This window comes from Coptis chinensis, chromosome 7 (assembly GCF_015680905.1).
Source record: "Coptis chinensis isolate HL-2020 chromosome 7, ASM1568090v1, whole genome shotgun sequence".
Taxonomy (NCBI): domain Eukaryota; kingdom Viridiplantae; phylum Streptophyta; class Magnoliopsida; order Ranunculales; family Ranunculaceae; genus Coptis; species Coptis chinensis.
In genome coordinates, this window is record NC_141462.1 from 33,959,906 (window position 1) to 34,104,084 (window position 144,179).

The 144,179-nt window shown below is 38.1% G+C and overlaps 5 protein-coding genes, 1 long non-coding RNA gene and 3 pseudogenes across 18 annotated transcripts; 5 read left to right on the forward strand and 4 right to left on the reverse strand.

Moving 5' to 3' along the window:
• Nucleotides 1–7,640: 7,640 nt before the first annotated feature.
• LOC147487204 (uncharacterized) lies at nt 7,641–8,215 on the reverse strand. Its single transcript, XR_015200797.1, has 3 exons — nt 8,187–8,215; nt 7,948–8,092; nt 7,641–7,810 (listed from the first exon to the last, which is right to left on the reverse strand). It is a non-coding gene; the product is annotated as an uncharacterized LOC147487204 (long non-coding RNA).
• A 17,453-nt stretch (nt 8,216–25,668) lies between these two features.
• LOC147487205 (protein NRT1/ PTR FAMILY 4.6 pseudogene) lies at nt 25,669–27,019 on the forward strand (annotated as a pseudogene).
• An 18,954-nt stretch (nt 27,020–45,973) lies between these two features.
• On the forward strand, nt 45,974–46,861 carry LOC147487206 (uncharacterized). The gene is made up of 2 exons (XM_086573978.1): nt 45,974–46,743; nt 46,820–46,861. Exons 1-2 carry the CDS (start codon nt 46,165–46,167, stop codon nt 46,859–46,861), a joined length of 621 nt encoding a protein of 206 aa, XP_086430104.1. The 5' UTR covers nt 45,974–46,164.
• Nucleotides 46,862–49,388: 2,527 nt separating this feature from the next.
• Nucleotides 49,389–62,877, reverse strand: LOC147487207 (putative pectate lyase 2; annotated as a pseudogene).
• Nucleotides 62,878–79,174: 16,297 nt separating this feature from the next.
• LOC147487208 (small ribosomal subunit protein bTHXm-like) lies at nt 79,175–84,631 on the reverse strand. Of its 2 annotated transcripts, XR_015202115.1 has the most exons (3): nt 84,111–84,631; nt 82,131–83,174; nt 79,175–79,419 (listed from the first exon to the last, which is right to left on the reverse strand). XR_015202115.1 is itself a non-coding variant. In XM_086572670.1 (2 exons), the coding sequence occupies exon 1, from the start codon at nt 84,389–84,391 to the stop codon at nt 84,122–84,124; it is 270 nt and encodes an 89-aa protein (XP_086428796.1). In that variant the 5' UTR covers nt 84,392–84,631; the 3' UTR covers nt 79,281–79,419; nt 84,111–84,121. The 2 variants fall into 2 exon arrangements, 1 of the variants encoding a protein (XP_086428796.1); XM_086572670.1 differs by lacking the exon at nt 82,131–83,174 and having other exon boundaries at nt 79,281–79,419.
• LOC147487209 (putative pectate lyase 16 pseudogene) lies at nt 82,408–83,094 on the forward strand (annotated as a pseudogene).
• Nucleotides 84,632–85,527: 896 nt separating the features above from the next.
• Nucleotides 85,528–92,448, forward strand: LOC147487210 (succinate dehydrogenase subunit 5, mitochondrial-like). Of its 12 annotated transcripts, none has more exons than XM_086573082.1 (5): nt 85,528–86,490; nt 88,176–88,307; nt 90,807–91,095; nt 91,171–91,356; nt 92,262–92,448. In XM_086573082.1, exons 3-5 carry the CDS (start codon nt 90,865–90,867, stop codon nt 92,391–92,393), a joined length of 549 nt encoding a protein of 182 aa, XP_086429208.1. In that variant the 5' UTR covers nt 85,528–86,490; nt 88,176–88,307; nt 90,807–90,864; the 3' UTR covers nt 92,394–92,448. The 12 variants fall into 12 exon arrangements, 8 of the variants coding, with proteins under 8 accessions (XP_086429208.1, XP_086429210.1, XP_086429211.1 ...); XM_086573084.1 differs by having other exon boundaries at nt 85,862–86,490; nt 92,169–92,448; XM_086573085.1 differs by lacking the exon at nt 85,528–86,490 and adding an exon at nt 87,824–88,069 and having other exon boundaries at nt 90,824–91,095; nt 92,169–92,448.
• A 26,022-nt stretch (nt 92,449–118,470) lies between these two features.
• LOC147487211 (uncharacterized) lies at nt 118,471–121,533 on the reverse strand. The gene is made up of 4 exons (XM_086573979.1): nt 121,231–121,533; nt 119,149–119,480; nt 118,750–119,038; nt 118,471–118,638 (listed from the first exon to the last, which is right to left on the reverse strand). Exons 1-4 carry the CDS (start codon nt 121,531–121,533, stop codon nt 118,471–118,473), a joined length of 1,092 nt encoding a protein of 363 aa, XP_086430105.1.
• Nucleotides 121,534–139,004: 17,471 nt separating this feature from the next.
• Nucleotides 139,005–140,924, forward strand: LOC147487212 (putative 2-oxoglutarate-dependent dioxygenase SLC1). Its single transcript, XM_086572731.1, has 4 exons — nt 139,005–139,436; nt 139,527–139,774; nt 139,908–140,250; nt 140,341–140,924. Exons 1-4 carry the CDS (start codon nt 139,140–139,142, stop codon nt 140,584–140,586), a joined length of 1,134 nt encoding a protein of 377 aa, XP_086428857.1. The 5' UTR covers nt 139,005–139,139; the 3' UTR covers nt 140,587–140,924.
• The last annotated feature ends 3,255 nt before the right edge of the window (nt 140,925–144,179 follow it).

Consider the following 144,179-nt stretch of genomic DNA (forward strand, 5'->3'; position numbering starts at 1 on the left):
ACCAGACAACCAACACCCATATCCCAGATGCGAATGATACCAACCCACAACATTCTCCAGTCGCCCGGCCTAACATAAAAAACAAGTATGTATCTTAAGATTAACCAAATGAGGAAAAGGCAAACAAGTAGTAATCTTTTAATTGGCAAAATATATATATATATATATATATATATATATATATTTATTAGTCTGAATAATCAACCATATACGAATAATCAACCTCATAAGCATCGACGAGGCATTAACTCTAGTTTGATCCCTTCAACAGGTAAAGCAAAAGCATCCATAACAATAATAGCTTCCCCATCCGTTTTCCCTTGCATTAAACCCATTATCTCAATATTCCCACCGGATCTCGCGCATGAACAACCATCTTTAACAAAGCAAGTGCGATATTTTGACACGTTTGAAATAATGTGGGTCATTTGTCCACGTTTTTTTTCTTTACGGAATTTGGTGCAGGCTGATTAAATTAAATAGTGGTATATTAAATTAAGTAGGGAGAAAAGACTCACTCTGGTACATATGCACAAACAACCTTCAAAACACAAGCGACTTATTAGGAAAAAGTTCAGATATATACATACCTATTGTAGTATAGTATCAAGAGAATCCTCACCCAGTAAATAATTTGTGCATCATGTCCTTGTTCTTTTCATTGTTTAACGTCTTTGCAGCAGTATCTCGTTGTTGATCAAGTGAGTTTGAAACTTTTATGAGTAATGTGACAAGTTGCAGACCCACCAAAGAAGCAACCTAACCATAGACACTTGGAGGAGAGCTGCAATGGTTGCCGCGGGGCGTAGATTTATCCTCTTCCTCAAAAAATCAGAAATAACAAAAAGCAAACAATTCTTGTCATCTCCTTTAGTTTCCTGTTAGATGGTAAACTACAACCACAAAGACTAAAGTGATTTATTTGTTAATTTTTCTAAAACAAGTCACGATATCCTTTTCATTGACGAAAAAAAAAAGGTGTACCATCATGAATTCGAATAACTTCCAAAAGTCATAATCACGGCGGGGATTCCTACTTTCAAGTCGATGAATGAATCACCTAATGCAGCAATCGGTCCCACGGCTACCGCAAAATGTGTCATTTCAACTCATCAAACGTGAAGCACCTATTTCAAAGACAGACAAGAGGATTAAAAGTAAATGAAGTGTGTATCTTGTAAAAAACTTTCGAGTGTGTATCTTTTGAATGCAAAACCCTCAAATTTGTATAGACAATGTTTTTTTAATAAGATAAATAAAGCAGTATATGCACTTGAAGTTCTTGATTGCTTTCGTGGTTGTGTTTGAGAACCAAGCTCACCGGTTCCATAAGACTAACCATTGGGTATCGATATTATTGCTTTAGCTAGAAATATATGGTTTTAACACTATACAACACCTCAAAACCAGCATCAAATGGTAGGCGTGAGGGCGGTTCTTGGTCCTTTGCCACCAAAATAATGACCGGAGCTGAAATTTACCAACACATATTTATGTTAATAAGAAAAAGAATCATTTTAGCAGCCAAATACCTTAGAACGAAAACAAAATTAAAATCATGAGCCAATGTCAATAAAGAATAATATGTACCATGAGGTAGGAATCAAGAAACTTACATCACTAGCATTTACACCAGCATAAATGACTTTGAGAAGGACATGATGTGGTTCAATCGGTAATTTTAACAAAGTCGCACAAATGCTAGTTTGCCGAAAATTGTGGCTCGAGTGTGAACAACCCTAGCCACCAAAACCAAAATAAGTCGACAATCAACCATACAATGCCATAAATGGACTGAAGCCAAAAGTTGAAATGAAATATCGATTGGCATGAAGCGATTCTAAACTAAAGTGCCATGCTTAACTAACCGATCATAATTAAGCCTCTATGGATAGTATGTCGCGAACAATATGATGAGACTTTAGAAAGAGAAAAGATAAAGTTGGACAAAGCAAACAAGGTTCAGTGGTTTTACTTACGTCTTTCTCATAACTTTGGGGATTTGAATATAAGATTTTTCTATGTTTGAGTATACTTTTCTTGCATTTGGTCATTTAGTTCGGTACTTGGTTTCTTCTGTTGGTGTAGGCCAATACTCTATGCCTCTGCGGTTAAGTGATCCATAAACATGCACCAGCTCTACGCTCATCTTGTATAAGCTCAAAAGCACCTAGACAAATTAGGAGCAAAGCGTATCCACAAAATCCGGTTATCACCAATTCAACTCTTTTTTTATAGAGATAGGGATGAAAATATTGAAATGGGTAATTAATATCGAACTCTGCACATGAGCATCACCCACAAATTCTTTATGCAACTGTACTTTTCCCAAATATAAGTAACACCAATTGTTAGATAGGAGGGTAATGACTGGTTAAGACCAACAACGCTACATCACGCCTATGGCATCCGAGATTCTTTTCTTTTTCCTCGAGAATACCATGAATTACAGAAATACAAGCATCACCAAAAGTCAAGAGACCAAAGAAAAATGGAAAATTAGTTTAGATCATTTATTATTCAACTTATAAAGATGATTTGGGAGGAGAAGGGGATCAAAGTAGGGTAAAAAATTAACGCCTATCAAGACAAATGTGTAGCATAGCTCTAGTCGTAAAATCTGTTGGTATGTATTTGAAAAGTAGATGAAAAAATGAGAGCACATGCCATAACAATGTCATTATAGCATATGTAAACAATTGAAGCACATCTTGAGTTTCAAAAAGGTCATATGTAAACATTTCGGTATCCAACAAAGAAAGAAGATGCCGGATGGAGTAATTAGATCGTGTGAAATTCAAACAATTACAAAGCGAGGCTTGTCGCTAGCAATGGATAAAAGCGAAGAGATACTATTATTTACACAATAGCATGCGGATTATCTTTGAACGGAATTCAATTCCTACAAAGCTGAATACAAATTTAAAATGAAAAGCTTAACGAGTTGACCGTAAACCGATTTCACTTTCGTAAAAGGCATTTCTTGGCGTTTTGTACGGAAGAAGTGATATAAGTAAATAACACCACACCACCTATGGTATTACCATACCAAGGAACAACGATCGATCGAGGCGGTGAGAAAAAGTACAAGTATGCATTCATAAGTGAATAGCAACTAAGCAAAATAAAAGAAAACACACCTTTGGAGCGAGTATATAGGGTCCGGAAGCATTGGATAAAGTCCGGCGGCGAGGCGCCATGTTTATAATCACACCGCTCGGATAAAGTCGAAAGCTGAGCGCCATGTTTATAAAGCTTCGATTTGATCTATGATTCGATTTGTATTCCTTGCTTGAAAGACAATGCTACAAGACTAATTCCTCTTATTTATCCAAAGTGCATAGGAAGCTAATCTTTGATACAATTACAGAAATTCTAGGCGAGAAAAGAAGCAATTACCACCTTGGAAGGCGGGTTTCTTGCATAAAACCCACAACAACGGGGAAAGCTTTCGTTTCGCAAATATGGTCGAGTTCTCAAGAATCGAGAGCCATCTTTGGTGAGAAGACTTGTGCGAAGTCATCGTGGTGTGCTTAAAAAGGATTTGGCCGATGAAACCATCAATGGATGGGAAGATTGTGCAATACTACAGGACATCGGAGGTGGTATTAGACATTGAGCGCTTCGATATTCAAGAATAATCAATTAATCATTGGCGACTTGGGATATTTGAGGTTTCCCAAGCTTGGGATATTATTTGAGGTTTCACATCTAAATATCCCCAAATGGATTTCAATGTCTCGGTGGAAAGGTAAAATAAAAGTCTGCGAGTGGGTATTTGAGAAAAGGGACAACGAAGCGGGCAAAATAATCAATTGTTAGACACCGTATCCGGTTCAATTATGATGTTCGAAGGCGATAAAACTTCACCTTCAATCATTTAAATTGATAAAGTTTGAAAGAAGAGGTAAATGACACAATAAAAAAGAAAATACATGAACACAAAACCTTACTTTGTCGGTCAAATCAAGCGACCATGGCCTCTCCGTATCTTTGAATGAGATCATTAAAATGGCGTTGAGCGATTTTAGGCTAGAAAGAAAAGATTACTGCATATCATTATAGAAACCGTGTGTTGGAAATACTACAACATTCATATAACAACAAAATAAATAGTCACATCTTGTTTATTCATGATTAGCCGATTTTGATCCATGGCTTGTAGCTCAAATCCACGATTTGCTCCCAAAGAAGTGGAATTGACCCTCGAACACGAAACACATATTCTCAAAGATCCGTTATGAAGAGAGGAACACGAAACTTCGATTAGCTCTTCCAACAAACTCCTGTTCCAAACAAATCGAGGGGATCAGCTGGTATGATACCAAAGCGTTAGCTCCTCGAAAGCAAATCAATAAATGGTGAATTTATCATGTGTTAGAAGTGAGCACGGATTGTCCGGGTTGAATGAAAGAAATTGTGACCGACTATGAGGCTGTTGCAATAGACTATACCAACGGACTGTTTCCAAAGTGGTTTCCTTGCCCCTTCCTTACGCTAACTTCCTTGTTCATTTGCAAGCTGGTAGACATCGAAGCCGCACACCATCGAGGGTTTGACACAATATCTGACCGAGAATCTGAACCTAATAAGTGAAAATATTCTCATACTAGTTGCGGTCTACTTTAAAATCTTGCTTAAAGGACTCACTCACTTTAATGTAAGGTCTTTTTCATATGAATAATACAACCCGGTTGTTGATTCCCCGTCATCCGAGGCTCATAAAGTAAGCCTCATCTCTTTTCTGCAGAAAAGTGCTTTCGCTTCTTATTCAAATAATTGTCAATCAAACTACTGAGGAGCGATTGAATATAAATGCACCGAGAATCTGAGGATATAAACCTAGACTTTTGTCTCCCCTCTTACGAAAGGGAATTAAACCATGAAGTATGAAGTGGAAGTAAGGAGGCCTTTTTCCACAAATACAAAAGTTCTTACTTCTTGACAAGATGAAAGCCTCAAAATCCCATTGCAGGCCATAAACTTCATAGACATTACTCAAAAAAGCGGAAACCAAGATAAGTGCCAACCTCCTTGCGAGAAGTTATTACAAGTAAATATGTTCTGTACAAAAAATATTATTAAAAGTTCTTTTTCAACTGACTTCACCAATATGACCGGGGGCACATATCACCCCATCCATCTTACTAGCATAATAGCATAAAGAATCTAAAGTAACAATATGGCGAGAGATTGCATTAATGTAAGGCGATAAGAACTATAATAGCACACTAGCCTAGTAGTCTCCCATTATACTATTGCAATTTTTCCAATTGGACTACAAGAAAAAAAATTAACTAATATAAGGAATCCATCCAAACTTACCACCCAAGTAGTCTAATTGTTCCAACCACACCATAAATTATAAAAACTTTAGTAGTCCACGGAAAGCACACAGCTCATCCATGTAGTTTTTCTCTAGGACCTTCTTATCTTGGTCCTCGACAAGGACTTGCATTGCTTCTCGACGACTTAACACGGACACAGGGAAAATCAAACATCATGTGATCAGAATATAGTATATATAGAGATATCACTAAAGAATTAGGAAAAGAAGTATGCGGTCACTTGGGCAGGAAATTGAGTCCGGTCGGAACCTTTATTTGTCCATGCATGTGGGTTGATGTTTAATCACCATGACTAGTTGCCTCGTAAATACAGATTATGCGCTTATTCTTTCTCTGTCTAACAAATAAAATACAGTTTGAAGTGATCAAATGAACTATTACGAATCTCGGTGACGAGGGTACCAACATCGACTAATGAGCTTGTCAAGAAGCTTTCTGCGCAGTGAAATCAAACTAGCATGACTCAATTTTGCAAGGGTGTGTGCCATTTGGAAGGTCATTGAAGAAATAAAAGGCCTTCAACTTCTATTGCCTAAACCTTGATCATTTCCAACCGATATTACGACAACGAAATACTAAATGTTGTGTAACTTATTGTATGATGGTCTGGTCTACCGGTGCACTTTATTGTAGGTTAAGTATTGGTTACTGAATGAAGAGATGCTCATTGTTATCAACTCGAGAATGCTCCAAGTATTGTGTGCAGGTGCACACCTCATGTAAGACTAAGATCGAGAGGTTAAATCAAAGGAGCTTTGAGGTTCAGTGTGAGCTTGAACCATGCGATTATAGGCCACACCTGAAATTTTTATGTATAAGTAGACTGTCCTTTTGAAGCATATGTATTGAATAAATTGAAATTAGAAGTTTGAACAAAGCGAAGTCTACAAAACCCTACGATACCATCGGCCTACGAGTAGTATCGTTAGTTCTATGCACACCACAACTTGTCTTTTACTCTCTCTTTCTTTGACTTCTTGCGGTGACTTTCTTAATTAGGACAAGAATCTTGAAGTCCGTCCCTCTTAAAATGCTTTCGGGCTTGAGGAACTCCTTGAGAATGCTATAAAATGCATATATCCAAGTCAAGTTCACAATGTATGTGTGGTGGACAGAAAAGAAGATGAGGTTTCTGATATCGTTACTCTGTACAAGTGATTTCTCATTTAATCCGAGTCCGTTAGCTGTAGATGGTTAGTTCAAGAGTGCTACAAAACTATATTTTGTCTTTGGAACGAAGAATCCCTCAACCAGAAATGGTTGTGAACAACTTCAAAGAGAACTCGATACTTCTCTTTTAAACAGAAGAATCATTCTACTAGAAACGCTCAATGTATTGTACACTGAAGCTTTACGTGTTTGCTTTAAGAAAGCTTGGTGAGTTAGGTTTTCTATCTGTCATCGTCTCTCTTACCCTTTAAACATCACTTCACCTTCACTGCCCAGCATAAGTGTTTAATGAATCACCTAATGCTGATTGAAGAGAACTTTCATACTCAGATGATGCTAATAGGATCAACTAATGAGCTAGTCACGGGAAGCTTCCAAGCGCTTATAAAAAAGTAGGTACCTCCCACATTGCAATGGTGTAATGTGGGACGGAAGATTATTGAAAATATAAGAAGTCTTTTTAAACCGTCATTTTCAACAATAGGTAATCTCGAGCGAGAAATACCGATGTACCTAAAGCAAAAATTCTCATGGACCCAAAGACGCGACTTCAAATGCTATCAATATACAGGCCACATCTCATGCAAGGCGAGATCGGAGGTTAAATTGACAGACTTCCGGGCTCGATTATCGGCTTGAACCATGCGGTATAGGCAACACACGAAAAGTTATGCATTAGTATCTTTGCTTCTAATACCGGTCTTTGTGAGCAAAAGAGTAAATTATTAGATTAGGAGGATGCTAGGACTACAACAACATACCTAAAAATTTGAGACCTCTGCTGTTTGGTAGTATAGTTCTATGTAGGGCTCCATGAAGTCAAGAGAGTAGAAGCCATATGGGGTGCGGTAGCGCTTTTTCGATCTTCCTTCGCGCTGGCATAGCTTTCTTGTGCTTTTGCAGTCTTCCTCCAAGGAAACAAAAGAGAGAAGAAACTGAGCTGTATCAACATGCCATGTCCATGTAGTATAACGTCCAACAATTTCTTGACATTCCCGCATAGTTTGCATGGACATAGTATAGGATTTCCCTTACCAGCATCACATTGATCATCAAAACAATTAATACAAGCAATCGGCATACATAAATTCCTTACAAGAATTTATTTACTAAAAAAAAAAGTCTTATATGTCGAATACGAATAAAAGTAATAACTACGTCAAGTAATAAAAGTAATCACTAGCCAAAAGGTGATTTCAATAACATTTAACCTAAGAAAACTAATAGAATCTCCAAATCCTTGAAAGCTAGCTATCTCCAGAATCTTCTAACTGAAAGTGATGATCCAAAACCTACAAAGCCAAAATGAACACCTTAAAGAGTTTGACTTTATCATTTTTCCATAATAGGTTTGATTGTCAGCAAAACAAATGCATACTATTTAGCAAATAATTTCTAAAAAAGAAAAACAATGTAAGAAAATACTCACCATGCACCAAAAGTCTCGCTCCCAAATGCCTTTAACCACTTCAAGTTGTACTCAATGAGAATTGTTGAATAAAGTCAAGTAGAACCGAACGAAGGTCTCTTATTTCATCTTTGGTATATGCTGCTATCTTCCCCAACTCTTGGATCTAAATTAGAGAAGGAAAGAAAACGTAACTAATATATTATAAGGCATTAATATTCTAATTTAATTATATGACAAAGAAGTATATATGTGTTTACCTTATTTGTTAAAGATTGAGAAGGATCCCCTAAGAAAGTGTCTCATAAACATCATAGCGTAGTAGGCACATTCTACACCTCCCTGGTTGTTTTGGGCACTACACAAGACAAATAATAAGATTAGTCATACTTACTTGGAAGGAAAAAGTAATAAAAATATCTGAATTTGCCTTTGTTTACCTTGACCACTTGCCAATTTGGTCCGACCATCATTCTTTTCCCTCCAATAAGTGAAAGCTCTAATAGCACTATAGAAAAGAAATTAAATTGGGTATACACATATTCATATAAGACCTTGCTGCAAACATTTTGAGATCAAGCTCACATTGCATTCACGGCGAGGGGCACAGCATTAACACAACATATACTAAAGGAGGATGCTAGCGAGAAGCATCATGTAAGACAATACGAGAGTTTGAATATGTTTATAATAAAGTCGAGAACTTAAAGGGTTGGTATTTTAAAGGAAAAGATTATAATCATACAAGAAAATACATGAAACACATAACTTACTTGTCAACAAGAACTTTTATTCTGAATATTGGAGTCGGTTTCGGAAAGAATCCAACCGGTAAACTTGTTGTGATGATATATCAATAACAATCAATACCCAATGCCTCCTACAATGAAATAAATAGATAATAATTAATCCATAATGTATAGGGTATAGTCATTTAAGTAATAAATATGATTAAGAGACAAAACAAAACACTTACCCCAAATTGTAAGGAATCAATAGAATTTGATTCAGCGCTTACATAACCTAATCTGTGTTGCAAATGCTGAATTTTCTCCCCATCATCATTCCCATAGTTTGTGAAGTTAGAAGGATTAGCAAATGTGTATCTTTCTTGAGAACTCATGAAACTCCCATAAAGATATCTAAAAAATTAAAAATTAAAAAATGTTACGATAATTGCATCTACTAATCAAATACAAATGTTTAAAGCGACATGCAACTTTAGCTCACTTCATGTATGTAGTCATGCGGTGACACTTAGCCAATCCATTCTGCAAATATCCAACAAATCAGATTTTTCAATGGAAAAATGGCCTAGCTCAATCTCTTCCCGAAAAGCTCCCTTTCTATAGGGATGACAATATTATCAGACGATTCCATCGTGTTGTCAAGCATATCGCCATATTCTCTGATACTACATTCCATCTCATCAAGTGTTTCCTCCTTTTCCTATGTGAAATAATCAAAATATTGACGGGCATAACATAGATATGGACTTATATCACTAACGCTACTAGAAAAAAAAAAAAAAAACACTAAACTATACAAAACAAATTGAAATTGAAAACCCAAAGAAATTGAAGAGAATAAAAGGACAAGGGCACAAATTTAACTTGAATAAGCTAATTCACATGGATAGAACTTCACAACTTATTATTATAAACATCATCGCTAAATCTAGAAAGAAAAAATCAGCGATACTTTCAAATCGATTGAAGTTTTAAATAATCTAAAGTCCCGCCAAAAACTAGTTGCATCTGCAAAACCATTAGGTTATGAGGATGAAACTTAAGTTAAGTTAAGATCTTCAAAAGAAGTTTACAATGCAAAACACTAATATAATTGACACAAATGAAAATGTTAAAAGTGGTTGGAAACTTGTCAAGTATCATTCAACTTATAAAAGCGGTATAGGAGTCACAATGGATTTGTTTTCGAGAATAGCGGCAAGATAAAACTCAATACTACCGGGGAGGCACAACAACCCGAGTTTATACAAAATGAAATAACTTTTCCTCCTAGTCGTCCTAGAACCAATTTAGATTGTTCACCAAACTCTAATAATAATTAGCGGCACATAGTGTTTGATTACCAATGTACTAGTTTTACTTATTTACTAGATTAACCTATCTAATGCTATGAGTCACGGTGTGAACATTTCCACTGCCTTTCATTGGTACCTTCCTCTATGTGAATTTACTCTTTGTCTTTGGGAATGCTAGAAATGAGATTGTTCCTAGAAAAACCAATTCTTCTTTATGCAAAAGTCTATAAATAACAATTAGTAAATATATGGGATTATGATCAATGAAATAAGCTAAATACGTGGAGTACTAATTTCAAAGTTAGGCAATGCCTTCTTACTTTTAGCCACAACACCAAAATCTTTTATCTGCATGAGTATAGTAATAAATCTAAGTCATATATTAAAAAAGTACAAAATGCATATAAAAATACAATAATGTAAACTTTGACTGTTTGCCTTTGTTATCCTTTCTAGCCTTCTCGATCCAAGTAAATCATGTTTTCTTCCTACATGAATAAGGAGAAAAAAATTAGTATATGCATGTCAACACCAATAATCATTACTTTTTTGTCTAATAGTTTACCACATTGCCGATTATCACAAATTCTTTTGGCCCATACAAAACTATGCCATGCATCCTTAACAAATCTCAAGTCACCAAGCAGTGCTTGGGGAGAGGGAGCGAGGTTTGATTACGAGTGTCAATTTGTACTTTCGAAAATTGGCTTCTCCTAAAGGAATATCATTAATATTTTCTTGAGAATCGAAGTATTCTTGAAAATCGAGCCTTTAGCAGCGATGTTGCTTTTCAAAGTCAAAGCCAAACTACACTTTCACACCCTACAAAAAAAAATAGTAAATCAATATATCAATATATGTACACTAAAAGTACGAAGTGTTAAGAAGATAAAATGTTGACCTGTTTATTTGATTTTTATCGTTGCTAGCCTTCGGGTGCATCAAAATCACCATCTCCTTCCTACATAAATAAGTAGGGGAAAACAACATAATCAATCAAATGAATGAACAAGTGTAAATCAACCAAATCGTCATTAATCTTTATATGATTCTTTACCACATGCTTGACTATGACAAATTCTTTTGGCCATGCCACAAAGGCTGTGCCATGCATCGCTAATAGCACTTCAAGTCACCACTTGAATGCTGGTATTGGGAGGGAGATCAGGTTTCATTATTAAGTCAATGCGTACTTTCGTACATTGTGTTCTCCCAAAAGGAATGTTGTGAACTTTTTCTTACGGGTCCGATCTTCTTGAAAAGTAAACCTTTAGCAACAATGTTGCCTTTGGATCTCAAAGCCGAGAGAACACTTTAATAGCCTATAAGAAACATGGATATGAGTTAGAGCTTATGCATATATCGTGATAAAATTATATCAATTTAAAGGATAAGTACCTTGGGTGTCTTGAATTCATGATTGGTGAGTCTTCTTCATTTTGGGATAGCATCTTTCACCTGCATATTTAATAAAAATAAATCAATATATGTACACTAAAAAGTACTAAGTGCTAAGTGTTAAGAAGATATCGGTGAAAACATAAAATGTTGACTGTTTCCTTGATTTTTATAGTTTCTAGCCTACCGGATGCATCAAAATCACCATCTCCTTCCTACATAAATGAGTGGGGGAAAGCAACATAATGAATCAAATGAATGAACAAGTGTAAATCAACCAAATCGTCATTAATCTTTCTATGATTCTTTACCACATCGCCCGACTATGACAAATTCTTTTGGCCATGCCACAAAGCTGTGCCATGCATCGCTAATAGCATTCAAGTCACCACTTGGTAATGCGGTATTGGGAGGGAGATCGGGTTTCATTATTAAGTCAATCACGTACTTTCGTACATTGTGTTCTCCCAAAGGAATGTTGTGGACTTTTTCTTCGGTCCAGTCTTCTTGAAAAGTAAACCTTTAGCAACAATGTTGCCTTTGGATCTCAAAGCGAGAGAACACTTAATAGCCTATAAGAAACATGGATATGAGTTAGAGCTTATGCATATATCGTGATAAGAATCATATCAATTTAAAGGATAAGTACCTTGATTATCTTGATTTCAAGATTGGGCAACATCTTGCTAAATGTATCCCCATCTTCTATTGTATGTTTGTGGATCTAATTAAGTCCCACAAAGAAAAAAAAGAAATCGAATCGTAAACAAACAAGTCATAATCGGATCACGAGAACTAAGTTGATACTGTTGGTTTACTCTATTATCACTTCTACCACTATTAGATCCAACATTCTCGGGTGGGTGGCGACATATGCATCTCTTTCATCCTTAATGCACTTTCCTTTTCTAGAAACCTCACCCTTTCTTACCTTCCATCCTTCTTGCTTTTTCTTCATGTAGTTGGGTCTCAAGCTCCTCTCTATTTCTCTTGAAATGCGTCTAGGAAGTTTAAAGTATGTTGTTGGAGTTACAAACCCTCCCCTCCCCCTAACTCTACCACTATGCTCTGGGGTTCCTAAAAGCCCGAGTAAGTATATCATTCTTTCCCTTAGTTACTAATTCCCCTCCTTCTCCGGGTTTCAATTGAGCCTTGGTAGAATTATGTTAATACATTTCAATATTTTATATATAAAGTAAAAAGAAATTAACAAAAAAACTTAAGAAAACCCGACAATTCTTTTCTTGAATTTCCATAGTAGCATCATTCACAAATTCACCATTCTTCTTTTTGGCGGGCCTTAGCCATTTGACTCCGATCATCATGTTCTCTTTTGAGGGGCGACTTCTTCTTTCTATTAAACATAAACAAAAACTGTATTAGACTAGAGTATATTCATTTGCTACAAACGGTAACATATAATAGGACCTAGAGTATTTGGACAAGAGGTGAGGTGATAAACCCTTGAACCCTCTGACCACCACCCTAATCCCGGACATCTGAGGAGTGGATTTGATAACCCGAGACACAAGAAGAAAAGCGCCTCATGTTGATCCAAGGTCTCTTGGATTCCTAAGCCTAAAAGATTATAATCATACAAGAAAATACATGAAACACATAACTTACTTGTCAACAAGAACTTTTTATTCTGAATATTGGAGTCGGATTTCGGAAGAATCCAACCAAGAAACTTGTTGTGATGATATATCAATAACAATCAATACCCAATGCCTCCTACAATGAAATAAATAGATAATAATTAATCCATAATGTATAGGGTATAGTCATTTAAGTAATAAATATGATTAAGAGACAAACAAAACACTTACCCCAAATTGTAAGGAATCAATAGAATTTGATTCCGCGCCTTACATAACCTAATCGTATTTGCAAATGCTGAATTTTCTCCCCATCATCATTCCCATAGTTTGTAAGTTAGAAGGATTAGCAAATGTGTATCTTTCTTGAGAACTCATGAAACTCCCATAAAGATATCTAAAAAATTAAAAATTAAAAATGTTACGATAATTGCATCTACTAATCAAATACAAATGTTTAAAAGCGAAGATGCAACTTTTAGCTCACTTCATGTATGTAGTCATGCAGTGACACTTAGCCAATCCATTCTGCAAATATCCAACAAATCAGATTTTTCAATGGAAAAAATGGCCTAGCTCAATCTCTTCCCGAAAAGCTCCCTTTCTATAGGGATGACAATATTATCGGCGATTCCATCGTGTTGTCAAGCATATCGCCATATTCTCTGAATACTACATTCCATCTCATCAAGTGTTTCCTCCTTTTCCTATGTGAAATAATCAAAATATTGACGGGCATAACATAGATATGGACTTATATCACTAACGCTACTAGAAGAAAAAAAAAAAAAAAACTAAACTATACTATACAAAACAAATTGAAATTGAAAACCCAAAAGAAATTGAAGAGAATAAAAGGACAAGGGCACAAATTTAACTTGAATAAGCTAATTCACATGGATAGAACTTCACAACTTATTATTATAAACATCATCGCTAAATCTAGAAAGAAAAAAAATCAACGCATACTTTCAAATCGATTGAAGTTTAAATAATCTAAAGTCCTCGCCAAAACTAGTTGCATCTGCAAAACCATTAGGTTATGAGGATGAAACTTAAGTTAAGTTAAGATCTTCAAAAAGAAGTTTACAATGCAAAACACTAATATAATTGACACAAATGAAAAATGTTAAAAGTGGTTGGAAACTTGTCAAGTATCATTCAACTTATAAAACGATAGGAGTCACAACAGATTTGTTTCGAATAGCGGCAAGATAAAACTCAATACTACCTGGAGGCACAACAACCCGAAGTTTATACAAAATGAAATAACTTTTCCTCCTAGTCGTCCTAGAACCAATTTAGATTGTTCACCAAACTCTAATAATAATTAACGGCACATAGTGTTTGATTACCAATGTACTAGTTTTACTTATTTACTAGATTAACCTATCTAATGCTATGAGTCTTTAAGTGTGAACATTTCCCCACCTTTCATTGGTACCTTCCTCTATGTGAATTTACTCTTTGTACTGGGGAATGCTAGAAATGAGATTGTTCCTAGAAAAAACCAATTCTTCTTTATGCAAAAAGTCTATAAATAACAATTAGTAAATATATGGGATTATGATCAATGAAATAAGCTAAATACACTGGAGTACTAATTTCAAAGTTAGGCAATGCCTTCTTACTTTTAGCCACAACACCAAAATCTTTTATCTGCATGAGTATAGTAATAAATCTAAGTCATATATTAAAAGTACAAAATGCATATAAAAATACAATAATGTAAACTTTGACCTGTTTGCCTTTGTTATCCTTTCTAGCCTTCTCTGATCCAAGTAAATCATGTTTTTCTTCCTACATGAATAAGGAGAAAAAAAAAATTAGTATATGCATGTCAACACCAATAATCATTACTTTTTGTCTAATAGTTTACCACATTGCCGATTATCACAAATTCTTTTGCCACGCCACAAAAACTATGCCATGCATCCTTAACAAATCTCAAGTCACCAACCCAGTGCTCGGAGAGGGAGGTCGGTTTGATTACAATGTCAATTTGTACTTTCGAAAATTGGCTTCTCCTAAGGGAATATCATTAATATTTTCTTGAGGTCGAGTATTCTTGAAAAAAATTGAGCCTTTAGCAACGATGTTGCTTTTCAAAAGTCAAAGCCAAACTACACTTCACACCCTACAAAAAAAAAATAGTAAATCAATATATCAATATATGTACACTAAAAGTGCAGAGTGTTAAGAAGATAAAATGTTGACTGTTTATTTGATTTTTATCGCTATAGCCTTCGGGTGCATCAAAATCACCATCTCCTTCCTACATAAATAAGTAGGGAAAACAACATAATCAATCAAATGAATGAACAAGTGTAAATCAACCAAATCGTCATTAATCTTTATATGATTCTTTACCACATAGCCAACTATGACAAATTCTTTTGGCCATGCCACAAAAGTCTGTGCCATGCATCGCTAATAACGCTCAAGTCACCACTTGGTACTGGTATTGGGGGGAGATCAGGTTTCATTATTAAGTCAATCTGTACTCGTACATTGTGTTCTCCCAAAGGAATGTTGTGAACTTTTTCTTCTGGTCCAGTCTTCTTGAAAAGTAAACCTTTAGCAACAATGTTGCCTTTGGATCTCAAAGCCAGAGAACACTTAATAGCCTATAAGAAACATGGATATGAGTTAGAGCTTATGCATATATCGCGGATAAGAATTATATCAATTTAAAGGATAAGTACCTTGGGTGTACTGAATTCATGATTGGTCGGAGTCTTCTTCATTTTTGGGATAGCATCTTTCACCTGCATATTTAATAAAAATAAATCAATATATGTACACTAAAAGTACTAAGTGCTAAGTGTTAAGAAGATATCGGTGAAAAACATAAAATGTTGACTGTTTCCTTGATTTTTATAGTTTCTAGCCTTCTCCGGATGCATCAAAATCACCATCTCCTTCCTACATAAATGAGTGGGGAAAAACAACATAATGAATCAAATGAATGAACAAGTGTAAATCAACCAAATACGTCATTAATCTTTCTATGATTCTTTACCACATCGAATTATGACAAATTCTTTTGGCCATGCCACAAAGCTGTGCCATGCATAAAGCTAATAACGCTCAAGTCACCACTTGCACCGGTATTGGGAGGGAGATCGGGGTTTCATTATTAAGTCAATCGTACTTTCTGCATACATTGTGTTCTCCCAAAGGAATGTTGTGGACTTTTTCTTCTCGTCCAGTCTTCTTGAAAAGTAAACCTTTAGCAACAATGTTGCCTTTGGATCTCAAAGCCAGAGAACACTTAATAGCCTATAAGAAACATGGATATGAGTTAGAGCTTATGCATATATCGCGGATAAGAATCATATCAATTTAAAGGATAAGTACCTTGGGTGTACTGATTTCAAGATTGGGCAACATCTTGCTAAATGTATCCCCATCTTCTACCTGTATGTTTGACAGATCTAATTAAGTCCCACAAAGAAAAAAGAAAGAAATCGAATCATGTAACACAAACAAGTCATAATCAGATCTGAGAACTAAGTTGATACGTTGGTTTACTCTATTATCACTTCTACCACTATTAGATCCAACATTCTCGAATTGGTGGCGACTTTATGCATCTCTTTCATCCTTAATGCACTTTCCTTTTCTAGAAACCTCACCCTTTTCTTACGCTTCCATCCTTCTTGCTTTTTCTTCATGTAGTTGGGTCTCAAGCTCCTCTCTATTTCTCTTCCAAGTGCGTCTAGGAAGTTTAAAGTATGTTGTTGGAGTTACAAACCTCCCTCCCCTAACTCTACCACTATGCTCATCCGGGGTTCCTAAAGCCTGAGTAAGTATATCATTCTTTCCCTTAGTTACTAAATTCCCCTCCTTCTCTCCTTCAGTTTCAATTGAGCCTACATGACGGAATTATGTTAATACATTTCAATATTTTATATATAAAAGTAAAAAAAAGAAATTAACAAAAACTTCAAGAAAAACTGACAATTCTTTCTAATTTCCATAGTAGCATCATTCACAAATTCACCATTCTTCTTTTGACGAGCCCTTAGCCATTTGACACTCCAGATCATCATGTTCTCTTCGAGGAACCCGAACTTCTTCTTTCTATTAAACATAAACAAAAACTGTATTAGACTAGAGTATATTCATTGCTACAAACAAGAACATATAATAGGACCTAGAGTATTGGACAAGAGGTGAGGTGATAAACCTTGAACCTACAGCCACCTAATCGGACATCTGAAATTGATTTGATAACCGGACACAAGAAGAAAGCTTCATGTTGATCCAAAGGTCTCTTGGATTCCTAAGCCTCCATCAAGCATAAAGTTGTTGCGAAAACCTCACGCCAGTGAATAGATTTCAAGCTCTAGCAAAGAGAAGTGGAACATGATAATGCTAACACTCTTGAAGGACAAACAGAAAATCAAAGGAGCTCACAAGTTGTCAATGCAAGAATGCTAGGGGAACTTGCTCGATGGTTCACCTTGGGGTTGTTGATGCACCTAGACATGTGGTGGTCGATGCACCTAGTTCCGTGGTTGAAGATCTCGCCTGTGGCTTTGCACCATAATGATCCTAGTGTGACGTAAGCACCACAAGTTGTTAGTGAAATGGATAGAGAGGGAACAGATTGTTGTCTTTCTAGAGTCAACAAAACAAATATTTCAGCTAGATTGTTAGAGAAGAAGTTGGTCCTACGTAATCCGATGAGCCGGCACTAGCTCCTGGAGAGCAAAAGTGAATGAAGAAGCAGATCACATTCTCCACCTTGCGGGCTTACAAGCCGGGATGCCAAATCAAGATGCGAGAGCCACCGATCCTCATAAAGTCGATGAATTCTTTGCATTGAGTTGGGCAGACATGATTGATAGTGATCGGCAAGAAGAAGCAAGCACGGGTAACAAACACCTTCTCACAAGGCGCCAGAGAATTACCTTCCCCTTGAGGTCCAAGGTCAAAGGGGAAAATATCTCTCATCGAAGCTCAATCAATTTACCCAATAAACTCTCTAGTTTCTAATGAAGTGCTTTTATTGGAATCTTAGAGGTATTTCAAATGAGAAACCATAAATAGGTCGCCTAAGCTAATAAAAGATCATGATCCCGACTTCATAGGGATTGCTTTTTGAGCCTTTAGTAGACCTAATCAGTTTCACTTGCATTTCTTTACAAATCCGGGATACAGTGCTAGCCTTCATGTCAATCGGCATCCATCTCACCGCCAAAATATTTTGTTTTGTGGAAGAGCAATATACCCGCACCTAACCTCATTGTCCAATCTCCTCAAAGAAATTACAATGGAAGTCAATGGTTGTCCGATTACAATTGTTCATGCTTATTCTTTGTATCTTGGTAGAAGACAATTATGGAGAGAACTCACTCTCATTAATCACCTAACTTGCCATGGCTATTGATTGGTGATTTCAATACTTACTTAAAGCCCCATCGAAAAGAGGGGTGGCCTCTCGCCTCTAACGAGCAATGACTGAATTCGCACAAGTTATAAATCACAATATGATGCTTGAGGCCCCAAAGAAAGGGTATCATTTCACATGGTGCAATAGGCAACCGGGAAGCGGGAACTTAGGGGTAAGCTAGGCCGAGCATTCATGAATATAGCATGGAAAATTTCCAGGTTGGTCATATAAAGTTCTTGGTAGGCTTTGCTCGACTATTCTCCTCTAGTAGTAGGAAGACAATTTGACTAATGAAAAATTCCTTCATCACCGGATGGCATTGAAAGGAGGGCTCAAGACGTTTGCGAAAACTAAAAAGAGTGGAAGAAAGTAGCAACCGATGTTTGTGTCTTTGTGTTGGCGAAACTGAAACCGTAGATCATCTCTTTCATACATGTACAGTTCTTGCCGACACATTATGTAGTATACCGCTTGAAGATAGGATTCAAGAGGCCCATGGCCCATATGTGGCAAGAAGAGGTACAATGGGCTGAAAAAATTACACGAGGTAAAGGCAAAGATACAAGATAGTCACAGGTTTACATGGAATGCTTTTGTATCACGGATTGGAAAACGCGAAATGACAAGATTTTTCAGAATAAGCAAGTTGACTTGAACCCGGTTAGTAAACTTCGGTGATCGGAGATGTAAGAAGACTCGACTCTTTACCTCTTAACATAAGAATGGAGCAAGGACCGGAAGCACATAATTTCATGGAAATGTGGGAGATAGAGGTTGGAGTAAAACAGAAAAAGTGTGAGTAATTGTAAGTGGATGAGAGCGAGAAAGGAGATACACAATCTGAATAATCTTGTGAGGACTCTACAAAGGAATAGAGGGAGAATGGGCAAAAGCAGCATTACTACGTAATGATAGAGCAAGGAATGAGGATGGCATTAACACAAGGAGTAAGTAAGATAGCGGTACAAAAACAGGACTCAACAAATGTTATAAGCGTGGCTGAAAAAGAAAACCAAGTACCCATGGGCAGCAGAGAAGATCGGGGAAAATTCAAAATATGAAGGAAGAGATGGAGCAATTCAAAGATCAACCATGTATATAGAGAAAGTAAAAACCTAAACTACCGACAAAAAAAAACAAATTAATAACAGAAAATTTAGAAAACTAAATGATTACCATCTCTTCTTCGAGACCAACATAGCCGATCTATCGAAATGGTGGTTATACACATTCTTCTTTCTCCTATCAGATTGCAGCTTGCTATACTCCTTTGAATTCAAAAAGACAACAATAACTAAGTATAGTAGGGGATGAACATACATAACTAACTATCACTATGCAATTTGAATTTCATTCATCCCGAGTTTAAACAATTACTATACATACCTGAAACTCATCCGTCAATCTTGACTTCACAAACTGTTCCCACCATTTTGACTTAATAAAATCATAAATTTTTGGTGGTTTCTCCAAGAGGCTCTGGTCATTTATGTAAGGAGTAACATATTTCCTAGTCAAATTGGTCTTGAAAGTCCTCCATCTTTCCCCAATGGATGATATGACTTTATCTATACAATTTGGATCAATATCAAATATTTGCTAGACATAAAAAGCATGTAAGACATCAGCTTTAGGAAGAAGAGCAAAAACAAATTGTTCATAATATAAAGTGCATAGAATTATACGATTCATTACGCACTGCATTGCTTCCCATAAATCATCTCTCAAAGGTTACGGTAAATCATGCCAAGTTTCAAATTCACTCAATGGTACCTTGGACCTTGCCAATGCACCTTCCATACCAGCAAGTTTTCTCCGTACTACCCGATTATTTGGCCTTCCTTTTTCATCATAGGCAACTCTAATTTTATTTCCATCCCATTTCTTGTTAAGCTCAATCATTATTGTTGTTCCTCTTTTCGTGTTTCCCTTTTTCGATTTTTCAGTTGCATCGTTCCTTTTTCGGTTGTCATTTGATTGGCCATCTTCTTCTGTACCCATGATAACCTACATGGCAAAAATAAAAATGCACAACACATGTTAAATCTATGTAGAAATTTTAGGGTATGACAGATTAACGGTCAATTTTCTAATTTCGGAAGAAAATGGACAGTGAATCAACAATCTAAACAAAAATATAGGAAACTAATGCATCCCATAAGCATTTCCAACAAAGAAAAGGCGAGAGACTATCTTTACCAAAAAAAAACAAAAAAGGCAGAGAAGTGCAAAATTAAAAATAAAAACACGCTTTAGAATTATGACCAAGCAATGACATGAAAATAACAAGATAAACAAGACAATTGAATATAAACAAAGGCCTGAAAACTTTATTAGTTTTATTCGATCATCTCAAGATTCTCCTAAATACTGAAAATTCAAGCTACACTATTAGAACTACCATAAAAGAAAAAGAAAATAAAAGATACAATAATCAAATAAATAGAGCTGAAATGTTTCATTTATGTGCTTTTCTTTTCTTTGAAGGCTTGTGAGCAATCCAGATCCCCTCACAATCTTCACGTCCATACATTGATTGTTCATCGTCATTCACATCCGGAGATTCCATATCCGGAAATACTTCATTGCAAATGTTGTCTCCAATACCATCATCAATGAAGTCATCATCTTCATTCTCATTATCATGATCATAATATCTCGAGGAGTTGCTAGGGCAATTTGACCATTTAGGATCGATCGATCCGGTACATAGAAAACTTGCTTCACTTGAGAGGCAAAGACGAAAGAATCAGATTTGTACCCAATTCTACCAAGATCAACCAGTATAAAACCCAAGTCATCTACCTTGATGCCATTCCGATTCTCAACCCAATCACACTTGAATACTGGGAGTTTGAACTTAGTGTAATCAAGCAACCATATTTCGATAATAACACCATAGTAGCAACTTTCTAAAAAGAGTGGATCTTTATCTCTTGCACTTGTTATCTGCATTCCACTGGCAACTAAACTCACTCCACTATTCTGATTGACTCGTGACGCTTCACGATCCTTTGTGGAGAAACGGCAACCATTAATCACATAATTGTGAAATTTCAATACATGTATATGAGGACCTTGAGCTATCCAACGTAAAGGTTTTCGACATTGTTACCGGGGATGCTCCTTTCATCCTAAACCCGTGTTCTTTATAAAATTAGTTAAGCTTTATTAGAGTAGTAAATAAAAATTCAAGTTGTTTAGTAACTCACCCTTTTCTTAACCAATCACTAAAAGTGCTAATATGTGCATCATGTAACCACTTTTGGCTTTTTGATTGAGCGGGGATGGTTTTGCCTTAAGTAGTTCATATGCTCCCTACAAATTATGAACACCAACTCTGGTTAGATATGACAGAAAAATTAGAAAAAAAAATTGAACTCCTCAAATGTATTTGAAATGTCATTACTCGATATAAGGTTCAACAACATTTGTATTGTGCAACACATAACCATGTGCTTCCTCTAAGGACTTCCGATTAAACAACTACCAAATCACCACCGATGGAGGCTTTCCGAAAATAATCTCCTTGGCTGTGTTGCTTTCAACATGTGGAGTACCAACAAAGACCCAAATCGGATAAAACTCACTACAAAACTCAATCGCTTCTTCCGCAATATAACATTCAAAGAATGCAACCTTCGGGCGATTTCGATTTCTTACATAGCCTTTTAAAACCTTCATGTACCTTAACAAAAAGAAAAGGAATATTGATGGAATTTCCTATATTTAACTTGGTATAATTTGAACTATAAATGATATTCACAAACTTACCTCTCAAATGGGTACATCCATCGAAAAGAAAACGGACCACAAAGTTGGACTTCTCTCACAAGATGTGCGGTTAAATGAACCATAATGTCGAAGAAAGATGGTGGAAAGTATTTCTCCGTAAGACATAATGTGATTACCAATTCTTTTCGAGTTTCACGTAATTTCGCAAATCGACTACTTTTCGCACAAAAATGGCATTGAAGAAGAAGCAGAATCTAATAATTACATATCTCACATGCTTTGGCAACACGGATCTTATTGCCACTTTGGAAGCAATTGTTGCATCAAAGACATGACAATCGTGGGATTTCAGACCACCTAATTTTAAATCTTCCATTGAAACAAGTGGCCTGAAATTAGATGAGTAACCTTCAGAACTTTTAGCTCATGCAAGGTTTTGCAAACTCGTAATTTCTCCGCTTTTGATAATGTGTAACAAAAATGGTGGCGTATGTTCTCAATCCTTTTCTTTTCTGGTGCCAATTCCTTTCTCAAACCCATCTCCTTAAGATCACGACGAAAGCAACCCCATCCTTCGCTTTTCCCCTAAATGTTAAGCAAGGTCCCAATAATGCTATCACAAACATTTTTCTCAATATGCATGACATCCAAGTTGTGTCGGAGAAGTAAATGTCTCCAATACACAAGCCTGAAAAAAATCGACCTCTTCCTCCAACAACGTGTAACATCATCATGAACAATATTTGCTCTTAACCTTTTTTGACTCGTCACTTTTGCCCCAAAAGTTACAAGTGTTTTAACCTTCTTCCGTTATCGCACACGGTGAGTGGTGTTGGTCGCGGATCGAAACTCACATTTACCATTAAACGCCTTTTTTTGCTTTCGATACGGATGCTCTTCCGGAAGATATCTTCTGTGAGCCATGTACACATTCTTCATGCAATGCTTCAATCTGCAAGAATCTGTGTGTTCACCACATATCGGACAAGCGTAATAGCCTTTAACACAAGCACCGGACAAATTACTAAATGCAGGAAAATCGTTAATTGTCCATAAGAGAATAGCCTTTTAGTGTAAATTTTTGTCGTTGGAAAGCATCATAAATCTTAACCCCTTTCTTCCACAATTTTTCAAGTCCTCGATCAAAGGTGCTAAGTATATGTCAATGTCATTTCGGTTGATGTGGACCCGAAATCAACATTGTCAACATCATAAACTTCCTTTTCATGCACAACCACGGAGGAAGATTATAAGTGACCAATACAACAGCCAACAACTATATTTACTACTAAGAGAGCTATGTGGGTTGATTCCATCTGCCGAAAGTGCTAAGCGAAGGTTTCTTGGTTACGCTCGAACTCGGCCACTTATCATCCACTAGCTTCCATGCGGGTGAGTCTGGCGGGTGGCGTAGTTGCCCATCAACTTCTCTCATTGGCATGCCATGTTAAATTTTTCGCTTTGTCTCTGGCGATTGGAACATCTTTTTCGAATCTAGGGATCGGTGGAAAATACCACAAAACTTTTGGCAGCGAACCATTACTTTGCTCAATCATATTATCCTTCAACTTATATCTTGAAAGTCCACACGTAGGGCATGTCTTTTCTCACTAAAAACCTTCCGATATAGTATGCAATCATTGGGACACGATCTATCTTCTCATATTTCATTCCATACACCGCCAATGTCTTTTTAACCTCACGCATATTTTTGGGCGGTATATTCTCTTCGCTTTTGCATGTCTCTCATCATTTGTAACATCTTTGTGAAGCTTTTTGTCGGACCACCCACTCTTGGCTTTCAGATTGAACAAGTTAACGATGGCAGATAACCCGTATACTTTGAACATCCTCTATACAAAGGTTCCTCGGCATCTTCAAGCAACTTCTTAATCATTTCGGGGTTACCCGCGATCGATCTCTCGTCGCGCCTTTGAACCAATTTTTTTTGCATTTCCAGCTGCATCCTCTACACAGCTCCCACTCAAAATGATGATGGGAAGGCTCATCCAGATCCATATACGAGGGAGCTGCACTTGTTGTTCTTTCCCCATGCCATGTCCATGTAGTATAACTTTGGCACATGCCATTGAAATACAAATGATTTTTAACGTCGAGTTCCATCAATTTCTTGACATTCCCGCATAGTTTGCATGGACATCGATAGGATTTCCCTCACCAAAGATGGCCCCTGCAAATAAACGGTAGAAAATTCTGAACCCCTACTTGGAATTCAATAGATAACTTATCCTTGGACATCCAACCCTTATCCATTTTGAAGGTGTCAAAGAGTAATCTGAATGTAAACAGTATTGTTCAGTTAACAAAGTAATCAAAAGGCATTTTTTAATCCCCCACGAATATGCCAGATATGAAATCTAACAAGAACACTACATGACCAGTCTTTATTTCTAATAAAACATTAATAATGCTACGTATTATATGGTCAGGGGTTGCTCGATACTAGCTATTTAATACATACAGACAAATAACGAGGTGAACAAACTAGAATTCATGCGTAACCATGTTACTTCTTCATTTTATAGCTTAACTAGACGTACAAAAAACAGGTTTTCCTCTTTTTAAGGTAAAACTATATATCAACATCATTGAAAGTAAAACCTATGCTATGAGAATCAAAGTTAACTTCTTGAATTAATAGATATTCAGGCATATACACAAAATAAAGTAACAATACTTGAATTCAATAGTGCAACATTTTAAGCGGTAACAACTAAAACTATAAATGTATGGACTATTGACCAATAAAAAAAATGGTTGTACTATCCAAAACAAAGGTGCATAACAGAAAAACATGTTTCCTCACACTCATGTACACAAAACAAAATTGATAAAGTCATATACACATGAACAAAGGTTAACCCAAAAGATTAAACTTAATCGGATAAAGAAGATAGAAGTGTACCAACTCTAAAAAGCAACCCAAGTTGGAGCAAAAGCAATCGGGACCTTCTCTTGTCCAATTCGATTCTAACAAGGACTGGGAAGTGATAAAAGATCTGCAAATAAATAAATAAAATGTTTAGCCGCTAATTCACTACTTAGGATATAACAATGGCAATAAACAAGCTGAAAAAACAAGAGTGAACCTATTTACAATTGAGAAAGCATATCAAATGGTTCTACTACCCAAATACAAAATTTCATGACGAAAACCTTGCATTCTCAACTTACGTAAAACCAAGTTGCAAGGGCGCGGTTTACCCCGAAAAGCTAAACTTATGAGGGTTGCAATTTTAACAGATTGCAATAAAGTAACATAGATTGCAAAGCTATGAATTACCAAGCAAAATGAGGTAAACTACTGATATTCCAATGAGAAGATTAATGAAAGCAAACATATTACGAAAAGGGTAATCTTCTTTGCTCCCAAATAAGATGTTCATCCCCTCCACTGTCGACTCTCGGTTCACGGTGTTCATCCCCTCCTACCCGGTTCATGTGGGCGTGGCCTGCTAGAATGCCTACCATTCCACCGTATATCCTATTTCGGATCCATCGGCCGCGGGACCCGGTAATCACAAATTGGATTATTCTGATGATTGATAACATTGGTTGTATGGATTGAAGACAATAAAGGATGGGAATGGGGTTTCGGAATCTCAACTGTGACAATATTGCTGTCAATACCTATCTTCCTTGCTGGCTCTACTACTTACAATAATAAGATTCCTACAGGAAGTCCTTTAACAACCATAGCCAAGGTAAGCCTCATTCAAAGCTAGTACTACATCATGTAGTAAGAGTGTAAGACTACAATACCGCCTTATTACTAACGTTTGAGATCGTCTGAACAAATCTTGCTCTTCTACTAAGCTCTTACCGAAACTATTACCATTTTGTGCATACCATGTTGCTTAAGTTGCATCCTTCTTCAAGTTCTAATGATGCCACACTTCACCGGAATAGGTGTTCTTGGCAAAGAACTTCCAACAACATGCTTAAGTAGGAGTCCAAGTAATGCAATTGGAAGCATGAACACACACCTAATGTACCCAACCACAGCCACGAAGGGGAAAGAAGAAGAACGAAAAGACGAAAAGAAAATCTTCAAACTCACTCCCTTACCCAAGGTCTCAAGTTTTTCAAAAAGCGGGAAAAAACAAGCCTATTTACCGGTACTAGAATGCACCGCGTGGAGGATGTAGAAGAGGTTAAAGTATTGGTCAAAATTCTTCCCATCTTTGCTTGCCATCATGTTTAATTCTTTGTCTAGCCCAAATTATCCACCTTCTCGTGGAACAAGCGGTGACAATGGACACAAAGGTTGGATCCTTGAAGGTTCCACCTGCCTCCCTTCTTGTCTTCCCTATTCTATTCATCATAATCCTCGCGCTCTATGACCATCTCATCATCCCATTTGCTAGGAAAGCAACGAAAACCGAGATGGGAATATCTCACTTGCAACAATTGGTACCGGGTTGGTACTATCTATCATTGCAATGGCAATCGCAGCTTTGGTTGAAGTCAAAGCGAAAGAGGGTGGCTACTCATTCAGTCTACTTGACTCCAATGATCCATTACCAATCACATTCTTCTAGGTGGCTTTGCAGTACTTGTTTCTTGGTTCAAACTTGTTCACCTTGGTCGGTTCTTGGAATTCTTCTTCACAGAGGCACCTGCAAGAATCAGGTCTTTGGCCATGGCAATCGTCATGGGCTTCATTGGCAATGGGGTACTACCTCATTTCAGTTCTTGTTTTGGTAGTCAGCACATCACAAAAACCTCCAAGAACACACCATGGCTATCCGGTAGCAACTTGAATCATTACCATCTCGGCGGTTCTCTTGGTTAATGTGTGTCTTAAGTGGATTAAATTTCTTACACTATCTCTTCTCGGCAAGATGGTGCAGGCATAGGTCTCTAGCAAGTGTGAACCAACGGAATTATGCTTAAGATTTACCATTGGGGATGATCTCATAAGTCAAATTTCCATCTCAAATATAAGTTTTCAATTTACAGATTCAAACATTAATTTCTTGGAAGTACTTAAACCGATTACTACCATATAATGAAGATTTTTATGTTTGAAATCCATCATTGATGCTACAATAAAACTATTCTGAAAAAATCAAATGTAAAAAGCATTACCGAAAATGACAAGTCCTACAAGTAGTTTAGAGTCAAGTTCGAGGATCTGCTTCCCACTTTGTGCGAGCCTATATATAAAAAGTATAATCGAGAGACATTAGAGTTGTCTTGAATATCAAATGAAGGGGTCCGATACTTGCCAAAAAGAACCATAGCCTCATTGTGTGGTCTGAAATCCAAGACCACATAAGAAGACTAGGGGTTGTGCAAAAGGTAGCTTTTCGACATTTAAAAGTAGTATTTGACTTTGGGTGGCGAACTCTAAATTCTCGGGGGACCGACCATTTGTACATCAATGCCTCATTGCTTCCACTAGCAGCCAATGTTTACGTTAATCATGTTATTAGATACAAAGTTCGTTTTAAGTCTTATGGAGGGCAACTTCGTTAACAAGCTTATCGATAGCACTATTTGTTCTAATACTACGAGGGATCTATTCTTAACTCCGATTGGGTGTTACGAAACTACTTGAGTTCAAATACCAAGGAAAAGGCCGCGAATAATTTAACCGGAAATAGAATGAATGATTCTTATTTTAAATAATGAAGACAATCCAGTAGGTGGAATAAGTTCAATTCTGGTTAATCGGAAGAATCTGTTTGGTCTCATACTCTCATCAGCTATTTGTGTGCAATCACGTTACCTTAAATAATAACACTAGCTTGATATAGTAGCTTAAATATTAACACTAGCTTAAATAATAACACTAGCTTGATACAAGAAAAAAGCTCGCTATGTACAATAAGGCCTTATCTGAAAAAAGATAAGAGTAATACACCTCAAAAAAGCAAATCAAGTTGAGGCGGAAATAGACCCGAGAACCTCCTCAGATCCAATTTGTTTTAACAAGGAATGAATAGCTGATGTAAAAACTGCAAATCAGTTTATAAAGGTTAGGCACTAACTTATTTATACATGAATTTTCAAAAATCTGACTAGTTTTGAACACTATATAATCTCCTAGCTTAATCTAAGATAATTTTAGTACACGAAAACCCGAAGAGTTGTTAAACTGCTGAGTTGAAATGGGTAGTGGAACTTGAATTATTTCGAAGATGCGAGGTGAAGAGGGCAAAATACACGGATAGTGGAGAGCCGTGAGATAGCCGGATTAAAATACCGAATTGAAGAGATATATAGTGGAGATCGGCGAGATAGTTAAGCGAGATAGTTGGGATTAAAAATAAACGAAACGGATAGCAAAGAGCGAGATACTTGGGATTAGAATGGCAGTTGCCATTATCACAAGTTAAGTGAATGATATCGATATTCCCCGTCGAGATAAAGAGAAATCGTAGAAGCGGGAGTTCAATTTTTTTTGGACTTCTATTTTTTTTTAGGATTTCTGTATTTATTCCGAGATATTTGGTATAATAGCTATTATATCATTTTAGTGCCGAGATATTTGGTATAATAGCTATTATATCATTTGAGTGCCGAGATATTTGGTTTAATATCAATTATATCGGTTCAATGTGAGATAAATTAAATTTCCTATTATATCAGTTTTAGAATGGTGAGATAAATGAAATTTCCTATTATATCTGTTCCACAATGGTGAGATAAATGAAATTTACTATTATATCAGTTCCTATCCACCGATTGGTAAAATCCATATATTTTATCTCGGTTAAGTAAGAGGTGAGATAACAGATTTATACTCATAGTTAGTACCTAAATTACAGGACATATTATCTCATTTACAGGACATATTATCTCTCTTATCAGCAGAACCGAGATAAGGCTAATTTTAGAACCGAGATAAAAACCCTTTTTTTTAGTAGTGCACAGTTACCTACCATACATATAACTTTAGAAGAAAATTACAATGACTATTCGGCCATGTCTTTTGTTCTTTTGCATCTACACATGTATATGGTATTTAGTATCTTCTTATGACTTCTTTATTAACTACTGAGTTTGTACTCCGTCTCAAAAGCTTTAGTATATGTCGTTTTTACTCTGTCTCAATTTCCTTAACTGATCTTTATGTATACCATACGTATAAACATGTAGCACACGGTAAATTTCACGCTCATCGAGCGTGCCCAAAATGCTAGTATGAGATAAAAGAAACACAAGTACTATTGGGTTTTTTATTTGTTTTTTTTTTTGCGATTTGTTTAAACCGAGTCAAATTGGTATATCAAGTATATTAGGTGACGTCAGCACATTCTTTTTGGTTTCTTTTCTTGTGAACACACGCCCACTTTTCTTTTTCTTTTTTTGTCTCTTACCAATTACATCACGTGACATCAGCACACATTCTTTTTGGTTTTCTTTCTCACAAACACAATCAACACACGCCACTTTTTTTTTTTTTTCCTCTTACCAGCTTAACAGTTGATAACTATAGTTTTTTTTTTTTTTTAGACAAAGTGAGGGTACGCCAGGGTGTATGCTGGGCCCCCACTGGCTCCGCTACTGTGTCAGACCAATGAAAACTGAGGGGCCTGAAGGTGGTGCGTTTGCTCTTATTGTAGCACAAGGCAGAAGGGCTGATCGTGGTGTTGTATTACAAAACACGTGCGAGAAAAACTTATCTAAGAGAAAATTATTGACAAAATCATTCATTTTGTTTTCCTTGTGCAATTGATATTTGGCTTAACATTTAATAGACTCGCATCGAAGGACTTTTCTCAATTCTACTTTATGTGTATTGTCGAGAATTTCGAATAGTAGGTATAGTAGGTCTAGCGAAGGATGCATCTTCACGTCTTCGGCCATGTGGTCATGCGTGGTAAAAAATAACAATGGCAGCACAACACCATTCTTCCCCCTTAAAACCACCGAATAGAGCAAGCTTTCATTGGACGTAAACTGCATGTCTAATTTCAAGTTGTGGACTTTAAATAGTGTCTAATTTCGAGTTCGGGTTTTGAATTGTGGGTTTTGAACAGTGTCAATGGCAAATTTCGTAATTTTCACATAAAAATGGTATTTAGGACAATTCACAACTCTTAACTAATCAACTGAGGTGGGGAGTATGTCAATATAACCCAAAGATTTATGTTCATTTTGAAACATGAATATAGAATGATCAATGTAAAATATGTATTTTATATATATATCATGACCAATCTTAAAAGTACATACTTATTTTAATTTAAAATAAATATATAAGTAAAACTTTACTTAGACAATGAATTCAAACGTAATATTTTGTAGATATGATATATTCACTATAAATATCATTCACAAAATTTCAGTTCATTCTCTCAATCTTCTTTGATATTCCCATACGAGCCCTTGAATCTCTTTCCTTTTTTTGTCCCCTTATCTCTACATCCGCATAATACTAGTGAACTTGAAACAACAGCAGCAGCAACAGGTCGTTCGGTCATAGCTACTCTTCTTTATATTGCGCCGCACCACTGCATCATCATCGACATTTCAATAATTCACGTCTCTCTCACTTCTCCAACACTTCTAGTCGTTTCAGTGGCACGTGCTACTTAGTTAGTTGTACCCCACATTATATGCTTTGTGGTATGTCGCGATATATCACTTATATTGTGCATTTATATGGTTATATGTGTCGATATATCAAGGATACTTCTAATTTGAACTGGCAAAATTCAACGTTACGGAAGCCCAACACACATTTTCAGCTCAAGTGAAATGGTGATGTGGTCGGAGAAGACCAGTCGGATTGTTAGTTCACCAACATAATAAGCTGTTAATAATTCTTCCTTTGCCTTTTCATTCCAACACTTGTTCTACAAATCTGTTACTATTTGTCTCTTGTTCCGACATAGAGTATTTTTTGGGCTTGACGAGGCGTTGCGTTTGTTGAATAGTTTAATTCGTATAAGACCCTTGCCATGTATTTTGCCCTTTTAACAAATTACTTGGAGCATTTGTCAAGATGAAACACTTTTCTGTCGTTTTATCTATCTCCAAAAATAATGGATGCCGCTGGTATTCAAGGGTTTTCTGTCATAACAGAATCTAGGGACAGGGAGTTGCCCAAATTTTACAGGCCCTAGCATCTAATAATTATACTATCATTTTTCTACAAAACTGAACGAAAATTAAGACCATTCCATGTGGATTAGATGAGACATGAGAACCATGAACTCGAGTCAGGTTCTACGGAGGAGTGTTTTGTCAAGAACACACAACAGGGAGTCAGGTATGCTCCCTAACAAGGATACCGCATTCGATAATAAAATTGATATTAGAGAAATACTTACTGGAAAGATAACAAACTTAAATATAACCCTAGAATAAGAACATATAATTAATAGGAAAGCAAACGAGTATAAATTAAGTAGTACGAAAATTTCATTTAACTGAGCTTGAGAGGTAAAAGCCATGGACTGTGTCTAGGTCATTCGACCTTATCATTGATTCTCTCAATCTTTTTTTTTTTCTTTGGTCTAGCTTTCCCATACAAACCCTTGAATCTCTTTCCTTTCTTTTGTCCTCTTATCTCCACGTCCGAATAATACTGGTGAACTTAAAACAACAACAGCTCGTTCGGTCATAGCTACTCTCCTAGCTATTGTGCCGCACCACTGCATCATCATTGACATTTCAACAATTCGCGTCTCTCTCACTTCTCCAGCACTTCCAGTCGTTTAAGTGGCATGTGCTACTTAGTTAGTTGCGCCCCACATTATCTGCTTTGTGGTATGTCGCGATATATCACTTATATCGTGAATTTATATGGTTATATGTGTCGATATATCAAAGATACTTCTAATTTGAGCGGGCACAATTTAACGTTACCGAAGCCCAACACACATTTTCAACTCAAGTGAAATGGCGATGTGGAGAAGACCAGTCGGATTGTTGGGTCGCCAACTTAATAAGCTGGTAACAATTCTTCTTACGCCTTTTCATTCCAACGCTAGTTCTACAAATCTGCCACTATTTTTCTCTTGTTCCAACACTAGAGTTGTTGGAGTTATCCCTCACATGAGGAGAGAAAACAGAGCTGGAGAGAAACGGGCGAATTCGGCGTTGGAAATGTCGAGCCGCCCGCTCGGATGAAGGCGACTTCGTGCTCGAGTTCCATAGAATAGGGGCGACCAGCCATAGAGGCGACCAGCTCGACTTCGGTGTCTTAAAGCGACTTCGCGCTCACATAAAGCGGCCTTCGCTTCGAGTCTAATTCCGTGGGCCTTTGCTTCTACGATTACTCATGAAATTTGGTTTTGGAGATAAAAACCAAAATCAAGGTTTGAAAAACCTAAGACTAAGAACCTAACAAGTCGGGAAGGATTGGAATCCGGACTAAAACAAAGAGAGAACCTTTACGGAGATCTGACCCCAGTAAAAGAGATAAGAGTGATCTAGTAAGGTGAGAGACCGTAAGGAGAGATTGTAATCTTCCTTCCCATTTTATTAAGAACCTGGCTCTTGTGGAAGTAGGCATCATTGGCGAACCACTCGGTAAATCTTTGTGTTGTGGTTTGCTTTTACTTTGCTTTACATTATTATCCATTGTTAATAGTTGTTTTAGCGAGTTGGGCATGTTAGTATAGGTTGTAGTTGATATTTAGATTTTGTCCTGAGTTGAATTGTGTTCAAATACAAGTTATCCGTGTAGTGGGCTTAATCGATTGGTATTGGTATAATCCCCAACAAGTGGTATCGAGCCTTGGTTAGAATAGCCTTTAGGGTGTTATCCGAATCTTGGTCGGGGTGGTGTTTGTGAAATTCCGAGAGAAGATTTGAGGTTAAATAACTTGTAGAGATGGACCATTCCGTGAACACTTCGTATGATGAGTCCGAATAGGAAGAACTACACCATCCGGAAAGCCAAGATGGAAGACTTGCTATCTTGCAAGGGACTTGGCACTTCCCATTGAGAATTAGGGAGTAAAACCGAGAAAAAGGCCCGAAATGAGGCCGAGTGGAAAAAGCTTGACGAAGCGATTGGATACATTCGGCGATGGATTGGCGATGGTGTCTTTCACCATGTGGCCCAAGAGACTACGACCTTCGGTCTATGGAAGAAACTTCGAAGACCTTTATGAGAGGAAGTCGGGTGGAAACAAAGTGCTAGTCGTTAAGAAGTTTGCGGAACACGAAAATACCAAGAAGGTTCTTCAATGTCCGAGCATCTTAATGAAGTCTGAGAATATCATCAATCGGATGCATTTGATGAAGATCAATTTGGGAGACGAAGTTGAGGCTTTGTTTCTATTAGGCTCTACCCGAAAGTTGGGAGACATTAGCGGTTTCTCTACATGGAGCGACAAGGATGGAATTGTTACCATGGAGATGGCTACCACGCCTTTGTTGAATGAGGAGACTAGAAGGAGTGCAAGAAGCGGCTCTTCTCACTCGAGAGATCCTTTTCACGAGAAACGGGGAGAGGTCAAAGCGAGAAAACCATCTCGTTCTAGAGGTGATGGCGAAAGTAAATCTAGGGGTGAAGCTAGAACTCCTAAGGCGCAGAGGCAATGTTACTATTGTGCCAAAAGGCCACTTCGATATGAGTCTGAGAACGAAGAGGGATGAGAAGAATAACCGTGTACATGAAGACATGGTGCGGAACGGAAACACAGCAGAGATACTACCGCACTAGTCGGCGACCTAGTGGGAATTGTGTCGATTGTGGTGTGTGCTTTGCCTTAGTACCTCATGTCGATACGAGTGGGTGATAGATCTGAGGAGCATCCTATCCGCGTCACACCCGCATTGGGGATTCTTTACTACCTACGTATGGTGAATATGGTGAAGTGAGGATGGGTAACGATGGCGCCTCTCAAGATTATAGGCATTGGAGATGTTCATATAGAAACCAATGTCGGCTACACCTTGACACTCGAGGATGTAAGACATGTCCCGCATACGGTTAAGCCTAATTTAAATTTGGGGAAATTAGATGACGATGGCTTTGTAAACTCGTTTGGTAACGGGGTATGGAAACCGAAAGAGGTTCCATTGTAGCAGCCGAGGAAAGAAAACTTGCTCTCTTTACAAAACACAGGCTAGTTTGTGTAAAAGCGTAGCGAATCTGGCGAAGAAGAAGCTTCATCCGAATCGTGGCACAAGACCGTGTCACATGGGTATAAAAGGGATGGAAGTTCTTGCTAAGCAAAAGGCCATGCCGGACATTAAAGGTACACATTTAAATACATGTACTCACCGTTTGGTAGGAAAGCAACACGGTGTCTTTCCAAAGATTCCGTCTCACGAAAGGACAATCGTCCTTGAACTAGTGCAATACAGCACTTATGTGGTCCTATGAGAGTAAAGTCCCACCGGGGAGCTTCGTACTTCTTGACATTCATTGATGATCGTCAAGAAAGATATGGGCCTATAGTCACGAAGACCAAGGATGAAGTACTTGGCGTGTTTGAGAAATTCCACATCATGGTGGAAAGAGAGACCGGAAGTTGTTGAAATGTATTCGCCGGATAATGGGGGTGAGTACATTGGGCCATTTGAAGAGTATTGCCAGAGTCATGGGATTAAATCATGAAGCGCCGTTCCCAAGACACCGCAATGTAATGGAATAGCGAGAGAGAATGAACCGTACCATTGTAGAGAGGATGAGATGCATGCTATCTCACTCTAAGCTACCTAGAAACTACCGGGTAGAAGCAATGCGTCTGTTACCCGTGCATGTGATCAACTTTGTCACCCGAAGAAAGCCTCCGAATAGTGATTATCCGAGAGAGAGTATGGTCAGGCAGAGATGTTGATTATGGATACTTTAGGGTATTTGGGTGCAGGGCATTTGTGCATATTCCGAAGGATGAGAGATCCAAGCTTGATGACAAAGCCAAGCAATGCATTTTTCTGGGTTATGGAGATGAAAAGTTTGGTTACAAACTCTATGATCCGATTAACAAGAAGGTAATCCGAAGTCGAGATGTTGTGTTCTTAGAAGACCAAACCATAGCGGACTTTGAGGAGGGAGAAGCTACGGCTTTCACCAATGATCTTGTTGATTGAACCGTAAGTTCCTACCGTGGAACGTCTGCGAGAAGGCATTGAGAATGCGCAGAGAAACCATGAGTTTGAAGCTCATGATGAGAATCCTATTGCTCATGATGGGATAGAACCTATTGGTATAGAAGATGCGAGATGAGATGCATGAACCACCACCGAGAGCAAGCGAAGTGCAACCTCCCGAGGCACCCCAGAGATGGGGCAAGGAGGAGGTCCGACGAAGGAGAATAGCTTCAACCAGTATCCACCACATACGTGCGTGCTACTATCGGGATGGTGGAGAACCTATGTACTATCAAGAGGCACTTGAAGGTACGCACAAAGAAAAGTGGTTGAAGGCCATGCATGACGAGATGGATTCTTTGCATAAGAATCACACTTATGAAGTTAGTTGAGAAACCCACGGGGAGAAAAGTTCTCAAGAATAAGTGGATATACAAAGTCAAGCATGAGGAGAACAATCCTCACCCAAGGCACAAAGCTTCGCCTTTGTTGTGAAGGGATTCGGTCAAAGAAAGGGATTGACTTTGATGAGATTTTCTCCCCTGTAGTGAAGATGACTTCTATCCGGGTGGTATTGGGTATGGCCGCAAGTATGAACCTAGAGGTTGAAAGCGGACTAGATGTTAAGACAACCTTTCTTCATGGAAACCTTGAAGAAGATGTCTACATGGACCAACCGAGGGGTTTTGAGGTCAAAGGCAAGGAGCACCTAGTATGCAAGCCGATAAAGAGCTTGTATGGGTTGAAGCAATCACCGAGACAAAGTGGTACATAAAGTTTGATTCCTTTATGGCGAAGCAAGGATACAAGAAGTCCGCTTCCCGATCATTGTGTGTTTGTTCGTGAGATTTCCATATGGGGATTTCATTGTCTATTGTTGCATGTGGATGATATGTTGATAGTTGGCCCAAACATCAACAAGATATCCAAGCTGAAGAAAGACTTGAGTAAGTCCTTTGAGATGAAGGATTTGGGTCAAGCAAAGCGGATACTTGGGATCGCGGATCACTCGTGACGAAAGAGTGGGAAGTTGTGGCTTTCAAGAAAGCTACATTGAAAGGTGTTGAAGAGATTCAACATGGATCAAAGCGAAGCCGATCGGTTATCCGCTTGGTGGCCAGATTCGCATGACCAAAGAGATGTGTCCAAAGGGTGAGCATGAGCGAGTCGATGGAAAAGATTCCTTATGCATCCGCGATGGGCGGTTTGATGTATGCCATGGTGTGTACTAGACCGATATTGCTTTTCGCCGTTGGGGTTGTAAAAGCGATTTCATCAAATCCGGGTAAAGAGCATTGGGAAGGTGTTAAGTGGATATTGAGATATCTCAAAGGCACTTCCAAATCGTGTTTGTGTTTTGGTGGAAGTAAGCCCTTACTTGAAGGCTACTAATCGATGCAGACATGGCGGTGATGTTGACTCGATGAAGTCCACCTCCTGTTATCCGGTTACTTTTGGGGGGAGCAATTTCTTGGCAATCTAAGTTGCAAAAGTGTGTTGCCCTCTCCACTTCTGAAGCGAGTATATTGCAGCCACCGAAAGTGTTGCAAAAGAGTTGCTATGGATGAAGAGGTTCTTCGACGAACTAGGGCTAAAACAAACAGTTTGTAGTTCTATGTGACGGTCGTGGCGCCATCCACTTGAGCAAGAATCCGAAGTTTTCATTCTAGATCCAAGCACATACACGCGTCGCTATCATTGGATTAGAGAAGTACTTTCGAAGACAAGCATTTGTGTATCGAGAAGATCCATACCGACAAGAACGGGTCGGATATGATGACCAAAGTCTTACCGAAAGGTAAGTTTGATGTTTGTTGTGCTATTGCGGAATGGCGACACACTCCTCCCCCGCTGATTTGGCAATTGCATGGAGGTATCCCCCTCACCGCTCGGGAGGGGAGATTGTTGAGTTATCCCTCACATGAGGAGAGAGAAAACAGAGCTGGAGAGAAACGGGCGAATTCGGCGTTGGAAATGTCGAGCCGCCAGCCACCATGGAAGGAGCGACTTCCAGAGTTCCATAGAATAGGGCGACCAGCCATAGAGGGGGCGACCAGCTCGGCTTCGGTGTCTTAAGCGCCGACTTCGCACTCACATGGGCGCCAAGCCAGTCTAATTTCCGTGGGCCTTGCTACAGTACTCCCACGAAATTTGGTTTTTGGAGATAAAAACCAAAATCAAGGTTTGAAAAACCTAAGACTAAGAACCTAACAAGTCAGAAGGATTGGAATCCAGACTAAAACAAAGAGAGAGAACCTTTACAGAGATACAACCCTGTAAAGAGATAAGAGTGATCTAGTAAGGTGAGAGACTGTAAGGAGAGATTGTAATCTTCCTTCCCATTTTATTAAGAACTGGCTCTTGTGGAAGTAGGCATCATTGGCCGAACCACGGTAAATCTTTGTGTTGTGGTTTGCTTTTACTGCTTTACATTATTATCTGTTGTTAATAGTTGTTTAACGAGTTGGGCATGCTAGTATAGGTTGTAGTTGATATTTAGATTTTGTCCGGAGTTGAATTGTGTTCAAATACAAGTTATCTGTGTAGTGGGGGAATCGATTGGTATTGGTATAATCCCCAACAAGAGTATGCCCGTGCCTACCCCCTTTTCATGCGTCGTTATTACATGGCTTCCTCCAGGCACCGACGCTACGTCGACGCTTGCGTGCCTTTACCCGATCTATATGGGTTCTTTCGTAGCATGCTCTTGATCATACGTTTCCTGCAAAGTGAACGCAATTCCATCTTAACTGTAATTTTTCTAAAGACTACATTTACAATACAAAGTCTGAAGACATGTTTCTGACAGCGACAATCAAGTACCCTCATTTTATTCTGACCTTCATTTTCCGAAGCATCCACAGCAAACATCCCCTACACTAAAGATCAATATTGCGAATAACATAGAATCCAAAATACAATAACCACCACCATTATACTAAACATTCTGCCAAACCATTTCTAATCCAACCCCTGGGGCTTGACACTTTCAACATCCAGATTAAGACAAACTCATAGTAAGAAATCAATATACTACAATAACATACCATAAGTTTTGGAATTCTTATCAAAACTTGTATAATCACAGAGACACCAATAAATGCCATCCCCTGCACTTTAACTTCTAGAGAAGCACCTACTCGACCTTTGTTTCAGCAACAATCACAAGAAAAACTTCCACTTACGAAGAAAACATGACGAAATGTAACCATTCAGAATTGCTTTTTATTGGGTAAAACTACTCCTAAACAAATCAAGTCCAACCTTCATTCTTTGTGCAGAACATCAAGAAAATATTCATAATAAGATCATGGATGATTAGATTTGTGACATAAAGCACTAAATATCGCATACTGCCCTAGTACGCTTCAAGGTATTCACTTAAAAAGCACCTCCTAGTCCCCTTTCATTCAGAGAAATGACCAGAACCAGAACCCCTATATAAATCCAATAGTAACAATATGAAAAAGCTGATGCCTGATGCAACTACCATTTGAAGAAAATATTTCAAACACGAAAAAGAGTGGCATTTTTCACAATATATTGACCATCAAAACAGGAATAGCTCATCAAGTTGTCGTGCCTACCATGCCGACAACTTTATTCGCCTTAGCAAACTCATCTTCATACATTCCCTCCCCTTCCCTCACATCATGTTCGTATTGCTTCAATCTCCAACGCTGCAAGTGTTGATCCAATATCAGTAGCCCTAGCTCCTGAACAAAGGTCCTCATCATTTGTGAGCACCATAAAAATTTTCATCAGCTCCAAAACCCTTTCAGCATATGGAACAAAGGCTTGTTCTCACAGAAGTAGTGGCTACAGTAACCAATTGCGATATCGCAAGCATCATCATCGTCGTTTTAGAAGAAAAAAATTACTTAAAATCAAAAACACTAAACCGGTATTTAAAAATTAAAAGTTAAAAACTTATCACAAAAAAGCAAAAATCAGATGGCAAGTATACCATGCATGTCTCCTCAGAATTTCGAGCTATTCGAGTCTTTGTGAGTAATCTCCCCATCAAGGGATCAAGAAAAGGAAGTATTTCCTCACCCATGTTATCACAAAATGCAGCCCGATGCATAATATGATTTTTCCCCGTAGAAGCGGGGTAATACCGTTATGCATGTGGTGTACATAAATAAACCATGAAGCATTTAACCTCCATCCAATACTTACCTTCACTTCATCAGACACATCATCAAGGGCATTTAAAATGCATGGAAGAACGATTTCTAGAAATCTCACCTACAAAGCAAATTCCAAAAAGAAACTTGTCTTGTGGAACATTGAAGACATAATGAAGAGCCACAGTGAGTTCAACCACGCCGAGCCTTGAACCGAGGTGGCTACCAGTCTTGGAGACATTAAAGATACATCGGAGCGCAGTTCATTAGTGAGTTACTTTAGTTCCTGGATCAACATATAATATTAAGGAGCTTATAAGTTGATTCCCCTTATTTTGGACTTGGGTTTACAGGAAAGGAAAATGGCAAGAACTCGTATTGGAGGTAGATTATAGAGGGAGACTGTAGGGGTGGGAGTGGGAGTAGGAGTGGGAGTGGGAGGGACTGATGCGGCGGTCAGGGCAGATGTTGGAAGAGAGATTAGAAAAGAAAATCTGATCTCATGGATCCAGACGCTATGGATGAAAGTAGCATACTAGGTGGGATTCATTGTTTCTGCCAAGTCATAAATTGGTGAAAAAGAATTTGGGCCGTTGGATTGGGCCCTTCGGGCCCCACATAGTTGTGTTTTATATTAGACTAGGGTTTGCCCGTGCCGTACGACACTGAACAACTCGCCACGCCTTCGGCGCACGCTACCTAGTACCTCTACATACCCATGTACATATTTACACCAAAACATCACCTGGTAACTTGATTATCGGAAGAAAAAGAAGAATAAGCAGAGGTGACTTGAGTGATCAGTTCCAAACAGATAAAATACAATTTCTTTTTGAATAATATGTTTTGGTTTAGGTGTTTCATAATACGTTTACATTCGGTTTGATTCTCGTTGTTTGAATTCTGGACTGTGGATGCTCTTTGCAATTTTATAAAATCATGTTTTTAAGTGATTTGAAGGCTTTGACGTGACGTGAGACACACCTATTTGGTTATACATTTTGGTGTCTGCCTTCCTATGATCAAAACTAAAAATTAAGAAAATGGAACACATCATCTAGAGAGAGAGAGAGAGTATACAAAAGTATATGTGCTGGATTTTCCACCAAAGTGCAGTTAACTTGCCGAGTGAAAGTGTGAAACTGTTAACCAAGTCATACAACAATACAAAAGTTAAAGTGTGTTGCCAAAATATTGCCAAAATAGAAACTATCAAGCATTGGACAATGCTTAAGTCAGACTTGGTGAGCTGCTTTCATGTTTAATGTCACCCAGTTTAGTAACTTGTTGAGTCTGGGATGAAAAAGGGGTAGTCTTTGAAGCAGCAGAAGAAGTCATCTTTTTCTGGAGAGAAATCTTATAAGCTTGTATCTTGCTAGCAGCTTGTGATTGGAACTTTTGGTATTGATTCTTGCGTTCTAGTTCCGCTTCAACTGCTTGATCTGCTAAGGCTTTTTCCTTCTCTGCTTCAAGTTTTTTTTTTCTTAGTTCATCCAAGGCCTTCTTGTGTGAAATTCGAGTTTGGTCAGCCACCCCTCTTTGAAATTGGATCATACTCTCCAAATCAGCAACTTCTCTCTGTAATGCTTCTTTAGCATCTATTGTCACCTTCAATTCAGACTCAAGTTTTCCAACTCTCTCTTGGAGGGAAGAGATAGTATTCCTTGCTTCTGCTTCTTTGATGCCGGCCACTTTCAGTTAATCAAAGGCAAAAAGAGCAAATAGCCCAATCTAAATTTAATAAACTATTGATTAGCATGTGAAACCAAATTCAAAAGTACAAAAGGAAAGCAGAGAAGTTTATCACCTGTTCAAGAGAAGAACTAAATTGATACTTATGAAAGTTAGTATCTTGTTTCATTGCGAAACGAAGATCACTGTCAAGATGACATGCACTTCTCAAACAAAAGGCCACCTTAATTCGGATCATTCAAGGTAGAACCAGACGCAGATAATGGTTTTCTGTCAATGATAAAATCTGGTTTGAATGGGAGAATGGTATCCTCACTTGTGTATTTCTGTTGAGTTTCAGTAGTTTTCTCAGTATTCTTGCGTTTTCTAGACGTGTTATTTTCAGAAACTTCTGACATTTGAGACTTCGAAATAACTTCGCATTCATTTTCACTGTCTCCTGGAGTGACTATTATATATGAAACACGCTCATTCTCGAAATCCAAATGTATGCTCAAATCACTATCAACACCCAATGGTTCTGACGTTCTAGGAACGGGATAGTCACTTACGTCTCCTAAACGACTCAAGCAACCAACAAACTCTCCTTCCTTACCTCTTTCCCTTTTTTTCTTTATAATAGCCCGTGTAAGTTTTCTCTTCGGAACATAAAGAGGATGAAGGAGATTGTTGTCATCAAAATCAGTAGCAACCAGGAAGGGATCTCCCACAGAATTCACACCAGTTAAATTCTCCAAGTCATCCCAAGATTCAGAAATAAAGTTGTAAATCAAGGCGGGTGATGTTAATCCTGGGTCACCACCATCGTTATTGACACCTGAAGCCAGAATGAACAATAAAGTTAAATACATGCATATCACTAAAATGCACTTTACATAATTAAAAGTTTCAAATGATTACCTCTAAGCTTTGTGAGTTTATATGTAAGAGGTGGAACAACATTTTCTTCCTCAGATTCCCATTTACCACTAACAATGACTGGAAAATCAGGCCATTGCTTATCCGAACGAATCACGAAGATCTTTTATAAGGGACTTCCTATCTTTCCTCCTATAGAAGTAATAATAAGGAAAAATCTGGTCATCTGTTTCCTTAGGACTCTTTCTTAAAGTATACTGACTCTGAATATCAGTAAGTGTAATACAGGGCCCAGTTTCTCTGACTGACAGAGTTCCCCTGGTTCATGTCTACAATGTCTACATTAATTGTCAAGGCTAGTTTCATATTATCTGAGTCAGTATCAATCTGGTAAGAAGCTACAGTATGTCTGTTGTACTACTATATATATCTTCTCATAGATAAACAAAAATTCTCTTGTTTCCATTAATATATTAAGTAGAGTTACTAATAAAAATTCGTGGATTTCAAACGCCTCAAATTCAACGGTATAAATTTTAAGAAATCAGCAATTATTCAATCCATATGATATGTCCCAGTAAATTTTCTGACATCAGTAAGAGAGTTCAATCCACATAATTTGTCAGTTGAAGGCTTGGAGAAATCAACAACAATAGGGAAAATAATTGGGGGTGCAAAAAAAACCAAATAAAAAAGAAAGGTCTCTTCATTACTCACCAGAATCGTCTAATGTATCTTACTATGAGGTCGTGGTTGTTGTGGAAAGAAAAACACACTTTAAATCAAAGAAAAATGAAAAACGAAAAAACTGGAAGGGAGGAGACATGGATACCTGGTTCTAAATCGCGGATGACTCTCTTCAATCACGGGTTCTCGACAAGATGAGAAAAGGGTGGGAGTGATGGCGGCGGTTAGGGCAGATGTTGGAAGGAAACGATTCTTTCTGTTTTTTTTTACCCTAAATGAGAGGAGAAGAGATATTGTAGAACCGCTATTAGTTTAGAAATGCAGCACACCACTTAGATGAACTTGAAAGTGCCATGTCACAACTTGTGAAACACAATGACAACCATTGGATGGAGGCCCTGTAGCCCCCACACCATTGCTTTTTATTAGATAGATAGAGATTGAGTATTTTTTGGGCTTGACAAAGTTTTGGGTTTGCATTATAGTTTAATTCGGATAAGACACGTGCCTTGTATTTTCCTTTTTAACCAATTACTCGGAGCATTTGTCAAGACTTTTCTGTCTCTTTATCTATCTCCAAAAGGATGGATGTCGTTGTTTTCTATCAGAACAGAATCTAGGGACAGGGAGTTTCCCTGATTTGACAGGCTCTAGCATCTAATAAGTATACTATCATTTTTTTACAAAACTGAACGACAATTAAGACCATTCCATGTGGATTAGATGAGACATGAGAAATGACGATATATATTGTCGATATATCGCTCCCAGTGTTGATATCTTACATAAATAATTTTGTAAAAATCAACGATATATCACGGCATAATATAAAATATCGACGATACAAAAAATATCGACGGCAATACATCAAAATATCGACATGTAAAGGGGAAAAATAAACATCACAATTGAATCCAAAGATTCTTAGTTCCGGATGTATTTGGAATCAAAAGGTTCCATTGTAACTTTGTAAGAAAGTGATTCAAACACAAAAAGATTAAAAATAAGGATAGGAAATTATTAATGTGATTGTTAATTAGTTTTTCTATAAAAAATAATAGAAAGTTTTTGAATATTTAGTATCTATCAATTGATTGATCCGGATTTTCGAAATAAAATAAAAATAAAATAGAATTGAATTAATTCAAGTCTATCAAAACTTTGGAGTTTTAGATCAGATCCAAAAAATAAGAAAAAAATGAACTTTTCACTTTATTCAAAAAATAATAATAAAAGAAAAAAGAAAAAATGTAGAAAGAGAAGATGGGGTTCAATTATACATTATTTTTTCATCAAGAGGCCTTAAATCTCCTCTTTATTCAACTTAACAAAAACTCCAACTCTCTTCTCTTCTTAATTCAACCAATCACAAACTCTAACTTGTTTCTCCTTCTTAGATCAATAAGATTAGTAGAAGATGACGAAATTTTGACTCTATGAGTCTAGTGGAAGATAGTTAAATGAGTATGTCTTGAGGTTTTTGAGTTTTTGAAGTGTAAAATGGTGAGGAAGAAGAGAAATTGAAGAGTAATTATCAATTTTGTTAGAATAAAAAATATGTAAATTTCGTGATATGTGTAAAATATCGGCATATCGTGAATATATCGCGATTTTTTAGGATATATCGTCGGTATTTACACTTGAGTCATTTGAATATATTATTTACATATTCTGGATATTATCATATATTTTTTCGAAATCTCGATAGATATCGCGATATATCACAAAATATCGCGATATTTTGTACTATGGTCAGGTATGCTCCCTGGCAAGGATACTGCATTCATAAGGTATTTACGACATTTAGGTTCATCAATAGAACCAACCGTAAGAATGCTCTGTAATAGTTGTCATTATGCCAAAAGAAGACTTCAGAATTTTTGTGGAGTGCTTGATGGGCGAGCTGTCAGATTCTACTATGACTTATCCAAACTCAAAAGTCAGAAGCATGCACACCACTTGGTGTACCGATAGGCCTTTAGCCCTTCCGGTTTTTGTATAGCAAAACCTCTAGATTTGTTGCATCTTGAAGTAAATGCTCAGAGCATCATCAACGCGTTTTTAAATTTTGTTGTGACACATCATCATTTTTAGGAAGCAAAAATTTCTAAAAACGAAGGGTTGAAACAATGCGGGTTGGTTAAATTTTGTTAAAAAAATTTGAACGGGTCAAGTTGTCCCGTCCCACTCCAAATTTTTTTGAAATGGGAGTAGTTGTCCCGTGCACTCTATTAGCCCATTTTATTTGAAAACGCTACAATGTTCCAAAGAACATTTGCCCCAAGAAGAACTCACCAACATAACTCAAAATCCAAACCTTCAATCACCCAATAAAAATTCGATTTTCAACCAAATTTGTTTCTATTTTTTTGCAATGGATCAACGCGTCGCCGAAGCTGGGGCGTAAGAAGACTATTATCATTGGCTCGGGGAGTTCAAATCCTCCGGAAAATGAGAGTGAACTTCGTGATCGGAAAATGATTTCAATTTTCCACGAGATTGAGTATTGTTGATCATCCGACATTGGCTCCCCGATCCGCACATGCATGTTTAGTGTTTATATAACACCGACGGAGTAAGTATGAGTTTATGAACGTTGTTCAATTGATTTTGATTTAAAATCGTGTTTAAAATTTTAACGATATACTAACTGTTTGATTAAATGCCTCAACGTATAGAAAATGAGTTCGACGAGATGGAGATGCTAATGCCGAAGTATTAAAGACTTCGGAGTCATCTAGTGGAAAGAGGGGAGGAAATGGAGCACGTAAGAGCTCGAATTTTGGGAACACCTTTTGGTCCATTGATATCGGTAATGCGAGCATTGGACCGATCGTCCTCGATATTTGCATTGGCGAACGATGGTGGCACACCACGCACACTTTTTTTCACCTTCCATGTGGTGAGATTGGTATCACACCACTTGACTTTACAATGCTAACGGGTTTAAGTGTGGGCGAAGAAGCCAGTTTTGTTTGATTCAAGTATCGAAGATGATTTTGAAAGGTTGAAGACTCTCTTGCCTTCGTTGTTTGATGTTGAAGGTAGACTTGTTTCAGAGAATATGGATGGCGATACATTTTGAACCATACATCGAGAAAAAATTCATGCACCGATTGAGTATTGAATATTGTTTAGAACATGAAGTTGGCGCCCTATATTTGGACCCAAACTCTGCGGAGGAGGATGATTATCAGTTTTTTCGTTATTTTTTGGGGCCAAGTTGTTATATTTTTTGGGCCAAGTTGGTTAAGCGTCTTTGGTAGACCTTGATAGCTTGGAAGATTTTGATTGGGGAGGTGCTTTCATGGCACATTTATATCTGAGGGCTTGATTTGTTTGTACAAACAAATCAAATGGGGAAGCAATGTAACGGAATTATTTGGATACTACAGGTAATTCAATAGGATTTAACTTTTAAGATATAAGCTTTTATTTTGTTAGTTAAATATTATATAATTTAAATTAATTAGATACACTTTCATTTGATTATTTCAGTACTGGTGGTATGAGTATTTGGCTTGCTTAAACCCTATACTGAAAGAGGATTGGGTTAAGGACTTATGGCCTCGCCCTCAGGGATGGGCTGTTTTTGGTCATGCTAGATTAAAAGATGAGGTCCATAATGATCTTCAAGCTGCTAGGATCCAAATAGAGACGAAAAGTATGAAATCTATTGTTTGGAGTCCGTGGCAAGGTTCTCAATTTGAGAATATGCATATCTGTCAGCATAGTACTCTAATGTCGTTAAAAAGATTCATATTGCAAGCCCCTGATATACGTGCTTGGTTCCTTGGAGATAGGGTGACTATGCAAACCATTGGATATACATATATTCCTGCTCCCCCACCCACAGATATGCGTGCCATGGATGTTTCAGAGAATTTGATTGAACGGTATCGCGTTGAGAGTGCGTGGCCGTGTTTTACAGATTATGTTGATGTGAACTCCAGTCTTGATTATGAGACTTATTGGCGGAAAGTTTCTAGGGGAAGCCTATCTGCGGGTCCACTGTATAGAGGTGCAAACATGGATGTCGCAACTAGTCAGAGTTTTAGGCGAGACGTCCAATTCCCAGAACCTGCAAGTTCCACAAGAACATCTGGAGTATATCATGGTTATACACCCCCACCTAGTGATCCATATGACCCATGGTCATACCGCGTTGTTAGTTCTCAGGGAATGGAGACCACATTTCACTTGGAGCGTCCGGTGCTTGTACCTGATCTACAACAGTTTAATGAGGTATATTTATATTTCATTATGTTAATTTAAACACACTATGTATATTTAACTTATATACAATATTGACACAATGCAGGAAACAGATGAAAGGCAAATCAACAGTATTATGGCTATTTAGACGAAGAACGAAAGCAAAGAGCAAACGCTGAGCGTAGGATGGCTGAGATGACAAACGAATTGGAAGCCTTGGTAATTTTATTATATGTTTTACATTTTCATTTTTTTTTAATATATATTCAATTTTATATTTTAATTGCATTGTGTTGATGTTTCAAAGAATTGCTACTGATATCATGCAACAAAACAGTGCTCCTAATAAGAGAGGGCGAAAACGGAGAGGGAGTGGCCAGAGCAGTCAGGGCAGTGCTCCATAGTGTTATATTGCACTATTTTGTAATAATTTAGTTATGTCATTGTTTTTGTTGTTGGTTGTTGGTTGTTGTTATTTTTTAGGGTTTGAACAGGTTTTTGAGAATCTTAACAGGTTTAGGTATATGAATTATGTTGATTAAACAAAGGAGGCTATGTCCAATTTTTTTTATGCATTAAATTAATTATTACATTACGTTAATTTAAATTCAAGACATTACGTTAATTATTACTTAGAATCTATACATGCTTTTTATTATGTAGACAAAGAAATTCTCATGTGAACAATCAAGCCCATGTGAACGTGACTAATAAGCCCATGGGCCTCAATTTATTATTCTTCAAATCAATTTATATCCGTTGGCATTTATTCCCAACGGATATATTTCTATCCGTTGGGCCTTTGCATATATATTCAAAGTCATTTTCATTCCTCACTTCAGCTTCTCATTTTCATTCTCTAATCTTTCTCAACTTCAACTACCAATATGGGCGGATCAAATATTGTCCACATTTCTACACTTGAGATTTGTCAGTGGTGTAAGGAAGTTGGTCATTACGCTACTTCATGTCCATACATTAACATCAAATGCCCAAACCCTGAATGCAACGACATGATGATAGTGGTCATAACTATCAATGATGATGGAACATTGGAAGACAAACTTCTAAAGTGTGATGTTGATGATTGTCCCTCAAATATCAACATCTATCATTCAAAAAAGGTTGACATACCTGTATGTCATTTTTTCAAGGAAGCAGTAGATTTCTGCCCTAGGTGTGGCTTGTGCGATCAATGCAATCCTTCAATGTAATATTTGTATTTTGTTTAATTCCCTAGTGTATTGTCTTTAATTGTTTTGCATGTGTTTTTAAGTCCGTAGAATTTTATAAGATGTTTTGTGTTTTTATTTCAAATTAAGTTGTAATGTTTTTCATTTCTAGTTGAGTTGATTTGTTTTAATTTCAACTTATAAACAAACACATTTTTCAAGAAAATATACTTTCATTAAAACAAAATACAATTTTATTTAAAGAAAAACATACACGTAAACAATAAAAATAGATTACAACATAAAATTTAAATAAATTAGTACGCTAAAACATAATCTAATACCACCCAAATACATGTTCAGGCCCAACGGTACAAAAGCGACATGGTACAATTTTTGCAAATCTTCTCAAATCGTTCAGGCCCAACGGTACAAAAGCCCAACGGTATAATTTTTGTAAATCTTCTAAAATCGTTCAGGCCCAACAGTGCAAAAGTCCAATGGTAATAAAGCCCAAAGGTACAAAATCGAACTGTTTGAATTTTTTAATAAAAAAAAACAAAAAAAAATTTGGACGGCTAAAGTAGTCCCGTCCCACTCTTGGGACGGGTCAAGTTTTCCCGTGCACACCATTTCTATTTTCTTAACCAATTTGACTCCAGTTTTGACAATTCTTATAATAGAAACGATAATTTGACAACGCGTTGGTGAATAAAATTGCTATAAACATTGTCAACTGTCACATTGAAAATCAAAAATAGCAACGCGTTGATGATGCTCTCATGTTAGCTTACTAAGCAATGATCATGATTACAGTTTCTTCGTCTTAAATCATGATTAACCCTGATATTCCCATTCAAACAAACATTGTATTATTTATTGAAGTTGTACCCATACATAATTATAATAGGCCAACCAACATTCAATGCGTTCCAGGAGATCCACTCCTTATTCTAGAGAATGTACAAGACAAAAAGATAAACGAGGACTATTGTTACAAGGACCAAAATATCGATATCGGTGTACCAAAAAACCGATATATATCGGATATATCCATTTTTTTTGTGACCAGTCCAAACTATTTAAAATATCAGAAATATAATATCGGAAATATATTGGAAATATCGGATTTATATTAAAAATTAGTCAAAAAGTCAAATGATATATATCGTATATATCTATTATATCGGCGATATAAAGTTTTATAACGGAAATTCATATATATATCGGAAAAAAAGGGTTCAATATTCGGTAGATATACGTCGGAAATATCGATATCGGTGTACCAAAAAATGATATATATCGGCGATATTTTGGTCCTTGGTTACAAGACAATGCATTAAACCTGCACAATGCTCTTAAAAACTACACATTGCGTACACATTCAATGCCTCTGAGGTCCTTCAAAATATTTCTCAAGAAAGAAGCTCAACTGACCAAAATGAAGTTGCGCAGTGGAAAATTTTAGGTAGTAAGACGAGGCGTGCAATTCTACTGTGCTAATTAACACGGTCTCCTGGGAATGTAGCGCAGAGGGCTAGCATTTGATGTTAGAGCAGGAGCCATTGCTCCTTCCACTACAGTGAATGCTTGAGACATGGAATATAAAGGAGCATAACTTCCCCAACCAGACTGAGTGAAGTAAGCTCCATTTACAAATGTATCCTTTGAAGATCTCCATTTCCAATTCTTCCATCCACCACCCTCTCTCTCTGTAACCTGCCATATAATACAGCGCAACCCACATATGAAAATTCTACAAACCTTGATATTGGATGAATTGGATTGAACAAGAGGAGCAATGCCCATGATTGAGTCATGTTGATATACCTGTTTGGAACTAGGATCAGTTGGCGCAATAAAGTAGTTCCCTTCACTGAGGATAGTAGGATTAGCACTTCCACCTATGGCATACTGAAGTTTAAGTCAGTGCAAGTATCTTCAAAGATTGTTTAGAAGTTGAGGTTCATCCTAGATTGTTTAGAGTTTGAGTGATGGGAGTTTGGGGAAGAAGGTAAACTCTTAGTATAGGATTGTTTTGTTTTAAGCTAATGAAAACAAGAAAACAAAAGTTGTTTGATATGTAAATGACATGAAAACATTGAAATAAGTATTGATTGAAGACTGAAACAAGAACAACAAGATAAGATTGATTGATTGAAACAAACAAAACAAATAACAAGATTTAAATAAAAGGAAATGAAGAACAATAAAGTAAAAACTTGAATTGAAAAACATGACTAATTCCTACAAACCAAATGGTTTGGACCCTAAAACAATGGATGACTTCTCTCTCTCTCTCTTGCTTTTAGCTTATATACCCCTATTTTTTCCTTTTACTGATTTGCCCTTCTCCATTAATCTTGGCACACCTCACACTTTACTTTTGCTTTTGCTTTTTGATTTCTTCTTCACCAAGATAGGTTTTAGAGAACGCCAACTTTTGAGTTAAGGACATCCATCTTTGGTGTTGAGGACTTGACTTTCAGCTCCTTGGTTCTAAGTCCTTGACCTTTGATATTTGACTTTGACCGTTGACTTTTTTGGCACTTTTTCCTAACAGCTTTTGGTCTTCATAATAAGCGTGATTAAGGCTCCTTTTGCTGCTAAGATGCTGCTTTTGTGATAATTGGTCTAAATATCTTTGTAACCTGAAAAATTCAATAAAAACTATGAGTTGTTTTTTCGTTAAGCGTAAGAAAGGCTGTAATGCATGAATAAAAGGGTAATAAAATGCACATTTGGGAGTTGATCACATACATATGCCACTCATCATATCTGTTGTTTGCGATGTGGGAATATCCAAACCTTACCCTGTAATGCAGTTTATTTACATTTAATTAAGGATTATAGACTGTACTGGTTAGTAACAAATCCTCAACTGTGAAATGTTTCATTCAACAAAAGAATAACCTCTCCCACTCACCTGGGCATTCTTTCTATTAAGCTAGGGCCAAAGAAAACAGTAACTTTGATAATCTTGCTTGTTATCTATAAACTGATCATTATGTCCAAACAGCATCACCTACAAACCCATCTTGTTTAGAAATTAAACTTAATACTAATGATGAAAGATAGCAAATAACCTATTAAATGTGAAGACAATGTGAATGGTGTAATTAATATTTTAATATGCTCAATATCCACAAAATGGGATCTATTTAGCCTGAATGCCTGATGGACTTACTTTATCATGTTGAGAGAAGAAATGTTAGAGATGGCTGTAAAGGGGATTTCCTGTCATTGATTAGATGACACGTGCATGGGAAATGACCCAGGACTATAGATGTCCAGAATGAAACGAGAACCATCGGATCAGTTATGTGAGTAAGTGATCTCGTATTTATCACGATTGTTTAGTAAGCACGTGCCAGCCACGTGACTGACCGCCTCTAGGCATAACAGTTCTCCTAGTCGTTAGGAACTGATCTGGATAGTTCCTGAATATAAGGAAACTGAAGAGGGTGATATTTGATGATAAGGAAGGAATCGTAATAACATATCTTAAGAATTACCTTTAGATATAATCTTCCCATATACGATGGGATATTATGATTAACAAGGAAATCTACCTCTAATAAGATATGGTCTAGATTTAGACTTCCATAAGGAAAGGATTCATAATAGGAAGGCATAGTCCAAAGATGGAAGGGAGCTCACAAGCGGTGAGGTTAACCCTAAACCTAGGACTCTTAAACCTCTTCCTATATAAACCATAGGAATTCACTTTTAGGAACTACACAAAATAGATTTTGATTCTCTTAAATAAACAAGGAGATACGTAGGCAGCTGCCAAGCGGTTCAACCTTGAACTCTAAATAATCTCATCCCTTTTCTATCAAGAAAAACGAACCTGAATTACAAGATACAGAGGAGGATCAGGGGATATTTAGAAAATCCCCTACATCTTGTGGCGCCGTCTGTGAGGACAAAAGCAAGTAAACATTTGTTTCGAACAATTGATTTAGTTTAAAAACTCTTACCATTGTGATGGCAGGAGCAAAAAAAAAAGGTGGCACTACCACGCGCAACATCGCTGTCAGAGAAGAAGAGGGCGAGATGCCTGAAATGGGGAGAATGTCGGTTACCATGATGTGAATAATCACCTCTAAGGACATGTGACCATCACTGACGGACCAGTTGCTCCCGGTGCAAGCCCTAGGAACAAAGCTCAAAAGGAACGTCAAAACGGTGAGAATGTTGTTCTCACCAACCCAGAGTCTGTTCAGGCGAGCCAAGCGTACAGACTCTGGAACAGCAAAGAAGCAACCTTGAGCGAGAGTTACAGCTGCTGAGGCATTTGTATCAATCTGACACGGGGAAGGAGCCACTCATCGATCTCGATGATGACGACCTTCTAGAAGGTGGTCGTGCTAAGAACCCAAGGCGTAGGGATCCAGTTCGACACGAACCATCAGAGTCAGAATACAATAACTCGGATGAGGACTCGGATACATCATTAGAGCCGAAATTAACAAAGCAAGATCGTGATGTCGACCCCTGACACTGAAAAAGGACCCATAACAAGAAATTTTCTACCAAAGAAAGTGCATGGGAAACTGAGAAAAATGACCTGATCCGTTAGATGCATCGGATGACAGGCAAGGGGAGAAAAATGCAAGACTCCCTTGTTCAATCCGCCATAATGGGGGCAAATAGATCTCTTTTTGCATCACGAGTAATGAGGAAGTCCTATCCCCGCAGTTACAGACAATTGAAGTTCAGTATCTTCAGTGCCAAGTCAGATCCGGTGGATCACGTATTCAGATATTATGCCACCATGGGACAATATGAAAGGTATGACCACGTCATGTGTCAAGAGTTCAAAGCTTCCCTGTCTGGATCTACGCTCTAGTGGTACCACAGATTACCTGAGCAGCAGATTAGGTCCTCAGAAGAACTGTTCAGGACATTCATAAATAGGTACTCGTGCAATAAGTACCAACCAAAACAGATCGATGCACTGTTCAACATCAAGAAAAAGGACGGAGAGGCATTGAGGTCCTACATCCAACAATTCATGGAAATTTCAATCCATGTACAATCTTGTGATGAACAGACTGCTATAATAGCTTCCAAACAAGGGTTGGACAAAAACAACGCCTTATTCAGGTCCCTCTCCAAGAAACCACCCAGTGATTTGGAGGAACTCTTAGACAGGGTTGAAACTCATGCAGGATGGGAGGAGGATGTCCTGAACAGACGTCAGGTAGCAAAAAAGACTAATCGGACAACCCCTGTGGTCCCATGCGAGGGGAATGACAACTCTTCACCTCAAAAGCCAAAAGGAGACCATCATCGTGGTTGCCAAAGGGCTGAATCCCCATCCAAGGGACGAATGCCTAGAGGGAAGTACCAAAATGTGGCAAGCAATGTAGATGGAAAACCACAAAAGAAGTCGCAGATGGAAGAAGCTGAAGAAGATCTTCACTTGATGGACAGAAACTTTGCCCCTCTAAACAAAATGCCAGATGAGGTCTTGGACTCGATCAAGAACCAGAGTTACCTCAAGTGGCGGCCACCCACTCAAGCGGGGCTCCCCGGTACCGAGAGACCGTAGGACCTACTGCAAGTTCCATAAGAGTAAGGGTCACAGTATCAGAGCTTGCAGGACCCTGAAAAATGAATTACAGGATCTGATTGAAAGGGGGTATTTGAAGCAGTCCGTAGCACACGAGTAGGTGAATGCAGTACAGCCCGAAGAGATCAGCACGTCAGTTCAGAATCCCCCAAGTATTGGACCACTCAATGGCCGACTCCAGATAAATATGATTTTAGGAAAAGCAAGCAAACGAAATGGGTATGTCACTGAAAAGGGTGCCTGATACCAAATGCGCGTCGCCAAGAAAATGAGGATCATGAACAGCGAATTGACTACAGGTACTCAAGTCAACACGTTACCCCACAAAGATCCACTCATCCTTTTCATTGAGGCCGATTGTCTCACCATCCAGAGTCCACATGAGGATGTATTGGTTCTCACACTCCCTTTTGGAGATTACGATTTGCATTGCATACTAGTTGATCTGGGAAGCTCAGTAGATGTGTTATACTATGACACATTAAAAAAACTGTAGATTCCTGACTCTGAGATGGTCGCCACCAACTCCAATATGTATGGATTTAGTGGAGACAAAGCTCTAACAATTGGGGAGATCAAGCTACCCGTAGCTACTGGTCCGGTAACCCTCGTCAGAAATTTTGTTGTGGTAAAAGCTAACCCACCCTATCATATGATCTTGGGCAGGACCTGGCTGCACAGGCTCTGCGCTGTTCCCAGCACCTATCACCAGTATTTAAAATTCCCACATAACAAGAAAATTGAGACAATCAAAGAAGATCAGGTGGCTGCCAAAACGTGCTACGCTCTGGTGACAAAGCAGTCCCCACTCCCTTTTGAACCAATGGAGGTGGAGAAACTAGCCAAATAGCAATTACAGTTAGATCCCCCTCTCTCGGACCTGGTCCCAAGAGAGAGAGAGGATCCCCCCTCACTGGAGCTGTTAGAGGAAGTTCGCCAAAAACCACTTTCATAGGCACCTTATTGAGTTTTGAAGAGCGTCAGGCTCTAATACACTTCCTCTGAGAACACAAAGACGTGTTTGCTTGGTTATTCAAAGAAATGCCAGGAATCATGTGGCATGCCACCGCTCAATGTCTGTAGTGATGCAGTAGTAATCAAGCAGAAATCGAGAAAAATAGGTGCTGACAGATCCAAAGTTGTAAAAGCCGACGTTGAAAAGCTAAAGGCAACTAATTTTGTCAGGGAAATCAATTTCCCCACTTGAATTTCTAATATTGTCCCAGTACGTAAGAAGAATGGGTCATGGAGAATCTGCATCGACTTCACGGATCTGAACCGCGCGTGTCCAAAAGACAGTTACCCTCTGCCCTGGATTGACAAATTGGTGGATGCAACGGCTAGACATGAACTGTTATCTTTCACAGATGGGTCGTCTAGCTACAACCAGATCCCATTGCATGAGGAAGACCACAAGAATGGTAGTTTCACAACCGAGGATGGCCTGTACTGTTATCAGGTCATGTCATTCGAACTGAAAAACGCGGGAACCACGTACCAACGTTTGGTCAACAAAATGTTTAAAGGATTAATAGACAATATTGTGGACGTGTATGTAGACGATCTCTTGATCAAAAGCCTAAGACGTGGAGATTATCTCTCCCACCGGCAACATGCATTTGACATTCTCCGAGAGTATCGCATGAAACTCAACCCTGTAAAATGTGCTTTCGATGTCTCATCAGGGAAGTTTTTAGGGTACCTGGTTACTAAGCGAGGAATTAAGGCAAACCCAGATCAAATCCGGGCGCTCATAGAAATGCCTTCACCTAAAAACATGAAAGAGGTTTAAAAAGTTGTAGGCACGTTAGTAGCTCTGAATAGGTTCATCTCCAAGAGTTCAGATAAGTGCAAACCTCTGTTTCAGTTATTAAGAAAAAATACCTCATTTGCATGGACAGAAGAATGTCAAAAAGCATTCGATCAACTCAAAATGTACCTGGGGGCACCACCGATCCTTTCCAAACTAGTTGAGGGAGAAGTTTTGGGTCTTTATCTCTGATACGTGTGGATGAAAAGAAGGATGAGAAACCTATCTATTTCTTGAGCCAAATGCTCCTACCAGCAGAGACAAGATACCCTAAACTCGAAAGAGTCGCTTTAGCCCTTATTTTTGTGGCGGAGAAATTACGACCATACTTCCAGTCCCACACTATCAGAGTAATCACAGAGTACCAGTTACGATCAGTTCTGGAAAGGCCAAACAGGTCAGGAAGGTTACCTAAATAGTTCGTGCAACTGTCAGAGTATGATAATATCTACGTCCCACGAATCTAAGAGAAAGGTCAGGCACTAGTAGAATTCTTAGGAGATTTCCCAATGACCTACACTGGGTACGACTCAACAATCCCCAGTTCAGATGATAGCATCCTACCTGAAATCCCAAACACCCGTCCATACCCTTGGGAGCCGCACTTCGGATGGCGGCTGTTTGTGGATAGATCTTCAAACGACAGAGGCGCAGGAGTTGGAGCTGTGTTAGTTACTCCTGACAACATGCGACTGGAGAAATCCATCCGGTTAGGTTGGAATGCCTCTAACAATGAGGCAGAGTATGAGGCGACACTTGATGGCCTCACAATGGCTCTCGACCTGGGAGTAACACACCTCACAGTTTTTAGTGACTCACAGCTAGTTGTGTTTCAAGTTGATGGAGGTTATGAGGCCAGGGATGAACGAATGGCTAAATACCTGGAATTGGTAAGGGGTCTTCAAAGCAAGTTTGAGAATATTCAGTTTTATCAGCTATCTCGATCAGAAAATCGACACGCAGATGCTTTGGTATATGTTGCCTCAATGTTGGGCAACAGCGAGTATCGCTCCATCCCTATAGAGTTCCATGACAAACCTAGCATCCAAGCACTCCCTGTTACAACAGTTTGTATTATTCCAGCCACCACACCAAACTAGATGGATCCATACAAGTCTTACCTCAAGGATGGAACATTCCCAGAGGAAAAGAACACAGCAAGGCGTCTACTTGCAAAAGTACCAAGATTCACCATTATTGAAGATGATATTTATAAAAAGTCCTTTATGGGACCTCATCTCTGATGTCTCTCTCCCGACCTCGCTGAATAGGTCATGCGAGAAGTTCACGAAGGAATTTGTGGCAACCACGCTGAGGGCAGAACACTCGCTCTCAAGATCCTAAGGCAAGAGTACTTTTGGCTTTATATGCAAAAGGATGCACAAGTTTTTGCCCGCAAATGTGAAAAGTGTCAACGACATGCTCCGTTTATCCATGCTCCAACAACAGAGCTGCACCCATTAGCCAGTCAATGGCCATTTGCACAGTGGGGAACTGACATTGTGGGACCCTTGCCACCCATTCCTGGCAATGTCAGATTCTTATTAGTCACAACGGATTACTTCACCAAGTGGATAGAAGTAGTTCCCTTTGTCTTCATCGGGAACAGGACGTTAGAAAGTTTATTTGGAACAACATTGTCTGCAGGTTTGGTATACCCAAAGTTATCATCTCAGATAATGGGCTACAGTTCGCTGGCGGATTGGTCATTGAACTCTGTGAAGAGTTTCACATTACCCATCTTTTCTCAACTCCAAGGTATCCACAAGGCAATGGCGAGGTTGAGGCCTCTAATAGGGTTATCTTAGATAACATGAAATGCAAATTAGATGACACAAAGGGTTTATGGGTCGAGGAACTACCTAAGGTCCTATGGGCATACCGAACAACACCCAGATGATTGACTGGTGAGTCCCTATTTTCACTGACCTACGGAACTGAAGCTGTCATACCTCCCGAACTGGTAGCTCCCACTCAGAAGTTGGACATTGTGCACACCCTGGACAATAAGGAATTATTATGCAGAGAAATGGATCTCTTGGATGAAAAGCCGAAAGGCGCCGCATTACGCTTGGCTGCCAACCAGCAGATTCTGAAAAGATCATATGACAAGAGAGTCCAAATTCGAGCTTTCAAATCTGGCGATCTGGTTCTGCGTGAGATCCCAGAGTATAACGACAAGCTTGGGCCCTACTGGGAAGGACCATACATCATCGACAAGGTTGGCCGAGCTGGTTTTTACTACCTACGTATTATTGAAGGGGACGTTCTTGTCAAACCATGGAACATATAGCACTTTCGCAAGTACTATCAGTAAATTGTTATTTCATGCTCCTTTATGCATTGTTTATTCTCTCCAGTTATCAATAAAGTTCCTCACCTTTCAATTGAATTTATTTCTTGCATCAGTTCTTTATTTATTATCCATAATGGACTAAGCATTTAGGGAATTATCTTCTCACTATCTGTTCAAGAATATTGTATGCCAATTTACTTTGGAACCAGTGATACTGAGTTTGGGGAAGCTGAACTGTATACCAGTTCCTTTCTCATCCCCATGCAGCCTGAACTATACGCCAGTTCTTTCAGATTGAGATTATCCTCAATGGGTTAAGCCTTTAGGGAATCTAACCATACTAAGTGTTCAGTAAACTGTATGCCAGTTTGACTTGGAACCAGAGATAGTATTCTTGGGAGCTTGAATTGTATGTCAGTTCCTTGAGCTCTCATAACATCAAAAGTGGGGGTTGCTGGGAAGATCTGGGTTGGATCCAGATCCTAGCACCCAATCATTGGCCTTAAATATCGGTAAGATTGCGTTGATGAAGACTCCCCCATTGTTGTTATGGCGATAACCTATTTATTTTTTAAATAAACAGGACCTATCATTATTAAACACAGTGTTGTGCTCAAGGCACCCAGTTACTTTCGCAAACACACATGGCTCCTCTGGGACGTTGTGTCTCTATTACAATCGAACTTGCAGTTACAGTTAACTTGGATGGCTACCATGATATCCTGATCAGATTCTAGTTATGCCTCATTTTAACCTGTTTTGTCTATTAGGGTCACCTATTGTTGTTCCAAATAAACTTTGGAGGCATCAGGGGTAGAATATACATATTAGTACATGTCATTATATGCTATATAACATAAAATGTTTTAAATGCATGCATAAACTAGAAGAGCTGCAGAGCTCAGTAAGTAAATAGTATGTGAGCTACATAGCTTAATATTATAGACCCATAAAAAATTGTTTTAAAATAAATGTTTTCTAAATCATGAACTGAATAGCTAAGTCTTTACTTAGCCTGTTGAGCAGGGGTGGAATCGAACTTCGGTTCAGCATCAGTATTTGCTGCTACACCAACATCAAGAACTTCTGGACCACTCTCAAGAATTGATTGTGTGGTTGGACTGGCTGGGACGGTTGAAGGCTGAATAGAACATTCACTTGAAACTAGCACATGCAAAAAAAGAAGTTGAACGGGAGGCATGTCATCATCGGTGTCTTCTCAGAGGATGAGAAGACATCAAGCATAAGTTCATTCTGAATTGCTAAGATACTGGTATTCAGATCAGGAAATAAGACGAAACGGTTGGTCACCTGCCCCTGATCATCCACCTGAGAAACATACACAGTAGCCTCAATAGCTTCCTCAAACTTAACTTGTTTGGCTGCATTGAAGGACTCTTCAGAAACATCAAGTACTCTCAGAGCAAAACGAATGGCATTTTCAGCTGACCTCTTCTTTACCTCCTACACCACTTTGGAATAGAACTCAGAGGTCTCTGCCAAGAGATCACCAGCCTTATTTTCAAAATGTAGATGCTTCTCCTTGAGAGCCCTCTCATAACCTGTCATGACTTCATTTGCATGAGGAATGGCTTGGCCAAGGGTTCTCATTTCAGTATTCCTACGGTGAAGCTCCCCTTAAACTTGGTCATGCTTTGCTTGTAGAGTGGTGAATTGAGAACATAGTTCCAAGAATTTCACTTTCCAAGAAGCAGCCTCGGCAGCTCCCCTTTGGGCTTTGTCTAGAGAATTTTGGAGGTTGGCAATGGTCTCTCTCATGTTCTTGAAACCAGCGTCTAACTTTTTCTCTCTAGCCAAAAGTTGGTCTACCTGGGTTTGCAATTCCCCAGCCTTTTTCTCAGCAACCCCTCTTGCCCAGTTCAGCTCGCTAGTGGCCATGTCATCGGTAGCTGTACTGGCTGAGGTTGCAAAGATTGGTTCTTTCATAGCCAAGAAGTTATTCACTAACTGAAAAAGAATACAGGATGTGTAAGTAACACAATGAGAGAAACATAACATTGTATAGAGAAGGAAGCCTTACCTTGGCAAGATAAACGACAGATCTGTGAAATGACAGATCCAGACTACCAGCCATGTTGGCTTCAGCTTTGTCAACAGGAAGTCGTGCAGTTTCCAGAACTCCAAGCGCGATATCAATATCATTAACCGAGTGCTTGTTGGTGACGGGAAGCTCATCAGTTCGGCCCCAATGCCTCATCTCCACGATCATCTCCCTTTCCGGAGAATCTGGAGATTGTGGCGAGAAGGGAATGTCGTTACTCGCCCCTCTCCTATCTCCAAATTGAGGAGGGGGGAGATCAACAGTTACAGCAGTTGTCTGAGCAACGCCCTTCCCCTTTCGGTCATCGGGGAGGGAAGGATCAATAGTCAAAGGTACAAAGTCACCAGCCTGTTCGAAACCTATGGGAGGGTCTGGAACTGGTAGGGGTACATCTACTTTCTCAAAAGACTTACCAGAATGGGGAATAGTCACATGAACCTTAAAAAGTGTTTCTTCATTCACAGAGAGAGGGTGAAATTTTGTTTTCTTACCAGAAGGGGCAACATCAGAATCAAGAGCAGGATCAACTCTCTTCAATTTTGAACGATTAGACGCACGTACTTCCCTCTTAAAATTGCTAGTAGCCAGAAGTTCATGAGGCAGTTCATGGCCCCTCCCGCCAGTGATCACACAATCATCACTGACATCAGGCTCCTGAACTAAACCCGATGTCGCAGCATCACCGGAGGTTGCCACATAACTCTTCTCTTTGTAGCTTCCTCTCTTTCTAGTACTCAAAGAGGATTCATGCTGAACTGGAGGAGGAAGAATTCCAGCATCCTGATCCACAGGAGGAGGAAGTACTATGCGCTCAGAATTCACAGTATTTATCCCAAAAGGGGAAAAGCTGGGGGCAAGTGTCAGCAGTTCTTCAACAGACATGTTGAAATATTCAAAGAGACGGGTGGAGTCAGGAACTATCACCCAGGGCATCCTTTGATCCTTGGGGATCTTCTTGATGAAGTCCACCGTAGCAGCATCACTTGCAGTTAATTAGTTCCAGGGGGAAGAGTAATCTAAGGAAGAATAGTAAAAGAACTCAGTTGAAAAACTCTTATGATGATTATAAAATTCACAAGAAAATAGACTTACTGGTTGGAGCATGAGTGTGTTTTCTGGGAATAGGAATCCCCATCGGCTCACCATTAGCATCTAGAGGACGAACATCCCACGCATCACCCAACACTCGAAGGTGGTGATCAGCGCAACCCTCGTCACTCTGCTTTCCCTCGAAAAAGACGAGGGGAGAATTCTTGTCTCTGGTCATGAGGTAGTAGTAAGATTGGTCCCGAATATGGCAAACCTCATAAAAATATCCAAACACCCAACGATTCAGAACGAATCTATGTCTCTTGGCCAGTATGGCAGAGTACATGACAATTTTGTAGAACAGGGGTGCTGCTTGACCCAGAGCAAGATTGAAGTGAATCAGACATTCTCTTAATAGGGGTTGGAGGGGAAGAGTGAGTCCGGCCCTAAGTTGACCGATTGTGATGAGCGCTACTTCTTTGTAGGCCAACTCATCAGACAATCTCCCCCACTCAAGACCAATATCAGAGGGATGTGAAATTTTTATCGAATCAGTTCCAGGGAAGAAAGATCTTTGAAGTTTATAAGTGACCAGTTGGGATTCATGATTGGAAAAGAGAGAAAGTTTGGAGATTTTGTTAAACCCTAACAAGAGATCAAGGGGTTTAGTGTATAGGGAAAAGATAGCGGAAGAGATAATGAAGGCTCTTTCACCATATCCTTTTTATACAGATATGATAGACGGTTATGATTAGTTCAAGCATTGCATCTTTTCAGGATAAAACTGCCATCATTACCTTTTTCGGGAAACGGTGTGTCTGCTCGAGCCGTCTTTTTAGAAGCCTTAATTAGATGGGTACGTAAGCAGTTTCAACAACTGTTTATGAAAAATATTCTCGTGCCAAAAGCAGTGTCGCTTCCAAGGCCCACGTGCTAGATGGCATGAGAGGGGGCATCTGTAAGGGGGATTTCCCGTCATTGATTAGATGACACGTGTATGGGAAATGACCCAGGACTATAGATGTCCAGAATGAAATGAGAACCATCGGATCAGTTCTGTGAGTAAGTGATCTCGTATTTATCACGAGTGTTTAGTAAGCACATGCCAGACACGTGATTGACCGCCTCTAGGCATAACAGTTCTCCAAGTCGTTAGGAACTGATATGGACAGTTCCTGAACATAAGGAAACTGAAGAGTTCGATCTTTGATGATAAGGAAGGAATCGTAATGACATATCTTAAGAGTTACCTTTTAGATATAATATTCTCATATACGATGGGATATTATAATCAACAAAGAAACCTACCTCTAATAAGATATGGTCTAGATTCAGACTTCTATAAGGAGATGATTTCTAATAGGAAGGCAGAGTCTAAAGATGGAAAGGAGCTCACAAGAGGTGAGGTTAACCTTAACCCTGAAACTCTTAAAGCTCTTCCTATATAAACCATAGGAGTTCACTCTTAGGAACTACGCAAAATAGGGTTTGATTATCCTAAATAAACAAGGAGATACGTAGGCAACCCGCCAAGCGGTTCAACCCTAAAATCTAAATCATCTCATCCCTTCTCTATCAAGAAAAATGCTCCTGAATCACAAGATACAAAGGAGGATCAGGGGATACTCAAAAAATCCCCTACAATGGTGAGAGCTGTTGAGGCGTGGATTGACATCGATTCGTCCATCACTACATTGAGGTAAAAAGCAATGATCCACCCAAATATTCGAAGATGCAAATATTGTAATATCATCACCATAAGAGCCAAGCAGATTGGCTACCACGAACCAGTCCACTTTTACCAGGCTTACAATCATGAATACTTATCCCATGTATGATAATATGGCTCACCCCTTGGACGGTAATACAAGGTCCATAAGTTATTTCCACCTTAACCCCTCTCCCATCTATAGTCCTAAAACTATTCATGATGAGCTAATTCTGTAGCTTAATAACCATGTCCCTTGCAAGAATTATCCATAAAGGTTGTTTTTGTATATCACCATAACGGAGTGTACCAGGTTTTGGGTTGATGGGGTCATTAGCTGGGTTTGATACTTCATATATGTCTCCAAACTTTCCACCAATTGCTGCATTACCGAAACCAATGGCGTAGTCAGCAAAGGCACGTCTATAGATGCAACAAATCCAGTGGTTCTTGTATACAAAAACATGAATGGCTGAAGGCCTATCAATACACCAAGTGGTATGCATGCTTCTGACTTTTGAGTTTGGATAAGTCATAGTAGAATCTGACAGCTCGCTCATCAAGCACTCTACAGAAATTCTGAAGTCTTTTTTTGGCAGAATGACAACTAGTATAGAACATTCTTACGGTTGGTTCTATTGATGTACCTAAATGTTGTAAATACCTCACCTGACCATCTTGCACCTAAGAGCATTCCCAATGCAACTCAATATATTCCCCCTTTTATCACCTCCACGTAGGCAGTATTTCCCCTCTTGGTGAAAAACAAGGTGAAAAACAAGGTGAAGCTGCCCAATGCAAAGGTGAAAAAAAAATCTCAGACGGGACGTTGGATTCCGTCTGGAGGCTTTTTGATCAAGACGGAATGTAACATCCCATCTGGTATTTTGTCTGAAGTTAAAAAAAATCCGAAAAAAAATTGAAAAAACATGCGAGAAGGAATGTTTCATTCCGTCCGAAAAAAAACAGATTTAAAAAACACACACACACACACACACACGAGACGGAATCCAACATCCCGTCCGAAGTTCACAAGTCAACCACTATCTCGGTTGAAGCTTTTACCTTGGTTTTGACTTGGGAAAATAGTCACCAGATATTCACCTTTGCATTGGGCAAAGGTTTTAAACAAAAACTGGTGACTACTTTCACATCCCCCCATATCCACCTGCATTGGGAATGCTCTAAGAGTTTTCTGTTAGAACAGATAGACTATGGACAGGGACTTGCTCTAATTTCATACAAGCCCTAGCACCCAAGGGTTTTCTGTCATAACAGAATCTAGGGATAGGCCGGGAGTTGCCCTAATTTGACAGGCCCTAGCTAACATCTAATAATTATATTATCATTTTGCTACAAAATTAAACGACAATTAAGACCATTCCATGTGGATTAGATAAGACATGAGAACCATAAACTCGAATCAGATTCTACGCAGGAGTATTTAGTCAAGAACACATAACAGGGAGTCAGGTATGCTCCCTAACAAGGATACTGTTAGCATAGTTGTATGTAAATAGCAACTAGAGTAGAACGGAAGGAACAGTAGACAAGGACAACAGTAACATGGAACCACCAAGGCGCGTATTAGACTGTCCTTAAGGAAAGATTTCGCCCCTTCCAATGGTGCAGAAAGGTAGCAGTGACATCTTCCTCACAGGATTCAATGGTGTACAATAGTTTGACCTTGCACTAGAACAAACTACTATCTAGAACAACAATATAACTCTCTATGGCGGCTACAGGAAGAAGAGAAGAAGAATAGGGCAGGTGCGAGTTTCTATTCTCTGAGGGGGGTTTCTATTGAAGTGCATCCCTCTATTGACTCACAGTCCTATTTATAGAGGTTAGGTCAATTTCCGAAATAGATAAGGAAGAGAGACCAACTCCTAATAGAACACCAAAACTTGCTGCTCAAGAAAAAGCAAAACAAGTTTAGGCAATTGGTCAAACCACTCCCCACAACAGTAAGCCCAAGCCCAAGCCCGAACCCAACCCGATGTGGTGGATAACCAATGTGGGACTATCTACTATGCACTAAAGTAGAGAGAACACCCTTTGTTCATCTCCTCCACTTTGCACACACACACACACTAGTATTTAGAAATACATAAGAGATTCCAACAATCCCCCACTATTTCAAAATACTAATAGTCCCCCACTATTTTGGAATAGGATATTACAAAAGAAATGGGTTAACTAAATGCCAGAGAGAATAAAAAAAACAATGCATAAGATACTGGTGCTTTACGGGCTTGAACAAGGCATAGGGTAACATGTCTTATAATACGTGAAAGTGGTGGATTAAAAAATCTTTGAACCAATATTCCCTTGTAGTAAAATAGATCACATGCACCCATACTATTCTTTCATTATATGCCTGTTCTGCAGTGTTGCGCTTTTTGGCCCTTACGCTGCCTGTGTTCCATGAATGCTCTAGAGTACTTGCCCGTATACTCAGAAGAACCGACCCAGTTCTACATTCATGTAGGTGGATATCCATCAAGTGTACATTATAGTTAAAATACACTATCTCATTATAAAATTGACTATGGATTCCAATAAGAGTAACATAACTCATCCTTACTCATTGCAATTCTAGTTATACAATGTGTACTAAGTACCATCTCGCCATAGGGTGGGACGTCTCATAAATAAAGAAGACGATAGTACAGCAGGACGACGAAGTGACTTGTTTTTCCCTTTGAACCTACTTCATGGGATCTCCAATCATATAGGTAGGGTTGTCGTCAGTGTCGCCCTATATATGGGCATAAGTCCCATCCCCCTCGACGTATAACCACTTGCCTCCAAAGAAGTGGTGCGGTCAGACATGTGGCCAAACTAAGTCCAACCTAACATAATCTCTAGCAGCTGCTTGATTAAGTTATATCTCAAACTTACATGTATTATTTTCCCATTGCACATAGGGTAACATGTCTTAGCTATTGCAATGAGACAGTTGCAAAGCATATACACATCAGGAGGCTGTTTAGAGCCAATGGAAAGATTTGCCAAGAGGTTGCTAACCCACTCAGCATCATCACATGCCTTTTCTAAGGCGATTAGCTTGGATGATATCCAAGACACTCAATTTCCACCAAAGGTAAACACATAAACATTACTAGATCCAGTTTATAACATATTACCCTTCCAACAATGATGGAAATCTACTAAATATCAGTCCATAATCAATGGCTCTGCTATAGTACTTGGATAATTTGACAATATACATCTAATGTTCATTTTAAGAACAATGGGTTATCAACTCAGTATGCCATTAATGTTGGCAATGTCATGTCTCACAAATATAATCCATCAAGTACAATAGGCTACCAATGATATTGACATATTTAGTATGAGAAAACACAAGTAGATTATTTTTCATAAGATGGATATCTACCACAAGAAGTGTTGACATAGTCTTACTAACGTAATACCCATACTTTTCAATGAAAATATTTCTACTAAGTGCGAAAACAACATAATGAGACCAACATGAGTTATAATTCCTATATTCACCAGTCATTCACTTATGTAGTGCCAGAAATTCCACTATACCATCTGGCCGGTTTAGTTTAAGGTACGTTGTAGGCTTCAACCATATTCAAATGTCAACATCTTGACAACTGAATATAGCAGTTACAGAAATGAGTTTAACAACATAATGAACTATCATTTTCAATGACGGTTTATTATGTATTTCAAATAGGAATTTCTCTGTCTCATACACATTCTCAATGCTATCACTCATGATATTAAATCATCTAAACAAAGAAAGATTAAAACATATGTCTTGCTTTACTCTAAAGAAAGTACACATTTTTTATCAACAACAGTACTTTGACATCCATATGACACCAATATGTTGTTGAATTGCTCATGTCATTTATAGGAGCTTGAATCAACTCATACAAAGATTTACTAAATTGTATACCTTAAGCTCATCACCTGGTACTACTTGGTATTGTAGTTCCGCACAACTACTCAACTAGAGTCTTTAGAATTCTATAAAAGAAATTATAGTTACATGAGCAAGGTTTCAAAGTAGTATAAATCTTATCTCTGATTGAAACCCCTTGGTTATTATTATTAGCCTTGTATTTTGCAATACAACTATCACGTTTTAGCTTTCTCTTGAAGATCCAATTCAACCTATAGATCCCCCAATAAATCAAGAGTCCAGTTTAGAGGAGTTGTATCCTTCAAATAGGACACTTCCCATAGACATACAACTTCCTTATAGGTTAATGAATCTTCTTCAAGAAACATATAAACATCATCACCGTGAATGGTGGATATACTCACTGATAGTCTTCCAAATTTCTTGTTCAGAAATTATGGGATCCTCTTACGTAATTCATTATGAACATCTAACCACTCTATGCCAATTTTATAGAAAGCACATCCTCAAAATAAAATTAGCATATAAGACATTCAATAATAGTGTGGTATCTACAAGATTGTTATCACGCATGACAACTAAAACAAATATCACTATTATGACTTTCACCAATGAACATCTACTAGATAGTTCTAGGTCTCAAAAATATTTCTTTTAGATTCATTCACAATAGCCTTAGCAAGACACCCCCCACATTTTGAAATATTTTAGGATAGGCCCAAGACCTTTCCATACTTTGTAGTTCAGTGTCTTTCTAATTATCTTGTGAGATGAACTATGGTAAAACAGTGTCATGCATATGGGTCACCACCCCCCATAGTTCAATGGTTACTCAACCTAATCAAACTTACATGCAAAATACATTATACCGCTACAAACACTAAAAGAAACACCAACAATAATATGCACTCTTATGACAAGAATATATTTTACTCAAGTTTATGATTATGGATCATATTAAACATAGTTATATTATGTTCATGCTATCTATATGAAAGGAAATCCACAAGTGATTTAAATGAATTTTAAAGAATAGAAGAATTAGATGAAAATGGTTTTACCCAAAAAAATATCATTATCATTCTTCTTTTCATCATTCAACATTCCAACTTATATAGTGAGACAATCCACGTACTTGTACATCACCTTGACTATTTATTCATAGTCATAAGAGAATAATGCCTAATAAGACAATCTACAAGCGTTACATCTCCTTGTCTAAAATAGTTACTGGAAGATATTGTCTAAGAAGACAATCCATAACCTTACATCTCCTTGACTAAATTAGGTTTAGGAGGATATTGATTGTTTCCTATATTGTTTCCTCTCGTAGACAATGATGCTCATTACTTAATAATATATGACATGGTTAAGCTTCATGCCAATGTTAAAAAAAAATGCATTCATGCCAAACATGGTTAATATCATATCATAGGTTCAGGAAAAATAAACTTTAACTGTACCCCTCACAACAAAAGGTATACGATATTAAGTAAATCTAGCCACTGAATATGCAAAACAACTGAGGACTCCACCTCCTCTTTTTACATGAGCTCAAGTAAGATAGAATACCTATCAATAAGACCTCAAGTTCTACCACAACATCTAATGGCTCAACCTATTAATGTCTTCAACTAGAAAAATTTACCAATAAACTATCATCAAGTTCAAAGTAAATCCATGATGATTAATATCCAAAACTAGTATGCTACACAACTTTAACATATGCTATATTGGATATAAGCTACAAGTTACTTCATCTAACATGTATTTTCACAACAGTACAATTATAACCATTGTTTAACAACACGTACACTCAATAGAGGTAAGCAATTATGCATTGAATACATTATAATTACTATCCAAGATTTGAGTGTGGTTACTATCCAAGATTTGAGTGTGGTTGATACTAACTATCTTAAGGTCTTTCTTAGACCATCTACATACATCTACATATGTACAAAGAAAATTAATATCAAACTACTTCTAGTCTAACCAATTAATATCTTAGTGATAAACATGTATGATTTGTTGACTAGGTTATTAAAGAAGTTTAAGCTTTAATATCACCATATAAACATGTATGATTTGTCCCTCCTAAGAAAAACTAGCATGCAACTCAAGGCAAGAATATCACCATATAATCAAACCAAAAGAATTGTAAAGAGTGAAAGAATTCTTTGAATTGGGTATCAATCCTTATACCACTGGAAAGCTCTTTGAATCAGCTATCGAACACAAAAAGCGGATTGCAAAACAGAGCTCTGAGCTGAAAGTTATAGCAGTTTTCGTAACGAGCGACGCAGCTGTCAAAAAAGACGAACTTTGACGTTTTTCTTAATAGAAATCTCAGGGCCTGTTTGTTAAATTTTAACTAATGGAAAGGAAAGGATATAAGTTGGTCCACTATGGAAAGGAAAGGAATGGAATGGAATGAAATGGAAATAGTTTTAAAATTATGTTTGTTTGGTAAACTGTGGAAAGGAAAGTAAATTGTGTCTGTTTTTTTTTTCCTTTCCTTTCCCTAAAATTTTTAGGTCTGGACCATGGACTCAAAACCATTTCCATTTCCCTCATTTTGTTTCCGCAGGGAAAACAACATTTCCTTTCCATGGACAAACAAACAACAAAAAAACTATGGAAAAGGTGGACCACACCTCTTTTCCTTTCCTTTCCTTAGCATTTCCTCCAAAACAAACAAGCCCTCATATTTGACTCCCACAAACGTAGGAGAAAGGTCTACAACCATATAGAGTTTGATAAACCATAAAAGATCAATAAATATTCAATCTTTAATTGGTTTTCCTAACAAAAATGAACTTATCAGAAAATTTCTAAAGTAATAACCCAATAACACAAACAATAACTCAAAGTAAAAGACTTATCTTTTGATTGCCGTATTAAAGCACTCTCCTTTGTTCCACTACGAAATTCTTTCCTTAAGATTGTTAGCATAGTTGTATGTAAACAACAACTAGAGTAGAACAGAAGGAGCAGTATACAAGGACAACAGTAACAGGGAACCACCAAGGCGCGTATTAGACTGTCCTCTTAAGGAAAGATTTCGCCCCTTCCAATGGTGCAGAAAGATAGCAGTGGCGTCTTCCTCACAAGATTCAATGGTGTATAACAGTTTGACTTTGCACTAGAACAAACTACTCTCTAGAACAGCAATATAACTCTCTCTGGCGGCTACAGGAAGAAGAGAAGAAGAATAGGGCAGGTGCGAGTTTCTATTTCTCTGAGATGGGTTTCTATTGAAGTGCATCCCTCTATGGATTCATAGTCCTATTTATAGAGGTTAGGTCGATCTCCTAAACATATAAGGAAGAGAGGCCAACTCCTAATAGAACACCGAAACTTGCTACTCAAGAAAAAATCAAAACAAATTTAGGCAATTGGTCAAACCACAACAGTAAGCCCAAGCCCAAGCCCGAACCCGAACCGATGTGGTGGATAACCAATGTGGGACTATCTACTATGCACTAAAGTAGAGAGAACACCGTTTGTTCATCTCCTCCACTTTGCACACACACACTAGTATTTAGAAATACACAAGAGATTCCAACAGATACTGCATTCATGAGAAAAACATATAAATGTGTTCACAATAATAAATCCGTTGGGATTCATAGGTCAAATTTCACAAAACTTTTGCCAAGCTTCGCGGTATTTAGTCAACCCGAAATCTAAAATTTTAATGAATAGATACCAGCATTTAGGGGTTACAGTTTCACGAATTCGGTTTTTGAGGGTATATATGCATTACAGTGGAGTAGTGGACCATGTGTAGTGGTCGCACCACCATACATTTAACACTTTAGACTCTATTTTTTTCCACTATGACTGTGGTAAAAAAATAGTGATACTTCACTGGTACAAAAAAATGACACAGTCCGACCAACACAGTGGCATGGAGGATGATATATATCATATAATATATGACATGTATCATCATCTCACCGTGTCGGTTAACTGTGTCATTTTTTTTTGTGAGTGAAATTAGTCATAAAAAATTGTTTTGAAATCAAAAGTTGTGTAGTCTTAGTTGGTTAGGGTACTCGTCTCTCACACCATAATCGAGTTCAAGTCCCATCTCAACAATCTAAACTGGGCCAGGAAGGCATATATAGCACGAAATACGAATTTAAAATATGATATTATAGGGAATAAAAAAGACCAAAACTACGTACTTCATTCTCTCAAGTATTTTTTTTTTGTTTGGTGATACTTCTCTCAAGTCAACACTCCCAAGCCGCAATTCTTTACTCGTGCAACCACGTGTGTTTCTTGTTAATAAGTGACAAATTTTACTAAATATAATTGATAAATGAACAAAGTCTACTACTAATCATAAGGTCGTGTGCACCACCTTTTGCGATCTTTAAGTTTATTCCTCTTCATCTTAGTATATATAGTTTGTTTTTTTTTTTTTTTTTTGAAAAGATCCATTCTCCATTCATATATCATCAGGTAACAACAAAGTTTTCATATAGACGCTCCTTGACTCGATGAAAGACCCTACTAATAGATAAGGGAACCACAGTCCCATTACAAGACAAGTCTGTGCCACTTCTACCAGCCTCTGCAAGCAGATGAGCATGCTAAGTTTCACTCCTGGAGCAATAAACAATACGACAAAACCCAAAAGACTGCCTAATAAACTGGATCTTTGACCTTAGATCTTCTAACTCCCAAGAAGAACATGCAATTTGCCCATTAACTACATCAACCATGCTTTTGCAATCCGATACAATGATCACCATCTTAATATCTAGATCCAAAGCTTTTTCTAAACCCCACAAAAGAGCTTGGAACTCCGTCTCCTCCGGTCCCGATGCTATGCAGTGCTTGCTTCCTGCAAACAAAATATCACATGACCATTTACAAATAGTAAGACCTATGCTACCTGTTTTTGAGAGACTCTCATATCCTCCATCAATTGTTATAAGAAATAACTCGTGTAAAAAGATTTTTGGGATATAATATTTGCACAAAGGTTTGGGTTTTGAAGGTAAGAAAGAAGTTGTTGATTGGGCTACAAGTTTGATCGAGGATAAAGGTTTGTGGTTTGGGGTGAATATTAGTTGGTTTCTATCCAACCAAATGAAGTAAGATAAGCTTGCAAAGTGTGTTAAGTTGTAAAGGATAACATCTTTGGGTTGGGTGTCCATAGAGATTTTAAGGAAAGTGTCCAGAAAGGTTGTTAGTTTGAGATTGTGTGCGGAGAGAGAGAGGACTAGTGAACCATGTTGTTGCTAGGGAAGGACAAGTTAACAGAGCATGGTCAATGGATTTAGGGGCTTGGGTACAACGAGGACAAATGTCATTGGTAGCCATATGTCTATAAGTTAAGAAATGTTTAGTTGGAAGAATTGAGTGTGTACTTGCCAAATAAAGAGTTGAATCCTTAGAGGTGATTTTAGTTTCCAGATGATATTCCAAATTTTATTAGGGATTGGAGTTGAGGAAGGACTGTTGGTAAGAAGTTGCATATACCAATTATAAGTGGATTTAACTGTGAATTTACCATTTCTTTCTATTGTCCAAATCCAAGGCTCATAAACACAGTTATGATCTAGATAAATTTTATAAATTTCAGTTGCAATCTCTTCAGTGAAAAGGCTATTAATCATATTATAATTCCATGAATTATTCATAATTAGATCATAAACTAAAATTATGTTATCATTAGAGGGCGGACCCATAGGTGTTTTATAAGGCAGGGTAGGAATCCAATTCTCCTCCCAGATCTTAGTATCTCGGCCATGTTTGATTAGACGACAAGGACTATATTTTATTTCATTTGTTATCTTAATAAGCTTTTTCCACCAAGAAGAAGTAGAAACTTTGGCTTTAGCATTTAGGAAGTTACATTGAGGGAAGTATTTGGATTTAAAAATCTGAACCCAAAAGTGATGTGGTTCTGAAATAAGTTTCCAACACAACTTGGATAGCAAAGTTTTGTTTTGAAAGTAAGAAGATTTGAATCCCATGCCTCCCAAACTTTTTTTCCCACAACATTTTTCCCAATTGATGAAGTGGGCTTTTGGATTACCATGTTCATTTTTACCCCACCAGAAGTTAGCTTGAGTTTGATCTAGTTCATGACATTCTTGTTTCGTGAAAAGATGGGTTTGCATGTTATATATAGGTATATATAGCACTAGTTACACTTTTAATCAGAGATCCACGTCCAGCTTTGGAGATTAAAGTATTTTTCCAACTTGATAATTTCTTTGAAATATTTCTAATAATGATATTAGTATTAAACTTATGAGGTTTTATGGGATTAAAAGTCAGACCTAAGTATTTATTGTTTTGATTAGACACAGGGATTTTTAACACTCGAGCAACAAGTTTGCGTAGTTAAGAATGTAAATTATGACTAAATATAATAGAGGACTTATCAAAATTTATACGTTGCCCTGAAAGATTACAATAGTCAGTCAAGCAATCAACAATATTATGAGCTTCAACTAAGTTGGCTCTGACAAAAACAAAGCAATCATCGGCAAACATTAAATGGGAAATAGGAGGGGAGTGGCGAGCAATTTTTATGCCATGTAACTTATTAATGGCCATCAAATGATTTATACATCTAGAAAAATACTCTATGCAAATGATAAATAGAAAGGGAAACAAAGGGTCTCCCTGACGAATGCCTCGGGTAGCCGAGAAAACCCCAAAAGGAGCACCATTAAGGTTAATAGAAAAAGAAGAACTAGTAAGACAAAGCTTTATCCATGAAATCCATTTATCAAAAAAACCGAATTGTTCTAAGATGTTGAAAATGAAAGCCCATTCGATTTGATCAAAGGCTTTATGCATATCTAATTTTACAGCCATACAACCTTGCACACCTTTTTTATTTTTTAATTTGTGTAAAATCTCTTGTAATAAAATAGTATTATCAGTGATTTGGTGATTTTTGACAAAAGCTGATTGGAAAGGGGATATAATTTTATCTAAAAAGGGTTTTAAACGGTTGGCAAGAATTTTTGAAATTATACGATAAATAATATTACACAAACTGATGGGGAGAAAGTTTTTAATATTAATAGGGTTAGGTATTTTGGGAATTAAAGTGAGGTTAGCATGATTGAAACTCTGCATTAGATTGTTATTTGTGAAACAATCATGAACGATGTGAAAAATATCATTTTTTAGGAAGTTCCAATTATCTTGATAAAAAAGGGGAATGAAACCATCTGGTCCCGGAGCTTTACAAGGGTCCATAGCAAAAAGAGCCGAATGAATCTCCTCCATAGTTACATCTTTTATTAACTCATAATTATCATCTTCTGAGGTGATTCTGCTTATGAAAGGTAAATGAGGAGGGAGAATAGGATGTGAAGTGGAGAAAAGATTGGTGAAGAAGGACACAATGTGAGTACCAATCTCGTCTCTTGTGTTATACCATTGATTATTGTCATCTTTTAAAGTTAAAATACGATTAGTACGTCTTCTGGATATAACATATTGATGAAAAAAATTGGTATTTTGATCGCCTAACGTTAATTTGAGGCATCTAGACTTATCCCTCCAGTAGGACTCTTGCCTGGTATCTAAAGAAGTGATTTTGGATTGTATCTCATGCTCAAGGGCTAAGGTGTTATAATTAGGATTACTTAATTGAATTTTAGCAAGATGATTTAAAAGGCTTTGAATCTCATAGTCAATTTTTTGAAAGTGTTCTTTATTCCAAGTTAAGAGGATCTTTTGCATCAGATGAAAATTATTTTCAAATTCCTGGAAAGAAGTATTATTATGTGTTTGCCAGTTGTGCTCAATAAGCTCTTTGTAGGAATAGTCTGTAATCCATGCTGACTGAAAGAAGAAAGGTTTAGCGATTTTGCAGTGTGTGGGATTGATGTCGAGGTAGATGAAGCTATGATCGGAATATATGATTGGGAGGGTATAGAGAGCTGCATTAGGAAATTTTTGTAAGGCTTGTGTATTAAGGTAAGCCTTGTCCAGACGTTCTTTTTGTGAGATTGTGAAGAGATTGGTAATTTGTCCAAGTAAAGGTGATGCCATGGAAGCCTAAGTCTGTAAGATGAGCTTGTTGTAGGAATGATTGCAACGCGTTGGAGGACTTTGTTTGTTTGAAGGGTTTTCTATATTTTTCCCAAGGAGATAGGATGTTGTTAAAGTCACCTATAATGCCTCAATCAGAGTCAATGTGGGCACATTGTTGTTGGAGATGAGTCCAAAGCATAAATCTATTTCGAGGTTGTGGAGGCGCATTATACATACTAAAATCTATGATCATAAATCTATGATTTCGCCTCCACAACCTCGAAATAGATTTATGTATACTATCCCAAGGAGATAGTATGTATAATGTTTTGAGAAAGAAAAAGGATGTCTAACTTAATTTGACTCGACCAAAGCAACCAAAGACCACCTTTTAAGCCAACAGAAGGAACAATGCAATGATGCTGAAAAGAAAGAGATTTAAGTCGAAACTGACTATCATGCATGGATGTTTTGTCTCCATGACAAAGCAAATATCAAACTTAAGCTTAGAATGTTGATTAAGTATTTAACAGTGGAGTGTTTACCACTCCCTCTGGAATTCCAAGAACAAATTTTCATGGTGTTGTGTAGGTGGAGGCCAAGGCGAAAGAAAAAAATCTACTTGATTTGAATTTATAGAAGGTGCAAGAAAGTGAGGAACGGTAATCAAAGGAGAAGTATATGAAAATAAAGGAGAGATGTTAGATGTGTGTACCTGGTGAGCTGTTGGATGTTCTGGATCAAGCACACTCGGGTTGTCATGGGTTTCATTATAACCATGAGAAGAACTTGGAGTAGATTCATCAACAGAGTTCTCATCATGGGAATCATCCTGCAGGTTGCATGGGAACTCCATAACCAGCGCTTCACTATTAGCAACTGCATGATCATATAGTAACTTCCTCTTTTTGAGTGGAGGAGAGTATTTAACAACACACTTTTGATCACTGGCATCTTCACTTCTAGGACATTTTTTGGCTTTCACTTGGTTAAGAGGGAGACTTTCCAGAGCTTGGTGTGAGGTGCTAGTAGAATTCATTTTGGATTTATGTCTTTTAAAGGTTTTTTTGGCTTTGTCAGCAACTAGGGACGGTTGGTGTTTTCTAGAGTGGAGATTTGATTTTATGTTTTTTTTCCTAGAGTAAGATTTTATTGACGGCGTGTGTGGAGAAACTGTAGTGACTGCGGCTAGAGTAAGTTCCAAGAAAGAGAGATCATTTGTAGTTGCTGGGATGGTGTGCCCTCTGTCCTGAATAATACTTTTCCCTTTATCACGTGCGCTTGGAATACCGGTATGCACCAAAGGAGGAGATACGTCCACGGTATTGCTATCCTGATGGAGTGTGCCAGAAGCAATAGAGGGATCAGTAGTTTGAGTCATGTGTTGCTCTTCGAGATTCCCCATCAGACTATCATTGCCAAGTGGCGGAACCACAATCTCCATAGGAGTAACAATTGTAGAGTTGTCACCCACATGAGTGTTTGGCGCCCTATTATTGTCCAAGTGTTGAGGAACCTCTGCGGCTGTTGCAAGTTGCATGCTAGAATCATCATGAGATTCTTTGGTGTTGCTTGGACCTGCTTGATCCTTGCTTGGCAAGTAACGGTTGCCATTTGTACTAAAAGGCTGATGTATTACATCACCTCTGCCACTTGGGCCCTGAAGATGCAAATTTTGAACTGTTGTGGTTGGAAGGGTGTGGATGCCATCGGTGGTTTGAGATGCTGGCTGTGAAGGGGCTGGGGGAAAGCGGTCAAAATGATAGCCGCACAACCAATGACTGTATCTTTTCCGGCGTGAATAGCGTTTGGCCCAGCTGATTGATTCATGGATGCCACAAGACGATTTATCGTGCCCCAACCTTCCACATTCAAAACAGAAAACTTCTAATCTTTCCAGCTTAATAGGGTAACTGACAAAGTTGTGTGCTGGATCCAAAGCTTCAGCATGAGTGGGCAGTGGAGCATTCGTTGGAATGGCAATGTGGACTCGTAAGTAAGAGCCATCACGATTATGGTGGCGTCGTGTATCAACCCGTTGAACAGACCCAATGGAAGATCCTAATAATTTGCCAGTAGTTGCTGAGAATCTTTCCAAAGGGATTTGATAAATTTGAGCCCAGAAATCCACATTTTGAAAATTCATTTTGTCAGGAGTTTTTTCCATTTCCCAGGCTTTAAAGAGTATTACATGCCCCCCAACAATCCATGGACCTTGTTCAAGCACAAATTGCAACCTATCGTCGCAAGAGAATTCAAAAAGAAACAGCCCAGATTTAACCACTTGAAGCCGAAAATCATTGAAACCCCATTGAAGTTGAAGCTGCCCTTGAATATAATGAAAAGCTCGATGAGAAATCAATTTGCCGTAAGCATTGAGCTTCCATTTGACTGTAACATTCTCGTCAAGGGATGGTAGTTGTGGCAGCTGAGAATTGAAATTTTCGTTGAGAAAGTCAATTTGGAGCTAAATTCTGGACCAAGTTCTTCTTCATTACCATAATCATGACCCCCCGAGTTGCTTGACCCAGACATCACAGACACTCACCAGCAGAAAGACCTAACAGAAAGAGAGGAGGAAAGGACAAAGAAAATAAAAAGATCAAAGCAGGCAGTAAAGTTGTATAAGTATGATGATGTGAAGGATAGGATGTAGGAGAAGGAGAGAATGGAATGGCAATAAGAAAAAAAGGTGGAAACAAAGGAAGATTCTCTCAAGGAGTAGTTCTCTCAAGGAGTATTTCTCTCAGGTTGTGGAAGCCATTAGAGAAAGTTTCTTTCCTATTTGTCATTTTCTTAGGATATATAGTTGAATGCTTGAATAGCACACAACACAATATATAAGTCACTACTCAAACATGGTCTCCCAAACCTCTGTACTCCTTTTTACATGCCTACTAACATATTGGGCTCCGGCCATGCAAGCTTTATCACTAGAAAACACTTACAGCACAGTGTCAAAGAACCATCAAAATACTCAACTCCAACTCATGAATAAAATAGATAGTTGTTGGAGAAACGATCCCAATTAGGGTTATATTTGAGTTCGTATCTTTCCAGTAAGCATTTCTCTACTATCAATTTTATTATTGTCAACACATTTATATGTTTTTCTCATGAATGCGGTATCCCTTGCTAGGGACTTGGCTCCCTGTTGTGTGTTCTTGACTAAATACTCCTGTGTAAAACCTGACTCGAGTTCATGGTTCTCATGTCTCATCTAATCCAAATGGAATGATATTAATTGTCATTCAGTTTTGTAGCAAAATGATAGTATAATTATTATATGCTAGAGCCTGTCAAATTAGGGCAACTTCCTGTCCCTAGATTGTGTTCTGACAGAAAACCCTTGGGTACGGTGCTAGGGCTTCTGTGAAATTAGAGCAAATCCCTGTCCATAGTCTCTGTTCTAACAGAAAACTCTTAGGTGCAAGATGGTCAGGTGAGGTATTTACGACATTTAGGTACATCAATAGAACCAGCCGTAAGAATGCTCTGTACTAGTTGTCATTCTGCCAAAAGAAGACATCAGAATTTCCATAGAGTGCTTGATGGCATGAGCGAACTGTCAGATTCGACTATGACTTATCCAAACTCAAAAGTCACAAGCATGCACACCACTTGGTGTATCGATAGGCCTTCAGCCCTTTAGGTTTTTGTATACCAGAACCTCTGGATTTGTTGCATCTTGAAGTAAATGCTCAAGTTAGCTTACTACGCAATGATCCTGATTAGAGTTTCTTCCCGAGTCTTAAATCATGATTAACCCTGATACTCCCATTCAAACAAACATTGTATTATTTATTGAAGTTGTACCCATACATAATTATAATAGGCCAACCAACATTCAATACGTTTCAGGAGATCCGCTCCTTATTCTAGAGAATGTACAAGACAAAGAAACGAGGATTGCAGTTAGAAGACAAGGCATTAAACCAGCAAATGCTCTTAAAAACTACACATTGCGTACACATTCAATGGCTCTGACGTCCTTCTGGATATTTCTCAGGAAAGAAGTTCAACTGACCAAAATGAAGTTGCGCAGTGGAAAATTTTAGGCAGTAAGACGAGGTGTGCAATTCTACTGTGCTAATTAACACGGTCTCCTGGGAATGTAGCGCAAAGGGCCAACATTTGATGTTAGAGCAGGAGCCATTGCTCCTTCCACTACAGTGAATGCTTGAGACATGGAATATAAAGGAGCATAACTTCCCCAACCAGACTGAGTGAAGTAAGCTCCATTTACAAATGTATTCTTTGAATATCTCCATTTCCAATTCTTCCATCCGCCACCCTCTCTCTCCGTAACCTGCCATATAATACAGCGCAACCCACACGTGAAAATCATACAAAGCTTGATATTGGATGAATTGGATTGAACAAGAGGAGCAATGTCCATGATTGAGTCATCACTACAAAAAAAAGGGCTTTCCGAGTCACTTTTAAAGTGTCTTAAAAACTGATTTGTGTCGACTTTAGGACTAATATAAAAGCGTCTTATGATGTGTCAGTTTCTAGTGTAAAAGTGACACAAAATAATGCTTATTTGTCACTTTGGCGAAATAAACGACACTCGGACATCGTGAAAGCGTCACAAGGAGCTAATTTTGTTCTCACTTTTTAGATATAAGGATCTGAATACTGCTTTGGTGTGAAAAAGTGACACAACTAGTCATCAGTTGAGATGGTTTGGCTAGAAACGAGATAACAACCCTTTTTAAATGAAAAAAAAAATATATAATAATGCTGAATGTGGATTATATTAGTAATAAACCTAACCCTTCTGCCACCTTGAATAACCTGCATATGACATTAAACCTGTATGTATCATAATACTAGCACTAAACATTTAGTAAAATTATTCATTACAATAATGGTAGCAACATCCAATAAGTATCATTTCATTAAATTTAAATTACAATAACCGGTAACCATTCACATTAAAGAACTCGTTCATTGAAACAACGGTACATCCAAAAAAAAAGACAATTTACGTAGTTGTTCTTTAACAATATCAACCAAAACAATCTCATAATAGGCCAACTGAAACCAAAATCAACATAGCTGGTTAAGTTGCACTTGACAAAAGGCCTTCACATCTTCGTTTGTGTTTGTCATTGACCTACAAAAAAAATAACAATAGGACTATCAATACCCAAGTAACAAGAGATGGATACTCTAAAACAACTAATGGCATGTTTAGATTTCCACCCAAGAAAAGGCATACGTGCATATCAAATCTTCTTTATGTGACACCTATGCACACAAGTCAGATTTACAAGCCCTAGAACAAAGCAGTAATTGGGTGCCATCAGAAGCAACAAGGGCTCAACTGAACTCTTCACGTAACTTCTAATGAGGTAATGACTTTCACTGTGAATGGGTGGGTTGCAGTCAATGCTATATCAACAAGATAGAAGACCCCCCTTGGTGCCGCCAAGAATGGTTAAGGCCACTCAAAGCCAATATAGAAGTCACCAAGAAGAACAAAACATTGAGTGTAACAAAGGATCAGAAGCTACTACATCATTAAAATGACCAATAATAAGTACTCCTAATTAACCAGAAAGGAAGTCTGAACTGGCAAGAATTTCATAAAATCGAGAGCACGACCAGCACTCTTCTTCCAATTCTAGCGGTAAGCTTCCTTAACTTTCTAAGCTTAAATAAGTCATCACCAATGCAAAACAAGATAAAGCCCACTTTCTTATCAACTGCTCCTTCACTACAATTATCCTTAAACCTAATACTTATTACTAATAATTCTTTTCAACATCTCATATGAGTCATGGTTATTAACCCAGTTGAGTTTGCAAAGTGTCGGCACGTAAGTCTTGATTTACCCTTGAATTATGAAGTTTGAAACTTTCATGCATACTGAATGGATATGCCACAAGTTCAAATAATATTAACGAATGGAAAGTAGAAAATAATAGCCACTTGATGTAATTGCATATGCCGTGATCAGATATATATGACTTGATCTCCCAGCCAATCAAAAGAAAGATCAAAAACAATATTGAACTTTATTAGAAAAATCAAAAGGAAGGAGATCGATCTACTAAGCTAATCAAGTTAGCTCATCACATCCATGAAGGAGATAAGTCTTGCTGCCCATCAGGTAAAGTGAGTCCTTCATATACTTCAATTATGAAATAAATCAATCCCATGTATGTATGTAATAAGAGAAGGAACAAGCACCCCTTATCGACCTTTTATTCAAAGTTAACCAGCCACTACATATAACTAATTAGCGTGATCAAGAAATGAAAAACTTCTTGTTTAGAATTTCCATCCGGTCTCCCCCTTTCTTCTCTATCTAAAAACCAAGAATTATATAACAAGTAAAAGGTGGCATGCATGCATTAAAGTTATGTTCTCTGATCAAAAGAGTTAGTGGGCTCAAGTCCACCTCCTGATAGTAACATGCCAAAAGCACACTATCATAAGGTTACGGTGCATCTAATCTTATGTAATTAAGCAGCATCAAATATGAAAACAACTTAACATCATACACTTGGCTATTCCAACAATATGAAAGTAATATGTCTCATACACAGGTGAGTGAAAGTTATATATATATCTACAAGACCTTTTAAAAATCACTGCTTAAATTCTAAAATAAATTAGCTATCGTTAAAAAAATAAAATTACTACAATAGCCCTAATCAATATGTATAAAATTAGAGAAATGTCCTTAGTTAACTTCTAGATTATTACACAAGCAATTAGTCTACCATTGAAACTTCCACATCTTAATCAATTTACTGACGAATCTAAAGCTTTAAATGACTTTCCTATATCAACTTAAACTACAAGAATCAATCAAAAGCCTAAATACAAAACAAGCATATATAGCTCCCAACATGCAAACCTTCTAAGCATACAATAAAAAAAAATAAACACACAACATGCAAAATATTTTAAGTATCAACAAATTACATATTTGAGTTTAGCGTCTGTTTTGAAGTTAAAACAATCAAACATTCTTAGTAGTGGCACACTCAACTTCTAACATGATCATTTTGTTGCGTCTTTCAAACTAAGAGAGTAATCCACTGATATTGTTATATATTTCATATTAGTACATGTAGTTGGTGAAATTACTTAATGTGTACACAAGAAATCATGACAAGAAGATGGTATTAAACTACATTGTCAACTTTGGCAACCAACGAGTAGCAATTCAAGTTTCCAACACTTAGTTGTACATGACCGGCCATGACGATAATCAGCAACACTAGGGGGCAATGTAAATGGTAATGCATGAAGAAAACGAATTACAGGTAACCAAACATATGACACTCCTTTATCTCAATGTCATTATACCTTTGCTAAGTGCTAACTTAAACATCTAAACCAATGCCATGTACTAAGGCCCATCATGCTCATGACCAACCACTCCCATAAGTTTCCCTTTTTTTGCTTCTTATACCAACATTAGATTCCTACAGCAAAGTATACATGTGGTTTGATTTGAGGTCCAACATACCAACTGTCCATCAAGTACAAATTTCCGCCATCACATTAAAGCTTTAATATTTCTGTCCATTCTAAAATTAGGTACACATTAGATATTATCATTGATACAAACAACTGAAGGACTATTATAGTCTGAAAGTAAAAGAAGAATTTAAGTCCAGAGTTTGACACTGAATAGTTTATATTCAATAATAGACAAAATTCACCTCACAGTTGTTGGTACCATAAACCACTCACATAGATTAAGTACTATATAGGCGGTAGAGGAAGTAAATCTATTCACTGGCAAACACACAAGTTCAGTCTAACTTAAAAGATGGATTATACACGAGTGAAGACATAATAATTTACCTGGGAAGCACACTAATTGGTACGACCATCCACTAGCTAAAAACACATTTCAATTTGATGAAGAGAAGCAATTAAACTAAATTAACAATGCAAAATTGAAACTAAAATTCAAAACTAACCTTAATAGTGAGAGCCCATATTTTTTTCTAATATTGTAATATGCCATATTGTAATTGCATATTACAATATTAATTACACCAATCACACTGTCTGTGAAACATTTAACAGGTTCTTTGCTATCTTTCATCATTAGTATTAAGTTCAATTTCTAAACAGGATGGGTTTGAAGGTGATGCTGTTTGGACAAAATGATCAGTTTACAGCTGACAAGATTATGAAAGTTACTGTTGTCTTTAACCATTTTGGCCCTAGCTTAATAGAAAGAATGCCCAGGTGAGTGGGGGAGGTTATTCTTTTGTCGAATTAAACATTTCACAGTTGAGGATTTGTTACTAGCCAGTACAGTCTATAATCCTTAATTAAATGTAAATAAACTGCAATACAGGGTAAGGTCTCGATATGCCCACGAAGCAAACAACAGATATGATGAATGGCATATGTATGCCATAGGTGGAAGTGCTATCCTCAGTGAAGGGAACTACTTTATTGCGCCAAACGATCCTAGTTCCAAACAGGTATATCAACATGACTCAATTATGGACACTCTAGTTCAATCCAATTCATCCAATATCAAGCTTTGTAGGATTTTCACGTGTGGGTTGTAGGTTGCGTTGTATTTATATGGCAGGTTACAGAGAGAGAGGTTGGCAGATGGAAGAATTGGAAATGGAGATCTTCAAAGGATACATTTGTAAATGGAGCTTACTTCACTCAGTCTGGTTGGGGAAGTTGTGCTCCTTTATATTCCATGTCTCAAGCATTCACTGTAGCGGAAGGAGCAATGGCTCCTGCTCTAACATCAAATGCTGGCCCTCTGCGCTACATTCTCAGGAGACCGTGTTAGCACAGTAGAATTGCACGCCTCGTCTTACTGCCTAAAATTTTCCACTACGCAACTTCATTTTGGTCAGTTGAACTTCTTTCCTGAGAAATATCCAGAAGGACGTCAGAGCCATTGAATGTGTAGTTTTTAAGAGCATTGTGCAGGTTTAATGCATTGTCTTGTAACAACAATCCTCGTTTCGTTTTGCCTTGTACATTCTCTAGAATAAGGAGCGGATCTCCTGAAACGTATTGAATGTTGGTCGGCCTATTATAATTATGTATGGGTACAACTTCAATAAATAATACAATGTTTGTTTGAATGGGAATATCAGGGTTAATCATGATTTAAGACTTGAGAAGAAACTCTAATCAGGATCATTGCTTAGTAAGCGAACTTGAGCATTTACTTCAAGATGCAACAAATCCAGAGGTTCTAGTATACAAAAACCTGAAGGGCTGAAGGCCTATCGATACACCAAGTGGTGTGCATGCTTCTGACTTTTGAGTTTGGATAAGTCATAGTAGAATCTGACAGCTCGCCCATCAAGCACTGTATGGAAATTCTGAAGTCTTCTCTTGGCAGAATGACAACTAGTACAGAGCATTCTTACGGCTGGTTCTATTGATGTACCTAAATGTCGTAGATACCTCACCTGACCATCTTGCAGCTAAGAGTTTTATGTTAGAACAGAGACTTGGTCTAATTTTACACGAGCCCTCCCACTGCACCCAAGGGTTTTCTGTCAGAACAGAATCTAGGGACAGGGAGTTGCCCTAATTTGACAGGCCCTAGCATCTAATAATTATAGTATCATTTTGCTACAAAACTGAACGACAATTAAGAGCATTCCATGTGGATTAGATGAGACATGAGAACAATGAACTCAAGTCGCAGGAGTATTTAGTCAAGAACACACACTCCCTAGCATTCATGAGAAAAACATATAAATGTGTGTTGACAATAATAAAATTGATAGTAGAGAAATGCTTACTGGAAAGATAACCCAAGAATAATTAGTAGAGATTAAGTAGTACCAAAATTTGATTTAAATGAGGTTGAAAGGTAAAGGCCATGGAGTGTCTCTGGGGCATTCGACCCTATCCTTGATTCTCTCAATCTTCTTTTCTTTTTTGGGTCTAGCGTTCCCGTACGAACCCTTGAATCTCTTTCCTTTTTTAGTCCTCTTATCTCCACGTCCGCATAAAACTAAAACTGGTGATTGATTAGTTGAACTTGAAACAACAGAAGCAGCAGCTCGTTCGGTCATAGCTACTCTCCTTGCTATTGCGCCGCACCACCGCATCATCATCGACATTTCAATTCGAACTCTCTCTCTCACTTCTTCCAGCACTTCTATATCGCGATATATCGTACATTTATGGTGATATGTGTCGACATATCACAGACTCTAGTGTGCTGGCCCAAATTTAACACATTTTTCTGGCGATGTGGAGAAGAACAATTTTTCTTTCTGTTTTTCTACTTCCTCTTTCTCGTATTTTGTACGGGACAGATATAAATCAGGGACAATTTTGGGTCTGTTTAATAACTTGTTTCAGATGAAACACTCACCTTCCATTTTCCCTTTTAACCAATTACTAGGACCACTTGTCTCTCGCGTTAACTATGTCCAAAAGTATTCAACCTCATATTATTACACTTTCTACACTAATCAATTGCTACTCCAATATGGGTCGGGTTGATTTCGGTATGTTGTTATTTTGATCTAAGGCCTAAAATTTCGATATCGATTAATATATCGGTGTACTCAAAAAACGAGATATATCGGATATATTGGATATTTCGGTTTTTTTGGTGACCAGTCTAAAGTTTTTAAAATATCAAATATTTCACCGATATATTTCGGATATCTCATCAATATATTTCAGATATATCGAATATTTTGGAAATTTCAATATTAAATTATTAACAATTAGTCAAAAAGTCAACTGATATATATCGATTATCTCAAAAATATCAATTATATCGGTGATATAAACTTTTATATCAGAAATTTCAATATATTTCGGAAAAAAAAGAATTCAATATTCGGTGGATATATATCGAAAATATATCTCGGTGATATTTTGGGCCATGTTTTGACCACCCTACTTAAGGGGCTGTGTGTAGAGGGTAAAGTAGCAAGCCTACGACGCTATGGATCTTTTTATCCGAATGCTGGAAATGACCTCCAGAAGCCTTACACCTAATGTTATCACCTACAACTCTTTGATTTGCGGGCTATGCAGATCTGGCCAATGGAAAGAATCCATGCATTTATTGGACAAAATGTTGGCACAGAATCGTAACTTTTAGCATTGTAAACAAGGCAGGACAAACGGCGCTTTTGATTTGTTACAAGTGATGTCTCAAAGAGGAATAATTCCTAATGTTGTCACATACAATGCTTTGATTGATGGTTTATTCACTTCAGGAAAGGGGAAAGATGCAATAGGATTGTTGAATGAAATGACAGGTAGGGGAATCTTATACCAAATAGACACACATATGGTATTATAATTGACGCTGGCTGCAAAGGCGGGATGGTCGAAGAAGCATTTGAACTATTCCAGACAATGATTGAAAGAGGCGAGGAGTCTCACGTAGTCACATCCACTAGTTCGATGGATGGAGACTGTTTGGAAGGGCGGATGAAGGAGGCAAAAACTGTTTTCGATTTGATGGTCACTATAGGTCATGGTCCTGATGTAGTTAGCTATAGCATTTTGATCAATGGCTATTGCAAGGCTAAGAGGGTGGGCAAGGTAGTTCAAGTTTTCAAGGAGATGCAACTTAAGGGATTCAAACCCAACACTATAACCTATAATACCTGATAGGTGGATTTTTCAAGAGTGGAGAAGTTTCGGTTGCAAAAGAGCTTCTGGAAAGACATGATAGCATGTGGGGAAAAACCAAACCAGATCACATATAGTTCATTAATGGATGGCCTCTTCAAAAATGGTTGTTCTGCTGACGCAATGGAACATAATGGAACAAAAGCTAATGTACCGATTTACAATAGCATTATTGATGGCATGTGCAAAGAAGGAAAATTAGTTGAGGCAAAGGAAATCTTTTATAGTCTCTCAACTATGGAGTTGCAGCCTGACACTAGGACACACAACATAATGATTAATGGGTTTTTTAAAGAAGGGAAATTCAAAGAAGCCCAGGATTTGTATTGTGAGATGCAAGAGAAGGGTATTGCTGCAGATGATTTAACATTCAATATCCTGGTCCAAGGATTCCTAGACCAGAAAAATGATACGCACAAGGCAATGCAACTTCTTAATACCATGACTGACAAGGGTTTCTTACCAAATGCAAAAACTACTTCTCTTCTAGTGGACTTGTTTGTGGAAAGTGGACCAAATTGTAAAGAAATGGAGATGTTTCTCAAGCACCTGCCAAAAGGTAATGTGCTCAGTTTTGACTTTATGGTTAACTAGTAAGTTCTTCATATACTGTCATTACATTAACTAGTATTATCTGCTCTTTACTGTCAGTTTTCATCGTATAATTTATTCTATTCTTCTTGCGATTGAACTAGTTTATCAGTCTAAACAGTATTTTACTTTTAATTTGCTATCTTTTTTACGTTCTTCTCTTCATTTGAACCCACAATTATTATTGTTATTTTAATTTTTCTAATTGATTAATTTGTTATTTATATATGTTTTTGCAATTTTCCTATGTTAAAGTATTTACTTATATAAATCAAAGACCCGTATTCACCTTAAATAAAGGTACTTGAAGTTATCGGGTTACTCCGAACTCCTTGTCAATCATGGTAATTGCTAACCTCTATTGGTGTCTCCAAAGAATAAAATCAAAACCAATATGACTAGGGAATATTGGCATGTATAATTTATTTTTTGAACGCACAACATGGATTTATGTGACTGTTTAAATGTATATGTTCAGATGTTTGGAAGTCTCACATAGGATGATTATTAGTTATAACATATTTGCTTATTTCCTGTTCGACTATCATTCTAAAAGGTGGACGTGCCTCTCGGATCTTGTGGTGTGATTTGTTGGACTTTTGGAAACTTTTATATAGCTTACATACTTTTTCCTCTGTTTTGGTTTGGAACCTATGAAACACGGACGTACCTATAAACAGGTAGTGTCCGCATCGGACGCAGATGCATGGACGGATGCGGGTCAAGACACAGTCAACGTGGTCAGGACGCAGATATTTTACTCAAAATGGAAAAAATAAAACACAATAATGTTAAAAAACTCATTTTTTTTTTATTCTTGTTTTGTTAAGGCTTATGACACGGTTTTAAAGTTTGATTGAGAAATATGTATCTTAATCTTGTGGTTGTTAATCTTAAATAGTTTTGAATTTATAAATTATGGTACAATTAAATTAGTTTATAATGTTTAATTTATATAAAATAAAATTACAATTATTAATTAATTTCCGTGTCCTTTGCCTCGTCCGCGTTCTATATTTTTGAGATATAACCGAGTCACTGCGTCTGTGTCCTCGCCCGTGTCATATAGTTTGGAACAAGTTGTTTGTGACGTTATGTTGCTTTGTAATACTAGCTAGTCGTGTTTATGGTATTATACTAAAAACTTTAGTGAAAGTAGCATTTGGTTACTAATATGTTTGAAAGTTCATTTGGTTGAGCACATCATACGAAACAATATCTTTTTTATTTTATTTCTTTTTTTGATTGGTAAAATGGAAGTTTTATATTAATATATATAGGGAGTTAAGGATGAGATCTCCTACTACAAGGCAAGAAAAAGAAAGAGTAAAAAAGAAACAAGGAAAGAAAAAACCAACAACAAAGAGAATACAAGAAAGCTAAACTAATTACAACATGTGAGGCAAAGCCTCCCAACGGAACACAAACATCCCAAAAGGGGTATCCCTCCACTTCTCCCAAACCTTTGACCTGAGAAATATTAAGCCTTTTATATAGATGTTCCTTTTTGCTATTACAGTTCTTCAGGGAGGTGTCACTATGTCTAAGTAATTTGTTCAGTGCGAAATCACACAAGTTCTCTTTTCAATTGTTATTCCATATGTGACTCTGTGAGCTTACATACTTATACCAGACGTCTATGTCCAATTTCAGGTTCACAAGAGGAAGGTGTTGAATCTCGTGGCGTTTAGTGCAGCTAAGTTTCATGATCAAAAGTCTTCAACAAAACATAAGAGGATATGATAAGCAACTTTTTTTGGATCAGTTTTTCTAACTCCTGATCAGGTGAGTTCCTTAAACAGAGCAGATATTGCATTCAGCATTGTTGACAATCATTGGCATGCAGTTTGGAATATCAGGAATTGATATCCAATGAAACTTTGTTTGTTGTATTATTAGAAAATTAAACCTTATGTTTTCTCATATGACTAACATGTTTGGCGACTAATACCAATTGTTAGGATTTCTTTGGATACCCATAGCCCAAGATTGCATGTCAATCAAAGAAGAAAATGAATTAAACTAGGACAAATCTGAAACCATTGTTGACGGTGACCAAGCAAATCCTATACGCAGCGGATGTTATGTCTTCCACATCCAAAGCCCTTCTCGTGTTCACTCATAATGGATGGGAAGATTATGAGAATGAGATTAGGGTTTGGAGTGGGGACCTCAACTAATATATATGGTTATATTTCTATTATAAGCCGATCATGAAAATAAAAATATGCCTAAGCCTGTAAATAGTATCTGCACATAGTTAAGCCCATACTCATTTTATACACCGGTCATGACCTGACAAGTGGGATTTGAGACGGGTTAATGACCAGGTCATGTAACTTTATGATCACTGTTTAGTGGGTCTACCTAATATCACTCGGACATAGTTTAACAATTGTATTATATGATCTATGTAGGTCCACCTTAAGGAGAAAAGTTCTATGATTTATTACACCAACCCCCTTTTTTTTCAAACACCACAAAAGCATTTTCTCAGTTTGACAAAAACCCTCTTCCATCTCGCAGTCCACCAACCGCGTCTCTTTCAGCACTTCCTCTGCAGTTCTCTTGATGGGATATATCTGAAGTGGGGTTTTGTTAATTTAGTTAAATATAAATTGTGCACTTTGTAGTTTTGTTTTATTTTGGTGTAATGTTCAATTGAAAAGTAGTGTGAGTTCAATGAAGGTGACTTTGGGTTAATTTGATTATCTTTGTACTGTAATTTGAAGGGTAGTGTTTCAATCTTAGGTTAGTTAGCTGTAACTCAGTGCCTGGCTTATATATAAATGTTTTCAAAGTAGATTGTGATTGTTTTCTTAGTAGGTGTTTTTGAGCTGAGGTATGATACTTTTGCCCTCCTCGTTTATAATCCTTTATCTGAAAATGGTTCGATTTGGTAGAAATTTTTGTGTTTGGTTACTTGGTAGTATTTTTGGATCTTTTCATGTGAACCATTGAACAAATTAAGTATCTACCCCAATCTATGGGCTCTTCAATGACGTTAATGGGATGTTTGGTTTTTTAGATTTAGTTTCAATTTGGTGTATTCAAATTTGGCTCCGCAGTTTTCGTGTCATAGATGCATTTTTTCCATCTGACTGCATTCTGATGAATCAGACCCCCATTCATTACATCATCTGATCAGTTTAATTCTGACTCGGCTTTCTTTCAGTTTGCACCTATACACGAATTTTACCATGAACATTGTTATGCAAGTCTTGATTCTAATATTTGAGCCTTTTCATAAGTGCATTGATGCATATGGTTCAGCTTTGACTACTTCCATTATTTCGACAGTTTGAGTTAAATGCTTTCGTAGTATTCCAATCCATGTCGATGGCATAAAGGGAAGTTATTAAGGACGCTATTTTGCATGTCTGTGCTGGCCAGCACTTTCCCATTCGTGTGCACATGCCATGTCAAAAGTCGACATCTATGTTTCTAAATAGAGCCCGACTATTATTCGCTGAAAGTGGTGGAATTTTTCTCATTAGCTAGCAACCATGATGTATTCTAAAATCGATGTAAACGTTGAATTATGTATTTATGAGTGGTTTTGTTACTTGTTTAAATTTCTGTTGCTTGTTTAACTTCGTATGGAACCTGTAGCTCAGCACTCGGAACTGTGTATGGGTGCATATTTCATTCATCAGCAGAGCAGGCCTTGATTGCTTAAAGCAGATCCCTGTTTCTTTCATTTATAAGAATAAACAACCATCTCAATCATCAATAGTAGAGCAGTTACATTCATTACCCGTCATATGGTTCTTGCTTTTTTTCTACCAATTTGTTTGATTGGTATGGAGAATCTATTGATTATTTAATTTTTTTATTTGTTTTTTATTGGTGAAGATAGAGATGCATTATATGTATAAACAGAGAGTACAAAGGAATAGGATGAGACATCCTCGTATAAAGTTACAACACCAACTAAAAGAAAACCAAACATAATGAACTAAATCTTGCTAAGGATAGCTTAACAAAGATTCCCATCTGAACATAAAGTCTCCGCAAGGAGTGTTCTGCTAACTATTGATTCAAAGGAATTAGTTTACCACTTCGTATACATAAGAATTTACTCACATTAACAGCCTGGATTCACAACTCTAAGGAACTTCCTTTGATTGCTTTATCTATATGTTTCCACCTAAGATATTCATTCCTGAGGATCCAAAATTGTCTGATTGTATCTTCGCGTAGATATGTCTGTCTGGCTTTAAGCGCAACATAGGTGCATTGCTTAAAACATATGGCCTATCATTGGGAACTGACACATTGCAGGCCTCCTTTTGCACTAGGCCTTGGGAGTACGCACTTATTTAGTGAAGATTTGAGTCATATGCCTGTCATAACAGATCCTCATATTAAGAACCCTTTTAAGGATCTAATGGCTGCAAGTGATGCTGTCATCCAAGATGCCAAAAAAGCATTGTATAAAAGCACTGATGACAAGTCTGCCCAGGAGGTCTTGGCTAATGTGTTCCGTGCAGCTGAGGCTGTTGAGCAGTTTGGTGGCATCCTTATATCTTTGAAAATGGAACTTGATGATACCGTTGGATTGAGTGGAGAGGTAAGACCTGGGCGTTTTTTCCCTTTCCTAGTTTATTTCCGCAGTTCAGTAAATTATGACTTGGTTAACTTGCAGAATGTGCAACCTCTGTCGGATGAGTTCTCGAATGCACTTCGTGTGGCACATGAACGTTACAGTACTTATTTGGGTTCATTTTCCCCCGATGAGACCTATTTGCGGAAGAAAGTTGAGACTGAATTGGGGGCAAAGATGATATGCCTGAAAATGAGGTGCAGTGGCCTTGGTTCGGAGTGGGGCAAGGTATCGATCTTTCTTTGTAATGGTTCTTGTCATCTGAGAGTTATGTAGCTAATATGTTAGGCATTTATGAATAGCGAGTTTACATAATCGTACACTACTTGTATAGGAAATCTGAAAACGAACCAAAGCATCATGCTTGTTCTTTAAACCACATCGACTTGTTGCTTTTAGTCAACAATAGTGTTCCAGGCGTCTATGATATCCAATTGTACTTGGAATTGTTACCTTTTCTCGTAATCAATCCTTCCATAAAGGCTCTTCTTAAATGCGATTTTTTGGATTTATCTGGGCATGTATAGTTCCAACATAAAGGAAACCTGGAAAAGTAGTTATCTACTAAAGACCAATAAGAATAAAGTTCTTTTAGCATTAGGATGTCTGAACTGGTCAGTATGTGTAAACTCCTTGCTCTTGTTGAGCATTCAATTGGTCATAACATATGATATCTTTGAGTCAGAACTGGCTTATTTGTGACTCTGATGATTTGATTTGATTTTATCTATTTGTTTTTATTTTTTTTCTTCAGTTTAAGTTCCTTCTCCTTTTATAAACCTAACAACATGTGAAGTTTTATGGCCAGCATACCCTGGTCGAATCTTGTTTTCCTTTTAAAACAAATTGTATGGTGATGTTATGTGCATGATGTAAATTGGCCAACCAGGGATGATTTTCTCTATATTCCACGTCATTATTGAAAAACTTTGTCAAAACACGTATTCACACACAACTGTTTATGCTGCTGTATTGGAAGAATGTATTTCTCTCTTTCTTTCTTTTTTTAATCCTTAGTGTGTATACATTTTAAATTGCAGGTCTCAGTTCTTGGGACCTCTGGATTATCTGGTTCATATACGTAATTGTTTTTAAGAGATTTTCTGATTGAGCTTTCTTGGCTTGAAATATAGGTGAGCAAAGATGGAAATAATGTAGCATGGCCAGCAATGTTTACGATTGATATGTTCATTTCCAGCAGTATTCTAGATGTTTGTACATCATTTTACCATATGCTTTGTACTCAGAAAAATGTCTCTGTGTGAGCTAAATCGATAAATGGGTTGCTAACATTCTGGTTGAAATGGGGTTTTCTTTCTACTGTTAAGATGATTATAGTAGAATAGATGATTAAAATGTAGAACGCAGTACTTAAAACTTGTTAAGTTGCTTATCTGTATGCACTCAAGTGGAGTAGTCCAGTGGCCTACTGGTCAAGACTTGGGAGGTTGGGCCAAGGTCTTGGTTCGATCCTGCCTAACGGGAAAATGGAGTTTAGGGATTAGGGAATGTAAAGTTCTAAAAACTATAATAAAAATGGAGTTATATCATATCACCAGGGAGCAAGGTTCAACCTCTGCTCTTTCTTTAATTCTTTGCACCCCGAAAACACCTGTGTTCGACATATACATGACGTACACCACTGTTCAAATCCGTACGGTTGATTTTTGTATGACGTCGCAAAGTAATGTTTTTGTGGCATAAGAAGTTTCACTTGCGTTACCTGTATTCCAAAAGGAAGTTCAGCAAAATTACTTATTGCTCCGTTGCGGAAGTCAAGTGAAAACAAGTGCACTCTATAAGAACGGTAACTACATACTAACCAAATAGCAATTTCCGGGAAAAAAACGAAGCCCATACTCGTTGATCTTGATTGTAAATGAGATTGAAAACTTCAACTATTTGATATATTTTGATATTATTCTCTAAGGAATTTATACAGCGTTCTTGGATAATAACAATGTATTCGCTAAATTAGTTTGGATTTGTTTTTAAATGATTGATTAGTGAAGGGTCCTTTTGGAAAGCCCAAATAGTACAGCATGATTCTGTTAGAACTATACATAAATTGTATGTGAGAACTGGAGAAATAGTTCTTTGATTGCTTAGTCGGTTGTTTGATAGTTAGTTTGTGTTTTAACTCAACTTTTGGTATATTGGCCTCAATTTTTTTATCGGTTCATGTGGCAATATCAGCAAAAAGTTAGCTGACGTATCGTTGATTATGGGAAGGCACATCAGCAAAATGTTAGCCCAAGTCCTCCCAAAAACAAATAATTCAAATAAATTGACTTCATGGTCTATTGAAAATAAAGAAAATGATATAGGAATTACCAACTCCAATTAGATGCTTATATATATACTCAAATTAGCTGCTTATATGCAGAATTGCAGATGGATGTAGGAGCTTAGATTCTCTTAATGGTATTTGGGATGAGGCAATCTCCGATTTCTATAGGTTTAAGAACTAATATAGGTCAATGACCATTTATATATTTTGGGGCTGCTTTTGAGATTACAAGTTCTACCCAACATAGGTGAAATTTAATGAAATTGTAGAAGTCGTTAACTCGTTATCATGCTCGTGTGGTTAATCACTTAATTGTATGTTGTCCTGATAAACAATATGCGAAATTAGAGGATTGGACCGTCCACCAACATTTTAGGTAGTTTAATTGGGCACTCATCAAATTGGATTGCGCAACCCCAAAAAAAAAGAAATTTTACAAATTTGTCATATTACAAATTTGCCATTACAGTCCAGGCCCAACAACCAATTCAACCGGTCTCGCCATAACGAAACCTTCGGGTCGTTTGAGTGTACACTTAAACGATACCGCCATATCGTTTGCGTATACACTCAAACGGCTTAACCATATCGTTTGGTATCACATGAAAGCGGTACGGCTAGGTCGTTTAGAGCTACTATGGGGCAACCTGTGCTCGTTTGGACTAAAATAATTGATTAGCCCAATTAACCAAAGAAATTTCTGATTAACCAATGATTAGCCTGATTAACCAATAAAAATTGATTACATAAACACCAATTACATTTTTCTTATACATAAACACCAAACACTTTCTTTATAATACAAAATCATTAATCGATCATAATTGTACAATAATTTATTTAAATAATGATCTGCAAAATTGAATTAGTAATGATCAATTATCAACACATCTCAATTGAATTAGCAAAATTGAGATCCAATTTAAAAAATTGGGTTAGGAACAACACAATTAGTTGCACCAACACAATTACATGCACTCAGCACTCTTTATCTGTTATGACATAGTATTTATATAACCAAGTAAAAATATGTAATCAAACATGCCAAAATTTAAAATAATGTAATCAAACATGCCAAAATCTAAAATAATAATTTGTTTTATATCTAAACTTGTTATTTTTTTTTTTTTTTTTTCAATTGTGAATCATAAACTAGTTTGGGGTTTAGGGTTTACAAATTTCGTACCAACATATTTCACTTAATTATTCGAAATAATAATTTGTTTTATATCTAAACTTGTTATTTTTTATTTTCTTTTTCAAATTGTGAATCATAAATTAGTTTGGGGTTTACAAATTTCGTACTAACATATTTCACTTAATTATTCGAAATAATAATTTGTTTTATATCTAAACTTGTTATTTTCCATTTTCTTTTTCAAATTGTGAATCATAAAATAGTTTGGGGTTTAGGGTTTACAAATTTCGTACTAACATAAAAAAAAAAAAAAAAAAAAAAAAAAAAATCAAACATATTTCACTGAATTATCCAAATACAAAATAATAATTTGTTTTATATCTAAACTTGTTATTTTTTATTTTTTTTTAATTGTGAATCATAAACTAGTTTGGGGTTTAGGGTTTACAAATTTCGTATCAACATATTTCACTTAATTATTCGAAATAATAATTTTTTTTATATCTAAACTTGTTATTTTTTATTTTCTTTTTCAAATTGTGAATCCTAAACTAGTTTGGGGTTTACAAATTTCGTACTAACATATTTCACTTAATTATTCAAAAAAATAATTTGTTTTACATCTAAACTTGTTATTTTCCATTTTCTTTTCAAATTGTGTATCATAAACTAGTTTGGGGTTTGGGGTTTACAAATTTTGCACTAACATAAAAAAAAATTAATTTCAAACATATTTCACTAAATTGTCCAAATCTAAAATAATAATTTGTTTTATATCTAAACTTGTTATTTTCCATTTTTTTTTCAATTGTGAATAATAAACTAGTTTGAGGTTTGGGGTTTAGGGTTTAGGGTTTAGGGTTTACAAACATATTTCACTCAATTATTCGAAATATATCAAAATTTCAAATATCTCTACATAGAATACTCAAGTTTCTCATTTACTCCTTACTCTTTTTTTCATCAAAATCATTACTCCTTACATAGAATACTCAAGTTTCTCTACATAGAATACCCAATCAAAATTCTAAATGGAACACGAAAATGAAGAAGAAGCATTTGAGGCAATGTTTGAGGTGCAACAACAAATTAGAGAAGGAGAAAATAGAAGAAATGTTGAAAGTGAAGAAGTGGCACAAAATGTTAAAGGTGAAGGTGAAGAAATTGAAGAAATAAAAGATGCGACTAGTCGAGCAAATTAGATGCCGAGAAATCATCGATGACAAAGACAACCAAACCTAAAATAATGAGGTAACACTTGATTAGAATGAATACAAAACACTTGATTGATTGAATTAATGAATGAATGAATCTACAAGAGAGCATTGATTAGAATGAATGCAAAACACTTGATTGATTGATTGAATGAATGAATGCAAAACACTTGATTGATTGAATGAATGAATGAATGCAAAACACTTGAATGAATGATAATATAACCCGAGCCCAAATGACACCACTGGGTCGTTTGAGGACTCTATGAAACTACATGGCTGGGTCGTTTGGACCCACTATGGAACTACATGGGTGGGTTGTACCTTCTATGGAACTACATGGCTGGGTCGTTTGGACTAAATTTAATGAGAAGTTCATTTTTTTAGGTGACTTTGAAATCCCTCATTACACAAATTATTTTAGACTCTTGTTTTATTCTATATATAGGATCCTTTGCCGCTATCCGAGAACCGATCCTCTGCAAACTCGAATGACGTGGATTGTTAACCGATTTTAAGTGATACAACATAAATTTTTACTACGGAAGAGGTATGATGGAATAGGCATTGATTTCATTTTTTATTTTATTTTTTAAATGTAATTTTATTTGTGTATTAATAATAGTTGTTGTTTTTTATGTGTTTAGGTCTTTCATACACGTAGCGAGGCAATTGGTTGGGCAACCACTAGAGGAAAATAAGTTAATGTGGTTGTGGTCATTGAAAAGTCGGAGTATGCTAAGGGAAACCGAGTAGCAAAATTGAATTTGGCTTGCGAGTGCTCGGGTGTGTATCGGTCACACGAAAGCGAAGGGAGGGCTAATAAGAGAAGGTCGGGAACCATGAAATCGGGATGTCCATTTACGTTAAAAGGTGTTTTCCAACACACCACTGTCGATAGTTGGAAAATATAAGTTAGAAATGGTATTCACAACCATGTATTGGTGAATACCGTTGAAGGACATGCATTTGCTACTCGTCTGACTGTTCCAGAGTTCGAGTACTTGTCAGAGATGAGTAAGTGTGGAATAAAGCCTAAACAAATTTTGGATTCCATCAAGAATAGGTATCATGAAAACATATCTAGTATATCCCAAGTCTACACTGCAAGGCAGAAGGTGAGGAGATTGGATATGAACGATCTCACACAATTGCAGAGATTGTGTGAGTTATTAGCAAAAGAACATTATTTTGAGGAGTTGAGAGAGGATGAGAATACCGAGGAGATAATGGGGTTGTTATGGGCCCATCCAGAAGGTGTTAAGTTGGCTCGGACTTTTCCAACAGTTTTCATGTTAGACGTTACCTACAAAACTAACAGGTATCGATGTCCTTTCATACAGTTTGTTGGGGTGAGTTCAACATGGAATTCTTTCACCGTGTGTCAGGTGCTGCTTTAGTCTGAAACAACAGTCGACTATGAGTGGGCCCTGCGTCAGTTTAGTGGCTTGCTTGGTGACATAAGCCCATCCGTGATCGTGTCTGACAGGGACTTGGCCCTGATGAGTGTCGCTGACAAAGTTTTTTCTAACGCACACAAGCATCTATGTAGATGGCATATCGCTACGTGCGTCATTTCAAAATGTTACAATATTTTTCTAACTACAGAATTTGTAGAGAAGGCCCAGTTCGATCTCATGGAACACTGTAATCAAATCGAAGACAGAGGTTATTTTCCAGCATAGATGGGATGCTTTGGGAAAATATTACAGGGTTGAGTACTCCAATTTTGTTAGTTATTTGTGAGAGACTTGGTTTCCTCACAGGGATCGATTCGTATGTTGTTGGACTGACCAACACATTCACTTTGGGAGTATAATGACCAATAGAGTTGAAGGGTCTCATGCTCAGGTGAAGCGTGTACTAAGAAATGAAACTGTCATGATTTTTTGAGTATGTTTAGCTTAATCCATCCGATTCTAGAGATCCAGATGTCCAAGATTAGAGCTACCTTCGAGAGGAGTATGATTGTAACTCAGCATCACCACCAGATTCCTTTGTTTCGTGAACTCAGAGGCCTTGTCTCACGCAAGTGTTTGGACTTGATATTTGAAGAAATAGATACCCGTAGAGCATGTTAAAGATGGAGAGATCATGTGTTGGTGTTATTTGTGCACAAGCCATGAACTGCCATGTGCTCATGAATTACTTGAGTTTGAAGAGCAAGAGCGGTTCATCCCTTTGACTGCTATCGACCCCTTTTGGAAAACATTGTCTGCTTCTCCTAATGTGTCAGTGGGTATTGGTCCCGATGTTACACCTTCGATCGACTTGTTCATGAAAAGGTTTGCAATAGTTTCTGAAGAAGAGCAGAGGGTTATGATTAGGAAGCTTATGGAGATTGTCGTACCAGAAAGTACATGGCTAGTACCGCCTCGTGAGGAAGCAAAAACCAAAGGTCGGTCGAAAGGTAGCTGCATGAGAAAGCTTCCAATTGGAGATGAGAATTCTTTAAAGCAAGATCCATCTCATTTTGAACATTCTCAATGTGACCATGAGGAGTGGGTCTCATCACAACCAAACACTATGCCCACCCAAAACACCCAAAACACCTACACCACACCAAGAAAGAAGCCTTCTCCAAAAACATCAACCCAAAACACCTACACCATACCAAGAAATAAGGCTTCTCCAAAAATACCAAAAACAACCACACCAAGAAAGAAGCCTTCTCCAAAAACACCAAAAAGAAAGAAGCATTCTCCAAAAACACCAAAAACAACCACACCAAGAAATAAGGCTTTTCCAAAAACAACTATACCAAGAAATGTGAAAGATGGGTTAGACTTTGGAAAGATGAAGGGTCGTCCTAAGGATTATGGGTTGGATATTCCTGAAGAAATGCACAAATACATTGTTAGAGTTGATGACCCTGTTGGCGATGACAACTGCGGTTATAGAGCTTTGTGCATTGCATTAGGAAGCAGTCAAGAAGATTGGCTACAAATGAGATGGACTTGTACCAAGAGCTTATTGACCACCTCCCCATTTATTGTACTTTGTACACTCAAAATGGGGTTGTTTATGTGATGAAAACAATCCTACATGAAGAAGGTTGTTGTGACCTATCCTCCTTTCCTCCTCTCCTATTCTATTTATAATCTCTCATCTCTCTCTTAGGCCATCCACCTGTCCCTCCATCTCTCGGTCCATTGATTGCCGCGTGGAGGGTTCCCGTACGACCCTAGGGTTTTTCCCGTGCTCCTGCTGGGCACGTGTCCTGATGGTACAATTCCAGGTAAGCTATCCCTTCAAGTCGCGGTTTTACACTGTCAGTCCTCGGTTCTCAGCCTTCATACTTGACTTTTATGTCCATGGCCCTAATAGAATGCTTCTCACCCCACTGCATGTCCTCTTTCTGGATCCATCACCCACTGGACCGTTGGCCATCATAAATTGGGTCGCTACAAAGCCCCCTCTCGAGTCCGCTAACCTACTGAATGTTCGTGGGCTCGAGAACTCATTTTGCATGCTTTTTCTCTTGGCTTCTGTTTCATGCTTTCTTATCATTGGCACACGTGTCCTACTCGCTGCTTGGTTCGGATCGCCTCATTTCCCGCTCCTCCACGTGTCACGCATCCTTTGGTTCAACTGACGGCTCCTTGGTTTCCGCTCCCCTTCTTTTACCCTTTTACCCCCTTCACACTTCAACTTCCACTCGCTCCCTCTCTCTTTCTCATTTATTCCTCACTCTTCTTCTTCTTTCTCACCAGACGCCATTTTTGAACTTCCTACTTTCTTCCTACACTACTCTCTCTGCTCTTTACATTCAACCCTTTCCCCTTTCTAGTTTTCTTCTCACCCTTCCTCTCTATATACCTTGCTTGCTCAAGTGCTTGCTCTTGCTGTTGGGTTGACGCATCAGGTTGGTAATCTTTCCTCTTCTCTTTTGCATTTCTTTTCGTGAATTGTTCATCTTCCTTAGCTCTCTCCCCATGTCGGATTCCCAATCAGAGGGTCCGACTTCCTCGCGATCATATGCGGAGGCGTCTTCTCCTCCGTCTAATCCCACCGTGGCCCCCTCCACCACTGGGCGGCCTTTCAAACTTCCGCTGCCTCCCTCACGCTCCCATCAACCTAACCTAGAAGCGATTAGGGATGGCTATGGTATACCTGACGACATCCTCCTTGAGCACGTGCCTGACGTGACTCACTTCCTCCATTTGGTTCCCCCCAGACTTGGATGTATCGTGGCCACGGTTGGTCAAATTGTCTCTGGCTTGCGGCTACCGCTGTCTCTACTAGATGTCGAAGTATGTAACCACTTCAACATTCCCCCCTGCCAGGGTATAGGCAATTTTTGGCGTATCATGTATGTTGCAAACCATTACAACCTCCACCAGGATCCCCAAATAGTCCTCCGCGACATAATTTCTCACTACTATATACACAAAAGCATCAAAGATGTGAGCGTTGGATATCACTCCTTCTGTGTCCGTCCTGATAAACAGTCCTTCGTCCTCAAACTCACCACCTCGGACAAAACTTGGCACCATTACCCCCTGTACGTCTCCGGTAATTTCTTGTCCGCGGATGTTCCATCTAAAGTGACTCTCAATCATCTCACCATTCTGCCTCGCAGTGAGTTCGATTTACTACATCTCTTTCTTATATCGATTGTGCGGTGGACTCACTCCTTATCTTTATTTCTCTATTACGCAAGTTGGAAGACCGACTCGAAATCTCGCTTTTACACTGGTGTGAAGTCCGCGGTCTTTGAACAAATCTGCAACCTGGGCTCTTCTCAAGCTGAAGTTCTCGCATAGATCCCTCCCACGGAACCCCCTTATTGATAGACCCCGCTCTGCATACTTTGGGTAAATACTCTGCTCCATTCTATCGTCCACCGCCCCCCAAAGAACGAAAGCCTCAGCCTAGCTTCACCTCCTCCACCATCCGCGTCCCATCCTCCCAAGAGTAAGCCTCGCAGTCGCGGCTTCACTCGCAAAACCACCAAGTCTCAGGCCAAGGCTCGTGCTCTAGCAGAGATAGTCAGAAAATCCACTGCCCACCTTCCTTCTCAGTTCTCAGTCCTGCCAATATACACCCTCTTCCTTCCGCTCCCTCGCTGACTGGGAAGATCAATATATTCCTCCAACTTCCCCTCCTGTCGACTCCCTGCCTTCCCCCATGGATGTCTCCAAGATTAAGTTATTCTACAGTGACTCTGACGATGAACTAACTGAAGTCCCCAACTCTCAGCCGTCCCGCCTCGCCCCCCCCACGTCCACGGATCTCTCGTCTGAAGAGCTTCCACACAAGCGCAGCAGATCCTCTCCTCCCGCAAGACTTTCCGTGGCTCCTCACCCCTCTTCCCGGATCAAATACCGGCAAGGAAACCGCCGATCTCTCCCGGTTTTGGCGGCTCGAAATTTTTCGCCCCCACCTTCAAGGTCTTGCGCCCGTTCATCAACGTGGAGGACTCTGCTATGGAAAACCCTGCTGTGGCCTTAGCTATGTTCTATGGTTCCCATCTCCCCCGTGACTTGGCTTATGCAGATACTGGGACCTTTGAACAGCATCGCACCTCCCTCTATGCCGGCTGGGAGAAGGTATGTCCCTCTTTCCATACCTTCCACTCTCTGCTTTATCCATTGTTCTGACTGCTTCTTCATTGCTAGGTGAGCTTGGACATATCCTACATGATCCATGGCCTCTTCTCTTCCCTGGGTACTGTGGAATCTTTAGAGAAGGAGGTCGGCGGTCCCAATGGACTAAGGGCCACCTGTGCACGCCTTCAAGCTGATCTGGCAGCCGCGAACATGGCCAAACTTCGAGCTGAAGATGAATTAAGGACTGCCGAAGCTTCCCACTAGGACTTTATGAACAGAGTGAATAACCGCTTGAGCAAGCAGCGGGAAGCCCTTGTCCTCTAACACACCGAGAATACTGCCGCTCTCCTTCTGCAACACACTCAAGGCATGGAGCAGTTGCGGATAAGCTTTAAAGCTCAAGCCGACAAACGTGGTGGCAAAGTTTCGCTTCACGAAATGCACGTTTAATCAAAGAAGGCCGACTCCCCCCAGAAAAACCTCCCTCTCCCATGTCAGAAGATCCAGTTGTCACGGTCCCAATTGCCGCGGACCAGATTGTTTCTGATTCAGTTGATGTTGCCACTCTCGATCTGCTGCCCGAAGACCCTGTTTGTGAGGCCACCTCCCCAGGCCATGCCTCAAGTGCTCTCGACCATGCACCCCTCGCTGAAGACTTATTGCCGAACTTAGATTAGCCCCCATGTTGGCTATCTGTCATTTTACTAGCTGTCTTGTAACTAACTTTTCCAACTAAGTGTGCCATTGTTATTATTTTTTCTTTTCTTTTTTACTTGTGTGTTTGTTTGGTTAGGAACTGTTTTACTCCCCCACATTATATGTATGATCATATCCCTTGGCTTTAGTTATTGTTTTGCCTAAAATGCTGCTATTCATCCCTTTCCGTCTCTACTCTCTCTCCCTTTGTCAGTCTCTACACTGGGGTCTTCTCTCTTCTTGTCCCCATGTGTGACCCAAGCCTCTCACTCGTGAGTATCTCATTTCACTTCACAGGCACTCATAGACTACGAGGTCCATCAGGGCAGCTCAACCTGCCGTGGACACGATTTGAGTAGTTTGTCCGCGGAGGGCTCATCCCCACCGCGGCCTCTCTTTTGGAGTGGCTTCACCAATCGCTGGGCTTCTCTCTTTGCCCCCGGGTGCAGCGTATGCCTTTCTTCCGCGGATGGCTCTCCCGGATCCGCGGCTCTAATTTGCGGTGGACCTCTCGTCCTTGGGCATCTTTTTCCCTCAAACCGTGTTTAGCCTGACTGTTACATTTATGCGTAAGGGCGAAATTTACTCCCCAAAAGTGCCATTGTATTATATATTTACAAACAGCTCCAGTGTGTCGTTCTAGACTTTCATTACATTCAAGCATATATTTTTTTTAACATTCTCACATTCCATGGCTTTTCTAGCACTTTTCCCTCCGCTGTTCGCAGCTTGTAAGTACCAGCTCCTCCTATGTCGACCATCAGATAGGGCCCTCCCCGCCCGTCCCAGCTTTTCGTCATTCTCTCTCTTGGTACTGTGTGTCACTTGTCGCAGCACAACATCCCCTACTCTGAACTGTCGCGGCTTGACTCTCTTGTTATAACGTCTCTGAAGGCCGCGGTGATATTCCTCTAGTTTGATTCGTGCCGCGTCTCTTCTCTCTTATGCTAAAGTCATATCCACTACCAATATGCTCTCATTCAGTCCTGTTTCCACCACTCTTGTCCGCGTTGTGGCTGCCACCATTTCTAATGGAATCACGGCCTCGACTCCGTAAGCTAAAGAGAAGGGAGTTTCCCCGGTTGATGTTCGAGGCATTGTCTTGTATGCCCAGAGAACATGACTCAGTTCATCTGCCCACACGCCTTTCTTATCCTCTAGCTTCCTTTTGAGATTGTTCATAATGGTCTTGTTAGAAGATTCTGCCTGCCCGTTGCCTTTTGGATTGTATAGAGCTGAGAACCCCTACTTCACCTTGTATGCTTGTAAGAACGCCTGCACTTTGGATCCGGTGAACTAGGCTCCATTGTCCGCTATGATAATATATGGCAACCCAAATCTACAGATGATATTCTCCCACAAGAACTTGATCACTTGAGCTTCCTTGACCTGTTGTAGGGCCACTGCCTCGATCCACTTGGTGAAATAATATGTGGCCGCCAACATGAATCTCCTTTTGCTGATAGCCATGGGCAGCGGACCCACTATATCCATTGCCCACATTGCGAAAGGCCATGGACCAGACACACTCTGTAGTGGTTCCGCTGGCGCAAAGATCATCTGAGCAAATTTCTGACACTTTTCACATCGCTTAGCGTAGTTCATGACATCCCTCTTCATGTGTGGCCAAAGTAGCCCTGCGTTATCAATCTGTGTGCCGTTGTTCTACCTGCTGAGTGACTTCCATAGTCTCCCCTGTATAACTCCGCCAGCACCTCTAGGGCTAACTTCGGCCCGAGACACTTCAGCAAAGGCCTGTTAAAATTCTTTCAATACAGCTCCCCTTTTATTAGTACGTACCTCCGAGAAGTCTGCTCCAATCTCTTTTTCTCCTTTTTATCTTTCACCACGTCCCCAGACAAAAAACTCTTGATGGGCTTAATCCAACCCTACTCTTCCTCCTCCGCCTGACATATCTCAGCCCCTTCCTCTTCCACTTCCTCTGTACTAGGTTTCTCCAATCGCTTTACCTTTATCACTCTCTCTTCAGACTCAGGAATTGCGGCAGCCACGTATGCTAAGGAATCGACATGTCTGTTCTCGCCGCGAACCAAATGTATGAACTTGATCTTTGCAAACCTGGCGGCCCTCTTTTGCAGCACTTTCAAATATTTTACCATCCGCGGGCATCGTGTGGCAAACCCCCCGTTTGCCTGGCACACTACCAAATTCGAGTCCGAATACACTGTCAGTTCTTTTACCCCCACATCCTCTGCCATTCTCATGCCCGCTATTACCGCCTCATACTCTGCTTCATTATTGGATGTCGCGAACCCTAACTTCATGGTTAACTCCATTCTGTTGTTCTCCGGCGTGACCAACACCACTCCTATCCCACTGCAAGTGTCTATGGCTGACCCGTTGGCGAACACTCTCCACCCATTTCTTCGATCTCAGGGGTCCAACCAGTCCTGTTCAATGATCTTTTCCGGCTCCATGATCATCTCTTCTCCCCAGGTGGGATCCTCCGCTGGAAACTCTGCTAAGAATTCTGCCACCGCCTGCGCCTTCTCCGCTGTTCTGATATGATATTGTATCTCATAAGAACTCAACATTACTGCCCATTTCAGCATCCTCCCAGACTTTTCTGCTTTCAATGCTTGTTTTAAAGGCAGATTTGTCACCACCACTACAGAGTGTGCTTCAAAGTATGGTTTCAACTTCAGGGCAGAGAACACCAATGCCAAGGCATATTTTTCGACTCTGCTATATTGGGTCTCGGCATCCAGCAGTGTTTTACTTTGGAAGCACACCGACTTTTCTAACTTACCCACAATTCTGACTAGTACTGAGCTAATGGCATACTCCGTGACCCCTAAATACAAGTATAGTTTTTCTCCCTATTCCGATCGCGACAGTAGAGGAGCCTTACCTAGATAACTCTTCAACTCCTGGAACGCCTCCTTGCATTCCGCGGTCCATTCGAAATCCAGAGTGTTTCTCAGCAACTGATACAACGGCCTATATTTATCCGATGACTTTGAGATGAACCTATTCAAAGCCGCGACCCTTCCTACAAGTCTCTGGACCTCTTTGACATCCTGAGGCGACGACATCTCCACTAGGGCTCTTATCTGCTCAGGATTGGCCTCTATTCCCCGGTAAGTAACTATGTATCCCAGAAACTTCCCCGTAGTAATGCCGAACGTACACTTCTTTGGGTTAAACTTTAAATTGTACGATCGCAGTATATTGAACGTCTCTTTCAAACCCTTTAAATGCTCTTCCTCCAACATGCTCTTCTCCACCATGTCATCTATGTAAATCTCAATCCCCTTTCGGATCTTGCTTTCAAACATTTTCTCCCCTAGCCATTGAAATGTGGCCCCAGCGTTCTTTAATCCAAACGGCATTCTCGTATAACAATATGTACCGCCTTCCACCACGAAGGCTGTCTTTTCTCCCCGATCCGCCCATACATGGCAACCGGTTATTCATTTATTCACATTGATCGTCCATGAAGGAAAACACTTTAAACCCCGGCCGTTTCTATCCACCATCGTTTACTCGGCATGGGGTAGTCCGTCCTTGGGACATTCTGAATTCACGTCAGTGAAGTCGACGCACATACATACCTTGCCATTCTTTTTAGGCACCGCGACCACATTTGACAACCAGTCGGTAAACGACACCTCTCGTATTATACCTGCCCCCTTCAACCTCACGACCTCCTCGCGCTGAATTCTTCCGCGTGCCGGTCTAATTTCTCGCATCTTCTGTCTTACTAGCTTAGTGTCTTCCCTCATATGTAACCTATGACATGCGAATTCTGGGTCTAATCCGGTGACCTCCTTAATCGTCCACGCAAACACATCTTTATTGGCAGACAAAAACTGTACTAACTTAACCTTCCATTCCTCAGACAAACTGGACCCCACTGATGTGAACTTCTCCTCATCGCCTTCCCCCAAATTCACTACCTCTATCTCATCCAAGGTCTTCGGTCCCTCTGTTAACTCCGCCCACCCCCCCCGACGGTGCAATCAGATTGCTATGCCCCTCTTCTTCCGAACGTGAAGTCTCTTCCTCTGATCCGCTGGATCAATCTCTTCACTATACTCTGGTGACTGTTTTTAGCTGACACCTGATCCCCGCAAACCTCATATAGCCTGGTAGGGGTAAGGAATTGAATCACTTGGTAGTAGGTAGAGGGAACTGCTTTCATCTCGTGAATCCACCTCCTTCCCAGGATGGCATTGTATTGCGAGTCGGCATCCACCACCTTGAATCTCGAGAACACTGTAATGGGTCCCATGGTCACTGGGAGTAGAAGCTCCCCTAAAGGTTCCGTCATGCTTCCGTTGAACCCATACAAATTTGTCGGTGAGGGTCTCAACTGCTTCCTTTCTATCTTCATTTCTTCCATTGTCCCTCTAAACAAAAATCTCGCGCCCGCCGCGCAGTCCACTAACACCCTCTTTACCATGTAATTTTCTATCGCCACTGTGATCACCAGCGCGTCCTCATGCGGGGAATCGATGGCCTGAAGGTCTGTGCCAGTGAATATTATACTTCCCCTTCCATTCGTGGACTAGGAGGTCACCCGCGAATGTCCTGCTGATTCATGGACTCTTTGTATGCTTTCGCCCAGCCCAGATTCTCGTCTCGGTGTGCATTGTGGCTCAATACCTCTCCACTGAAGATCACGTTGATCATCCCCAATATCCTCCCCTGGGTCGGTGCTTGCTCTACCTTCTCTTCTTCTATTATAAACTCCTTCAACAACCCCTTTCCTATCATCCTCTGAATCAACCATCTTAACGCATAGCAGCCGTCCGTCTCATGGTTGTGTATTTGATGATAGGCACAATAGGGTCTGCCTTGTACCTCCACTGGTTTGGTTCGCGGACCCTCATACCCCTGCAAATTCTAAATCAACGGTAGTATCTCGCTCAACGACTTGTTCAGTGGCACTTGCTCTACCTCACGATAGGGCTTTTTGTCTCGACTCTCCCTCCTAGCCTCTTCTCTGCTCCTCTCGGGCCGCGACGAATATCCTCGGTATCCGCTGCCCCCTTTGTCCAAGGACTCATATCGCCGACGCCCCTCGCCCTTTTCCAGCGATAACACCGCCTTCCCTGGCCTTCTCACCTCCTTCTGCATGGTGTCTTCGTACTTGATGTACTTCTCCACCCTCGGGTACAGATCCTGTAATGTTGCAATCTCATTCTTGGCTACCGACTCATGTACCCTTGTTCCCGGGCGCAATCCCTCTCTCGAAAGCTATCACCGCCGTCCTTTCGTCCAGATTCTCCACCTTTAAGGTCTCCGCTTTGAATCTACACAAGAAGTCCCTTACCGATTCAACGGACCTCTGCCTTACGTTGAACAAGGCCGCGATGTCCACAACACGCTTCTTCTGGTATATAAAATGATCAATAAACGCCTGCTCCAACTCTTGAAAGTTATTAATACTCTTAGAAGGTAATCTGTAATACCAGTCAGATGTTCCCCCTTTTAAGCTTGCCGGGAACATCATACATCTCAGCCCGTCATACCGCGGCTCCTGCCATAACGGCATCTGCTACCGGAAGTGATGAATGTGGTCAGCAGGGTCTCCAGTCCCATCGTACCTCTCAAACCTTGGCTGGTTGAACCTCTTTGGCACCTCCGACTTCCAGATCGAGTCCGCCAGTGGGTTGCGGTTCAACCCTGCCACCACCTGACTCGCCACACCTCCCATGCCCTTGGCCTGTTCCAGACTAGCATTCAGATCGCTGGCGATCATTTCTCTGACTTGCTCCTTGGTGAACCCCACCACCGTCTGTTCTTCCGCATCTATTCCCCCTTCCTCCTCTCTCTCTACTCTTGACACCTCCCTTTCCGACTCCTCTATTGTCTCTTTCTCTCTCCTTAACCCCTCATTTTCTTCTCTCAACCTCACTATCTCCTCATACAATAACCTTATTTCCTCCGCCTCTGACATTACTGTCTCTTCCCTACCTTGCTCCTCCCCTTCACTCCTTACTGATTCCACATCCATCTCGGTGACCGTCGTCTTTTTTGGTCGACCCACTCTTCTTTTTGTTGCCATCTCACTATTTTCCACTCTCTCTCCCCATAGACGGCGCCAAATGTTGTGACCTATCCTCCTCTCCTGTTCTATTTATAATCCCTTATCTCTCTCTTAGGCCATCCACCTGTCCTTCCATCTCTTGGTCCATTGATTGCCGCGTGGAGGGTTCCCGTACGACCCTAGGGTTTTTCCCGTGCTCCTGCTGGGCACGTGTCCTGATGGTACAATTCCAGGTTAGCTATCCCTTCAAGTCGCGGCTCTACACTGTCAGTCCTCGGTTCTCATCCTTCATACTTGACTCCTATGTCTGCGGCCTTAATAGAATGCTTCTCACCCCACTGCATGTCCTCTTTCTGGATCCATCACCCGCCGGACCGTCGGCCATCATAAATTGGGTCGCTACAAAGGTTACGCACCTTTAAATAAGTGGATGAGCATGCCCTTTGTTGGATACCTATTTGCTTCAAGATTTAAAGTTGTCCTCCTGCATTTAGGAGCTCGTCAGTGCTTCCTTATCATGCCGCTGAGAACCTACGAAAATCCTGAGAGAGTGAAAAAAGTGTTGGGTAGTGCACATGTTGGTGGAAATCATTTTGTCAATGTTGAACTTGTTGAAGATTGTTCAGTTCCTTTAGTAATGCACTAATGACTTAGAGCTCGATATGATATTGCTAAAAGTTGGAATTTGGCATTCACAGCAAGGCAGTTGCAATTTATGGCATTGAATATTCCCAATCTAATATGGGAAGACAAGCCTATTGAAGACCCAATAGTACATGTTATCGACTAAGTTGTTCGTATGTTATCGATATGATATTTTGATGTAACTTGTAAATTTATTTTGACATGTTATTTTGGTGTAATTTGGAACAAGTGTAATTTAATTTTTTTTACTTTATTTGGAAATAATGTTAGGGCTTTTATTTGATTTGATTTGGAAATCGAGTGATCGACTAAGTTGATTCGGACGGTAATCGAGTGATTTGGAAATAATGTTCGTATGTTGTCAATATGATATTTTGATGTAATTTGGAATAAGTGTAATTTGATTTGATTTGATTTTACTTGATTTTACCCCAAACAACATGGTCATGTCGTTTTACCTTTAAACCAAACGATGTGGGTTCTTTTCATTCAATGAACATAGTCGTTTTGAGCTTTAAGCCAAACGGGTTTTGCATATCATGGTCGTTTGAGAAAAGTTGTCTGTTTTTTTAGCCAAACGATATTTGTAAACTAATCTTAATTAAGGAATTTTTGTAATGAAGAGGACGTTTGACTTTTATACCAAACCATGTGGCTGGGTCATTTGAGCTTTAAGCCAAATGGTCTGAGCTGGTCGTTTGAGAAAAGTTGTCTGTTTTTTAGCCAAACGATCTGAAGTGGTCATTTGGCCTTTATACCAAACGATGTGGCTGGGTCATTTGGATAAAAAAAAAATTAGAATTTCATTTCATTTTTACAACACTTTCATATCCATACAACCACACAAACATCAAATTCCACTTAACATCAAATAACAACAAATTCCACTTAACAACAAACACAAACATCCATCATCCATTCAAAATCAAATAACAACAAATTCCAAACATCCATCATTCATTCAAAATCAAATAACAACAAATTCCAAACATCAATCATTTATTCAAAATCAAATAACAACAAATTCCAAACATCATTAATTCCAAAATCAAACATCATTCAAAATCAGACATCCATCCATTCCTTACAAATTACAAATTCATTCATTATAACTCCCACCACTGTACTTGCACCTAGTCAAGTTGTACACCTGTTCGAAAGATGACCTTACTTCCTCTGAAATATTATTCCCAGCCAATTGCAGACCTCTTTCTAGCATACGACTAGTTTCATCGATGATGTCGTTCTGTCGAAAAAAGGGAAATCAAGTTAAGTTACCAATTGAATGCAAAAAATCACAGTTAGAGAAACTCAATTAAAAATCACAATACTCACAATCGGTGAACAGTTAGGAAGTGTCTCAAGAGAGAAATGAATAGGAAGACGCTCAGGGTTCACCATTCGAATATGAGAATTCCTTGCATACCAAGTCATGTAGTTTAGATGACACTCCCATGGATAAGACGAGATAGGTCCTCGATTGCAGGGTTGGATCACGTGATTCTGCCATGACTCCTAGTAAGTTGGCCAAATATTGGTCCATTTCACCTCATACCCGCGTCCTGCTACAGTTATTGTTCTCCAATTTGGTGCTGGAGGATCTACGGGTATAAGCTGCACGTGACCCAACTGACGCATAACCCTTGCGACAGCTAAAGCTCGACAATGTTGAAAAAACATAGCAATCCCTCAAAAAAATGCAATGTCATCGATCGGGCTTATAGCTCTGACATTATTGTAGGGATGGCAATCAACTTGGAACAAAATCAAATGTGTCATTAACAACTCCAATGATCAATTACTAAAAAATAATAATATAAACAAACTTAAATACTTACATTGAAACAATTCATATCATCAAGTATCGCTCGATAATACTGCAATGGATGCGTTGTATCATCATAGTGTAGAGCGACTATTGTGTGTTTATGAGCACGCGCCTGAGACAAGCTATAGTCCATGTTTGGGATTAGTTTGAATACTAGGAAGTACTCATAGATCCATGCCTAGATATATATATATACACAAATAGTTAACATATTGATAGAGTAATAAAATTAACATTAAAAAAAAAATCTCTAAAATACTAAAGTTTTACCTGTAGAAGAGTCATATAGCCTGTAACCCCTTTCACCTTCGCACATGTGGCAGCCCCAAGACCACTATACAAAAATGCCAAAACTGCTGTACCCCATGCATACTCTCCTATCTCATTGAATTTCAACAACGGCCTCAGATAACATAGAGGCACTCCAGTCCCAGACTTGTTAGTAAAAATGGCACATCCAAAGAAAAACAGGATAAAAGCTCTGACAGCTCGTTGGACTTTCTACAAACTCGAGGCCTTCTCCACCACCTTCCTAGCAGCGTCACATATGGGGGATATCATGAACCTTGTTAGCAAAATGCTTCCGGAGGAATTCTAGCCTTACTTTTGAAGTGAACTTGCTAGCTTCCATCTCCGCCTTAATCAAAGCAATGGGGAGACCCAGAGCACGATGTAGGAGATTTATCGATTGTTGTAAGTTCAACTCACTGTCCTCTTGTAACACTCTTCCTCTAACTGTGACTCCATAGATTTGCACAATATCGTCCAAAGTCACAGTCATCTCTCCAAATGGCATATGAAAGGTGTTGGTCTCCGGATGCCATCTCTCCACAAACGCAGAGACCAATGGTGGATCCATATGCTCGTGAAAACTTAACACGAGATCATGCAACCCAGTCCTTCTCAACTCGTGGGAAAATCTTAGAGACCTTCTAAATTCATTCATGAAATCCCATTGGCAGAACTTCGCTAAGTGTGAAACACACTTCAACGCTCCGCGATCCTCCTGAAACAACCAAGCACGCATTAGATATATATGAGCAGAAACAAAAGATTTTGTAAAAGAAAATCAAAATATTACCCTTCTCTCTTAAACATCGCGAGGGACATGCACCGCATAGTCATACAACATCTCTGACTCATATGGGCCACCCCCATACTTACCTCTTTTAAACTCCAAATCATCATTAGATTTTCTTACAAAATCCAATACCAGAGGTGCTTCTTCCACTGGTGGTACGACTTCTACCACATTTTCTTCCACATCATCATCCTGCTCCTCCTCCTCATCTCCATTGTCATCCTCTTTGTTACCCTCCTCTTCCCCCTCCTCACCCTCCTCACTCTCCTCTTCCACTATACTCTTCTATTTATCCATATTTACATCTAAACCTACATTGTTATCACTATCTACACTATCTTCACTCGATGAATGAACTTCAGGAACCTCTTTTTCTTTGTGGTCCCCTCTACGCGCTGATGCCGTTAAGCCCTCTGCCCTTTGTCTCTTTCTTCTAACTGCGTCACCACTAGAGGGACCACCGCCAAACAATTTCTTCACACCCTTGAATGTAGTTTTCGCTATATTTTTCACATTCTTTGATCGAGGACCCATTTCTACAAAGAAAAATAAAACAAGTATTAATAACTATAATAAGTTTAATCAAATCTACACCTATGTTATAAACTTTTGTTCAACACCCATTTACTAAACCAAAAGGAGTGAACTAAATTGTTTTTCACATAATAGATAGAAACAAGATAGATTTGAGTTGGGGTCTTGGTTAGATCATTTAGTAGAATTTTGGACTCAGAGATATATAATTGACTCAAAACTCGACTAAACTTTAGTTTGAAATTGCAAATTAGATAGTATCAAATAAGATTGAAAAAATAATGTTGATCATATCAGAAACAAATTTGTTTAAACAGTCCAAACCAAATTTATAGTCATTTCTCCTTTTTTAACGCTAATAACAACGACCAAATTATAATATTTTCATTAGTAACACACAAACAATTCTGATAACTAAACTCTATACTCGGTACTTTCTAAGCCTTCCATCAACTCATCACTCTCTATGCGAAGACATTTTGCAATTTATAATAATACACTATTTAGAAGTTATGTGGTTAACGGTATCCAATATATTATTATACGTCTTGGAAGCAAGCAGATCTACATTAGAGTTTGACACTCGTCGCCACATATCTTCATGTATTTGAGACAATGACAATAATATATTGTTAATTAGAGACATCTACTTAAACCAGATGGATACAAACATTATATAGAGACAGTTAATTAGGAGAGCTAACGTGATCTATCTAGTTAATATAAATGCTGCAAGGGGTATAACGTATAATTAATATACATTATACCTACACACACTATATAAGTAAGCCTTTTAGGTTCCACAACCTTATATCTTTTTTACACTTTAGAGGCAAAAAATAAGTGAGACAAAAATCAACTAATCAAGTGAGCTAATATTCTTGACCAGAGCTTTCTATTAGTGAAATAATCAAACTACTATGACCCACGCACGGAGAGCTCAAAACGTAATCACAAAATCAAGTTCAAATGCATATTCCAGCAAAAAAAAAAGTTCATATGCATATGATAAATTGCTTAGCATAAAAAAAGTAAATCAAAGTGCCCAAACATTGGGAACTTTTTTAGGTTTATACTCTTCCACTATATAGGGGCTGACACACTTGGTTTGCAGAGTTGCACTGCTTAAAACCAAGCTGTTGAATTCTAGTCCTAACTCGACCTAAGTAGCTTCAGGTTGAGTCTAATCACCTAGAATTGAGAAAAACTCACATCTCAACACTGTACCAGCATAACTTTTTTACACTTAAATAAAATGGAGTAAATTTTACATCATCTGGTAGTTGGAAGAACTGAAAAACACAAGTATCCTTCCAAGGCTAGTCTTACTAATTGTCTTTTATTTCAACAAGAGTCTTGATGCGTCAGTGGTTTCAACAAGCAGCTAAAAGTAATTCCTACAAACCAAGCTAGCAAATGTAACTATGTTTCTCTTTTATCCATTTGAAATTTGATGGAGACAAATGTAATGTTATGGCGCTAACTTAAAAGCCTACATGGGATTAAACTGTTCCAAGTTTAGGTCACTGAGATTTCTCGAACTAGATTATAACAAATTTTCCAAGACCACTAACAACCTCTCCAGCATTATAATCAAATGACCTCGGCTATTTCCACAATCAAGAATACAAAGAATATTCAAGAATATTAAAAAAAAAACACATTCAAACGACCTCACTGGGTCGTTTGGGCCTTACTGGGTCGTTTGGGCCATTTCCAAAACGACCTCACTAGGTCGTTTGGGTTATTTCCAAAATGACCTCACTGAGTCATTTGGTGCTTCTTCAAAACGACCTCATTGGGTCGTTTCAAGTTTTCTCAAACAATAGTTCATTTTGTATAATTAAATCACCATAATCAACACACCACAAATCAAGGTAAAGATAACAAGTTATATAACAAGGTAAAGATACCTGTGGTAGACGAGTGTTGCCTAAGAGAGAAAACAAGTTGCCTAAACTCAAAGAGATTTGCCCAAACTCAAACTGAATTGCTCAAACTCACTTGAATGGTGGTTGCCCAAACTCGAATTGGTGAGAAATTTGAGTTTGGGCAATCCGAGTTATATAACAATGATTGTTTATACCTCAACATGAGCCATGAACAATTATTGTTCATACCTATTTGGGTATGAACACTGATTGTTCATACCTATTTAGGGTATGAATAATCATTGTTCATACATCAACATGAGCTATGAACAATATATCATTGTTCATACCTATTTGGGGTATGAACAATCATTATTCATACATCAACATGAGCTATGAACGATCATTGTTCATACTTATTTGGGTTATGAACAATCAATGTTCATATGAACAATTATTGTTCATACCTATTTGGGGTATAAACAATTAGTGTTCATACCTAAACATAATGTATAATCAATAAGAACACTTATTTGAGGATGAACAATTATTATTCATGCCTATTTGGGGTATGAACAATAATTGTTCATATATGAAGAATAATTATTGTTCATACTTATTTGGGATATGAACAATCAATGTTCATACCTCAATATAATGTATAATCAATAAGAACATTTATTAAAGTATGAACAATCAACAATCATTGTTCATACCTATTTTGGGTATGAACAATAATTGTTCTTATTGTTGATACCTATTCGGGGTATGAACAATCAATGTTCATACATTAACATAATGTATGATCAGTAAGAACACCTATTAGAGTATGAACAATCACTGTTTATACCTCAACATGAGCTATGAACAATCGTTGTTCATACATCAATATATTATATAAGGTATGTTCACCTATTTGGGTATGAACAATCGTTGTTCATATATCAGCATAAGGTATGAACACTCATTGTTCATAGTAACATAACGAAAAAGTAAAATCAAAAAATATTTATTTCAAATCCGGGCCATTTGTCTTTGAGGGTTATTTTCACCCAAAAATTGGTTTTCAGGGTTATTTTCATCCGATATTTGTCCTTGTGAATGATTATAAAAAAAAATTATGTCCTCTAGAGTTGTCTTGAATCAAAATTAGGCCTCAGGACCAATTTCTTGCTAAAAAATTTAGTAAAATCCTAAGTTGGTTAAGTTCGGTAAGATAACTCTTCAAAAAAAAGTTTGGTAAGATAACTCAAAAAAAAAAAAAAAAAAATGGTTCGGTAAGATAATAATCCATTGAATTGCACTGTTACATTTCTGTACGTTCCTCGAACCAAACCCATTCTTGAGTATCAGGAGGTATATAGGGATTATACTGTAAGGGGCAATATGACAATATCAGACAATAAAACACCTAAATAATTTTGGGTAATAATTGTTGGGGTTGTCCTTCACCATGAGGAACCCAAGAACATAGGCAGAAGTACGCAATTCAAAATAGCATGAAGTATGACACTATTTGTGGCATATGCAGTAATGTTTCTGTTCGGCTCAATGACACCAAACAGAGGAAAATGTCTTCAGAGTTTCAAGAGGTCTACAGAAATACGTCATAAGAAGTGGCATAACATATAAATATGACATCGAAAGTGTCATATCGATCCGTAAGTTTGTTATATAAAGGACTTAGGGTTAGATGACACATAATTTTTGGAAATCCTTTCATTCTTTGAGAGAGAAACTTTTTTACCTTGTAAAGAGAGAAAATAGAGATCCTAACGAGTTTGAGAGACATGAGAGAAGAGCACTGTAATCCTTCTCTACCCCTTTCTCATAAGATCATTGCTCTTGTGGACGTAGGTACAATTGGTCGAACCACGTATATCGTTTGGGTATCTTGTGGTATGCTTTACTTTATTTGTTTTATTATTACTTGTTTGTGATAATTACGTTGTTGATTGCTTAGAAAGTTGGGTTGGCTTGTTTGATTGGTGGTAGTGAAAGATTAGAGCTTTATTGGAGTTAGAGTGTCAAAGTGCAAGCTTTCTTAGTGGGGCTCGATTGGTATTTCCCCAACAAGTGGTATCAAAGCCATAGTTTTTTTTTTTTTTTTTTTTTTTTTTTTTTTTTTTAATAAGCTAGAGGTTATGGCAGACCTCAACCTGCATTAGATGAAACTCGGGGATACATAGTACCTATTCTATCTTCCTCTATTATATGATGTAACTTTGCATCTATAGGAAGAAAAAAGAAAATTACACCCTCTTCTGGCGATCTATACAACTTTGAAAGGTAGTCGGCTGCTCGATTTCCTTCTCTAAAGATATGACTGAAATAACATTTTACAAAAGAGTTTGTAAGACATCGAATATAGGCTACCATATTAGAACAATACCATGGACATGGCTCGAAGCCATTTAAGATGTTTATGGCCCCAAGTGAGTCAGAATTGACTTCCAACTTGTCAATACCTAAATCTTGGGCCTGCTTAAGCCCAATTGCTATAGCGTGAATCTCCTGAAAGATAACCGAATGCTTGGAAGAGCTTCCTGCATAAGCTCGAGTTATATTCCCCAAAGCATTGCAAATTGTTCCTCCATACCCATTTCCAGTTTGCTGGACAGATCCGTCAGTGTTAAGCATGAAAGCTCCCTATTCAGATGGCTTCCACTTGCACCAAAGAACTTCCTAATGCTTGAAATTTAGTTGCAGTGCTCGAAGGTTATAAGAATCTTTGACTTCTGACAGGTTCTTCTGAAGATATAGCTTCATTAAGGCCATAATCTTTGTGCTTAGCTATTGGGAAGTCAGCAAAATGTTCTTCTTCTTCCGTCTGTTTCTTTCACACCAGAGTTCATGTATAGTGGCTCCAACAAAGACTTTAAATATATCGACACAAGTGGAGCTTTGTCTACATAACCTGAAAATGTTGTACCATTCTGAAGTAGAGTCTTTAACAAGATCCCCTAGTCCAATGTTGTTTTTCACAGTGGCCCATACTTGTTTGGAGTACTGACAATCGAAGAACAAATGCTTTGATTGCTCAGAAGAATTACCGCAAAGACTGCATTTAGAGAATTGCAAAGTCTTCTTCTGTATCAATCTATCCTGAGTAGGAAGGCAGTTTGAAAGCAATTGCCACAAGGTAAAAGAGAATTTCAGAATAGAGAGTTTGCCCCAAACAACGTTGTACCATTTTACCTTTGGTTTCACTTTTCGCAGAACCGCATAAGTTGATTTGATTGAAAAATCACCCGAGCTGCTCAGTGACCAGTTTACTTTATCTTTGTTGAGAAAGTGATTCACTTCAGTACCCAAGATAAGATTTTTCAGGGAGCTGTCAGAAGTAGACGTCACCAGTGAGGACCAGTTGCCTTGGTCCAAGATTTCACTAACCTTTGCGTCAACAGGGAGAGTGAAGGAGTTTCTCGCTACTGTTGATTCCCAAAGAGGCTGACTTGAACACCATGGGTCATGCCAGAAGAGGGTGTTAGTCCCATCTGCAATAACATATCAAACAAACTTTCGAACAATGTTTCTATACTTCAGAATCCTGCTCCATACCCAAGAGCAGCTTGCCGGTGATTTCATAGTCCAAAAGAAGGACTTCTTTATCTGTTGACTCCATGTCTAGTTTGACCACAGTGAGCCATCTTTCACAACAATCAAGCCGCAATAAGTAGCTTTGTTCCAAGTTCTTACATCAATCATACCCAGACCACCTTGATCTTTTGCATACCTCAATATTTCATGGCTGGTATGACGCATTTTTCTTGTCCTATTAGGCTCAGACCATAAAAAATGATTGCAAATCTTAGATACATTGTCAAGGACTTTCTTTGGCAAGACAAAGGTTTTTGACTAGTAGACTTGGAAGGATGAGAGTATTGACTGGATAAGTTCAAGTCTGCCAGCCCTTTGTCAAGGATATATTCTTCCAATTTGAGATTCGCGAAGTCAATCTCTCTACCATAGGAAGACAATCTCGTATACCTAGACTTAAAGAAGTAAGTGGTAGACCAAGATATATAATAGGCGGAGGTATAAGGGGTATACCCAAAGCATTAGCCAAGTCCAGACCAGCTTCATGAGACATACAACCAACCAACAGAGATGATTTAGATGAGTTAATATGCAATCCTGTGAGGAGAGAAAATTGCAGAAGAATTTCCTTGATTGCAAGAATAGAAGCCATATCTCCTTTGCAAAAAAGAAGAGCATCGTCCGCAAAAAATAAGTGAGAGATACTCAAATTCCGGCATTTAGAATGGGGATGAATGTGTCCAGAATAGAGGGCTTGATTTAGAAAACCAGAGAGCACCCCCATCACAAGGACAAAAAGATAAGGTGAAATAGGGTCCCCCTGCCTCATACCTTGTTCACCTACAAAGAATCCTTCAGAGGTTCCATTGATGATAATGGAATAAGGAGTAGTGAAGCACATAGATAGCCACTCTATAAAGAGAGGAGGGAAACCAAATCACTGCAGAATCATACCCATAGCTTCCCAATTGACTGAATCAAAAGCCTTCTTTATGTCAATCTTAATTGCGCAATTCCTAGTGCCATGTTTCCTGGTGTAACCTCGAATAAGCTCATGTGCAAGAATAATGTCATCTTGGATGTTTCTACTTGGTACAAAGGCAGACTAAGTCGGAGAGATTAAGTAGGGCATATATTCCTTAATCCTGCTTGTTAGAATCTTTGCGACACATTTGTAAATGGTATTACAACGAGCAATGGGCCTGAATTCATTAACCTTAGAAGGTGCAAGATTTTTTGGAATTAAGCATAGGAGAGTGGAGTTTGTACCTCTTTGTATGGACTTTTGATTGAACATATGTTGGACTGCAAGAGAGAAATCTTCACCAACAATATCCCAGGCTTTCTTGAATAAGAAAGAATTAAATCCATCAGGCCTAGGAGTTTTGTTATCATCCATAGAGAAGAGTGCGTCCTTGATTTCCAAGATATCTATATCCTTGATCAATCTAGCGACACTCTCAGGGGGCAACACTTGAAGGTTAAGATGCTCCAGGAACTGAGGGCTACATGAAGATGAAGAAGAAATACCCAAAATTTTTTATAGAAAGATATGAATGCCTGAGCACCATTAGATTGACCATCCTGTTGGGTTCCTTGAGAATCCAAAATAGACCAGATGTTGTTCCTAGTCTTCTTTTCTTTTACAGAATTGTGAAAGAAGGCATTACCTTTGTCACCAAAGGATAGCCAGTCAGTGTTTGTCCTCTGCATAAGGTCATACTCCTCCATAAGCATAAGGTGACAAAGCTCAGATCTATGGATCCTTTCTAGATTAGAAAGGTGAGAATCAAAAGGTCGCTTCTGCATTTGCATTTGAATATCTTCTAGATTGGCCCGAGCAGCGACCACCTGATTTTGAAGATCAGTGGAACTGAATCTAGGCCAGCCCTTGAGAGCTTCCTTGAACATCTTTAATTTCTTGCAAAGCATGAAAGATGTATTTCCCTGTCTAGGAATAGACCAGCAATTAATAAGAGTGTCCTTGAAAGAAGGATTGACAACCCAGTAATTACAGAATCTGAACGGGGGCCTACATGAGTAAGAATTGGAGATCGAGATAACTGTAGGCGTATGGTTAGAAAGTCCTTACGACAAAAATTCCACTCCAGAAGAAGAAAATTGAGTAGCCCACAAGGAATTTATAAGACACTTGTCTATCTTAGATCATTTTCTCACGGAACCATCACCATTGTTAGTCCAAGTAAAAAAATAGCCACTGGATTTATGATCATAGAGACTTACAATGTTGAGACAATTTGCAAACGGGGTAGTTTCCCTAGGATGTAACAAGTCAGTACCAATCCTCTCATGAGAATAGAGGACATTGTTAAAATCACCAACCACACACCAAGGACCTGAGAAGGATGTATAGAGACTAATGAGATCTTGCCAGAGAATCAACCTTTCCGATCTATTATTGCTTGCATAGACTGACGTAAAATGAAACACTTGTGTTGTGGCAAGGATAGTTACTTGAGCATGTATAAATTGATCACTCTCCAAAATCTTTAGAACACCTAGCACTGAAGGATCCCATGAGAGCCAAATGCGTCCAGAAACTGCACTAGAATAATTGTGTTCAAACTTCCAAGAAGGGCAGCAGACCTTGCTAATACTCAAAAAAATTTCGAGCCAAACTTTAGTTTCCAAAATACAAAAGCAAGCTAATTTATTCTTGATTCTAAAAGCATTAAGAGCCTTCATTTTATACAAATCATTTAAACCCCTAATATTATAAGTGCATATCTTCATAAGATCATCTTTTTTTTTTTCCTTTGTTACCCGAGCCTTTGGCCCTTCCTCTACCTCTTTTTCCTGAGCTCTGCAGTTATTGTTGTTGCAAATGGGCTCTAGTAACAACTTGCGACGACATTTGCAATCTTGTGACTAGAGGGGAGGTCATAATATGATCATCAAAAGGTTCCTCATGCGTCTCAAAGATGTCATCATCTATACCATCCTCTTCAATGACTAAGGCCGCATACGCATTATTGTCAACATGAAATTGGAAAAGTTCTTTTTCAGTTAAGACACCTTCCTCCTGTTCAAGGGCTGATTGAGTCTGTTCTTGAGTTGTATAGACCACAACTTCTTTTCCTCAAGTGTTTCCACTGATGTGAGCAAATTCTCAAGAGAAAGAAGGACTGCTTGTGTTTCTCAAAGTACTAAAGGGAGAATTGCCAGGCAAGCAGTTCCGAGCAGGGCCATCAGAGGATGTTCTAAGAAGTTCAGAAATATGAGGAGTGGCTAGAAGAGGGTCTAGCGAACTGGAATTATCCTCATTATTTCCTGAGAGAGCTTGGCTTGACTAAGGCAGTGATGGAGAGGAAGGAGCGCTCACTGTCGCCATTGCAGTACTAGGAGATTCCTTAGAGACTACTGCATCATTAAGAGAGGATGGAGAGCTCGTTGATGCCCTTGCAGTACTAAGAGATTCCTAGAAACTACTGCATCATTAAGAGAAGAAACTACTTCAGAAACAATTGGAACAGGGGAGTTCTGATTAGAGGCAGCTTGCGTGCTTGAATGAGTAACTGGAGCTGCAGCAGAGGGATTTTGTACCCTTATAAGGCTTGGTTTGGGAACCCACACTTGGGTAGGAGTTGCTGGGCATTTAGACATAAACATGTTTGCCACGAATCTTCAATTTAATCGATGTTGGAAATTCAAAGTTCAAAGGTATCGTAACACAAACCTTTGCAAAATCGAGCCTTTTCTTCATAGAAGTTGCTCCATCCAAACAGAGAGGACCTCCAATCAGACTTGCAAGGAAAGATAATCCCTTCTTAGTCCATAGCTTTTTTGGAACTTTTGAAAGTTTTGCCCAGATTGGTACAGTAGAGACGTTGTTTCTTTGACTTTCTGCTTCAGGTGACCATGGCATAACAACAAAGATCTTGCCAGCGATAAAGATAGGACCACCTTCAAGGACAAATTGCTTGTCTTCAGAAGGAGAGAAACTTATGAAAAATAAGTCCCTATTCGTAGTAATATCCATAGACCCTTTTAACTTCCAGGTTTTTTCTAAGGCACTCTTAACAAAGGGAAAAATCATCCTTTTGTCCAGGAAATACCCAAACAACACGTCTTCCTATTCTGAGATACCTTCATCAATAATGTCCTGAGGTACGACTGCTGCACCTTCTTCAAAGGATGGAGAGCAAGGTTCTAAGACAGTGTTAGAAGAAGCCAATGTCGAGTTGGCATTCTGAAAAAGAGAGCTTCAGAGGAAAAGTTAAGGAAGGGAGGATGCTGAAGCCATTGAAAGAAAGGAACTAGAGATAAGAGAGAGTTGCAAAACAAGCCTTGTATTCCAGTCTCTCAAGAACTTACACAGTTGGATTTTACCCTAGACTGGAGAAAAGAGGCACTCCAAATTCAGAACACTCACTGTAATCAGTGATGGATTTTACCTGAATTGGTAAGAAGGATGAAGATGAGAAGATAAGCTAATTCACCAAACTAAACTTTTGACTAAAAGCGGCAAAAAGAGGTGTACTGTATCATTTGAATAACTTAAGTTATGTCACGCCCATTCGCCCAAAATATGGTCCCCATTTTCCCATTTCCTGCATCTCATCAAAAGTTAATTAAGCATTATCAGAGCCATAGTTAGATCAATCATAAAGGTTGTTGTTCCAAACTTTACTCAAAATGTGTTTGATTAAATTCCTAAGATGAGGTTTGAGTTAATATAGTTTGTGGAGATAGATCATTCATTCTATAAACAATCACATGACTAGTGTAAATAGAAGTAACTACACCATTTAGAAAGCCAAGATGGAAGACTTGCTTTATTGCAATGACTTGACACAACTCATTAAGAATAAATTAGTAAAACCGGATGCAGTATTCGGTGCCAATTAGAAGAAGTTTGATAGAAAGTTATTGGGTATATTCAATAATGGATTGACGATAATGTATTCCATCATGTATCTCAAGAGACCACAACATATTGTTTGTGGAAGAAATTAGAAGACCTCTATGAGGAGACTAAAAGGAGCAAACAAAGTTAGTTACTCCTCTCACTCAGAGATGTTTGTCACAAAAAGACAAAAGAGAGGCAAATGTAAAGAGCCATCTCATTCTAGAGGTGATGACAAAAGAAAATTTAGGGCAGAGTATAAGTAAACCTCCTAAGAAAGACTTATCGTGTTACTATTATGGTATCCATGGCCACTTCAAGTATGAATGCATAGAATTGAAAAGGGATAAAAAGAATAATACCATACATGAAGACAAGTTAGAGTTGAAAGAGAACACCACCAACCGAGACCCTACTATCATAGCTTCAGAAGATGAAATAGGGACTGTGTCAGATTGTAGTGAGTTACGCTTGAGTACATCATACCAGGGTACATATTGGGTGGTAGATACAAGAGCTTCCTACCACGCCATACCCCACAGGAGTTTCTTCACTACCTACAAATTGGGTGATTTTGGTGAGGTGAATATGGGTAACAATGGAGTCTCAAAGATTACAGACATTGATGATGTTCATGTAGAAACCAGTGCTGGCTACACCTTGACACTCAAGGATGTAAGACATGTTCCTGACAATCGGCTAAGCTTAATTTCCATTGGGAAGTTAGATGATGATGACTTTCAAAACCCGTTTGCTAACGGGGCATAGAAACTGAGCAGATGTTGCATTGTGGTAGCCAAAGGGAAAAAGTGTTGTTCGCTTTATAAGACGCAAGTTAGTCTATGTAAAGCAGAGTTAAATACGGCACAAGAAGAAGTTTCCACCAACTATGGCACAAAAGATTTTGTCATATGGGCGAGAAAGGCATGAAAGTTCTTGCCAAGCAAAAGGTGTTACCGAATATCAAATGTACGCGTTTAAATAGATGTACTAATTATTTTGTTAGAAAACAATATAGGGTATCTTTTCAAAGATTCCCCTTTTACAAGAAGGAGAATGTATTTGACCAAGTACACTCGGATTTATGTGGTCTCATGAAAGTGAAGTCCCACAGGTGAGTTTTATATTTTTTGACTTTCATTGATAATGCTTCAAGAAAGATATGAGCATATAGTTTGAAGACCAAGGATGAGGTTCTCAGTGTGTTCAAGACTTTCCATAGCATGGTGGAAAGAGATACCGAGAAGTCTTTGAAGTGTATTCGTACAAATAATAGGGGAGAGTACATTGGGCCGTTTGAAGAGCATTGCAAGAGTCATGGGATTCGTCATGAGCAGACATTTCATTTCCAAGATACCACAACACAATGGTATAGACGAGAGGATTAACCATACCATTGTATAGAGCATAAGATCCATGTTGTCTTATTCTAAGTTACCAAGAAGTTACTGGGTAGAAGCAATGCGCACAGCCGTACATGTGATCAACCTATCGCTTTCGAAGCTTTTGAACAATGATTATCCAGAGAGAGTATGGTCACGCAGATATATTGATTATGGATACTTGAGGGTGGTATTCAGGTGTAAGACATTTGTTCATATTCCCAAGGATGAGAGGTTCAAGTTTGAGGACAAAGCCAAGCAGTGCATTTTTCTGTGTTATGGGGATGGAGAAGTTTGGTTACAAACTTTTTGATTCGATCAACAAGAAGGTAATCCGAAGTCTAGATATTGTGTTCTTGGAATATCAAACAATAGAGGACTTTGAGAATGGTGAAAAGCTAGAAGTTTTTGTTGATGATCTTGTTAATTTATAACCAGAAGTTTCTACTGTGGAACGAGTTGTAGAAGGCATTGAGAATGTAGAGAACTATAAGTTTGAGACTCATCATGATGATGATGATGATCATATTGCTAATGATGGGATTGAACCTACACTATAACAGAAGGGGTCTGTTGCAACGCACTCTTTCGCCACGCCTAAAATTTGTTGTAACAAGTCATCTTTTACAACACCATGTAGAGTTGCTAAAGGTCATCCGTCTTAATAAAATTTTCATTTTGGGAAATACCTAGAGCGACGCCTTGAGCATTGCAAAAGTGTTTGCTTTTAAATTGATGAAAAATAAGAAAAATAATTAAATACATAATGTTTATTATTGGCAATGAGTGCGGTGTTGCTATAGATTTAAAATAAGAAGTGCATGAACCACCAACTTGAACAAGAAGAAGCGCATCCTCCTGAGCAACAAGATGTTGAGTTGAGAAGATCCGAGAGAGAAAGACAAGCTTTAACTAGGTACCCACCACATACGTATGTATTACTATCCGACGGTGGAAAACCTATGTACTATCAAGAGGCTCTTGAAGGCATAGACAAAGAGAAATGGTTGAAGGCCATGCAAGACGAGATGGGTTATTTGCATAAAAATCACACCTATGACTTAGTTGAAAAACCAAAAGGAAGAAAAATTATTAAAAACAAGTGGGTTTTCAAAGTCAAGCATGAAGATAGTAATCCATATCCAAGGCATAAAGCTCGCCTTGTTGTGAAGGGATTCGGTTAGAAGAAATGTATTGACTTTGATAAAATTTTATCTCCAGTGGTTACGATGATTTCTATTAGGGTGGTATTGGGTTTGGCCATAAGTATGAACCTAGAGGTTGAGCAACTAGATGTCAATACAACTTTTCTTCATGGTGATCTTGAGGGAGATGTTTACATGGACTAGCCAGAGGGTTTTGAAGTCAAAAGCAAGGAGCATTTGGTATGCAAGCTAAGAAATAGTTTGTATGGGTTGAAGTAGGCACCGAGATAGTGGTACATAAAGTTTGAGTCCTTTATGGTAAAACATAGCTACAAGAAGTCTACTTCTAATCACTGTGTGTTTATTCAGAAATTTCTAGATAGGGATTTCATAGTGCTCTTGTTGTATGTGGATGATATGTTAATAGTTGACCAAAACATCAATAAAATATCCAAGTTGAAGAAATACTTGAGTAAGTCCTTTGAGATGAAAGACTTGGGTCAAGCAAAACAGATACTTGGTATGCAGATCATTCGTGATAGAATGAGTGGGAAATTGTGGTTTTCTCAAGAAAGATATATTGAGAAGGTGTTGAAGAGATTCAACAAGGATCAATCGAAACCGGTGAGTTGTCGGCTTGGTAACCAATTCCGCACGACCAAAGATAAGTGTTCGAAGGGTGAACATGAGAAGAAAGAAATGTTAAAAGTTCCTTATACATTTGCGGTGGGCAGCTTGATGTATGTAATAGTGTATATATACAAGACCAGATATTACTTTCGTCGTGGGTGTTGTAAGCCGATTTCTGTCAAATCCGGGTAAAGAGCATTGGGAAGGCGTTAAGTGGATATTGAGATATCTCAATGGCACTTCCAAGGTATGTTTGTGTTTTGGTAGGAGTAAGATATTACTTGAAGGCTACACATATACATATATGGCAGGTGATGTTGACTCGATGAAGTCCACTTCCGATTATCAGTTTACATTTGCAGGAGCAGTTTCTTGGCAATCCAAATTGTAAAAATGTTTTGCCATCTCCACTACAGAAGCCGAGTATATTGCAGCCACTCAGTGTTGCAAAGAGATGTTATGGATGAAAAGGTTCTTTAGCGAACTTGGGCTAAAACAGAAACAGTTTGTAGTACTTTGCGATAGCCAGAGCGCCATTTACTTGAGCAAGAATCTGAGTTTTCACTCTAGATCCAAATACATACATGTGTGTTATCATTAGATTAGAGAAGTTCTCAAAGAGAAGCGATTATGCATTGAGAAAATCTATACCGACAAGAATGGGTCGGATATGATGACCAAAGTTTTGTTGAATGGCAAGTTTGATGTTTGTTGTGATAGGGTTATATACTAAAAGCATTACTTTTGTATTAACTCTAATTCTTTATTTTTGAATAAGAATCATATGGGCAAATGTTATGCATATTATATATGTTATTAGTTATATGCATGTGTCTAATACTTTATGTTGTAGATGATATGGTGTGAACACACAGAAGATCATATCATCAGTACCTTATAAAGTATAAGTAACCGTTCACAACCTAGATGGATTTGGACAAACCATTAATACGGTTGTAGTATAATCTGGTATTAGTCTATCTTGACTATAAGATTACACTCGTACACTTTGTGTGTATTGAACAAGACCAAGTGAGGTTGTTTCTCCTTATACTGACTATATAAGAGAACAAACGCCTCTGTTATTATGGATGTTTGTCCTCCTAATCCGGATATAATAACGGGCACTTACATGCATTGTACATTGCTTTAAATCATCAATGAGTGAGATTTATTTGTGAATCAACAAACTCGATGGATTGGGTAATGACATTGTATGTAAGGTGTGCTGTTGATTATAGAAGAAATCCGTGTCCCGCAAGAAGTCGGGTTGATGATGTCCCCTTGAGGAGCTCAAAAAGATTGTCATGTAAACCCCGGTGGATTTATTCGACATGACAATGAGGCCGAAAGGGTACTACTCAAGGACATAAGAAGTTTATTAATGTAGTTGTCAGTAACTTGACTTAATCAACGGACATTCGATATCTTAAACACGGGGAGATCAACGAGCATATAATATGGATCCCATAAACGCTGACACATAATTTGGGATTAAGGCGGTAGTGCAACAATGGCCTTTAGTGGAATAAGTCATTTGTTGACGGACTTGGGCCGTGTGTTCGGGGCGAACATGGGAAGCCCAAGCCCGTCAAGAGGCCCAACCCTAATTTCTCTTCATGGTCCCTGTTGTAGCCTATAAATAGAACAATCTTTCTCTGGCCAAAATTCACTATTCACTGATTCTGAAAAAGAGGCAAGAAAAGTAGATCTGAATTCGTTTTCTGATCTTGAGAGAAAGAAGGGGATTGGTAGATCGTTGCCCACACAACGTCCAATCTGTTCTAAAGGAATACAACAGAAGATCAAGGGGTTGATTTCAAATTTGATAAAGCTTGGATTCTCAGAGTTATCTAAACCGATTCTCAAAGGTATGCTCTCTATTCAAAATCGTGAGAACCCATTAATTCCGCTGCGCATGGTTCTCGCGGTTTGTAGAAATATTGGTTATGAAATAATGGTTCCTACATGTTGTGCCACCACCGGATTGGTGACACACTCCTCCTATTAATTTGGGAATGCGCAGAGTATCCCCCCTCATGGCTCGGGAAGGAGAGATTTTTGGGGTTGTCCTTCACTATGAGGCACCCAAGAGCATTGGCAAAAGTACACAACTCAGAATGGCATGAAGTATGACACTATTTATGACATATGCAGTAATGTTTCTATTCGGCTCAATGGCACCAAGCAGATGAAAGATGTTTCCAGAGTTTCAAAAGGTTTGCCAAAGTATGTCATCAGAAGTGACAGAACATATAAGTATGACATCAAAAATGTCATATCAACCCGTGAGTTTGTAATCCACTATATAATGGACTTAGGGTTAGATGAAACATAATTCTTGAAAATCCTTTCATTCTTTGAGAGAGAGAGAGAGTCACTCAAAAGACCCTTTTACCTTATAAAGAGAGAGAAGAGAGATCCTAGTGGGTTTGAGAGACAAGAGAGAAGAGTATTGTAATCCTTCTCTACCCCTTTCTTATAAGATCATTGTTCTTGTGGACGTAGGCACAATTGGCCAAACCACGTATATCGCTTGTGTATCTTGTAGTATGCTTTATTTTTTTCGCTTTATTATTAATTGTTTGTAATAGTTGTTGATTGCTTAAAAAGTTGGGTTGGTTTGTTTGATTGGTTGTAGTGAAAGGTTAGATCTTTATTGGAGTTAGAGTGTCCAAGTGCAAACTATTTTAGTGGGGATCAATTAGTTTTGCTTTCCCCAACAATAATTTTACCTGCCATGAAAGTTGCGTTTGGAACCATAAACAAAGGTTATCTATATCTACATATTGCATAATTGAATATAACAAGACAACCAATATATATATATATATATATATATATATATATATATATATATATATATATATATATATATAACAAGACAAGATTGGAAGCTGGAATAACAAACCATAACGTGAAGAAGTTAAAGGTCTTTAAGCTATAAAGCCAAATAAGTAGGAAACATTTCCAATACGGTTTATGCAATAGGAAGCATAGTACATGAAGCTATAAAATAGCATGTTCTTCTCTTAAGCATCGAAGTAGTTAGGGAAGTGATTGAGAGAGCGCGAGGGTAGTCTGGTCTTTTTCTTCTCTTTTATCTACTTTTAGTTTGAAAACAAATCTTGGAGGGAAGATTGCCTTTATTGGCAACTTTGATCGATGCCCTCTGGAGGGGGCTAACCATTGACTTGCTAACAAAAGTATCATGGTTGAGGTGGGGAGCATAGATCCACCAGCTATCCTCAATTCTGAGGTGGTGGCAGATCGAGCAGCTACACAACTTGCAAACCCCAACTCTTATGGTTTTAGGTCGTGGAGCTCTTTATTCAACACTAGCAAGAATTCTAAGCTTCAACCTAACCTAAAGAAGGTATTCCCTAAGTTTACTAATGGCATAGCTGAAGCTCTTCCTGAAATAGTGGAAGAAGGGGTTAGTATCTGGAAGGAATATGTGGTTGGGTATTTTGTGGAGAAAAGATTATCCTATCCATTTGTTAAGGAGGCTGTGAGCAAACAATGGAAATTAAAGGGTAGTTTTGATATGCTTGCTGATAGAGAACTATTTTACTTCAAGTTCATCAATGATGAAGATCGTCAGTTCGTTATTGAACATGGTCCTCTATTCTTAGTTGGTATAATTTTTGTTGTAAGATCGTGGTCAGAGTCTATTGAACTACACAGAAAAAAAAAAATCAACTCCGTCCCAATTTGGGTTAAGGTTGACATCCCAAAACAGTTGTGGATTGACAATGGTATTGGATTTATCTCAAGTATAATTGGGGAACCCATTTGCATAGATGATGCTACAGCAAACATGGTAAGGTTAAACTATGCTCATTTTTGTGTTGTCGTCAATACTGACTTTAAATTCCCCACATCAATTACAGTCAATATGGGGAATGGAAATAATGTTGATATTAGCTTAGACTATGATTGGATTCCATCAGTTTGCAAGCACTGTAATACAAGGGGATGAAAACCTTGATATTGGTGCTCATGGTGTCCTCCATATTGAATACCAAGATGGTACTATTCAACCATCTCTTGTTGAGGAACCCAACAACTTGATAACTTCCACTATTGATCCTCGCTCAAGATTGGAGGCTACCAGGGAAGAGGAGCAAAGGGAATTCACTTTGGTATTGAGCAAAAAGAATGCAAAGGCTAAGAGAGCTAGCGGGTGGAAGCAGTCTCATGTTTCTCCACCAAACACTAGAGCCAAGTCTTGTAGCAGCAACAACAACATGACAACAATTTATTCTACAACTCCAGTCGAGGAAATGACTACGGTAACTAAAGAACCCTCTTCGAATGCAGTTAGCGGGCGCTTACCTGGTGAAATTAGTTCTACTCTAGCTATGATGAAGCAAGCATCCAAGGGAAAATACAAAGGTAAAAACCTTGATGGATACATTAAGGAGATTTGGGATGACACTCTTGGTTTAACATATGCTTGTTGTGAATGTGAGACTTTTTTCTATGATTTTGAGAATGCACAGAAACATCTAAGGAAAGATCATCCGGTCTTAAGAGACAAACTTCTGTTTGGTGGTAGATAAAAGTTTGTGTTGTTATTCTTATGTGCACCTTAGTGGGTTATGTTCATGAGTGTTTCATGATTGTATGGCTTATAGCCTTAATCTTTGGGATTTGTAGTTCTCTTAGGGAGGAGATGTACCCCTTTAAAGATCATACTCTTTGGGAATCTTCTAAGCTTTATGTCTTTGGTTCTATATACAGGTGGGTCTGCCTTAACCCCATAATCTTTTCAGAAAAAAAAATATGTTCTTCTCCAGGTCCCTTCAAACTACTGTATTGTTACAATTTTCATCTGAATTACCCAAACTAAAATCTGTTGTACGATTAAACGCAGCCGTTAAACACTTTTATACTATCAAACTGTGTTGGACGCTACAACAACCTTATTAAAGAGATTCAGCTGCATTTCCCTTAGAAAAATATAGGAAAAGTATACTTTGCTGTAAATGTCAAACAACAGACAAATGAAAAGAGTGATGAAGGTGATTAGGTTAAAAAAAAATGGAAAGTTTTGGAGGTAAGTGGAAAGGAGACAGATTGGCATGTTGTTGTGAGCTGTGTTCCATTTTAATTAATTTAAGAATCTCAAGTGTGGGGGACTTCTAGTGTCACGTCCAAGTACGGTATATTGGACTCATTAGAGGACATCGACACTTATTAGCAGAGAAATTAATGAAAGATCGATCTGCAAATAGGGAGGTGACACTATTTTAAAGTTTAAACAGAGTGCGACATCCTCTCACCTGAAGATAATCATCAGGGAAACCACCCTGTTTACCTTTAAGTAAATCTATCTTAAACAAATGTCGAGTAATAATGCTAGTAGACAACGCACTTTGTGAGTTGTGTAAAGCCGTAAATGCCTCTTGAATGAATAAAGCAACATATCTTTTGTTATGAAATAATGAAATCGTACTCGATAAAGATTTTAGATTTTAGAATGACACTGAAATTGGTGTACATCAAGGCTAGTGCTTCATTTGTTAGCAATGTAAGCTGCAGACTAAGAATAATTGCAAGTCTTGCAACCTTAAATCTCAACCGTACCTCTTGATGCTTTGACACAGCGACTGGAATGCCTCTACAAATTAGCATGCTTGTTTTTTGTTCTTTTTTAAGAAAAAAAAGAGTTAAGGGAAAGGGGGTTTGACAGTCCCCTCCCCTCTGTGGATACCAGTTGGATACATTGCACTTTGTATGTCGTTAATCGTTGATGTCTTCCATGCATTGCGCAACAATATGCCTATCCAACAAATGAATTTTCTAACTTCTTTTTTTGTTCTTTATGTGTCATGGATACATTTTGAGGAAGTGAAGACAACCCTGAAAATTGAGTTAAATATCCAAAATCTGATGTGGATCCTAGGCATGGAACGTATGCAGAGCTAATTAAAAACAAAATGCTACAGAGGACCAGCTGTGTACCACAAGCACGGCCCTTTTAGAATCAACTATCGCTTTTAAAAAAAGTTTAGGTTAGTAATTTTTTATGGTCTTTGGTCGCTCGTGCAAATGGACAGACTTTATATAAGAGAATGGGCCTAGTAATTCAATGTAAAAACCACCTTGTTTCATCTACATGAGCAACTAAGCAAGAAATAATAGCTTTGTTGTAGTGTTATGTACTGTATAACCAATCCTGAACTTATATAGGTTATAAAATCATTGCGGTGTAACTGTTTGAGTGTTCGGCACTAATGATGCTAGAGACGGGATTGCCTCTGTATACATTCATTTTTAAACACATCCAGTCTTCCTATGAAACTACTAGGTGCCAGTACTCCAGTCTCCGAGCAGGTTTGCAACTACTTGTTGCTGACTTGCTGGTTACCCTTCAGTTTTTTGGATACACACACCTACACATAACGTACACATACATTCTGTTTAAGGGGTGATGTTATTCTGTCTGCTCGGTCAAATCCAATTTCTTGTTCTAGTGAACAATATAATTGATGTGAAGCAGGGAACATCACAAGCTTCTAATCCTTTTCAGGAAAATGCAAAGACGCACTTTTCTCCTTTTTTTTTTGTGAAAAGACGCACTTCCATATTAGGAGGTTTTATTTGCATATATGCCATTTTATTGCAACTTGCAGCCCTCAATTAGGTAATGGAGACATATTATAATCGGAACATAATATTATATATAACCACACATGTTCAATTAACAGAAAATAATTGGGACAAAAGTATCTACTTTAATAGCATTTTACGATAAAACAAATTCTTCTCTTCAAGAAACATCGAAGAAACAGCTTACCCTGAGTTGAAAAGGTTTCTCTGTTTGTCCACATTGAAGTTCGGTTGGGCAAGGTGTTATAATAGTTGTATCAACACAACAACTAGAGTAGAACAGAAAGAACAGTAGACAAGGACAGAATTAACAGATAATAACCAAGGTGCGGATTAGCTAGGTTGTCCTTAAGGAAAGATTTCGCCCCTTCCAATGGCGCAGAAAGGCAGCAGTGACGTCTTCCTCACATGATTCAATGGTTAATAACAGTCTGACTTTGCACTAGAACAGACTACCCTCTAGAACAACAATATAACTCTCTCTGGCGGCTACAGGAAGAAGAGAAGAAGAAGAATAGGATAGGTTATAGTTTTTGTTTCTCTGAGATGGGTTTCTGATCTGTTAAAGTTTATCCCCTCTATGGACTCACAGTCCTATTTATAGAGATTAGGTCGGTCTCCTAAACAGATAAGGAAGAGAGACCAACTCCTAATAGAACACTAAAACTTGTTACTCAAGAAAAAAAAAAACAAAACAAGTTTAGGCAATTGGTCCAACCACTACCTACAATAGTAAGCCCAAGCCCAAGCCTGAACTCGACCTGATGTGGTGGATAACCAATGTAGGACTATCTATTATGCACTAAAGTGGAGAGAACACTATTTGTTCATCTCCTCCACTTTGCACACACACACACTAGTATTTAGAAATACACAAGAGATTCCAACAATCCCCTACTATTTCAAAATACTAATAGTCCCCCACTATTTTGGAATAGGATATTATAAAAGAAAAGGGTTAACTAAATGCGAGAGAGAATGGAAAAAATAATGCATAAGATACTGGTGCTTTAATTACGGGCTTGAACCAATCATAGGATAACATGTCTTATAATACGTGAAAGTGGTGGATTAAAAAATCTTTGAACCAACATTCCCTTATAGTAAAATAGATCACATGCACCCATATTGCTCTTTCATTATATGCCTGTTCTGCGGTGTTGCGCTTTTTGGCCTTGCGCTGCCTGTGTTCCATGAATGCTCTAGAGTACTTTCCCGTATACTCATAAGAACCGACCCAATTCTACATTCACTTAGGTGGATATCCATCAAGTGTACATTGCAGTTAAAATACACTATCTCATTATAAAATGGACTATGGATTCCAATAAGAGTAAAATAACTCATCCTTACTCATTGCAATTCTAGTTATACAAAATATACTATAGTACCATCTCGCCATAGGGTGAGACATCTCATAAATAAATAAGACGATAGTACTGCAGGACGATGAAGTGACATGTTTTTCCCTTTGAACCTACTTCATGGGATCTCCAATCACATAGGTAGGGTTGCCGTCAGTGTCGCCCTATATATGGGCATAAGTCCCATCCCCCTCGACATATAACCACTTGCCTCCAAAGAAGTGGTGTGGTCAGACATGTGGCCAAACTAAGTCCAACCTAACATAATCTCTAGCAGCTGCTTGATTAAGTTATATCTTAAACTTATGTATATACATTTCCCATTGCACATATTTCTTTATGTCCTTAGCTATTGCAATGAGACAGTTGCAAAACATAGACACATCAGGAGGTTGTTTAGAGCCAATGAGAAGATTTGCCAAGAGGTTGCTAACCCACTCAGCATCATCACATGCCTTTTCTACGGCGATTAGCTTGGATAATATCCAAGACACTTAATTTCCACCAAGGGTAAACATATAAACATTACTGGATCCAATTTATAACACATTACCCTTCCAACAATGATGGAAATCTACTAAATATAAATCCATAATCAATGGCTCCGCTATAGTACTTGGATAAACTGACAATATACATCCAATGTTCCTTATAAGAACAATGGTTATCAACTCAGTATGCCATTAATGTAGGCAATGTCATGTCTCACATATATAATTCATCAAGTACAATAGGCTACCAATGATATTGACATATTTAGTATGAGAAAACACAAGTAGATTATTTTTCATAAGATGGATATTTGCCACAAAAGGTGTTAACGCATGCTTACTATCAGAATACCCATACTTTTCAATGAAAAATATTTCTACTATGTGCTAAAACAATATCAACAGACCAATATGAGTTATAATTCCTATATTCACCAGTCATTCAATTCTATAGTGCCCGAAATTCCCCTAGACCATCCGGCCGGCCTGGTTTAAGGTACGTTGTGGGCTTCAACCATATTCAAACGTCAACATTTTGACAACTGAATATAACAGTTACAGAAATGAGTTTAACAACATAATGAACTATCATTTTCAATGACGATCTATTATGTGTTTCAAATAGAAATTTTTTTGTCTCATACACATTCTCAATGCTAGCACTCATGATATTAAATCATCTAAACAAAGAGAGATTAACACATATGTCTTGTTTTACTCTAAAGAAAAGACACACCTTTATCAATAACGGTACTTTGACATTTATATGACACTAATATGTTGTTGAATTGCTCATGCCATTTATAGGCGCTTGAATCAACTCATACAAAGATTTAACTAAATTGTATACCTTCAGCTCATCACCTGGTACTACTTGGTATTGTAGTTCCGCACAACTACTCAACTAGAGTCTTTAGAATTTTGTAAAAGAAATTCTAGTTACATGAGCAAGGTTTCAAAGTAGTATAAATCTTATCTCTGATTGAAACCCCTTGGCTATTATTATTAGCCTTGTATTTTGCAATACAACTATCACGTTTTAGTTTTCTCTTGAATATCCAATTCAACCTATAGATCCCCAATAAAACAAGAGTCCAGTTTAGAGGAGTTGTATCCTTCAAAAAAGGACAGTTCTCATAGACAGACAACTTCCTTATAGGTTAATGAATCTTCCTCAAGAAACATATAAACATCATCACCGTAAATGGTGGATATACTCACTGATAGTCTTCCAAATTTCTTGTTCAGAAATTATGGGATTCTCTTACATAGTTCATTATGAACATCCAAACCACTCTATGCCAATTTCACAGAAAGCACATCCTCAAATAAAATTAGCATATAAGACATTCAATAATAGTGTGGTATCTACAAGATTGTTCTCACGCATGACAACTAAAACAAACATCACTATTATGAGTTTCACCAATGAACATCTATTAGGTAGTTCTAGGCCTCAAAAGTATTTCTTTTAGATTCATTCACAATAGTCTTGGCAAGACACCCCCTACATTTTGAAACATTTTTGGATAGACCCAAGACCTTTCCATACTTTGTAGTTCAATGTCTTTCCAATTATCTTGTGAGATGAACTATGGTAAAACAATGTCATGCATATAGGTCACCACCCCCTACAGTTCAATGGTTACTCAACCTAATCAAGCTTATATGCAAAACACATTATACCGCTACAAACACTAAAAGAAACAATAACAATAATATGCACTCTTATGACAAGAATATACTTTACTCAAGTCTATGATTATAGATCATATTAAATATAGTCATATTATGTTCATGCTATCTATATAAAAGGAAATCCACAAGTGATTCAAATGAATTTTAAAGAATAGAAGAATTAGATGAAAAAGGTTTTACCCAAGATAATATCATTATCATTCTTCTTTTCATCATTCAACATTCCAACTTACATAGAGAGACAATCCACGCACTTGTACATCACCTTGGCTATTTATTCATAATCATAGGAGGATAATACCTAATAAGACAATCCACAAGCGTTACATCTCCTTGTCTAAAATAGTCACTGGAGGATATTGTCTAAGAAGACAATCCATAACCTTACATCTCCTTGACTAAATTAGGTTTAGGAGGATATTGATTGTTTCCTATATTGTTTCCTCTCGTAGACAACGATGCTCATTATTTAATAATATATGACATGGTTAAACTTCATGCCTATGTTAAATAATGCATTCATGCCAAACATGGTTAATATCATATCATAGGTTCATAAAAAGTAAATTTTAATTGTACCTCTCACAACAAAAAGTATACGATATTATACAAATCTAGCCACTGAATATGCAAAACAACTGAGGACTTCACCTTCTCTTTTTACATGAGCTCAAGCAAGATAGGATACCATATCAACAAGACCTCAAGTACTACCACAACATCTAATGGCTCAACTCATTAATGTCTTCAACTAGAAAAATTTACCAATAAACTATCATCAAGTTCAAAGTAAATCCATGATGATTAATATCCAAAAGTAGCATGCTATACAACTTTAACATATGCTATATTGGATATAAGCTATAAGTTACTTCATCTAACATGTGTTTTCACAATAGTACAATTATAACCATCGTCTAACAACACGTACACTCAATAGAGGTAAGCAATTATGCATTGAATACATTATAATTACTATCCAAGATTTGAGTGTGGTTGATATTAACTATCTTAAGGTCTCTCTTAGACCATCTACATACATCTACATATGTACAAAGAAGATTAATATCAAACTACTTCTAGTCAAACCAATTAATATCTTAGTGATAAACACGTATAATATGTTGACTAGGTTATTAAAGAAGTTTAAGCTTAGGGATTTCCCTCCTAAGAAAAACTAGCATGCAACTCAAGGCAAGAATATCACCATATAATCAAACCAAAAGAATTGCAAAGAGTGAAAGAATACGATACCTAACCGATTGAAAAATCGGATTACCATATTTTCCTCCTTCTAGAAAAATAGTTCAAAAAAACTATAATTCTGAACCAGCTCAGGACAAATTGGGTATCAAGCCTTATACCATTGGAAAGCTCTTTGAATCAGCTATCCAACACAAAAAGCGGATTGCAAAACCGAGCTCTGAGCTGAAAGTTACAGCAGTTTCTCAGAACGAAAGATGCAAATTGTCAAAAAGACGAACTTTGATGTTTTTCTTGATAGAAATCTCATATTTGACTCCCACAAACATAGGAGAAAGGTTTACAACCATATAGGGTTTGATAAACCACAAAAGATCAATAAATATTCAATCTTTAATTGGTTTCCCTAACAAAAACGAAATTATTAGAAAAATTTTAAAGTCATAACCCAATAATACAAACAATAACTCAAAGTAAAAGACTTATCTTTTGATTGCCGTATTAAAGCACTCTCTTTTGTTCTACTACGAAAAAATTCTTTCCTTAAGATTGTTAGAATAGTTGTATCAACACAGCAACTAGAGTAGAACAGAAGAAATAGTAGACAAGGACAGAATTAACAGGTAATAACCAAGGCGGATTAGGGTCAATCCTTAAGGAAAGATTTAAGCCCCTTCCAATGGTGCGGCGGCAAACAACAAGGTCTGGACGTCTTCCTCACAGGATTCAATGGTTAACAACAGTCTGACTTTGCACTAGAACAGACTACCCTCTAGAACAGCAATATAACTCTCTCTGACGGCTACAAGAAGAAGAGAAGAAGAATAGGATGGATAGGTTATAGTTTCTGTTTCTCTAAGATGGGTATGATCTGTTAAAGTCTATCCCCTCTATGGACTCACAGTCCTATTTATAGAGGTTAGGTCGGTCTCCTAAACAGATAAGGAAGAGAGACCAACTCCTAATAGAACACCAAAACTTGTTTCTCAAGAAAAAAAAACAAAACAAGTTTAGGCAATTGGTCCAACCACTACCCACAACAGTAAGCCCAAGCCTGAACCCGACCTGATGTGGTGGATAACCAATGTGGGACTATCTATTATGCACTAAAGTGGAGAGAATACTATTTGTTCATCTCCTCCACTTTGCACACATACACTAGTATTTAGAAATACACAAGAGATTCCAACACAAGGTACATACATACATGCATGACTTGCAACAGTTGCAAGTTGTTGGCGTCCTTACATTCTTTTCCTAACCCCAGTGCGCAGGGCTTAATTTCCTCCATGCTAAAGAGTTTTACATCTAAGAGTGTCAGCAGTCAGCACTTAAGGGGTGAGAGTCCACTATTTAAGTTGGAATGTTTCTTGGTAGTACTAGACGGGACATTAGCATTTCAGACCTAACAATATAGGTTGGTGAATAACTGAATACCAAGTCAGCTACACACATAGGTAATCTAGCTAGTTATTTGAAAATCGCTTCATTTGCCGTATACTTCTAAGTTTATATTTAGATTAATGAAGAATTAAGAATGCCCTGCCCCAACGAGAAAATGGAAGTTTTCAAGAAATATTGGATTGTAGGTCGATCTTCAATTCCTATACTATCCTATTTTATACTTGTCCAGGGTGCATATAACACAAGAAGTTGCTCCAGTTCTTCCGGGGACATAACCAACAGCTTGTTCCCATTCATTGTGGCCGTCCCGGTGAGATGATGATGTTATATTTCGTCCCATAGAACCCAGAATTGGAGCATTTGACCTTCGACCAAATTATCCCATCTCAAGGAAACATGGGTTCCCTACAAAAGTAGACCATAAGTAGACCATAGGAGGTGACAAATTCATTTCATATTTGAATATTTCAATTAGTTAATAGGTACTTCCCAGTACCCTCCCCTTGATCTGGATTCTTGACAAACAATTGGTCAATGGTTTTGTTCTGTGGAACCAGCTCTTGGAATTTGTAAGACCGAAGACGGTTTTTTTGAAACTTGACACTGTTCTATTCTGTTGTTATTCCTAAATCTCCTATAAATACATACCTTTCTCATATGCTTGTTCCTAAGTCCTGTGCTATTTTTTAGCAACTTTCAGTCAGTTAGCCGCCGAAGTCTAGAGCTCTTAACTCATATCTTCTCCCTTTTGCTCTTTATTAGTTTCTCTAGGCTTTGCTTTTTTATATTGAGAACCTCAATTCCATGTCTCCAACAATGGGTTTGGGACTGAAGGCCAAAAGTACTAAAACTGATGCAGATCCTTTGGAGAATCAATACCAAAAAGGAGTGATCCATTTATGCGACAGTGGCATAAAAAAGGTTCCTAACAAGTACATCTTGCCAGTTATTGAACGACCCAATAGAAATGGTGAGGAAAAGAAAGTCGAAAACGTCAACATCAAATTGCCCATCATCGACTTTGCTGCGTTGCAAGGCCCCAACAGGTCCCAAGTTATTAAAGCACTTGGTACAGCATGTGAGGAATATGGCTTCTTTCAGGTGAGTCTAAGACAGAAATCGGTTTAATGACGTACAACTGTAAGGGGTATAGAACATAGAAACTCAACAAATACGTTGGACATTGTGCAGGTTATTAACCATGACATTCCTCACGATATGTTGCATGATTTAGTAGATGTGGTGCAACGGTTTTTTGAACTGCCATTTGAGGAGAGAGCAAAATACATGTTGCCTGATCTGCGTGCACCCGTAAGATATGGCACCAGCTTCAATCAAAACAAAGATGGTGTTTTCTGTTGGAGGGATTTTCTGAAGCTAATGTGCCACCCCTTATCAGATGTTCTTCCTTCTTGGCCTTCTTCCCCCGTGGATTTAAGGTGAAAATTTAAAACTACTTCCACAGTACGTAGTATATATATTCAATTAAAGCATACCAATTAAGTTGGCTGCATGCGTGTCCAACAACTAATATTCTAAATATTAACAAATGTGTATTGTCTTATTAAACAGGGAGACCATGGTACTTTACTCTAAACAAACCAAAATTATGTTCGAAATACTCATGGATGCTGTCCTAGAAAGTCTAGGATTGGCATCAGCCACTGTGAGCGATGACGAAGTGGATATATTAAAACAATGCGAAGAAGGAAGCCAGCTAATGGTTGCTAACTGCTACCCATCATGCCCTGAACCTGATCTGACACTCGGCATGCCGCCACATTCGGACTATGGATTCCTTACACTTCTCCTTCAAGGCGAGGCCGAAGGCCTTCAGATTCAACATAAAGGAAAATGGCTGACAGTCAAGCCACTCCAAAATTCTTTCGTTGTCAACATTGGTGATCACCTTGAGGTTAGTAGACCTAGCTAGTTGAGATATGTTTCCATTTCCAAAAAGATATTTTCTTACTGATATTGATAATTAGTTAAAAATGTGTGACAGATATTCAGCAATGGAAGATACAAGAGTGTGTTACATAGGGTACTTGTGAATTCGTCGAAGACTAGAATATCCGTCGCTTCTTTGCATAGTCTATCCTACAACACAACGGTTCGACCCTGCTCCAAGCTTATCAATGAAGCAAATCCAAGGCTTTACAAGGATACGGACTTCGCTTCGTTTATTGAGTACATCACAACTTGTGAGCCCAAGAAGAAGAATTTCCTGGAGTCTAGGAAGTTGAATTGAGAGAAAGGAAATTAAATCTCAGCAATCTGACTTTCTGTATGTAATATCAACATCTATAGCAAACAACAAAGAAGTATCTCCCTATCAAAAGAAAAATGAGAAAAGGAAACAAAAAAAATGAAAAAAAATCGATGAAGTAATCATAGATTATCCTTCTCCCCTGTGTGGTGCTAATATTGTGATAGTTACAGAACACTGCTAGCATCTTGTATGTCCAACTTGTTCAAATAATGTTGATGGAAAGTGAATTCAATTAAGCTGATAACTGAAGTGGTAATAAGTGGGAGTTAAAGATCAAATATATGGGAAATTAATATTAAATTAAGGATTTACATTCACAGCTTGAACCATCTAATTGAAACGTCTCTCTCATCTAGCATTGAGATTCGCCTATATATAAATTTCATCTAACTCGGCACACTTTGATGAAGTGGATTGACAATATATAAATGACTAAATAAATAACGTCAGTATATAGTTTGTGCTCTCCTCAGTCTTCGATCACCTGAGTACCTTATACTCACCAAATTACCAAACACAAGCACACAATAAAGGAAGCATCTAGTCGAAAGTGGTGGTACCGTCCTTCATTCTTGTGCTTTTTAAATCAAAATCATATCGTATTCATGCGTGGTCAGCTTCTGAATTTAACAGCCGAGTACAACCATATTATAGTCTTACGGCAATACTACCACTTAATCATATGAACTTGCTAAAATATTCCACTCTACCCCATATACTTTTTTTATAGCGCAAACCACCTTAAACTTGTAATGAAATTCTATTTTACGGCCCATTCAATTTATCCGACATAGCGATGTGGAAGATGATACATGTCTTGTATCATCATGCTACACGTCATGTATCATTGTGTAAAAGGGTGATACATGTCATATATCATGATGATACGTCACTGTGTCGGATGAAGACAAAAAACATGTAGGCGTAAAGTAAGACACATCAGCAATCCGGTACCTAAAATGGGCCGGATAGGTAAAATGGAATTTGATTACAAGTTTAAGGTGGTTTGCGCTCTAAAAAAATATATATGGGATAAAGTGGAATATTTTAACAAGTTCATAGGCTTAAGTGGTAGTATTGCGTGCCTAGTCTTACCGTATCCCATAGACCATGTAGTCACGAACTCACAATGGTAATCCACATCCTTTTGGAGCATTATCACTTTTTATTGCACACAAGTATGGATTTTAATGTAATAAGAAGGAAAAGTTTCACATGCTGGCTAGAGTTTACGATTCCAAACTTAATTGAATATGTAGTATGTCCAGAAAGGACGACATTCCAGTTTTGCAATTGTTAGAGTTCTTGAAAGCTGTGACATGGCTTTCTATATTATAATCATGTTATTTTCCTATATAAGAAAGTTTGAGGAGGTTGAAACCTAACTAATTCGTCCTCTTTTATCTCTCAACTTTCTTCTTGATTAGCTATAATAAAATTTCACTTGGTATCGGAACGTCAAACTAAAAACCGATCATTTACTTTCCTTCTTCTTCTTTCATTCTTTTATGAATCTACAAGTTTGCTGGTTTGATTGGAGTTTAGGGAAACTCTAATTTTTTTTTTCTTGTAACCCTATTCAATCTAGGGTTTCAGTGAAGGTTTCTTGAAGGTTTAGCTCAAGAGTATTGGATCAGAGTTATTTTGTTTTATTGTTGATGGGAGTTAATTTCATCTTCTCAGATTTGTGGTGGATTGTGATTTTTCTCAGCTAAATCTCAATTTATTCGGTAATTCTTGTTTGTTTGTTACACTAATCGATATCTGTTTATTGGATATTTTTGTTGATTGTTATTGGTTTATCTCGGTATTGTTGAATTATAGATGATTTGTTTGATACTGGTAAAAATTCGTCTATTATCGGTGGTCAGAGTTCCAACTCTAACCAACCCCCTCGATATTTTCATGATGATATTGGTAAACAAATTATGTCTATTAATTTGGATGGTAAAAATTATTTAGCGTGGTCACAAGATGTTAGGGTTTTTCTTCGTGCTAAGATGAAACATAAGTATTTAATTGATAATCCACCTGATAAAAATTCTCCTAGTGCTGAAACTTGGTGGAGTGAAATGTTTATGGTAATGAACTGGTTATGGCATAGTATGGAACCTTCTGTTGCTTCCATTGTTTAGTTTTTTGATACTACAAAGAAGATATGGAACGCCCTTGAAGAGATGTTTTCTCAGACTTCTAATGTTTCTTGAATTTATGGTCATCTCCCAAATGTGCATATTTATCCCTTTACATTACTGCATTACATCCTTTCTTACGCATAATAAACAAACAACTCATAACTTTTATTGCCCATTGTAGGTTACAGGCTAATTCATACCACTTATCATAAAAGATGCATTTTAGTGCCAAAATGAGCTCTATTAATGCTTTTTATGAAGACTCGAGCTTGTCTGAAAAACATGCTGAAAAGTCAAAGTCAAAGTCAATGGTCAACGATCAAGAACTCAAACCCAGAAGACTGCAAATTATGTCTTTAACTCAGAAGACTGGAGATAGATGGCCTTGTCTTAAAAGTTGTCTTGTTCAAACCAGGGGGGGATCCAGCATTTCAATTCTCTCCGGGATAAACAATGATAGCAAGAGTCTTAAACCAAAAAAATAATAGACACATTCCAAAGAAACAATTGAAACACCAGAATTCACAAGTAGCCAAATATATACTAATTCATCAAAATATCTAATCAAGTTCGACTACAAATCTATTTAAAAAGTAAAACTACTTAAACAGTATTTTACGGGTCTTGCGGGCATCAAAATCATTTCTTTCCACAATTTCAATTCTAACAAGCACCAAAATTCAAATCCAAAGAAGAAAAACAGTACATCTCGACACGACGACACATTAACACATAACATACAAAATTTTATAACCAACGAACCATATCAACATTTCAATTTTCATACAACAATTTTTACATATCTAAAGCCTACATTCCACCAAATCAAGCAATGCAATTTAAGGACCCGACTTGTCTACATCTCATCGAAAACTGTCATTCAAGTGAAATAAACTTAGGAGTCACTGAAATGCTATTGTAATTAAATGTGGTGTAGCTCAATCCATGGCCAAAAGCAAAGATGGCATTTCCGTTGTAGAACTAACTTATATGTTCGTCCAAGATAACCCTTTGCAGTATCTGGTCTGAGTTGCATTGAAGTTATGGGGAGCTTGGTTACGTATTTTTGTAATTTTGTGGAAACCATGTGAGTGGAAGTCGGCCAGCTAAAAGAACGATGAGAGAATACATAGTAAATATGATCTATCAGTATTGTCAGACCCTGTCTAGCTAGTTATGAAATGGTTTAGAAACAACAAAGTTTTATTTTCTCAACTGGGTTATATTTAGGTAGTATAGTATTTTTTTTTTCAGCAAAAGGACCCCGGGCTGAAGCCTGGTCCAGCCCTCTCCTAGGTCTGCCCCTGGTTCAAACCTTAGCTTGCTCAAGAAGAAAGAAGAAAAGAAAAATCATAAAGAAAAAAGAAAAAGTAAAAAGCAAATGTGTGAGGTGTCTTAATTGTATAGAGAGAGGGCAAATCAGTAATTATAAAAGTA

Coding starts and splice junctions, on each gene's coding strand:
- LOC147487208 (XM_086572670.1), bottom strand. CDS start 84,391: ATGTCGATGATGATGCGGTGGTGCGGCGCAATAGCAAGGAGAGTAGCT.
- LOC147487206 (XM_086573978.1), top strand. CDS start 46,165: ATGAAATCTATTGTTTGGAGTCCGTGGCAAGGTTCTCAATTTGAGAAT. Junction 46,744..46,819: donor ATCTACAACAGTTTAATGAG/GTATATTTATAT, acceptor GACACAATGCAG/GAAACAGATGAAAGGCAAAT.
- LOC147487212 (XM_086572731.1), top strand. CDS start 139,140: ATGTCTCCAACAATGGGTTTGGGACTGAAGGCCAAAAGTACTAAAACT. Junction 139,437..139,526: donor AGGAATATGGCTTCTTTCAG/GTGAGTCTAAGA, acceptor GACATTGTGCAG/GTTATTAACCATGACATTCC. Junction 139,775..139,907: donor TCTTCCCCCGTGGATTTAAG/GTGAAAATTTAA, acceptor CTTATTAAACAG/GGAGACCATGGTACTTTACT.
- LOC147487210 (XM_086573077.1), top strand. CDS start 88,964: ATGATTTATTACACCAACCCCCTTTTTTTTCAAACACCACAAAAGCAT. Junction 89,110..90,806: donor CTTGATGGGATATATCTGAA/GTGGGGTTTTGT, acceptor GACACATTGCAG/GCCTCCTTTTGCACTAGGCC. Junction 91,357..92,261: donor TTGGTTCGGAGTGGGGCAAG/GTATCGATCTTT, acceptor CTTGAAATATAG/GTGAGCAAAGATGGAAATAA.
- LOC147487211 (XM_086573979.1), bottom strand. CDS start 121,533: ATGGATATTACTACGAATAGGGACTTATTTTTCATAAGTTTCTCTCCT. Junction 119,481..121,230: donor AAAGGCTCGATTTTGCAAAG/GTTTGTGTTACG, acceptor ATTCCTAGACAG/GGAAATACATCTTTCATGCT. Junction 119,039..119,148: donor AAGACTAGGAACAACATCTG/GTCTATTTTGGA, acceptor ATCTTCATGTAG/CCCTCAGTTCCTGGAGCATC.